This window comes from Myxocyprinus asiaticus, chromosome 19, assembly GCF_019703515.2.
Source record: "Myxocyprinus asiaticus isolate MX2 ecotype Aquarium Trade chromosome 19, UBuf_Myxa_2, whole genome shotgun sequence".
NCBI lineage: Eukaryota > Metazoa > Chordata > Actinopteri > Cypriniformes > Catostomidae > Myxocyprinus > Myxocyprinus asiaticus.
The window spans coordinates 34769021-34897104 of NC_059362.1; the positions used below are offsets into that span (position 1 = coordinate 34769021).

The 128084-nt window shown below is 37.7% G+C and overlaps 2 protein-coding genes across 2 annotated transcripts; both read left to right on the forward strand.

Moving 5' to 3' along the window:
* The first annotated feature begins 63598 nt into the window (after nucleotides 1-63598).
* On the forward strand, nucleotides 63599-107359 carry LOC127409773 (visinin-like protein 1). Its single transcript, XM_051644591.1, has 4 exons — nucleotides 63599-63896; nucleotides 76472-76638; nucleotides 104219-104434; nucleotides 105242-107359. The coding sequence occupies exons 2-4, from the start codon at nucleotides 76477-76479 to the stop codon at nucleotides 105437-105439; spliced, it is 576 nt and encodes a 191-aa protein (XP_051500551.1). The 5' UTR covers nucleotides 63599-63896; nucleotides 76472-76476; the 3' UTR covers nucleotides 105440-107359.
* Nucleotides 107360-108637: 1278 nt separating this feature from the next.
* Nucleotides 108638-110704, forward strand: LOC127409774 (splicing factor 3B subunit 6). Its single transcript, XM_051644592.1, has 4 exons — nucleotides 108638-108845; nucleotides 109557-109675; nucleotides 109897-110035; nucleotides 110380-110704. The coding sequence occupies exons 1-4, from the start codon at nucleotides 108816-108818 to the stop codon at nucleotides 110467-110469; spliced, it is 378 nt and encodes a 125-aa protein (XP_051500552.1). The 5' UTR covers nucleotides 108638-108815; the 3' UTR covers nucleotides 110470-110704.
* The last annotated feature ends 17380 nt before the right edge of the window (nucleotides 110705-128084 follow it).

Genomic DNA, 128084 nt, shown 5'->3' on the forward strand with positions numbered 1-128084 from the left:
GCCAAATCCTGCTGGAAAATGAAATCAGCATCTTTAAAAAGCTGGTCAGCAGAAGGAAGCCTGAAGTGCTCCAAAATTTCTTGGTAAACGGGTGCAGTGACTTTGGTTTTCAAAAAACACAATGGACCAACACCAGCAGATGACATTGCACCCCAAATCATCACAGACTGTGGAAACTTAACACTGGACTTCAAGCAACTTCTCCACCCTTCCTCCAGACTCTAGGACCTTGGTTTCCAAATGAAATACAAAACTTGCTCTCATCTGAAAAGAGGACTGGGCAACAGTCCAGTTCTTCTTCTCCTTAGCCCAGGTAAGATGCCTCTGACGTTGCCTGTGCTTCAGGAGTGGCTTAACAAGAGGAATACGACAACTGTAGCCAAATTCCTTGACATGTCTGTGTGTGGTGGCTCTTGATGCCTTGACCCCAGCCTCAGTCCATTCCTTGTGAAGTTCACCCAAATTCTTGAATCGATTTTGCTTGATAATCATAAGGCTGCGGTTCTCTCGGTTGGTTGTGCATCTTTTTCTTCCACACTTTTTCCTTCCACTCAACTTTCTGTTAACATGCTTGGATACAGCACTCTGTGAACAGCCAGCTTCTTTGGCAATGAATGTTTGTGGCTTACCCTCCTTGTGAAGGGTGTCAATGATTGTCTTCTGGACAACTGTCAGATCAGCAGTCTTCCCCATGATTGTGTAGCCTAGTGAACCAAACTGAGAGACCATTTTGAAGGCTTTGCAGGTGTTTTGAGTTGATTAGCTGATTGGCATGTCACCATATTCTAATTTTTTGAGATAGTGAATTGGTGGGTTTTTGTTAAATGTGAGCCAAAATCATCACAATTAAAAGAACCAAAGACTTAAACTACTTCAGTCTCTGTGCATTGAATTTATTTAATACACGAGTTTCACAGTTTGAGTTGAATTACTGAAATAAATGAACTTTTCCATGACATTCTAATTTATTGAGATGCACCTGTACTAATTCTACATTTGTGCTCAATTCAAACGTGTAAAATTGAATGCTCTAGTCTATAAGTAAATATTTTTTATGATTGTTTGTTATCTTTACAATGCGTATTCATGTACCAATCCTAAAGTAGAAAACCTTATCATATTTATTTGCCAATTTGAGTAAATTTTACAGGTAAATGAAATAAGTAAATTTTTACTTAACTTTTCGAAGCTGGTGTTCCCAGCATGCACCGGGCTTGAATAATTAATAATTTCGCTGTTTGCAAGTTTATTTACACCGTTTTAATTCTCGATTTAGTTGTTACATTTAGGAACTTCTTGTTTTGTGAAGTTGGAAGTTCATTTTCTACTAAAAATTACTTGTTTTTGATCAAATAATTATCTGTTGATTACTGTTAGTGTTGAGGTCTGTGTGCGCAGCTCTGGATCTTGTTTCTGTCACCATTAAAGCAAGCTGATATTGTCTAATAGACTACAAAGTATTGAATTAAGCTTCCACGTGTCATGTGGTAAGTGATTAAATACATTAAAAAGCATTGAAATTCTAGTACACATTTAAAAGCATGACTGAATTCAGTGCTACATTGCTTAAGAAAAATGTACAAACAAAGAGTGAGTTATATTATTAGAAACAGCGTAGGCTATTACAAAGTAAACTTTACTTGAGCATTTCTAATAACAGCCACCAAGAATTGTGAGTAGCCTTTACTTGAAAATATGGTCTGCTAAATTTACTAGCAATTTCTGCATGGGAATTGTTTCCTATGTTTTTTTAGTAATCCCCACTCCAATTTTTTTCAGTGTTGGCTACAGAAAAGAATTAAAACATTTCCACTATAATTGCCCAGGAAAAAAGATAAGGTTTATTGAACACACATTGACCTTTTGTGACTACATGCCCCATTTGTGGGTGATATTGACACATTAAATGGGCTAAGTTTACAATGAAACTTGCCATTAAAAACAGCCTCTTATAGGCCTTTTTATGAAATACAAAATGTATGAAACAGCAAAAATACATACAAAGATAACATCCTTTTGGCCAACAAATATTGTAATTAATAAATTGTATAAATGCAACACTTCAATAATATTTACAGCATAAGTGAAAACTTTCCTTAATTAAAATGTGTTAACTTGCCTTGACTTGACATTAATAAAAAATATACTCTTGTCCTAAGAACACAGTTGAACTTTTTGGTTAAAATCTATCTTTATTATATAGTTGACCTTAAATTTTATTTTGGATGACAAAATCTCACAAAATTCTATTATATTCTAATTTATGACAGTTTTGAACTAGGTGTAAAAAAACCAACATGTAAAACCACTTCTAGAGAAAACAAGCATTTGTGCAATTGGACATTTGACTCTTACTGAGATGAGGCCTTGTGACGATTTTCCAGTGTGGCAGCTGAAAAAGGGTCTACCCTTTTTGTGTGGTCCAGTTTTGGTTGGGTAGAACAAATGTAATTTTTAATAGAACTATTCCATCCTTAATCTTAAGAGACGGTGTGCTTCTACTCCATTTGATTTACTACTCTAGCAGCAGACCAGTACAACAATCCAGAGGTCCTCATTGCAAATTCCATTGCATTCTCACACTAGGATTGACTGCATGAACCTTGGCTGCCTATTTCGGTTTGATTTGGTATGCTCGGAAAGAGCGCTTGCATAAAGAGTCACATAAATATCATCTGAGCAGTCCATGCATTTCCTTTGGCACAAAATTCTGCATTAATTGTGGCTGAAGTATTAGGCCATCTCATTAATGGTCAACCATGAAGCAGGCCCAGCTGAGCTTGCCAGTGGAGTATTTGAAAGTGCTTATTTCTGGCTAATGTATCATAGTCATGGACAACTTTAATTCCACAGCTCTATCCTAGGTGCCACCGGTCATATTTTGTCTGTTTATTTGCTCGTTTTGTCAGCTGAACTCTTCATTTAAATTGGGCTGGGTTGGATGTACTCACAGATAGGAATATAAACAAAGGTCTGTAGAATCAACATCAAAACAGAACGATTTGTAAAGTTACACTGAAATAACTTTGCTTAATTATTACACCCTTGTATTAGCTTGTATAAGCAAATTATAACATAAGAGGAACCTCAAAAAGATCTATTTGAAAAAATGTACAGCGAAAGTTCTTCATGAGGGTAGTTGACAAATGGATATGTACACGAACATCAAGATTTTAGGTTAAAATTTAGTGCATAGGTTTGCATTCACCTTTGGTATCATAAGTTTGCACACCCTTCATACAAATATAAGAGATAAAAGATCATATTTTTTTTTATTTAGGGCTGCCCTTTAAAAGCTGCATAACAGATATTTAAATAAATTCCAACCAGACAAAAACAATTTACACAAGTCAGTCTGTTTAAATGTTTACATCCCCTTGGTTCATAATATAGTGTGTTGCCTTCTTGAGTATCAAGGAATGTTTGCACCTTTTGTAATAGTTGTGTATGAGTCCCTCAGTTGTCCTAAGTGTGAAAAGTTGGATCTCAACATCATGTAGGCCACTGCTTGGAAGAGCTCAAATGTGCTGAAGATGCTGGAAAACCAAAGAACATGCAGGGACTCATGCAAAACTATCACAAAACATTAAAACAGTAACTGACCATCGATGAAGCAACACTGTATTAAGAACCAAGGGGATGTAAAGTTTTGAATAGGATCACTTGTGTAAATTCAATTACTATTTTGTCTTGAGGAATGTGTATAAATATCTATTAGGTCAAATAGCTTCATCAGGGCAGTACACTGAAAAAAATATTTTTGTGATGAAGTAAATATAGCTGAAAATATTAAGTAATTTCTACATTGAATAAGCTAGTTTATGTGTGAACTTGAAAATGTTAAGTAAATTCTACATTTGTACTCAGTTCAAACATGTAAAAATGAAAAAATTATTTTAAGTAAAAATTATTCATAATTGTTTGTCATCTTTATAATGGTGTTATCATGTATCAATCATAAAGTAGAAAATCTTGTCATGTTTACTTTAAATTTTAAAGGTGAATATAATATTACTTAACTTTTTGAAGCTGGTGTTCCCAGCATGCAACAGGTTTGAATAATTAATATGCTAGCACTGTTTGCAAGTTTATTTACATAATTTTTGTTGTTATGTTTGGTAATTTCTTGTTTGTGAAATCTGAAGATAATTTTCTACTCAAAATTACCGATACATGATCCCCAAATAATTATCTGTTGTTTGTTACCATCGTCGTATTTTGTGCACCAAGTGTAGAGCTCTGCATGCGTAGCCTTGTGTCTTATTGCAATTTGCTGTAATGCAAGGTGATGTTGTTTAATAGACTACATGGCATGCATTGAGCTTCCCTGTGGAAGGTGTTGTAATATCATGTGGTACATGATTTAAAAAGTGTCCAATGTTCTAATAAAATTTTCATTTAAACTTTACTAAATACATTTAAGTACCATATACATCAGATTTGTAAGTAAAAGTTACTGTATTAACTGTTTAAGTTACATTTACTCACTTTAATCAATATTATGTCGTGAAGTTATGTAGATTTTACTTAGAACTGTGTGCAATATGAAATTAAAGAATAAGAAGATAGAAAAGTGAGTAGTCAAATGGAATTCCTTTACAAAGTCCTTTATTTAATAAAACTATTTATTTCTTTTTTCTTTCCCTTTTTTTAAAGCTTTTTTGCAAATATGCATTATTGATATATTTATGTGTATATATGTGCATACAAAGTTTACATTTGTTTGGCACACAGATGTGGTTGTTGGGCTTTATTCTTCCGGGTCACAGTCATCTGCTAATTTAAAGAATGCATTTTACTGTGTCAAAATGAATTTTCAGTTTTGGTAGAAAAAAAGATGAATGTGCAGAGAACAACTAGTCAACAGTGATTCAGGCATTGGTCTTAATCAATGCACAATGATACTGTATTAAAGGAATAGTGCATACAAAAATTTACATTTTGTCATCATTTACTCACCCTCATGTCGTTCCAAATTCTTAAGGGAAGATTGTAAGTGAATAATGACCTATTGTATGGCTTCAGAAGACTTTGAAAATAGTGAATTAGTCAAATGGACTACTTTTATGGTTCATTTAAGGTGTTTCTTTTTCTTTTGGAAGCTTGACAGATGTAGTCGCTTTATGAACTGTCATATGGGAAAAAGCTTCTTGAAGATTCTTCAAAAATGTTGTGTTCACAGAAAAAAATGGTAAGAGTATACGGGTTTGGAACAACATGAGGATGAATAAATAATGACATGATTATCTTTTTTTGGTGAACTATCCCTTTAATAGACCATTTGGTCCCAATTACAGCCATCTACATTAGAGATTAACCCATTTTTTGTTTAGAAATGACATAAATTATAGGCTTAGAACTTTTATGTAATGTAGTCCTCTCACACAGCCTATACTCATAAAGAAAATAATAGTGCAGTGGTATGTACTGTATAGAAGTGGGTAATTCTAAAGGACATTTGAGGACACATCAGAAACAAAGAACCTGAGCAGACAAAAATGTCTTTTGTTGCATTATAGATGTACTTTTTGTCCCCACCATTAGGAAGTTGATTAGATAGTTCAGCTTCTTAGCAAAGTAAAAATATAAAAAAATGGAAAAAAGCCATGAGATAAAGATGTCTTGAAGTGTCTTCCCCTGTTAGTGATTATTGACATTGAATTTGATTCAAAAATTGCATCACAGAGTGCTTTATTCAAATAAAAATGATAAAATAGGTATCAAAGCAATTATCAACAGCAATAACAAAGTTTAGATTTATCATTTAGATCCCGCAGTACATTATATTAAATATATATTGTCAAAAGGCTATTAAAGGAATCAATAGGGATACTGGATTCTTATTGTTCAATTCCAAATACAGTTGTGCTCAAAAGTTTGCATACCCTGGCAGAAATTGTGAAATTTTGGCACTGATTTTGAAAATATGATTGATCATATTTTTTTTTTAATGGTCTTTTATTTAAGGATAGTGATCATATGAAGCCATTTATTATCACATAGTTGTTTGGCTCCTTTTTAAATCATAATGATAACAGAAATCACTCAAATGGCCCTGATCAAAAGTTTACATACCCTTGAATGTTTGGCCTTGTTACAGACACACAAGGTGACACACACCGGTTTAAATGGCAATTAAAGGTTAATTTCCCACACCTGTGGCTTTTTAAATTGCAGTTAGTGTCTGTGTATAAATAGTCAATGAGTTTAACTCTCATGTGGATGCACTGAGCAGGCTAGATACTGAGCCATGGGGAGCAGAATAGAATTGTCAAAAGACCTGCGTAACAAGGTAATGGAACTTCATAAAGATGGAAAAGGATATAAAAAAATATCCAAAGCCTTGAAAATGCCAGTCAGTACTGTCCAATCACTTATTAAGAAGTGGAAAATTCAGGGATCTCTTGATACCAAGCCAAGGTCAGGTAGACCAAGAAAGATTTCAGCCACAACTGCCAGAAGAATTGTTCGGGATACAAAGAAAATCCCACAGGTAACCTCAGGAGAAATATAGGCTGCTCTGGAAAAAGACGGTGTGGTTGTTTCAAGGAGCACAATACAATGATACTTGAACAAAAATGAGCTGCATGGTCGAGTTGCCAGAAAGAAGCCTTTACTGCGCCAGTGCCACAAAAAAAGCCCAGTTACAATATGCCCGATAACAACTTGACATGCCTCACAGCTTCTGGCACACTGTAATTTGGAGTGACGAGACCAAAATAGAGCTTTATGGTCACAACCATAAGCGCTATGTTTGGAGAGGGGTCAACAAGTCCTATAGTGAAAAGAATACCATCCCCACTGTGAAGCATGGTGGTGGCTCACTGATGTTTTGGAGGTGTGTGAGCTATAAAGGCACGGGGAATCTTGTGAAAATTTATGGCAAGATGAATGCAGCATGTTATCAGAAAATACTGTCAGACAATTTGCACTCTTCTGCACGAAAGCTGCGCATGGGACGCTCTTGGACTTTCCAGTACAACAACAACCCTAAGCTCAAGGGCAAGTTGACCCTCCAGTGGTTACAGCAGGAAAAGGTGAAGGTTCTGGAGTGGCCATCACAGTCTCCTGACCTTAATATCATCGAGCCACTCTGGGGAGATCTCAAACATGCGGTTCATGCAAGATGACCAAAGACTCTGCATGACCTGGAGGCATTTTGCCAAGACGAATGGGCAGCTATACCACCTGCAAGAATTTGGGGCCTCATAGACAACTATTACAAAAGACTGCAAGCTGTCATTGATGCTAAAGGGGGTAATACACAGTATTAAGAACTAAGGGTATGCAGACTTTTTAACAGGGGTCATTTAATTTTTTTCTTTGTTGCCATATTTTGTTTTATGATTGTGCCATACTGTTATAACCTACAGTTGAATATGAATGCCATAAGAAATAAAAGAAATTTGTTTTGCCTGCTTACTGATGTTTTTTTAAAAATGGTACACATATTACCAATTCTCCAAAGGTATGCAAACTTTTGAGCACAACTGTAAAATAACCACTATATTGTATATTTGACTGTTGTCTCTGACAACCAATTTACTATACTGTGCCAGCTCCATGTCTCTTGTTACACTCTGCCATCTCTTTCTTATCACATAATAAAATAAGTTCAAATCAATACAGTGAAACTTAGTGAAAAGAAAAAACTGCTTTGCCATTATTTTTGAGCTTTTCTTTTGGAACACTCTGTTGTCTTTCATTTTAAGATCTAAAGGTGCATCTAGGAAGGTGATTACTGTGACACGCTGACATGTCCTAAGGCACTAAACCACTGAAAGCTTTAGAAATTACAAAAGGATTTTTTTAAATCAGTCCTGGTATTGATGCCAGAACAGTTATGTGCTCTAACTATCTGGATATTCTTAGGACTATCTTTAGCATTTTGTACAGGTTGGAAACTTGTCTTTGGATGTTCAAATGAAAAGTGCATTTTCATGCTATAATCAGGAAAAGGGGACGATCTTACATTTAAATTGCTGGTGACACTCTGAATGTAGAATGTACAGTACATCTACATTATTTATAGCTGAAGGATCCAGGTTTATTTAAAGAGCACCTCTTATGGTTTTTAAACGTGCCTAATTTTGTTTTAAAGGTCTCATACAATAGATTTACATGCATCCAAGGTCAAAAAACACTTTAATTTGCTCATAATTTAAATTGCAGCATTACCTTTTTTTTTTTCCCAGTGTCAAAAATGACTCAATAATCTGTTCTAAAGGATTCATTCTAAACTCCTCCTTTCAGAGAGCCTACTCTGCTCTGATTGGTGAGATGTCCCAGTCTATTGTGATTGGTCTACCGCTTAGTGTAGTGTTTGAGGGCTGGTCAAAGCTGTTCGCGAGCAGCCAATGAAGACCAGGGGTGGGTTTTTTGTTACCAAATTACATAGGTTAGTACAGGAAGTACATCTGGAATTACTAACGACTCGTTTCAGGTGTTGAGAATCGGTTCTTTCTTTTGGGAGTCAATAACTCCATTTGTCGTGCACTTTGATTTTTGAAACTTTGCAGACTTTTTTACATTCACAAACAGCTATATAACACACTACATGAAAGGTAATATTTGAAAAACCATAATAGGTGCTCTTTAATAAATTTTCACCTTTTAAAAGAGGCCCAGATATAAGAACTTTTCTTTTAATTTAACTTTAGTAAATTCATAGAGTTTGCAATGCTAATAGACTGTCAATGAACAAATTCAGTTCAATAACCTTGTCTGGTACTATCGACCTGTTTTTCTTTATAAAATATGAGTGACTTGAAATAGACACAATATATTCCAATTTTTAACGAAGAATGTCTATAATACTTGTTATTTATTGTTATGTCATTAATTTTTGTGATTACTGGGGCAAAATGTAGTAGTCTAGAACTAGATAAATCCAGTGCTAAAACAGATTATTATTGATTATATCTTCAGCATTTAGTCTAAAAAAGTTTATATAAGAGAAACATCATTTCTCTGAAAAAAGATTCTCGTTCTTAGTCACATGCATGTGTTTTTAGTACTAAACAACGCAAGTTCTCATGTAAACGCGCAAGCTATTGTGAATGGGCTTCTCTCATAGTGCTTATGAATGTGCAACGGATGTCTAGATTTACATTGAAAAAAGACTTATTAGGTTGTTTTGCACCAAAACCTATTGTCTACCTTCAGACATTGAAATATGACGCAGGAGTCTCATGGACTACTTTTATGATCCTTTGGGACCTTTTTTAGGCTTTAAAGTGAGACATTATCCACTGCCATTGAACTGAATTATTCATTGTTTATTAGTCATTAAATTATTTCCTTTTGTATTCCACATAAGAAAGAAAGCCACACAGATTTGGAATGACATGAGGGTGAGTAAATTATGAAAGAAGTTTCATTTTGGGGTGAACTATTCATTTAAAAAAAAATTTTTTTTTAAAAATTAAAAAAAAAACATCTTGTTGATAGGCCTAAACATGGAATCTGGAATCATATCTATATAATAGATATTGTTTATAGAAAACAGGAAAAAATAAAGGATGGGAAAAAGAGGCAATGGAAAGAGAGCAAGTTCTATAAATAGTAACCTATCCTGAGATGATCGTCAAATAATTGTTTGTGGGGCAGGTTTGTTTTTGTGCAGACTAAGGCTGCATCTTGTTTTGCCATGAGCTCAGTGTTCTGCCTATAAAATTTAAAGAATGTCAGAGAGCCATAAGGAAAGAGGGGGAGAAGCTGACCCTGATTGCTGTCATGGGCACAGTCTGTTTCTTTAACCCTGAAAAATGCTAGATGATTGGCCCCTGACCTCCACAGAATGAGGGCTTGGGCTTTACTGTCTGGGCTTTTTACTTAATATTCAGGCTTTGTAATTGTTTGCATGGAGCCTCCAACTCTAGATATTCACAGAGAATTCCTTCATCCTTAGCGAATACTCATGCTCCCTGTAAGACCTTAGGGTTGAACATGGATATAAGGGGATGAACTGAATCAGCCTGAAGTGATGTACCTTCCATTGTAGTGATGAACAGAATTTTAGTGACTGGCCTGCGATTGCAAACTAAGGGGGGAATTGGCTAACAATGAATTGCACACGCTAATAGCATTGCAACTCAGATAACTCAAATCTGCTCAATAAATCTGCGCTGAATGCAATTTGCATGCTGCAATTGCCCTTATTGCAGGTCGGTTCTGAGTGCTAAAGTTGTGGAATGTGGAGGATGCAACAGACTACCAGAGTCTGGCATAGGCTGTTTTGCTGGCTGTTTAGCATCAATTTTTTACTATGTATCATTTTACCGCCTGATTTCAGTGGGTTGTAATAGTGCAGCGTTATTTGTGCCATGCAAATCGTGCTGACTTTTGGGAATAAAGCTAGATAGGTAGATAGGTAAAGTTTGTTGAGACAAACTTTGATGTTGGCTTGACAATAATTAAAGTTTAAAGTCTGAAAGTTTAAACATGTTTAAAACGCTTGACGGTTATACAGACATGACAGTAAGACAAACAGCCAGCTTGCTAGTCAGATAGATAGATAGATAGATAGATAGATAGATAAATAGATAGATAGATAGATAGGCAGGCAATAGAGAGAGTTTATGTTTGAATTTTTTGACATTTGGAGTTTGTATAGTCTTGGCCCATCTGAAAATTCCGCCAATGTAAGTCTATGGGATTTTTTTGGATTTGTTTTTTAAATCAACTGCTATGGAAAAATCATACATCCAATCAGTTAAAAAAGACATAGCACACTCCAGTCAGAACAGTCTGAAGGTCTGTACCAAATTTGCTTGATGTACTGTAGCTTGAAAGCTGTAGGAAGAGTTTTAATTGATCATTTTGATCATGTCTGTAGACTAACAGTATGCCTTTGTCAAGCCAACATAATAAGCCTAATTTATATAGAACGTCAACGTCTTTGCACTGAAAAGAATGACAGTGACTATACCAGCGCAAACTGTGCATCATTAAACTGCACTGAAAAAAAAAATCTCTTCAATTTACGGTAAAATTCCGGCAGCTGTGGTTGCCAAAAATTCATTGTAAAAAATACAGTGACCATGTTTCAGACATTACGGGATGTAATTTAGATGCCTGTATATTTTACGGTTCACTAGAGTTTATACCATTAAATGACTGTATATAAACTTCATATACTAGCCTAATGGAAATACAGAAATCTGCTTTTCACTTTTAAAATGTATTTTTAAACAACGTAGGAAATACAGACGGCCACATGATGACTTAAAGTTAATCAAGAGTGGCCCTTTCAGGAGCAATAATTAATACACATGTATAGACAGTGCACAGTGTCACACAAACACAAAACACGATCAGATTAACACATGTGACACTAAAATAATGCAATAAACATTAACTAAACTACATAAAATAGAAAATGCTTAAAAAAAAAAAAAAGAAAACTATTTTCATAAAATATAATGACATGTGAATGTGATGGGTCATGCAGGGGCATCTAGGAATGCCCGATTATTGTTTTTCACCATAATTTTAACAATAGTTTACCATAAAAGTACATATATTCTCTTGTTAAATATATTATACTGTAAGAGGTTCGTTGGAAAAGAGGAGACGGGAAACTGGGAACTCAACTCAAAGGTAGGCTTTAATTAAACAAACTAAAAATAGCTTTTCAGCATCACAATCATTAGGTCACAGTTCAAGACAGTCTCTTTCTGACTGGTAGCTCTCTCTCACTCCCTCATCGCTGGCGTGGTCCCTTTATACCGCTCTCTCCAAAGATTACTGCAATTGGAAGCAGGTGTTAGTCATAATCAGGCTCAGTTGTATGCACCCTTACCGCTTTCTCTCTTTCCGGATGAACGCTCGACCACGCCCCCGCCACCACATATACATTTAAACCATTAATTGTATGGTGAAATTATACTTTTTACATATACATTTTATTAATTTATTTTTTTACAGTATTTTACTGTAAAATTACATGTATCGACTTGTTGAATATATAATAATTTTTTACTGTAGGCCTATGTGTAAATCAATTAACTTTTTTTTTTTTTTAAGGTAGCATTTAATGGACATTTGATTGTCAGTATTAATGAATAAGGTGCAATGTTTTGCACTGAATAAAAAATAGCACAACTGTTTAAAAAGTTCTCTGTGTCAGGCACAGGAAGGATGAGGAAGACTGACATTTTTAGAGAACCCAATTGCGGGAGTATTTCAATAAAAAAATAAAAGAACAGTACAAATTGAAACTATTCCACCTGCGGCTCCGCCCGCTCCCCCAGAGACTATGCCACCTGCGGCTCCGCCCGCTCCCCCAGAGACTATTCCTCCTGCGGCTCTGCCCGCTCCCCCAGAGACTATTCCTCCTGCAGCTCCGCCCGCTCCCCCAGAGACTATTCCTCCTGCAGCTCCGCCCGCTCCCCCAGAGACTATTCTTCCTGCTGCTCCGCCCGCTCCCCCAGAGACTCCTGTCCCTGTCCTGTGGCCGCCTCCCAGGCCTCCTGACCCTGTCTCAGCCCTGCGGCCGCCTCCCAGGCCTCCTGACCCAGTCTCGGCCCTGCTGACGCCTCCCACGACTTCTGACCCAGTCCCCACCTTGAGATTGTCTCCTTGGTCTCCTGGCTGTCTGCCTGATCTGCTCTGGTCTCCCTGGTCTCCTGGCTGTCCGCCTGATCTGCTCTGGTCTCCCTGGTCTCCTGGCCATCCGCCAGATCTGCTCTGGTCTCCTTGGTCTCCTGGCCATCCGTCTGATCTGCTCTGGTCTCCCTGGTCTCCTGGCCATCTGCCAGATCTGCTCTGGTCTCCTTGGTCTCCTGGCCATCCGCCTGATCTGCTCTGGTCTCCCTGGTCTCCTGGCTGTCCGCCTGATCTGCTCTGGTCTCCCTGTTCTCCTGGCCACCCACCTGATCTGCTCTGGTCTACTTGGTCCTCCGAGCCTGCAGTGTCACCCTGGCTCTCCATCCTTTTGGCTCCGCCTTGTTTTCAAGCCTCCATGACTTTGCCTTGTTCCTCTGCTCCTTGTGCCCCCTTGAACTACCTGTTTTCCCCCACACTCCATGGACAATTTGTTTTTGTTTTGTTTTTTGGAGCGTCTGGAATCCGCTCCTTAAAAGGGGGGCTCTACCACATATTCCCTGTTTTTTGTCTTGACTTTTATGTTGAAATTCTGGTTTAGTTCCCCGTTCCTGTTTCCTGTTAGTTTTGTAGGCCACTGTTCAGCGCTAGCCCAACAGAAGACTGAGATGGCCAACCATTCTCAAGCATTGGCAGAGATACTGGCATCCCTCCATGAGCTCTTCCATCGACTGCCTCCAGTTCCAGCCACTCCAGCAGCTCCAGAAGACCCACCTCAAGTATCATTACCCCTCACAGAACTTCGCCTCCCACCTCCACAATGCTTCTCTGGAGACCCCAGTGCCTGCAAAGGATTCTTAACGCAAAGCTCCCTCACTTTCAAACTGCATCCACCTTTGTTTCCCTCAGACCGTTCCAAGATTGCTTACATTATCTCTCTTCTCTCAGGTAGAGCCCTAGCCTGGGCTACTGTGGTGTAGGAGGTACAGAGTCATGTGTGCACCAGTTATTCTTTGTTCACTGAGGAGTTCAAGTGAGTCTTTGATCACCCAGTCAGCAGCCGCAAAGCCTCCAAGCGACATCATCTTCAGCAAGGTGATCGCAGCATCACCGAACTTGCCATCCAGTTTTGCATGTTCTCTGTGGGAAGCAGTTGGAAGAAAGAAGCACTAATTGGCTTTTCAGAATGGATTGTCAGAGGCGATTCAAGATGAGCTAGCGACACTCGAACCCACCAACAATCTCAAAGCTCTCGTTGAGATGGCTGTGCACTTGGATAACCATCTGAGGGAGAGACAACTGTCCCATAGGTTCCCAAGGTACCCCTTGAGCGACGTCCAGTATTTCTGAATGTTCTTGCACCATCTAAAGGTCTTTATCCTCCCAAGAGACCCCTGAACCTATGCAGCTGGGAAACACCAGAATATCCCCAACCGAACGTGAGTGTCGCATGAGAGAATGATGCTGCTTATACTGCGGTCAGCCCAGGCACTACTGTTTCATCTGCCCTGAACTCTCGGGAAAAGGCCAGTCCCGTTCAGTGGTGGGAGGACTTTGATGGGTGTTACCTTTACCTCCCCAGCCACTAATTTGGGTCTCTACCGCTCTGTCATGCTTTCCTGGGGAGGTCGGCAACATTCCCTCCAGGCCTTGGTGGACTCGGGCACGGAAGGAAATTTCATGGACCTCTCGTTATCTAAGAGACTCAACATCCCCAAAAAACTCCTCTCTTCTCCTCTAGTGGTTACTGTGTTGGATGGTCGACCATCTTACTACCAACCTGCATATCACTATCCTTCAACACCAGGAATTGAACTTCCACCTCATCCAGTCTCCTGAGTTCCCCATCATTCTTGGACACCCTTGGATTATCCGTCACAATCCCCACATTGAGAGGTCCATTGGTACCATCCTTGAGTGGGGTCCCACCTGCGATTCTACCTGTATTTTCTTGAACCCCCGAGACACTGTTCCTAAGTCTCCAGACTCTCTAGACCTTTCTCGAGTTTCGCCCCAGTACCATGACCTCAAGAAGGTATTTAGCAAACAGAGAGCCACTATCCAGCCCTCACATCGTCCTTATGACTATGCCATTGACCTGTTGCCAGGCACTTGTCCCCCTAGAGGCCGCATCTTCTCTCTTTCATCTCCTGAATGCACAGCTATGGACGAATACATCAAGGATGCCTTAGCATCAGGCTTCATCCACTCTACCACTTCCCTGGCTGGGGATGGCTTCTTTTTTGTGGGAAAAAAGGATGGTGGATTACACCCATGCATTGACTATCGAGGTCTTAATAAGTTCACTGTTCGGAACCGTTATCTCATTCCCCTCATGGCTACAGCTTTTGAACTGATACAAGTTGCTACCATCTTCACTAAACTAGACTTGTGCAATGCTTACCATCTCTTGTACAAGTGGAAAACTGCCTTCAACACACCCACAGGCATTTTGAGTACTTGGTGATGCCCTTTGGTCTCTTAATCTCCTCAAGTTCGGTCCATTAACACACTCAGCACATCAGAACCATTCTCCATTGCCTCCTTAGCAACCACCTCTATGTCAAGCCGAAAAGTGTGAATTCCATGTCTCTCAAGTTTAGTTCCTGGGATTATCATAAATCCAGGGAACATTCAGAAGGACCCCAGGAATATCCAAGTGGTTATCGACTGGCCCATACCCACTTCTGTTAAGGATGTACAACGGTTCTTAGGGTTTGCCAACTTTTACCGCAAGTTCATCCACTGCTTCAGTTCTGTGGCAGCTCCACTCTCAGCTCTTACTAAAGGCAAGAACTCCAGTATTATGTGGACCTCTGAGGCCATGTCTCAGTTCTAGAGAACTGAAACCTCGATTTACCTCTGTTCCTGTCCTGGTTCTCCCTGACTCTGATCGACCATTAATTGTGGAGATGGATGCCTCCAATGTGGGGGTTGGTGCTGTCCTGTCCCAAAGAGGAGAGGATGACAAGATTCACCCGTGTGCATTCCTTTCCCACTGTTGGAGAGGAATTATGATGTGGGGGACCGGGAGTTACTGGACGTCAAGCTTGCCCTCTAGGAGTGGAGGCAATGGCTGGAGGGAGCTCAGCACCCATTCCTAGTACTTACAGACCACAAGAAGCTGGAATGAATCCAGCAGGCCAAACGTCTTAACTCTCGCCAAGCCTGCTGTTCCCTCTTCTTTAACCAGTTTCGGTTTACCCTGTCATGTCACCCAGGCTCCAACAACAAGAAACCGGATGCTATACCCCTAGTGCCGCCAAAACAGTGCCAACCTGAATCTCAGAATAGCATTCTGAAATTATATTCTTCTCACCATGATTGTACAGAGTGGTTATCTGAGTTACCATAGACTTTGTCAGTTCAAACCAGTCTGGCCATTCTCTGTTGACCTCTCTCATCAACAAGGCATTTCCATCCACAGAACTGCCTCTCACTGGATGTTTTTTGTTTTTGGCACCATTCTGAGTAAATTCTAGAGACTGTTGTGCATGAAAATCCCAGGAGATCATCAGTTACAGAATTACTCAAACCAGCCTGCTAAGCAAAGGCAAACAGGCGGCTGAACTCACTCAGCGTCAAGGAGCGGAAGTGCTGGCGGTACTCTTCTGGGCTGTGGCTGACCCATTGCAGGATGGTCTTCTTCAATAACTCATAGTCCAGGAGGTTGGTGTTGGGCCTCATGTATTCAGATAGAAGACAAAGGCATGCCTAACCCAGTCGTAAAACCTAACTGAGGCCCACATACAAAGTCATAAATCTTACTGATAAAAACCGTGCCAAAATCAAACAAAGGGAGTCCAAAACAGACTACAAATCCCATGAAGCCTTGCTTACTAAAGGATCTAACTCTCAACTCCTATTGGATGAGGCACACAACAGAACATGATGTCATCAGGAGTAGAAATAACTCTGAGATGCTTCCGGGATTTGCTTCCAGCAACTTTGCTCGCTGTGTGTAGACGCAGCTCATCGCTGCTCTCAGGTGTAACCTCGAGGCACAAGGAAGTAACGTCCAACTTGAAACTGTTGCCATACAATCTCCATCTCAATGGACGAGTTGAGATTACTCTGTGTTCCACCGAACACTCTAACGGATCCAAAGGAAACCGCTGAGCAATCAGCATCTTCATCCGTTTGCCTGCAGAAGTGAGAGAGAAAATATTTCTCTTCCATCTTCAATCAAGGCGACGTCGCTGATTTCTCTGCCAGCCTGCCGAGAATCAGCAGCTGTACTGCCCGCCGACAGAGCGATGAAATGGCCTCCTGTCATCACCCGAGCCTCGAGGAACAGAGTTGGAGTTAAAGGACGGATGAACACACATTCTAGCTGCATCCTCATGTGATTCAAGAGGTTTACGTCTGGGCAGAGATAGAATATTATAGTGTGTTATTCTAGTGTATAAAAGTTATTGCTTGTACAGTTTACGGACCGCCGAGTCTGCTTATTGCGGCTAATACTCAAGGTATTTAATTATCATGAATGAAATCTGCTGTGTTGTAGTCCAACCACATTGGACTGTTGTGCATTTCTGCCATCGTGGGTGAGATTGGCACACTGAGTTTATCCATTAAAGAATCAAAGACCATGGGACGGTTTATGAGCCGTCCACCGCGTCTCTGAGTGATAAACTAACAGCTGCTTTCTCTCCCATGATCGCAAAATCGGCTTTGGGGCCGTCACTTTATTCTCTCTTTCTCTCATACTAACCACACACACACACACACACACACACACACACACATGTGTGCGCGCGCGACCCCTCACAAACATTCTCACACACATTTTTGGCTAGTAGATAGCTTCATGATAAAGCTCAGCTATGTCCCTAAGCTTTTGGTTTCCATATCTAATCATATCACTGTTTAGTTTGTAGTTGTAAATCAGAAGTTTATTGACTGCATTGTATTAATTATTAATTGATATTACAGCATAAATAAACTTTGCTATATTTCAAAGAGAAGTGTTTTGGTTTGTTTTGCATACACCTGTGTCAAATGCTGATGGGATGTCAGTGCTCGGATTCAAGCCTTCATTGTTTCTTTTCGAATATCGATATTCGGATATCGATTTTCCTAAGAGAACGATCTAATATTGTGACTGTTATACTATCTGGTTATTAGTCCCTGATTCCAGGGTGGTGCCCTGGCAATATTAATCCTTATTAATATTCTATTGATTTTTGATAATTGATAATTATCTTTGATGATTGTTAAATTTGAAGGATCAATAAGCTAGTGTTAATTTTAATCAATGTTTCATTGATGTTAACAATTAATGATTATCTTTGATAGTTGTTGATTTAAAGGATTTAAAGGATTCAAATCAATGTTCTATTGATTTTAATAATTAATAATTATCTTTGATAATTATTAATTATTGCTAATAACCAAACCCGCTCCTAAACATAGCGGACTACATTTACTGGAGCCCCTTATGAGGTTCTAATGAGTTAGATTCTATTATTTAATTTAAATATTAATTAATAACTAAAGAAATAATTACCAATTATTTCTGATAGTAACACTGATCTAAACAACCAGTAAAGCCCTACATCGGTGACCGGAAGTTGTTGTGCCACAATATGGGCTTCCCCGGTCAGCAGCGGCAGAAGATATTTCTGCTTCTGAAGCCATCTTAGGGCTTTGGCAGTGTGCTCAAAGAGCTCGAGGTAGGTCTCCGGATCATCTTGAGGGCCCATCTTTGTGAGCAACACGTGAGGGCTTGCTGCTGCTGGGGAAAGGGCAGCGGCCAGTCCCTCCTGGGGTACGAGGCTCCGCAGCACCTGCCGGTCATCCTCCTGGGCCTGCAGGAGCACCTCAAAATGCTGCTGCTGCTCTGTGCGTAGGTCCATGAGGGCCTGATGTTGGGCCTGGTGGACGCTGGCCAGGGACCTGAAGACATTCTCCAGCAGAGACGACTCCATGGCAGCATATCCTCTTCCTCGTTTTCCCGGCTTTCGGCACCAGTGTAACAAGTTCAGAGGAATGAGGAAGCGGGAGACGATGATTCCAATTCAGGAATGTTACTTTTATATACAAAATATTGTGTTCTCTTCAATGCATAACGCTATAGCTTCATAAACTTACATTTTCAAAATGGCTTCGGCCAACACACACAAACAGCTTGTCAACTGGGCTCTCTCTTCCCCACACTCTGAGGACTGGCCCTTTCATTTTCCCCATCTCTCACTGTGAACACAGAAACAAGCAATTACCAGCAGTTCATCTCAGGTGAGAACCCTTACCGCTTAATCTCTTTCCAGACGAACGCTCGACCATGCCCTCGCCTCCACAGTGCATTATAAATTAACTTAAACCATAATAGAGAGATGAATAAATGATGTAGAAAAGATGTTGTTTATTGTTAATAATCCCTGATGCATTAACTGATGTTAACATTTACAACCTTACCATTAAGTGTTACCAAAAGAAGAAATGATAGTGATATTTTTTATTTTTTTACTAGGCTAGTATAATTATTCTATTATTATTATTAATTTTTCTGATCTAGGGCACAAATAAAAACAGGTTGATGGGGTCTGAGCCTTAGAGACTTGGGGGCATAATTGGTAAAAATAAGCTCTGAGCAGGATAGTTAAGGATTAGTCAAGTATTAGACAAAATATCACATGCATACACAATTTTTTAAATCAGATTATCTAGTGTGGGCTGACGGAAGACATATCTCTATTGTAACAGACCATGCATCACATTTCCGAAACCATTTGCTTATTTCTCTGCATTGTCACACCGGTGCTGTCAGGGAATGAGGGCTGGAACATGAATATGCATGAGACGCCACCTGTCCACACCACCAACTAAGCACCATGGATGCAATATCCTGTGGATGCATCACACATAATTAGCATTATCACTCCTCTCTCAATAAACATGAGTGACAGCAAGACCAGGACTCTGTCACAGCGAGACCAGAGAACAGGATATTTGCTAACTTTTACCATGGTAATTAAGAGGCCATGCAATGTGTTTACTTAATGTAAATATCTGGATTAAATCAGTGTTTCTCAAATTGGTTTGTTTCAAGACCCAGATTTTAACATCAAGTGGTGACCCAACATAGTCCTAAAATTGTTCATCGTACAAAAGTAAACAAAAATGTCCTCAAACTTAAACTGAAATGTTATTAATATTACCCTATACTGCACAGGCCCAACAATATGCAAAAATTACATGATCTAGCTCTACTCTAGTTACTGTTTAAGGAACAATGGTCATCACTGGGGTGACTAGAGGTTTTTTACCTCTTGTTAAATATATAACTAGTTTTGGGTACACAATTGTACCCCAAGGACCTATTGTGTACTTTTAGAGGTACATTTGTATGTTTTGATCATCTGAAAACAAAAAATAACTCAATTTTTGTCTTGTTAAGGATACAGAAATGTATCCAAAACAAGTGTACCACCCCAGTGATGGCCTTATACCTTAAACAGTACAAGAACTGTTTACAGTAATTAAGAGTTGTAATCTTTTACCAAGTGACAGATGAATTTGCAGCAAAATACAGAGTTTGACTGGATGAACAGCCTTTGACGTCAACAAAATTGGAAGCATTTTCTCCTCCCTTTTAAAAGTCGATAAGTTTGTTTATTTTGTTATTGTTACTATTTATGCATGTTTAAATGGTTCATTTGATTTTATTATTTACATTTAGCATTCTTTTTCCCTTCTGTCCACAACCCTATCAGAACAGACCTAGGACCCGTTTTTGGGTCGCAACCAACCAGTTCAGGACCACTGGATTAATTTTACATTTACAGACGCTTTTATCCAAAGCGACTTACAAATGAGGAACCTAACAAGCAATTCTTCATACAAAAGTCAACAATATCTTCCATATCGCACTGCCAAGTGGCTGGAGTAGTACATACATTATACATTTATTCATTTGGCAGACGCTTTTATCCAAAGCGACTTACAAAAGAGGAAAACAAAAGCGAATCATCTTAAGGAGACAGTGGTATGAAAAGTGCCATATTACAAAGTTTCACTAGCATCAGAAAAGTATTCAAAACAGTAGTAAAGATACTAGTGCAGAAGACAAGGATTTTTGTATATGTGTGTGTGTGTGTGTGTGTGTGTGTTAAACTGTAAGTGGATTCAATAGACTAGATTAAACTCAAGACAGAAGTATTAGAGAATATTGAATATTTCAGCATACATTGGATATCTAGGATTCAAAATGTAATTTAAACCTGGCATGGAGCAAATGCTTCAGCAGGATGTGTAGTTTACAACTGTTCTTACACTTTCTGGTGTTGAGTGACAGACATAACACACTCACACAAAGGAAAACACCCCCAGTTAATCTTCATCTTGCAGAGCACACTTTCATTAAAATTTTAGTTCCTTCCTATCTCAGATGCATGTTGGGAGAGATGGGGTGAGATGAGTGTCCAGTAAGAGTGGTTCTCCTTTGGCCACGTGCTCCTCTGATTACTCAATAACATCAGCTCTGCTGACTGCCCCAGCAGTGCTACAGCCTCTCCAACACTCAAGTGCTGTATATCTTTTAGAAGCAATGTTTAATGTATTGGATGTGGACAGGGGTTTGCGCTTACTATTAATTTAACTGTGCTGTCTTTGCTTTGTAAAAATTGCTATTTCTGACTCATAAAAATGTTGAAATCATTATATTTAATAAATAATTATTTAAATACTGCCGGAATTTGTTTGTATTACATGCATATTTGATACAGTGCATATACAAAAAGTCAAAATGCAATAACTAAGCCAGCATTGAAATGAGAAAAATGGCTTAAACGTTTTTGGATTGTCCAGCCAAACGTGTTGTACAGTACATACACACAGGGTAATGCACTAATTATATATACAGTGTGCACCAGTGTTGGGGAAACTACTTTCAAATTGTAGCTACTCATAACTTAGTTAAACTACAGTCAAGCTACTCTTTAAAAAATTAGTTAGCTACATGACACTACACTAATGCTATTTAAAGAAGAAAATATTTTTAGATATATAACAATCAGATTATTTATTATTTTATTTATTTGAGATGATAATTATTTAATTGCAGAATTCAATAATATCACCAGATAGTTATATATTTAATAAGGGGGACATTCCTTTATGAAAATGAACCATGGTTTTTCAACAGTAACCATTGTTTAACCATTGTATTTGTACTAAAACCGTAGTAACCACAACATTAACCATAGTTACTACAGTCATGGTTACTACAATACTAAAACCATAGTTAAAAACGATCAATATTTAAGTTTAAATATTTTTTATTTAAATATGAGCTATGAGCCTTAATAGCACAATACATAGATCTTCAAATGATAAAATCACATTAAAGTAGAATAAAAATAATCTCTGTCACTGCCTGCAACATAGTAGGCCTAGTCTTAATCAAAGGAAAATGCATAATTCTGCCCAGGCAGGTTCACTTTTTATAGTCTCACACACAACAGTCTCTAAAATTTACTCAGAATGGTGACAAAATCCAAAAACATCCAATGAGCGGCAGTTCTGTGGACGGAAATGCCTTGTTGATGAGAGAGGTCAACAGAGAATGGCCAGACTGGTTCGAACAGTAACTCAGATAACCGCTCTGTACAATTGTGATGAGAAGAATAGCATCTCATAATGCTATTCTGAGATGCGGGTTGGCGCTGTTTTGGTGGCACGATGGGGACCTACACAATATTAGGCAGGTGGTTTTAATGTTGTGGCTGATCGGTGTATAGTATATAAACAGCAGCAATACACTAAATATTCTGCTTAAAAAAAAAGAAGGCAAAGTCCCTGTAAGGCAGTAAATCATCTATGTGAACTAGTACATGAACTACCAGAAGAAGGAAAAAAGGTTTAGATGAGTGTGTTTGATTCCTCCCTCAGCTACATTACTGTGTTCACAATACAATGGGACAAATGTGCGTTTTGTGACGCTACTGCGCTACTCGCTGGAAAATGTGGCTTATTACTGGAAAAGCTTTACTTTTATGAAAATAACTACTGTCATGCTACTTAAAAATTTTGTAATAAAAAGTTAGTAACATCACTACTTTTAGTCAATACTCCCCAACACTGATATGAACATCTGAGCACAGTTAAGCCAAACCCATCTGTCACAGAGCAGATCATATTCTAAGAGACCTGATTTTGAACATAACACATTTTTGAAGTTACAACTTGACTTTGCACGGAAGTACAGTAGGGAATTATCTGCTGTGGGTTGTGATGGGCATAATGTCCCCACTGTTTAGTCCCAGTCCATCCTTGCCTAAATTCACAATAAATTCATACAACAAATAAGAGATGACAAATACAATAAAAATAGTTCTCCATAAATAGATTAATTAGTCTAACTTATGCCTATATTCTTAACTCTAGGGGTGCATGCATGATTCAGCCGATATTAGCAGCAGCAAGACGAACCGCTCCATCTCCTTTGGTCTGTCAAGATCCTTGTTTCATTATTAAACATACAGAAATTTCCCTACAGCCAGAATCTCTCTTTAAAGAGCTACAAAGTATACCAGCACACTTCTCTGTTTGGTGCAGTTTTTTACATTTCTATTTAATGTTTAAGATATAAACTAAAACATATGCCATGTATTTAAGTTTTCTATTCTTTACTAAAAAACTAATTGATTAGTTCATATTTTGCATTTCTTTCTCCCATAAAAGCAAACATCTCAGCTGGCAGATGTTAGAATGATATTAAAATCTGTTACACTGTGGCATTTAACAAGCAATTGCAATTGCAGCCAACCCACAAACAACAGCATTGCACTAAACATGACGGATGTGGAGTCTTCTTAAAGGACAAACCAGAGGCAATCCCTTATATGCTCCTCTGTAACCATGGCAACAAAACATTTACAATTATATATGGTAATTTTAAATGCTAGAAGAGGCTGTCAAATGGCATCTACACCAATGACTATGCTAGATGATTAGAAATACCTTTGGATGGCTCACCACAACATTGACATTGAGGATATTTTGTCAGGAAGATGCCAATTTTGATGTTTGTGTATTCATTAAAAGGCAGAAATAATTGTGAAGTTCACAGATCACCCATTATCCATAAAAAAGAGGCCTAAATAAATTCTTAAATAGACCCATTACTTTCTTTTCAACCTCACAGCACCTAATATAGTTTCCTTTGATCAAAGAGTGTGTAGTCATTGCCATAGCTAAGTGAAGTGGTTTGATTTATGTTAGCTCTAAAATATACTACGAAATCATTGCATTGCAGCATACTGAATTGTAGATGAGTTATTTACACTATGTTTCAAAAATTACATTAATGATTCCATAGGTTAGGGGAATATTCAGTGTTTTGCCAAAGATGTGAGCTTCGGAGGACCATTTCACACTTTAATAAAGCAATCCACTTTTTTACAATAGAGCATGGCACCACATGACCAACAAAGCGCAAATGAATTAGTTGGAACTACAGAAATGTGACCTTCTAATTTGAATATAGTGTTTCTGGCTTGAATGGGGAAAAAAGAGAAATTACATTTAACATCATTATAACAGCAAATGGAAATAAAAATGCATTGCAGGTAGAAATGTTCCTTTCCACCTTCAAGGCTTGAATACGAAAAAAAAAAAAAAAAAAAATTAACAGTTGCCATAATTTTCATTGATGGAATATATCAACCCAGTTTAAAAGCACAGCTATTGTGTGAAAGGCTGGGTTCAATTCACTGGGCAATATCTGGCACATTCTATTTCTGAGTCATGGCCAAATGGTATTTTGAAAGAGCTCTATTAATATCTATGTAAAGCACATTCTATTAAATTCCACAGCTGTGTGTTTGATGTCCTGGTCATTATTATGGGTTAACAATGTCCTCTGAGCACAATTGCTGGTCCTACAATAATCCGCATTTTACATTTGGCTACCTATGATTTGTCTATTTCTTCCTCTCTGTCCTCCTGTTCTCTCTTCGCCTCACAGTTAACGTTACTTAGCATGTGCAAATGAAAGAGAAAATGTTCTATTTGAATCTCGAGCAGTCACATATCTACTTGCAGGCAGTCTTTGGTATAGGATAGCTCACTAAAACAAGGCAGTAATGCATGAGATTGAATGTTAATTCATTTGCAGCTTTCTGTGCACTGTTTTCCTACAAAATGAAGAGTGTACTGATTAAGAAATGTCCCATCTCAAACTCACATCTCAGGTGTTTTGCCGCTTAAATACAGGACAATAGGTGTCCCATATTGGCTAGCGATGTCCTGATACAGATACTGTTACCGGAATCGGGTCCGATACTGCACTTGTGTATTTATGTAAAAATGCTCCGATAACAAATACCGATACCATCTGAAGTACGAATGTCATTCCGTAAATATTAGCACACAAATTAAAATCACGTAATGCCAGTATGATTATTAAACCGTAAGTGCTTTGATTTAATAAAATATATAGTTTGCATGTGCTGTGCACTTCAAATGTAAGCGCTTGTGAATGTGTGGAGCTGGTGTTGTGCAGACATTAAAACACAAAGTACTCATACTTTTTAGAGATCCTTGAATCATACACGGAAAACACCATCATAAGCATCTGTTTGTAGCAGATGACAGTGAGCAGAGCACTAATTAACTTTGTAGCGTGAGGCACATACAGACTACATATTTATTATTAAATAGCAGCCTTTTGTGGTTTAATAATTACTTTGAGTCACTTACTGAAGCAACCATTTTTTCCGGATTCAGAAGCTACGGTCAAAACAACACAGAAACACTTCAAAATAAAAGCTCAATTTAAATGGAAAAAAGTACGACAGAAATAGATCACTACTGTATAGTTATGTAATATTCCCTATACTACTACTACTACTACTATTGATAAGAATAAATCAATAGTAGTTGTATTCTATTTAAGCAATATCTCACATCTGTGATGGTCTTATGCAGCATTTTTTTTTTTTTTTTTTAACAAACTATAACTCTAAAGTATTTTGGATTGTGCTGTGAGGTTCTGTATAAAAGCACTTCATTTGATAAAAATAATACAATATTATGTTGAAAATTAATTGTTATATTTTCATTTGAATACATTTTTTATGAATGTATTTAAACACCAATTTGATGATAAAATGGAAATAAAATGTTAATATGGAATTTAGAAAACCAAAAAAAAAAAAAAAAAAAAAAAGTTTTCGGACTCGGTATTGACAAGTACCAAAAAGGAAGTATGGTTACTCGTTCTCAAAAAAATGGTATCGGGACAACCCTAATTTTGGCCAAAATACAGGACGTCCTGGCTAATATGGGACAAACTGTTAAAAACATTAATGAGACATCTTTATGATATAATTAGTATTTGAAGTTTTCTCAATGTTAGGAGAAAACTTTTTAAGAATCTTTTAAATTAGATTTCTGTCTATTTTTTTCTAAGAGTGAAAACTCTTTCTACTCACATTGAGAAAACTTGACATTGTCAGATTCCCACAACCACAATGTAGCATTTGGATAATGTTTTAAAAACATAGATTTGTTAGCTGGGATGAACCGCACTGCTCTCTCTCTCTCTCCTCATGTGTACTCACGTGATGAGAGTAGCAGTAGCTGTGTTGTGACACTGTGACACATTGTGATGCTGTGTAAAATCTTTTTTTATTATTATTATTGGCTTGCATGTCATCTTCAGTCCTACAGTAATTGCCTTCCAGTATTTTGAGTATCAAAAAAATAACCTGAAGTCTCTTTGAACTTCAGATTTACAGGTTAACAGGGTTTTTAGATGAGAAGAGTAACATGCTGCAGAATTTTTTCCCCCTTTTTGAGAGATGGTAGGTCATAACAAGCAAAAAGCTAATGAAAGGAAAGTCAAGCTTGATCTTAGATCTTTTTTTTTAATAAGGCTAGATTTTGAAGAATATAACAAGATTACAAATAATGAGCATCACAAGATAGAATCTTCTCTTTGCAGTGAACTTTGTTTTAATTTTCTACATATGCACACAAATGTACAGGCCTTTTGCATCTTGACTTCTTAAATAGTCCCCTGATGTATTTTATGATTACATATGATAAAACACATCAGTTATGATTATGTAAAATACAAGAGTGCTGATGTGATATTGCTTATAGGGGTAGTTCACCAAAAACTGAAAGTTCTGGCATCATTTACTCATCCTATGTTTTTCAAACCATATGAATCTCTTTTTTTTGTTTTAGCAGAACACAAAAGGAGAAGTAAAGCAGAATGTTAGCCTCAGTCACCATACACATAGTATGGACAAAAATATGCAATGACAGAGAATGATTACATACTGCCTAAGATCTGATTTTGTTTTCCACAGAGTAAAGAAAGTCAAACGTGTTTGGAACAATAAGAGGGTAAGTAAATGTTGACGGAATTTTCATTTTTGCGTAAACGACCCCTTTCATCAGGCGCCTATGTCAAGTAATTTGATTCCTATGTGCAATCACATCCAGGTCTGTGCAGTAGTCTTTTACCAAAACAAAACAAAAATTTCATTGGATGAGTCTAGAGCCACTGAATATATATCCATGCTCATAAATCTTTCAACTCTTTCAACCCCATAAATCAGTCCTTATGCACATAAAAAGTAGCTAAAAATCATAAATCACCTTGTGTTAATCTATATGTGGGTGTTATTTGTGAACTGTTAACTGATCTCACTCTTAGAGTATTGAGGCAGTAATGATTATTGTGTCTGCATTAGGGTTGCGGTATACCGGTACTAACGAAATATTGTGAGACCAAAAAATTTAAAACTGTACAATATCATCTTGTGGTTAATTTTGGTTAACTTTTGATTTAAAAATAATAATAATAAAAAAAAGTCTCAATATGGCCAAAGGTAATCATTAAACAGCAGAAGGATGTAATTTAATAAAACAATATACAGTTACATGCGCACCACAGAACGAATGAGAGGCTCTGCTCTGTCATCTCCTTCACACAAACACACACATTAGTGTATATAGTGTTTAGTGTATAGATGGCTGTGAACTCTCAAATGACATTTTTCACCACTGCAGCTTGGAGATTTCAGCTCGTGAGTTGCGGGAAGCTTGATATAAGGAACCCTTCAAAAACAGGAAGAACTTCAAAGGTCTTTTAAAATAAAAGTCCCGCTGAAACGAGAGCTCTATTCAACTGGGGCCGGTTGCACCAGCTATACGTATGTTAGAACTTAGCCTAGTTGTGGCGTAAATGGGCACTAAGTCACAATTTACCCACTACTAAATATTTGAGCGTTGCACCATTAAACTTAGGTAGAACATAACCCTACGTATAAACTAAATATTTACGGCAGACTCCAACTAGGAGTAAAAAAGCAGAATGATATTTAATGACATCAGTGAGCTCATGTTTTGCGTGACAGGCTTCAGTCCTTTCGACATATATGGTGGTGTTGGCATTTACACTCGTTTACATTTACGAGAGAGAAAATGTTTTTACTTTTAAGCGGCTCTTCAGTATGAAACCGATCTAACGGTGCAGTTTTCAGGGTGTGTCACCCGGTGTCAAGTTTCAACACATTCAAAATATCTATAGGACATTAAAATGAATAAATGTCTATTTTTCCAGCCTGTTGTATTAGTATTTATTTATCACCCCTTATTTATTTTAGATAAGGTTCCTATATATTGTTATTTACACAGGGCAAATATACTATTTATTAAATCTACTTTTATTACGTAGCGTATTTTAATGGGGATATAATTTATTACAGCTGACAGTTACGTGTGCAAACAAGGTTTGAACATCAACCGTAATGAGATAAACTGAAATGTGTGGCTTTTTAACACTTCTGTGTACAAATTTGAAGGCTGCTTATTGGATCAGTTAAGGTAAACATCATATTATGCGACTACGCATTACTGTATGGAGAGCTTACGACCTACTAGTTAAGTCTTGCCTTAAGAATAGGTGGTGCAACTGAATTAAGCACTGACTTAGTTACAAATGAACTAGTAATAACTAAGCCCTTAGTATGAACTTTACGTCCTAACTTAAGTGAGAACTTACACACAGCTGGTGCAACCCTACCCTGGATTCGTGAAATTGAAGACATTATGACAGAAAAATATACTACTGTATAAAACTGTAATATTCAAAGTAGTCGCAATAATACTCATAATATGAGTATACGATAATATAATATTAAATGGTTATATTATTAGTATTATTATCTGTAAAAAATATCACAAAAGCAAGTGTACTGAATCTCAGCAAGCTCTGTTGTGCATCTTTTTTGTTTGTTTTTTACCAAAAATTAAAAAAAAATTTGTTGTTGAAAATTATTATATTTTCATTTGCTTAAAGCTGTACAGTATTTATTTGATTAAACAATCTGACCATAACAGTAAAACATTTAACATAGAATCCTGAAACATTTAAGGGAAAAGGCATAATTTGTATCTATAAGACTTTATGCAGTTCTTTAATTAAAGTAATTTTCTTTGTAATTTCATTAAAAATCTGAGTTTTTTTTATTTTTATTTGTTGCCTAAGTACCAAGTTAGTATCGATACCAAGGTACCAGGGGTGGTATTGTACCGAAGCCAAAATGTAGGTATAAGAGCAACCCTAGTCTGCATGTTACAAAATATTCTGAAGTATGGTTATCCATCAAATTTTATAGCAAGAGCAGTTTTTTGCCATTTATCTGCAATTAATTTTTATGAGTGCCCTACCTATACTGTAATTACGGAGGGTTCACATACTTTTTCTTGCGACTGTAAGTAGGGGGGTAGGGCCTGTCTCTTGAGTTTTAAAATAGCTGAAGATTTTAGATGCTTTGAGACAGATTCACATTTTTTCACTGTTAGTTTATAATGTAAATTACTTTTGATTTTAATAATGTATTAGTATATGTTTAAATTAACATTAATCATGATTGATAGTACATGCTTTAAAAGTATTGTTCATTGTTAGTTAATGTTATGTAATGTAGTTAACCAGTGTTAACAAATACAACCTTATTGTAAAGTATTAAACATTTTCCTATAATGTATAACGTGCATAAAGTGATACATTTTAACGAACTACATTTACAAGCGTATTTAAATGCAATCAAATTGCACTGATAGAGTGATGCACTTGCAATGCAAAGGACAGGGGTATGAGTCCTAAAGAGAACACGAGACAACATGTGAGCTGAAAGTGTAAAGCACAACAAAATTACTTAGTTGGTTTGGTAATTACATTTCTCATATCACAATTTGCTTTTTATGACACTAACGGTTAGGTTTAGGATTAAGGTTTACATATAGTGAGGTAGTTTTTGTTGATTGAAAACTCAACAGTGCATTAGCCTTTAAAACCTCATTTGTTTGGGAGAAAATTTAACCCACTTGTAGCACCACACAGGTGACATTTCACCTCGGCGCTGCTGCAATATGTATAAGGAACCACGTAATATCATTAAGCAAAAATTATATAAACGCAAAACATAATTTGATACATTTTATACTTAATTTTACATTTATGTTACTGGGGTCCCTGCTCTGTCTCTCTATCCACCAAAGAGTTATTGGCCTGAAAAGGTTTGACACTAGTCATGGCAAATATTTGTTCTCCAATGGTTATTTCCATGCTTGACTCTTGTAAGCAATTTCTTTTTTTTTTTTTTTTTTTTTTGGCGCAGGAAAAATCTAAATCCAATTTAGTCCTCTACTAGTTGTTCACGTTATGCTCTCAGCTTTAGTAAAGGTGTTTTAATAATGTTCAGAATCCTTGAAAGGGTTTGTTGAGCTCCATCAGTGAGATATGTTAATTTGAAATTCAGAACAACGTAAACCAAATTATATTTTCAAAGCATTCTCAAAGCAAAGTGTTCCGTCCTGTAACACTAGAGCAAAAGTGGAGTAACACCAGTTACTTTCCTGGGCAATATCCTTTTGTTACAATTAAACATTGAGGAGTGAATTCATTAAACAGTTGCCGCACTTTTGCGCACTGTAAAAACCTGCATCTTTTTCAATGATGTGCAATCCAGTCTAGAGCTACACTTTAATTATAAGTCATTGTCATTCTTTTAAATGCAAAAATGCATCCTTTCAATGTAAATTATGCTTATTATACAGCAGATGTACAGTAGGTCTACCTCGTTCATAAAATTCAAAGCTGTGTGCCTGGTACAATTAACATTGCAACATTAATGCTTGTGGAAAACAGTTGAGTGATGGTCAGATCGTATTGGGGTGGCGCTGCTCTGTGGTGACACGAGGTGTGTCTTTGGCAGTTCTGTGCGAGTGTGCGTGTGAATGCTTTTGAAGCCTTGAAGCCTCGTTTCTGTATATTTTATTGTTTTATGTTTTAATATAACCGGTCGGAATGGTATCATATTGGTGGCGGACTGGACTGCTGCTACTCATTGCACTTAACATTATAGTGTTTGGTAACGAACTGACTGCTGGCTGTGGCCTTCAGTACTCAAGAGACTTTTTGCTAAGTCTAAGGCATCGTGAATGGACTGAAAATAATGAAATCAGCGCAATACTGAACTTTCTCACCAACAAAGGAAAATTAGAACCCTTTAAATGGAAACATGGAAATAAAGGAGTGAGACAAAGATTAAAGCATCAAAAAAATAAGCTACCACTGCCACCTACACTGGCAGCCAAACGTTTGGAATAATGTACAGATTTTGCTCTTATGTATAGAAATGGGCACTTCTCACGCACCTTACAGTCTAGTTGATCCCACAAAAGCTCAATGGGTTTAAGATCCATAACACTCTTTTCCAATTATCTCAAATCAAATCAAATCAAATCAAATCACTTTATTGTCACACAGCCATATACACAAGTGCAGTGGTGTGTGAAATTCTTGGGTGCAGTTCCGATCAACATAGCAGTCGTGACAGTGATGAGACATATACCAATTTACAATAACATCAAATTAACACAACACAATTTAAACATCTGTTATACACATAATTACACTCAACAGTATACAAATAATAACATACACTGTACAGTATACAATACGCACTATATAGATACACATTATTCAATAAAAATAAAAAATAAAAATATATAAAAAAGTATATATATATATATATAGAATGTACAGTATTGTACTGTATTGACATTCAGGCTGTCGGCTGATAGTCAGTTGTTAAGAGAGAACATAATATAATAATAATAATATCATTTATGACAGTCCGGTGTGAGATATAAGAGTAAGGGTAATAAAGTGCAGTGCTGATGTATTTTGATTGTGGGAGATCAAGAGTTCAAAAGTCTGATTGCTTGGGGGAAGAAGCTATCATGGAGTCGGCTGGTGTGGGTCCTGATGCTGCGATACCGCCTACCTGATGGTAGCAGTGAGAACAGCCCATGGCTCGGGTGGCTGGAGTCTCTGATGATCCTCCGAGCTTTTTTCACACACCGCCTTGTATATATTTCCTGGAGGGAGGGAAGCTCACCTCCAATGATGTGTCTGGCAGTTCGCACCACCCTTTGCAGTGCTTTGCGGTTGTGGGTGGTGCTATTGCCATACCAGGCGGAGATGCAGCCAGTCAGGATGCTCTCTACAGTGCAGGTGTAGAACCGTGTGAGGATGTGGCGTTTCATTCCAAACTTCCTCAGCCGTCTCAGGAAGAAGAGGCGCTGATGAGCCTTCTTCACAACGACTTCAGTGTGGATGGACCATGTGAGTTCCTCAGTGATGTGGACACCCAGGAACTTGAAGCTGCTGACTCTCTCCACTGGTGCTCCATTGATGGTGATGGGACTGTGTTCTCTGTCTTTTCTTCTGAAGTCCACCACAAGCTCCTTTGTCTTACTGACGCTGAGGGAGAGGTTGTGCTCCTGACACCAGTGTGTCAGAGTGTGTACCTCCTCTCTGTAGGCTGTTTCATCATTGTCAGTGATCAGACCTACCACCGACGTGTCATCAGCAAACTTAATGATGGCATTGGAGCTATGTGTTGCCACACAGTCATGTGTGTACAAGGAATACAGTAGTGGGCTGAGAACACAGCCCTGCGGGGCTCCAGTGTTGAGGGTCAGTGATGAGGAGATGTTGCTGCCTATTCTAACCACCTGGCTTCTGCTTGACAGGAAGTCCAGGATCCAGCTGCACAGCGAGCTGTTTAAGCCCAGAGTCCGGAGTTTCTCATCTAGCTTAGAGGGCACTATGGTGTTGAATGCTGAGCTGTAGTCTACAAACAGCATTCTCACATAAGTGTTCCTTTTTTCCAGGTGGGAGAGAGCAGTGTGTATTGTAGATGCAATGGCATCATCAGTGGAGCGGTTGTTGCAGTAAGCAAACTGCAACGGGTCAAGAGAGAGTGGCAATACAGAGCAGATGTAATCTCTGATTAGTCTCTCAAAACATTTGCTGATGATGGGGGTCAGAGCAACAGGACGCCAGTCATTTAAACAAGTTATTTTTGATTGGTTTGGAACAGGCACAATGGTGGATGTTTTAAAGCATGTGGGGACTACAGACAAAGAGAGAGAAAGGTTGAAAATGTCCGTAAAAACACCAGCCAGCTGGTTCGCGCACGCTCTGATGACGCGGCCCGGAATGCCGTCTGGACCCGCGGCTTTGCGGATGTTCACCCGTCGGAAGGATCGGGTTACATCCGCTACAGAGACGGAGAGTGAACTAACCTCGGTAGCTTCAGCCGCGAGAGCTGTCTCCGCGAGGGCGGTGTTATTTCCCTCGAAACGAGCATAAAAAGTATTTAGCTCATCCCGTAGAGAGGCAGCGGTGTTCATGGCGGAGTTTTTATTCCCTTTAAAGTCCGTGATGATGTTAATTCCCTGCCACATGCTTCTATTCGTACAGTTCTGGTCGGAATGACGTCCTCTATGCACGTTCTGATGAAACACATTACGCTATCAGTGTAAAGCTCGATGTCGTCATCAGAGGCGGACCGGAACATCTCCCAGTCCGTGTGATCAAAACAGTCTTGTAGCGTAGAATCTGATTGGTCCGACCAGCACTGGATCGTTCTGAGGGTGGGTGCTTCCTAATTCAATTTTTGCCTGTAAGCGGGCAGAAGCAGAATGGAAGAGTGGTCCGATTTGCCAAATGGTGGGCGGGGGAGGGATTTGTAGCCATCCCGGAACGGAGAGTAGCAATGGTCCAAAACCCGGTCCCCTCGTGTGTTGAAACTAATGTGCTGGTGATATTTTGGTGCGACTGATTTTAAATTGGCTTTATTAAAGTCCCCGGTCACAATTAATGCGGCCTCAGGGTGCGCGGTTTCCTGCTCACTTATAATCCCATACAGTTCCTTGAGTGCCCGGTCTGTGTCGGCTTGTGGCGGGATGTACACAGCAGTGATAATGACTGCTGTGAATTCCCTCGGTAGCCAGAATGGTCGACACAGAAGCATAAGAAATTCCAGATCAGGAGAGCAGAAAGACTTGATAGAATGTACATTCCTCTGATCACACCAGGATTTGTTGATCATAAAACATACACCACCACCTCTGCTTTTACCTGAGATGTCTTTCGCTCTGTCCGCTCGGTGCACGGAGAACCCCACGGGTTCAATGGCTGAGTCTGGAATCTCCGCAGACATCCAAGTTTCTGTTAGGCAGATAATGCAGCAGTCCCTTGTATCTCGTTGGAAAAAGATCCACGCTTTCAGCTCGCAGAGCTTGTTATCCAGAGACTGAACATTTGCCAGTAGAATAGTGGGTAGCGGGGGTCGATTTGCGCGGCGTCTTATTCTGATGAGAACGCCGGCTCTGTTTCCCCTTTTCCTCCTGCGTTTCCGTGGCCGTGCTGCCCAGACAAAGGGCTCCGCTTGCGTGTTTGTAAACAGCGGGTCGGCATTGAGGAATGTGAAGTCCGGTTTACGGTGTGAGATTGCTGAACCAATGTCCAAAAGTGTTTGTCTGTCATAGACAATAAGGCAGACAACATCCAAGACAAAAAACAAGAATTGTGAACAAAACAAACCAAACATTACTATGTTGTGTCGGAGCTCGCAATGCAGCAGCCATACTCGGCGCCATCTTGAGTCCATAACACTCCATTAAGATCCATAACACTCTTTTCCAATTATCTGTTGTCCAATGTTTGTGTTTCTTTGCCCACTCTAACCATTTTTTTTTTTTTTTTTGTTTCAAAAGTGGCTTTTTCTTTGCAATTCTTCCCATAAGGCCTGCACCCTGTGTCTTCTCTTTACTGTTGAACATGAAACTGGTGTTGAGAGGGTAGAATTCAATGAGTCTGTCAGCTGAGGACATGTGAGGCATCTATTTCTCAAACTAAAGACTCTGATGTGCTTATCCTCTTGTTTAGTTGTACATCTAGCCTTCCACATCTCTTTCTGTCCTTGTTAGAGTCAGTTGTCCTTTGTCTTTGAAGACTGTAGTGTACACCTTTGTATGAAATCTTCAGTTTTTTGGCAATTTCAAGCATTGTATAGCCTTCATTCCTCAAAACAATGGTTGACTGATGAGTTTCTAGAGAAAGCTGTTTCTTTTTTGCCATTTTTGACCTAATATTGACCTTAAGACATGCCAGTCTATTGCATACTGTGGCAACTCAAAAACAAACACAAGACAATGTTAAGCTTCATTTAATGAACCAAATAGCTTTCAACTGTGTTTGACATAATGGCAAGTGATTTTCTAGTACCAAATTAGCAATTTAGCATGATTACTCAAGGATAAGTGTTGGAGTGATGGCTTCTGGAAATGGGGCCTGTCTAGATTTGATCAAAAATGACTTTTTCAAATAATGATGGTGCTGCATTTTTTAATTCAGAAATGTCCTGACTATACTTTGCGATCAGTTGAATGGCACTTTGGTGAATTAAAGTACCAATTTCCTTCAGAAACAGCAAAATCTGTACATTATTCCACTGTCAAAAATGCTTTTTCTGCCATCCAAAAGCCACCTCTGGGCACATCTGATCATAGAGTTATTTATTTACGACCAGCATATCGCAGGATACAAGAGAGAGAGAAACTGAAAGTCAAGACAGTACGAGTTTGGAACAATGACAGCATTGTTTACAAGGGTGTTTTGACTATGATTGGGAGTTTTTTCAGGAGGTGGATATAAATAAGCATACTTCTGTTATTTCAGATTATATCAAAATCTATACTGACTCAGTGGTATCATCTGTTTGAAGAACTGAACTCTTACTTTGCCCATTATGAATGTGACAATAGGGAAGATATCCGAGAAACAAGGTAATCTTTGATGAAGGTGGGTGGTGAATCAGATAGGTTTATATCTATTAATGAGAGAGATGTCTATAAGGTTTTCAAGACATGCAAGGTACGTAAAAGTCCAGGACCTGACAGTATCAGTGGCAGTGTGCTCAAATATCATACAGATCAGTTAGCTGTTGCTGTTTTATGCTGTTGTTTTTTATTCTTTGTATTATTGTAACCTTGTCATGTGTGGTGTAAGTATTGAGAACTGTCAAGGGTATACTGCAAAACCAGTTTCCCCAAGGGGATAAAATAAAGTTCTCTCTCTCTACAATCCCTAGCACTCAGACCAACTCGTAAGATTGGGAATTGTGCAGTGTAAATTGCTTTCTGCACCAAATGTTTGCTAGCATTTGCACCGTGACCTTATGTGCATAACTCCTTTATTGAATCTGGTGCTAAAACATTGCGTGCAAGTATGAACGCCGCTATCAGTGGACAAAATTCAATTTATTGAATTCCCCTCTGAGAGTCCACTTTCAAACATCCTGGAGAATGTTAACAAATAGTATAATATGGTGCATTGCAAAACATCACACTAGAGAATTCTTGTTTCTCTGCAGCATTGGATTTTAACATCAAGAAGTCAATATGCAATATCCTGCTGATGCATTACACAGGACAGCTCTGCACTGAGCCAAAACCACCCCCATAAATAATAATTTGATAGGCTTCTGTGTACACTTTACTTTACATAGAGGTTCCGGGAAATCCATAGTGACTGCATTATATTCCAAGCTGTTCACTGGAACTCACTAAAGAGCACTGACTACAGGGCTCATTAAATAAGATTCTATGGAGCCCTTCCACTGACTATTTTCCGGCACTGAATGACTGAAATAGACATGGGCGCAGCGGCAGGGCAGTTTTTCCAGGTCCTACACTTGGAAATATTTTGGGACCATGATGAGATATTGATTGCTGACAGGGTGAAAGCTGATTGGTTGATGGTAGACTCATTGATCTATGGGTCTTGTTTGGGTGCTTGAGTTATGGGCTTTGGATGGTCTAGAGGCTCTGGGCTTTCTCTGTTTTTTGTGGATGGTGCACATCATCAGATATTTGCTCCTGACAGCAGGGACTCATCACATAGATGGAGAACCAGATGTTGCTACCATCTCTGGTTGAGCAAATGAGAAACTGTCTTCTGTAGTAGCACTTTTGAAGTCAAATACAAGAAAAAATGTGAGTGTCACGCCCTCTCCAGTCTCTCCCGTTCTCAAGAGAACCACCTCTCCAGTGTTTTAGTTTGCCCCGCTCTTCATTCCACACACCTGTTCCCCATTCCCTTAATCATTGTCTTTTGTATTTAAGCCCTTCAGTTAGTTCAATCTTTGTTCAGTCTTGATTTTGTGTACACCCTTCCATGTATCCTGTATCATCTGATCCCATCCTCTTCAGGGTTTGTCAAGTTAAGTGTTACTTGTTTTTGTGCTCATTTTTTTATTGTTATTGTTTTACTTTGTACTGTGCTTTTATTTTTTATTAAAATACTCCCGCAATTGGGTTGTCCAAAAACGTCAGCCTTCCTCATCCTTCCTGTGCCTGACAGAAGACTTGACCTTAGGAAATGGACCCAGCGGAGTTGACAGCGATGCGAGACTTACTGACGACACTCACACAAACCGTGCAACAGCAAGGCGAGATGCTGCGCCAACTCACCGCCTCCCTTGGTCGTCTGTCTACCCCATCTTCTTCCTCCCCGACTCCATCTTCATCCTAGGGAGCTTCACCACCTTCTCCTCTCAACTCTACTCTTTCCCCTCAGGCCAACACCTCCAATTCCTGTCCTGTGGCAAGACCACCACACTATTCTGTTGCCCCTGACCAATGCAGTGGATTCCTCCTCCAATGTAAACTAGCATTCGATATGCAGCCATTCCAGTTTCCCAATAAACGAGCCAAAGTCACTTATATCATCTCCCACCTCACCGGTAGAGCTCTTCAGTAGGGCATGTCGCTGTGGAACCAGGATGGACAGGTGCTTAACTCCTCCCAAACATTCATAGACTACTTCCAGGAAGTCTTTGGCACTACAGTTGAAGGGGAACAGGCACACAAACATCACTCCCATCTGCATCAAGGTAACTTCTCTGTGGCGGATTTTGCCATCCACTTTCGCATCCCCACAGCTGCCAGTGAGTGGAATGAACCAGCCCTTCTTACTACTTTTTGCCTTGGGCTCCACCCGGAGATCCAATTCCATCTGGTAGGAAAAGATAACACCCTTGGACTTTTGGAGACCATTCAGCTCGCCATCCGCGTGGACGAACGGCTGTGGGTCTGCCAAATTAGGCACCGATCTCGATCTCCCAAAAGAGAGCTACCCCTTCCTCCTACCCTCACATGGCCCATCATCCTCGACCCTCTCCGGAGGAGCCTATACAGGTGGGATCCTCCCGGTTGTCTCCCACTGAGCACCAGAGGCAGATTGCTGGATGGCTTTATCTGTACTGTGGCTTTTCCCATCACAAGCTCCCGGCCTGCCCTGTTCATCCTCCCCGACTGACGGTGAGTTCCGTCCTCTGCTCTACGGTCCACAAGCAACCATCCTATCTATGTCACCTGCAGCCTCAAGTTTTTCTTCGTGGCCAAGAAAGATGGTGGCCTCCATCCCTGCATCAATTATCAGGCTATTAATGACAGTACTGTGAAGTACAGGTATCCTCTTCCTCAGTACCTGCTGCTCTAGAGCTCCTCCACAGGGCCACCGTCTACACCAAGCTCAACCTTCGCAGCGCTTACAACCTGATCATGATCCGAGAAGGGGACGAATGGAAGACAGCCTTCATCACAACCACAGGACACTATGAATACTTAGTCATGTTGTACGGTCTGGTCAACGCCCCCTCCATATTCCAGGCCTATATAAATGAGGTGCTTCAGGACTTTCTCCATCGTTTCAGCATGGTCAACATAGACGATATCCTCATCTTCTCCACCTCCCTTGATGAACTTGTAGACAATGTCAAACAGGTCTTGCAGTGCCTCCGACAACATCATCTCTATCTCAAAGGGGAAAAGTTTCTATTCCACCAGAACTCCATCCACTTCCTTGGGTACCTGATTGTCCACAGGGGGTCGGGATGGACATGGCGAAGGTTGAGGCGATCCATAATTGGCCACAACCCAACATGATCTAGGAACCCCAGCGTGTCCTCAGGTTCACCAATTTCTTTCAGCGATTCATTCGGGACTTCAGTATGGTGGCAGCCCTTCTCACTTCACTCCTCAGAAATAAGCCCAAATCAATCTCCTGGGCACCCGCTGCAATTAACATTCTCCACTACCTAAAGTCCGCCTTCACTACTGCCCCTATCCTGAAGCACCCAGATCTGCCTAACCCATTTGTCATAGAGGTGGATGCTTCTGCCACTGGGATTGGGGTGTCACACCCCATGGCAAACCTCCAAAGCTACATTCTCCAAGAAGCTTTCTCCCAAGCAACAAAATTATGACATCAGCAACCGTGACCTCCTGGCCATCAAGATGGCCTAGGAGTGGAGGCCCTGGATGGATGGGTCCCAGGTCCACTTTCAAGTCATCATTGACCATCGGAATCTAGAGTTCCTCCACTTTGCCAAACAGCTTAACCATTGCCAGGTATGGTGGGCACCTGATTCCACTTCAGACCCGGTTCCAAAAATACCAAAACCGATGCCATCTCATGGCTTCATACTCCTGACCCCCCATGAAAGACCCTGAGACTATACTCCTGTCCTCTGTCTACGTCAATCCCATCCAGTGGGATATTGACTGGGAGATAGCATTGGCTACCCCTCACCATACCACTCCCCCTGCTTGCCCTTCGGGCCGCACCTATGTCCCCGAACCCCTGCGATTCACTTTGTCACCGATCTCCCTCCATCTGACCACAACACCTGCATTCTTGTGTCAGTAGATAGGTTCTCTAAGGCCAGCTGTTTGATTCCCCTAAAGAGGCTTCCCACAGCTCTGGAGATGGCAGAATCCCTTTTCCATCATCTGTTCTGCAACTTTGGCCTACCAGAAGACATCGTGTCAGACCGAGGGACTCCAGGGTCTGGTGCTCCTTCCACCTCTTAGGGGTTTCAGTCAGCCTTTCCTCTGGCAACCATCCCCAGAAAAATGGCCAAACATAACGCACCATACAGGAAATCTCCCACTTTCTGAGAACCTACTGTGACAGGAACCAGATGGAGTGGAGTTGGTTCATTCAATGGGCTGACTATGCCCAAAATTCCCTACGGCATACTTCCACTGCCTTTCAGTGCATCCTTGGCTTCCAGCCTCCATGCTACCCATGGTCGGGTGAACCCTCAGAAGTCCCTGCCATCGATCATTGGTTCAGGGAGAGTAAGAGAACATGGGAAGCTGCCCATATTCGGCTCCAGAGGGCAGTGAGATGCACACAGTGCCATTCAGATGCCCAGCATTCAGAGGCCCCTCAGTTCCATACAGTCTGGCTTTTGACCTGGGACATCCATCTTCACTTCCCATCATGAAAGTTAAGTCCATGCGACATTGGCCCATTCCCAATCCTTCACCAAGCAAATACTGTCACATACCAGTTACAGCTTCCCCCACAATATAAGATCAACCTCATCTTTCATGTCTCCATACTCAAACAATTCTCTCCCTCTCTTTCTGACTCCCCAGGGACTGGTGAGGTGAATGGTCCTCCTCTGCTGTTCCTAGAGGATAGTCTGATGTATACTGTCTGTACCCTCCTGGGCTCCTGGCATCGCCTAGGGCGTCTCCAGTATCTCATGGACTGGGAGGGGTACGGTCCCAAGGAGTAGTCCTGGATCTCACAAGACAACATTCTGGATCCTGCCCTTCTCACTGATTTCCACCATTCTCATCCAGCCTGTCCAGCGCCACGTCCACGGGGTGTCCACGATTTTGAGGAGTTCGGGCCACTGCCGGAACAACTCTCCATTGTTTTAGTTTGCCCCATTCCTCAGTCCACACACCTGTTCCCCATTCTCTTAATCAGTGTCTTGTGTATTCATGCCCTTCAGTTAGTTCAGTCTTTGTCAAGTCTTGATTGTGCATACACGCTTCAATCTATACTGCTATCATATGACTCCATCCTCTTCAGTGTTTGCTAAGTTAAGTGTTACTTGTTCTTTGTGCTCATTGGAGCCATAGAAGGAATAGTCTTTGGGGGAGGGGGCGGAGCCGCTGGAGGAATAGTCTCTGGAGAAGCGGGTGGAGCCACAGGAGGAATAGTCTCTGGAGAAGCGGGCAGAGCTGCAGGAGGAATAGTCTCTGGGGGAGCGGGCGGAGCCACAGGAGGAATAGTCTCTAGGGGTTGAGCCGCTGGGGAAATTGTCTCTGGGGGCGGAGTTGTGGAAGACTCTGGGGGAGGAGCCGTGGAAGATGGAGCCGTGGGAGGCTCGAGACAAAGAGTCCTGGATGAATGAGAAATGACCTCTGTGGTCGTGGGCATGGGAGGAGACTCGGAAATGACCTCCGTAGTCGTAGTCATGGACAGAGACTTGGAACTGATCTCCATGGTTGTATACATGGGAAGAGACTCGGGAATGACCTCTGTAGTCATGGGCATGGGAGGAGACTCGGAAAGGACCTCCGTGGTCGTGTACATGGGATGAGACTTGGGAATGACCTCTGTGGTTGTGGGAATGGGAGGAGACTCGGAAACGACCTCCATGTTCGTGTACATGGGAAGAGACTTGGGAACGACCTCTGTGGTCGTGTACATTGGATGAGACTTGGGAATGACCTCTGTGGTCGTAGGCATGGGAGGAGACTTGGAAACAACCAGATGACACATCTAGGGTTTGTGGGGAAAGCTGATGCCATTTATTGTCTTAAATGCTGCAAACAAATCAAACTCAAGGAGATAAAATAAAACGAAAAACTCCCAATTTAACATATAAACTGTGAGAATTTTCTGTGTAAGTTGCCTCCATTTAGACTTAGAGACAGTTCATGTTTGTTGAAGGAATGGCCTAATATCTTGCAGCCATAATTGACAGCTTTTTACAAGAAATGACATGGACACATCTGGTTTATAGAAATTCACATTAACTATCCATTTCCTCTCCAAGACAAAAGCCTGTACATATTCCAACAGAGAGGCTTGGCTGTTCAGCAAAGGCATTCATCACTCATCATTCATCATATATTATATGTACATTTCAATATTCCATCAGACAGCAAAACAAGAACAAACAGGTTAAAAAGTACTTATCATTGAAGTATTGATGCATTCAGCATCAGTACTTGAATTTTTACCTTAATTCAGAATTTGGAAGCCTTCGTAAAAATCCTTGGAACATTTTGCCTTTATGGTAATTGCAGAGGTCTAAAGTTGCAAATCTCCAATTATGTGACTCCCACATAGTGTGCATTAGTAGAGCCTGTAGGTTGCACTTAAGGCTTGTTTCATTATTACAAATGATGTCATGTTATGATCTTTTTCTGTGTTTTTGAGTTATTATGTACAAAAACTGAAATGAACCACTCTAACTTCCTGAGACCACTTTGCTCTGATCAAATTAATCATGTGAGATTCATAATTAGTTGAAAGAGCCCAGAGAGGTTTGAGTTATATTTACCTTCATACAGCAGATCATCTAATGGGTGCAACAAGCTGTGATCCAACAGACTGCAGCCAACACTTTTCCCCTCATTAAAGACTCTGTGAGATCTGCTTATCACAAGATTATGGATTTTTGATGATTTTTTCATAGTGTTTATTAGGAAAGGGTCTGTTGTTAGCCAAATGGAAACCAAATTTGGGTCACACTTTATATTAAGTCTATCTATCTATCTATCTATCTATCTATCTATCTATCTATCTATCTATCTATCTAAATGTGAATCTTGTGATAGTTTTGGAGAATATACAGTATATATATATATATATATATATATATATATATATATATATACACACACACACACACACACACACACACTGGTGGCCAAAGGTTTGGAATAATGTGCAGATTTTGCTCTTATGGAAAGAAATTGGTAGTTTTATTCACCAAAGTGGCATTCAACTGACACAATGTATAGTCAGGACATGAATAACTTGAAAGATTATTATTACAATTTTAATTTTTTTTTCAGAACTTCTTAAACCACTTCAAAGTGTTCTCATCAAAAAATCCTCCACGTGCAGCAATGACATCTTTGCATATCCTTGGCATTCTAGCTGTCAGTTTGTCCATATACTCAGGTGACATTTCACCCCACGCTTCCTGTAACACTTGCCATAGATGTGGCTGTCTTTTCAGGCACTTCTCATGCACCTTACTGTCTAGCTGATCCCACAAAAGCTCAATGGGGTTAAGATCCATAACACTCTTTTCCAATTATCTGTTGCCAATGTCTGTTTCTTTGCCCACTCTAACCTTTTCTTTTTGTTTTTCTGTTTCAAAAGTGCATCCCTGAGTTTTCTCTTTACTGTTGAACATGAAACTGGTGTTGAGCGGGTAGAATTCAGTGAAGTTGTCAGCTGAGGACATGTGAGGTGTCTATTTCTCAAACTAGAGACTCCGATGTACTTATCCTCTTGTTTAGTTGTAAATCTGGCCTTCCACATCTCTTTCTGTCCTTGTTAGAGTCAGTTGTCCTTTGTCTTTGAAGACTGTAGTGTACACCTTTGTATGAAATCTTCAGTTTTTTGGCAATTTCAAGCATTGTATAGCCTTCATTCCTCAAAACAATGATTGACTGATGAGTTTCTAGAGAAAGCTGTTTCTTTTTTTGCCATTTTTGACCTAATATTGACCTTAAGACATGCCAGTCTATTGCAAACTGTGGCAACTCAAAAACAAACACAATGTTAAGCTTCATTTAATGAACCAAATAGCTTTCAGCAGTGTTTTATATAATGGCAAGTGATTTTCTAGTACCAAATTAGCAATTTAGCATGATTTCTCAAGGATAAGGTGTTGAAGTGATGGCTGCGGGAAATGGGGCCTGTCTAGATTTGATCAAAAATGACTTTTTTCAAATAGTGATGGTGCTGTTTTTTACATCAGTAATGTCCTGACTATACTTTGTGATCAACTGAATGGCACTTTGGTGAATTAAAGTACCAATTTCCTTCCAAAACAACAAAATCTGTACATTATTCCAAATGTTTGGCTGCCAGTGTATATACTTTGATCAAAAATGACTTTTTTCAAATAGTATAATTTTCAAAGTATATACACTGGTGGCCAAAAGTTTGGAATAATGTACAGATTTTGCTGTTTCGGAAGGAAACTATACACATATATATATGTGTGTGTGTGTGTGTGTGTGTGTGTGGCTGTGTGTGTGTGTGTGTGTGTGTATATATATATATATATATATATATATATATATATATATATATATATATATATATACTGTATATACAGTACTGTGCAAAAGATTTAGGCACTTGTGAAAAACTTTCAAAGTGAGGATTTCTTAAAAAAATTATGACATAAATAGTTTTCATTAATCAATTAACATCATACAAAGTAAAGTCCAGTAAACAGAAAAAGAGCTAAATCAATATTTGGTGTGAACACTTTTGCCTTCAAAACAGCACCAATTCTCCTGCTTACACCTGGACACAGTTTTTCTCGGTTGTTGGTCTCTTGATGTTCCAAGATTCTTGGAGAATTCGCCACAATTCTTTTATTTATTTAGGCTGTCTCAATTACTTCTGTCTTTTTGTGTAATCCCAGACTGACCCGATGTTCAGTGGGGGGCTCTGTGAGGGCCATGCCATCTGTTGCAGGGCTCCCTGTTCTTCTATTCTATTCTATTTGCAAAAGGAATGTTTGGGAGTATAAAATGTATATTTCCTATTGACACACTAAAGTAGCAGATATAAACAACCATCTTAAGACAAATGTTTTTGTGAAACATCTTATGTGCAATACTGTATGTATATATATATATATATATATATATATATATATATATATATATATATATATATATATATATATATATATATATATAATTCTCCAAAACTATTACAGGATTCACATTTGCTGCTACAAAGGTATGAGTTAGGGTTTGGGTTAGACGTAACCCTAACCCTTGCGTAAATAGTAACATAATTATTTTTAATAATAGTAGTAGTAATTAATTAATTAAAAGAAAATAATAATAATATATAATCACTTACAGTATATATACTACTCACTTAGCATTCTTTTAGGAACACTATGGTCCTAATAAAGTTCCCAGCATGGTCTTCTGCTTCTGTAGCCCATCCGCTTCAATGTTCGACATGTTGTGCATTCTGAGATGCTATTCTGCTCACTACAATTGTACAGAGTGGTTATCTGAGTTATTGTAGCCTTTCTATCTGTTCAAACCAGTCTGGCCATTCTCCGTTGACCTCTCTCATCAACAAGGTGTTTCTGTCTGCAGAACTGCTGCTCACTGGATGTTTTTTGTTTTTGGCACCATTCTGAGTAAACTTTAGAGACTGTTGTGCGTGAAAATCCCAGGAGATCAGCAGTTACAGAAATACTCAAATCAGCCCATTTGGCACCAACAATGATGCAACTGTTGAAATCACTGAGATCACATTTTTTCCCCATTCTGATGGTTGATGTGAACATTAACTGAAGCTCCTGACCCATATCTGCATGATTTTATGCATTGCACTGCTGTCACATAATAGGCTGAGTATATAATTGCATGAATATGTAGGTGGGCGTGTTCCTAATAAAGTGCTCAGTGAGTGTATATATGCTAATGTATTACATGCTTTTATATTAGTATACATTATGCTACTATTTATGCTGCAAATTAAGAGCTCATTTACAAGAGCATATTTCCAGTAGTAAGTACAACTGTGTAATTTTATTTACATGTTACTTTAAATGTAAGTACAGTATATTAACGTGTTTATGTCAGTTAACACAATATGTACATTATAATTTATGTGAATGTAAGTAGGCCTAAATATATACAGTAGTAGTTAGACACCTAATATTAAGTGAAGCCCAAATTTGGGATAATTTGATTGATTTTTTTTTTTTTTTTTTTTTTTTGTAGAATTCTAAACCACATTAAATAATTATTTGGTCTCATTATATCCACAAAGGAATCACACAAAGGAGCATCTGCTTTGAGAACAGCTCATCATTTCTTAAGAACTTCAGAAGGATGGGAATACCTTCTGGCTCAGCAGGAAACTTTGATGTCTCCATGTCCCATCAGTGTTGTGTCCCTTTCACAAAGGCAGTTTATTAAGTTTAGATAAACTAAATGAGACCATTAATGAAATCAGGGCTGCATACTCCATGAAAACTAGCAGGGGTCGCATCATTGAATATCACCAGCATCCTGGCACTGTTTCTCCTGTAATAACATATGGGCTCTCTAAGTGAATTTGACACTAGACTGCATATTTTTGGGGTACATTATGCATAAAACCTTGATCACAAATCAAACAATGTAGCATGCAGAGATGCTTGTCATCTGCCATATTTGTTAGAATGTGAAGCAGCTATTAGCATTAATGAGAGGGTTTGGATTGTATTTCCATAAGAACCGGCCAGAGGAGGAAACAGAGCACTCTAAACCAGATGCAAATGATCACCATTTGCTTGTGACGAGGAGGAGGGCATGGTGGGGCCGTGTGTGTGTCTTGAATTTTGTCCCTAAATGAATAGGTCCTTTCTTAAATAGAGGTTTCAGAATCAGAATCAGAATGAGCTTTATTGCCAAGTATGCTTACACATACAAGGAATTTGTCTTGGTGACAGAAGCTTCCAGTGCACAAACAATACAGCAACAAGACAGAGATAATAATAGTAATAAAAATAATAAAAATAGAATAAAAATAAAAAGTGAATAGAAAATAAAGCATTTATAGAACTACACAATAAGACAATATATATTTATATAAGTATGTAAAATATACAAATACAAATCCAAATCTGTTGTATATAGAAGCAAGGGAATGTAATGGCAGAAGAGGTATGGTATGTTGGATAAATATAAATAGATTAAGCTGTGTATTGTACATAATTATTGCTCAGTGGGGCAGTTTTAACTGTTCATGAGATGGATAGCCTGAGGGAAAAAACTGTTCCTGTGCCTGATGGTTCTGGTGCTCAGTGCTCTGTAGCGCCTGCCAGAAGACAACAGTTCAAAAAGGTGGGCTGGGTGAGTGGGGTCCAGAGTGATTTTTCCAGCCCTTTTCCTCACTCTGGAAGTGGACAGTTCTTGAAGGGAGGGCAGGGGGCAATCAATAATCCTCTCAGCAGTCCGAGCTGTCCTTTGTAGTCTTCTGATATTTCGTAGCTGCACCAAACCAGACATTATTGAAGTGCAGAGGACAGACTCAATGACTGCTGAGTAGAACTGTATCAGCAGCACCTATGGTAGGTTGAACTTCCTCAACTGGCAAAGGAAGTACAACCTCTGCTGGGCCTTTTTCACAATGGAGTCAATGTGGGTCTCCCACTTCAGGTCCTGTGAGATGGTAGTGCCCAGGAACCTGAATGACTCCACTGCTGCCACTGTGCTGTTTAGAATGGTGAGGGGGATCAATGTTGGGGTGTTCCTCCTAAAGTCCACAATTATCTCCACCATTTTGAGCGTGTTCAGCTCCAGGCTGTTTTGACTACACCAGTGAGCCAGCCGTTCAACCTCCCTTCTGTATACAGACTCATCGTCATCTTGGATGAGGCCGATGACAGTAGTGTCTTCTGCAAACTTCAGGAGCTTGACAGAGGGGTCCTTGGTGGTGCAGTCATTTGTATAAAGGAAGAAGAGTCGTGGGGAAAGCACACATCCCTGCAGGGCACCAGTGCTGACTGTACATGTGCTGGAAGTGTCTCACTAGCTGCTGCCTGTCCGTCAGATCCACTGACAGATAAACGTGGGAACAGAGAGTTGGTGTAAATTAGTCTGGAGAATAGCTGGGATGGTGTGTTGAAAGCTGAACTGAAGTCCACAAAAAGGATCCTTACATATGTCCCTGATCTGTCTAGATGTTGCAGGATATGATGCAATCCATGTTGACTGCATCATCCACAGACCTGTTTGCTCGATAAGCAAATTGAAGGGAATCTAGAAAGGGTCCAGTGATGTCCTTCAGGTGGGCCAACACCAGTCTCCTAAATGATTTCATGACTACAGACGTCAGAGCAACAGATCTGTAGTCATTAAGTACTGTGATTTTGGGTTTCTTTGGGACAGCAATGATGATTGAGCATTTGAAGCAGCATTGGACTTCATACTGCTCCAGTGATCTATTGAAGATCAGTGTGAAGATAGGAGCCAGCTGGTTAGCACATGATTTTAGACAAGTGGGTGAAACACCATCTGGGCCCTGTGCTTTCCTTGTCTTTTGTTTTCAGAAGACATGGCACACCTCCTCTTCACAGATCTTAAGTGCAGTTTGAGCAGCAGAAGGGGGGAGGAGGGGGGTTGCAGGAGGTGTTTATGTTTGTGTGAAGTGAAGGTCAGAGCAGGTGTGGGGTGTGAAATTGGGCCTTTCAAATCTACAGTAGAACACATTCAGGTCATCAGCCAGTTGTTGGTCCACTACAGTTTTGGGGATAGGAGTCCTGTAGTTAGTAAATTGTTTCAGGCCACTCCACAATGATGCAGGGTCGTTAGCTGAAAACGTGTTTTTCAGCTTATCAGAATAGCTTTTTTGGCTATAGATTTTATCCCTACTTCTGTAAGCATCCTTTTTGCCTGATGAAGCTGCCTGAGTTCTGCTGTTAACCATGGTTTGTCATTGTTGTATGTTAAATAAGTCCTAGTAGGAATGCACATCTCCTCACAGAAACTGATATATGATGTCATAATATCTGTGAGTTCATCTAGATTGGTGTCTGCAGCCTCAAAAACACTCCAATCAGTGCTGTCAATGCAGGCTTGTACTTCCAGCTCTGCTTCATTGGTCCATCTCTTTACAGTCTTTACTACAGGTTTAGCTGATTTTAGTTTCTGCCTGTAGGTTGGAAGAAGATGAACAAGACATTGATCAGAGAGTCCCAAAGCTGCTCTAAGGACAGAGTGATATGCATCCATTATTGTTGTGTAGCAATGATCCAGTATATTTCTGTCTCTGGTTGGGCACGTAATGTGCTGTTTGTATTTGGGCAGTTCACATGTGAGGTTTGCTTTGTTAAAATCCCCAAGAATAATAATAACTGAGTCTAGGTATTGTTGTTCCGTGTCTGTGATTTAATCAGCCAGCTGTTGCAGCACTTCGTTCATGCATGTGTGTGGCGGGATATAAACACTCACCAGAATAAATGAGGAAAACTCCCGCGGTGAGTAGAAAAGCTTCCAGTTAATAAAGAGCGCTTATAAATTAGGACAGCACATCTTCTTTAACGCTGTTACATCTGTACACCAACTTTCACTGATGTAAAAGCATGTTCCACTGCCTCTCATTTTCCCAGTTAACTCAGCGATGCGATCTGCTCTGAACAGCTGAAAGCCCAGCAGATGTAAAACGCTGTCCAGAATGGCTTCACTCAGCCAGGTTTCTGTGAAGCACAAGGCAGCAGAGGTTGAAAAGTCCTTGTTTGTATGGGTTTGTATTTTGCTTCACTGGGCCGCTGTAATCTATAAACCCCCCAATAATCAAAACAAGCAAGTACAACCCCCAATATTTATACCATGATCAATGGAAACATGTAAATTCTTCACACTGTCACCCCCCAATGTTCAAGCCAAATCTACGCCCTTGGTCCCGCCTTAAACTCACGCCAGTGGTTGAGCCAATTATCGGCTGGTCAGGATGCTCAAACAAACAAGCAATGTTTTGATAGTGCCACAGAGCCACAGTGTTTACAATTTTTGGGGGAACCATCAAATTGATTTAGTAGCTAGTGTCTGCATATTAAGCTGTGATGAGAAAATATTTAACCCTTGTGCGACCTTCAAGACATTGTTTTCTTTTTCATTTCTGTTTTTTAGATCATTCTGTGTTAATGCCAATGGCATACATTTTGCCAAAGGTTTGTATTTTTGGGGGAATTTTGATATTTCAACCTCAGTTCCTATAATACATCTATAATACACTGTGTACACAAAATAGTTTCACTCAGAACCTTAAGGACAAAAATGTCCCAATTGAAACCCATTAAAATGGCAATATTTGATCCCAGTGCCATTAAAGCATAAAATCATGAATTCTATGATATTATGCTTTCATTCCAGAGCCCTGGCTTCAAAATTTAAAAAATAAATATTTTCCACCAGATGGCACCATTTTTCTCATGTTTAGCCTATGGAACAAATAAATGCTTTTTTCCTATTTTCTATTTGCTGTGTTATATAGCACTGCAGGCCAGCTGAATAAATGATGCAGCTAAAACTGTGTGTGTGTGTGTGTGTGTGTGTGTGTGTGTGTAAAAAACTACAGTGGCATTATGTAAACAAACTGGCATTTAAAGGGTTAAAATTCTGAAAATGAATGAATATTTGGTAGTTATGATCAGGACTGATGTTGGTAAAAAAAATCTAAGTCTAAGAAAGTGGAAGATAATATTAATATATAAAATTATTATGGCAGTTTTTTGATATGGACATTTTTGTCCTTTAAGGACCTCTGAGTAACTTTTTTTAAATTGACGCACAAGGGTTTAACACCTAAAAAAAAAAAAAAAAAAAAACCACGTACATAATTACATCTTAATTAATTACTTTCCTCAATCAAAATTAAAAACTATTTTTCAAATTAATACTAACACTGTACACATGGATATGTGAGTGCAAAGCTTTGAAATGCACCAGTCAAGAGGCTATAAATGGATGTTGTTTTCTGGTTCAGCTCCATTGATTGTCACAGCACAATCATTTTACGAGTCTACCCCTCTGAATCATAACATTGTGTAGCAATGTTCCCTGGTGGGCTCCAAGCTGTGGATTGCAGCTTCTGATGTTGATTGCTGGGGGCCTGTAACCTCCTCACTGTTGATACAGAAATACAAACAACCCTTCAAATGCTTAATGAAAATGTTTCTCATTTTCAGTATTGCCAATGGCAGCTGCTGAATGAATTGCACAGTGTTCTAAGTAACACCATGGGGAAAATCAGTTACTGTAATTCATATTCCTGCATAAGAGTGGTCCTCTTCTATGTATGGTGAAATACATTATTTCACCACTTTTGATGTTACAAATCTTAAAGGAGTCTTGAATAACATACCTCAGCCTTATATATTGTAATAATTGACAAGTGGTAACCTTAAGGAGCTATTTCAGTCATGTTAAATATTTTTATTTTTTATTGTTTTTGTCTTGACTAAAATAATTTAATTTAGATGAAACCACATTTTTAACACATTTTGCCACACTTTTTAGGTTACCTAAAAGGGTTAGATCAGGTAGAATTAGATCCTTAAGGTAACAATTGCAGACTACATTTTTATAGTGTTTGTACAGTGATGCAGTAGTGTAGTCTAGGGCATATGGCGTATGCCCACCTATCTTTCTTAGGATTTTGTGTATGCCCACCTAAAATAATTGATGATACCTATGGTCACCAGAACAACAAGTAGTCTGTTGACCCGGAACTTTTTCAATCTACTAACGTGATGAATGAATGAATGAAGCGGGTTACGCCCAAGGTACCATACAATTCCCCCAACCACCCGCAACCCCCCCCCCCCCCCCCGAAGTCATTCTGTAGCATTTGCTAATGTAGGCAGCGGTCATTTAGACCCTGAGAAAGAGCTTATATATACATGTACGAGATCTTTACGGATCTTCTTCAGCGTGTCTTCGTGTGCTCTTACAGTAGATGAAATTTCAACTGTTCCTGGTGCGCCGTTTTTCCATGTGTCTTTGTCTTTTGCGACATTTTTCTGGTTTATTAATTTATGATGTAGTGATGATATAAGCCACCATGAAACTCTTCCCTCAAAAACCGATCAAAAGTGCTCACAGGAGATGTATTTGTGCGACAAACAGCGATGTGTCTCCTCTGACCACTGTGTTACAGCAAATGTTACAAAAGATTTGAGAAATAGACTACAAGACCAACATGTGCGATCAGTCAATAAACAGAGACATGTTGAGATTTGAATCAAAAAATTAATCATTTTATTTTGAATCATTGAACAAAACAAATACCAGCTATAAACAAGGTCTTAGTGAGCATTGTATTATGTTTTGCTCAAATCTTTTCAGCTAGAACATGTTACTTTGTCCTTACAGACATAAGGGTCTTTAGTGACCCAGGACCTCATTCCATACCTTGTACCTCATCCATTGTTTGGAGTTGTATTCCTCAATCTTTCTCTTATAAATAGTGTAACACAAGGGGGAAAAAACAACAAACAAACAAAGCAAAAATTGCACACACACACACACACACACACACACACACACACACACCAAAGTTTTATACCAAAAGTGTATACGGTCATTAGCAGGGTTGGGAGGGTTACTTTTGAAATGTATTCCACTACAGATTACAGAATACATGCTGTAAAATGTCATTTGTAATGTATTTCGTTAGATTACTCAAGGTCAGTAACGTATTCTAAATACTTTGGATTACTTCTTCAGCACTGGTAGAATTTTTCACTTGTTTTAACTATAAAAACTCTGCTAGTACAGTAAGACAAAGTACACATGTTAAAAATGCATTCTCTGAAATCCTAAATATCTTATACAGTGTTGTTTCTAAAACAAGATGAATCTAATTGATCTTGTTTTAAGGATTTTTAGATATTTTTACAGGAAAACAATAAAAAAAATATTATCAAGAATATGATTTTTGCACTAATATCAAAGGTCTTACTAGAAAAAAAGAAATTATGATCCGACGTGAATTTTCTTGATAAAAAAATATGATCATGCTTGGTAACGTGCATGTAAAATGGCTAGAAATAGCATTTTAGCTTAGCGTAGAGCTGACAATTTACACAAGGTTTATTTCTATTTCTGCTGCACCAAACTTACTTCATACTTACTTCTCTGCTCATATGAATGTAACACATCATAAGATAGATACACATAAGCTTAGTATGTGTAGCTTATGTGTATCTTATGTGGTATATGTAGCTCAATATGTGTTTGACAGCCAGTTGCGGTCATGAAATTTAAATGTGAAAGTAATTAGTTCTGTTCAAGATGTGTCCTGATTTGTTGCATTTTCTCTTTGATATATGAAAAATAAAACATTAAAATACATATAAAAAAAGATATTGTTTTTTTATTCTATTGTTTTATAATCTGAGAATTTAGTTCAAATGCACTTTGGATCGCATCATTTATATGTATAAATATTTTCCATCTGAAAGCACTAAATATTAAATGAAACAAATGACAATAAATGCAAAGTAATCTCTTCAGTAATCAAAATACTTTTTGAATGTAACTGTATTCTAATTACCAATGATTTAAATTGTAACTGTAGTGGAATACAGTTACTTATATTTTGTATTTTAAATACGTAATCCTGTTACATGTATTTCGTTACTCCCCAACCCTGGTCATTAGAGACCCTGTGTGTAATGTGATTTTTTTTTTTTTTGTGCACTTCCATAAATTCTTTCATTCATATATATATATATATATATACAGTATATAAGTTTACTATCACATGATATGTATTTCTTTGTTTATAAAGAACTATTCATACACATAAATACTATACTATATCATGTTGATTTTCTGTGCATATTTTGTGTATTATCTGTATTTTTTTTTGCATGTACACATACATATTATACATGCTACTTGTTACTCAAAGTGGCATTGTTGTTTCAGTGACTGACTTGATTTATATTTGACATTGCTATTTGATGAAGAAACAATAGGGAAGTAAACTGTAGCAAGTACAACACATGAACAGTATGTTATGACTATTGACATTTGGGTATTCTACTAAAATAATGTAAGTTGTACATCAATTTAGACTCAATAAGTGCCTGAGAAAATACTTATGCATTGCTTATTATGTGTAGCTTATGTGTATCTTATGTGGTATATGTAGCTCAATATGTGTTTGACAGCCAGTTGCGGTCATGAAATTTAAATGTGAAAGTAATTAGTCCTGTTCAAGATGTGTCCTGATTTGTTGCATTTTCTCTTTGATATATGAAAAATAAAACATTAAAATACATATAAAAAAATATATTGTATTTTTATTCTATTGTTTTATAATCTGAGAATTTTGTAGATCCATTATTTTAAAAATTCAGGACCCCCAGACTGAGAAACTCTGCACTACAGAATCATTCAGATCATGACAAGAGACCCTGTAATTGTGGCTATAGTCTAATAGGCGTTTAGCTCAGTGGTTTCTTTGCATACAAAACAGCCCTCGAAACATTGTTTTGAAACAAACCAGTTTTAGAGCATTTTGTGACTTACCTACTGGGAGTAAAATTGTCAAATGCAACAGAGGAGAACAGAAAAATGAAAAATTAGCTGAATGCTGCAATATGATTTGATGGAAAGCCTCACTGAAATATAATACACTGAGTTGTTCAATGATCCCCTTTCTCATAAATTTTTTTTGTGTCCACCTTTATGTACTAACACTGGTTTAAAATTAAATACTTTAGAGCTATTGTGTGTAATTTTTTAACATGTTAAAATACTTTTTTTATCCCAGCTTTATGTGCAGAGACATCTAAAAGTAAGCAATTTCTAGGTTGATTTCTCAGACATGTTTTCACACTGTGGATATATGGTACTATCAAAACATTTTTCTTTTTGTTTGAGCATCCCAAACAGCCAGACACAGCAACATTGGGTCAATCAATGGCATACGTTTGGAGTGGGGCAAACTATTTCTCCGACCAATGGCAGATTTGGGAGTGTTTGGGAAACCTGTTTGAAAACAGCAATTTTTGCATTTCCATCTGGTGACGCTAGTGGCGCAAAATTGACACAATTCATGTTTCATGAAAGTTTATGTATAGTATACAGTCTTAGAAGAAAAGGTTCCATATAGAACCCAAAAGGGTTCTATCGCTCACTTCATATTTGGAACCCCTTAAATGTTCTATAAAGAACCCTTTTTAAGGGTTCTATCAAAAGAACCATTCTTTGAGCCAGGTGGAAAGGTTCTATATAGAACCTTTTAGGGGTTCCCAACATGAAACCATAACATTTGTTTTTTGTTTAGTTAAATTTAGTTTTTGCTTTATTAACTGAAGAACGTTTAATGGATATGCAGATTGAATAGTTCATTTATTATATCACTAAAAAAGTGAAATAACCATATAAAAGACATTTAAGTATTATTAAGTAAAGCATTTTTAATTGTTTGTATTTACAACAACACAATCAATAATTAACACATTTCACAATGCAATAGTTATGAGAACTTAATAAAACCACAGGTTTGTAATAATAAGCTAAAAGTTATTTAGTAGTAATATTATTTATATAAAAATAATAAACATTAAATCATTTAACATTAATTGCATGTTTACATTATAGCCATAAGTAAGATTAATAAATAAGTAAAACACTAAGTAAAAAATAAATAAAATAAAATGACCTACAGTATGAAAAGCTGTTAAACAATTTTAGCACTGGGAAAGAATAATTTTGTTGCTACTTGTCAAACAAACTGAGTGAGTTCTTTTGGATACACCAAATTATACAAAAGTTTACTTCACTTCAGCCATCTCCATGTCATCAGTTTGATGCCAACTCTCTGCACTCTCTGAGGGCTCTTGACACCATATGAAAGATCAGGTTGAGGATGGATGTGCTGGTCCCTGTAAGTAAGAGAAACATTAACAGACTTGCTGCCATTATGCAGAGTAATTAAAAACAAAGAAATTACATCTTGAAACTTACAAGAGGAGGAGTGTTGTGTTTTATCAGTATAAAGATGGTCAAACTAGTAAGGCTGCACTCCAGAGCCACTGCAAACAGAAATGAACCATTATTTAATATCATAAAAACCTTGATACAATACAAAATAATGAGAAATAATAGAAAAATATGTACCTTTTATGACATTGTGTATGTCCGGGGTTGGGGAGTAACGAAATACATGTAATGGGAATATGTATTTAAAATACAAAATATTAGTAACTGTATTCAACTACAGTTACAGTTTAAATCATTGATATTTAGAATAAAGTTACATTCAAAAAGTATTTTGATTGCTGAAGAGATTACTTTGCATTTTATTGTCATTTGTTTCATTTAATATTTAGTCCTTTCAGATGGAAAACATTTATACATATAAATGATGTGATCCAAAGTGCATCTGAACAGCGGTGAAACACTTTCTTATGATGTGTTACATTCATATGAGCAGACAGAGAAGTAAGTTTGAAGTAAGTTTGGAGCAGAAGAAATAGAAATAAACCTTGTGTAAATTGTCAGCTCTACGCTAAGCTAAAATGCTCTTTCTAGCCATTTTACATGCACATGTTACCAGGCACGATCATATTTTTTATCAAGAATATTCACATTGGATCATAATTTCTTTTTTTTTCTAGTAAGACCTTTGATATTAGTGCAAAAATCGTATTTTTGATAAAAAATTTTGTATTGTTTTCCTGTAAAAATATCTAAAAATCCTTAAAACAAGATCGATTTGATTGATCTTGTTTTAGAAACAACACTGCATTAGATATTTAGGTTTTTCAGAGAATGTATTTTTTACATGTGTATTTATTTCTTACTGTACTGGCAGAGTTTTTATAGTCAAAACAAGTGAAAAAATCTACCAGTGCTGAAGAAGTAATCCAAAGTATTTAGAATACATTACTGACCTTGAGTAATTTAACGAAATACATTACAAATTATATTTTACAGCATGTATTCTGTAATCTGTAGTGGAATACATTTCAAAACTAACCCTCCCAACCCTGTGTATGTCATTGTTTTGAAGTAAAATGTCCCCTTTTCTCATGGCTCTGATGATGCTGGTGGCCAGAACTTCAGAAGTGCTCTCTGAGTAAGGTGAAGGTCTTTGCTAAAAACCCATGTTAAATTAATGTGGCATCTTCAATTTAAAAAATATATCATTATGACATTTTTGAACATGACAATATAACCACACACACCAAACACTCACAAGTTGAGAAATTGAAGCATTTCCATCACTTTCTCTCTTTGACTTTGGACATTTTACATATTCACACCAAGGACGTAGATTCCAGGGGGGATGAGGGGGAGGTAACCCCCCCAATAATCAAAATAAGCAAGTACAACCCCCCAATATTTATACCATGATCAATGGAGGCATGTAAATTCTTCACGCTGATGTGATGTGCTCCTGGAATCTTCTTTCGTTTTCCCCATGTTTTCTAGGTGCAAAGAAAATTCAATTATAGCATAACCTGGTATCAGGACATCCACAACAGAGATTTTAGTGATTCAAGTGTGAAATTACTAACCTCCTGGCGGAGAATATCGCAGGCATGGACAAAACATTTTTGTCAACAACTTGCTGAAATAAATGTGTAGCCTCAAAGTCACAAATTATAAGGAGTAAGGTCAAAATAAATAAAAAAAGATCATAAAATGAATCAACAAATTAATTTATTTCCCTCACTTACCAGGGTAATATGGCCCTCTCAGACTTTCAGCTCAGCTGACTTTCCGTGACCGTTAAAATTTGAAATAGGTTGCTCGCACGTTTCAATCGCTCGTGCGAGTTGCGCGTCTGTGAGCTCGCGGCTTAAATGCACCATACTTTGCGCTATGTAGATAGAAGTGGGAAAATAATGATACACTCAAGTTGTTTGCTGTTTAGCCTATGATAAACACAATTTTTGCATATTTTGTTGAATTATGAGTCAAGAATAGGCTACTATACCATATAGACTCACTCTATATTAAAACTAAGATAAACCTGTCATCTAAAAGAGAAAGGACATTGGATCTGATCATCTGTAATTTATCCTATTCCAATCAAACCCAAAGCTGTAGAAGTACACTGTGAATGTTTTATTTTTCTGCAGTATGAAATGCAAATGCAGAAGTAATGGAGTGTAGTGTTCAAAACTACTTATAAACAAAACTTTCAATAATGTAATTTATGCAAAGGCTACACATACATACACACATACATACACGCATTAAGCACTTGTCAGCCTAAAGAACCCTTTTGTGCAAAAGGGGTTATTTCTTTAAATCTTTGTAAATAGAACCTTTTTGTCATAAAGGTTTCTTTGGAGCTGAGTAAAGAACCCTACTACCTTTGGGGTCTATACAGAACTCCAAAGAACCTTTTTTGTGTGGTTCTATAGAGAATACACCTCTATTTCACCTCCTGCCGGTTTGCATTGCATTGAAGAGAAAAATGGGAAAATCACATTCTTTGATGGATTGCATCTTATTTTTACAATGTGCTGTTATTTGTAATTTTCATCTGCCTACATGTCTTTTAAATTCATGAAATGCTAGACGATGTTACTTGGTGTTAAAGCAGAGTGCTAGACTTTATACTAACACCATGTTAATAAATTCAGTATCTTTTGGCAGAAAATGAAGAGCAGCTCCTAAAGAATCAAACTGCAAATTGCTGCCATTGTGATAGTTGCCTGACAAATAGGCCTTGCACACCATTTGAACATCGGCACATGAAGACAGCTGAAGTATCCTTGAGCAATCATTTCAAACTCCACTGGGTCAGTGCAAATCACAAAGCTTTAACAACTGATCCCACTTGTGAAAAATTCTTGCTGAGAGCTTAGTGGAAGTGAGAAGTCAGGCAAGTGCAAGGGTTTGTTATGGCGGGAATAAAGGGGGAATGGATTTAGTCTATTATAATCAGAATCAGAGCTGTGAAGAATAATCAAGGGGTTATCCAGACCTCGCTGATCACCCAGCCTCACAATCACGTCTTTTTTTTATGGCACAATGAATCGCATAACAGAAGAGAGTCACCCAGGCAGAGAAAGTGCAAGCACTGCTAAATTTGACAGTTGCTTTGAAAAGAAATGCAAATGCCTTGGATTGAGAAGTTAAAGGAATAGGTCTTTCAGAAATGAAAGTTCATAATTTTCACAACCTCATGTTTTTTGAAACCCCTTGACTTTCTTCTGTGAAACAAAAATAATTATTTACAGCAGAATTTCCAAGATGCTATTGTCCATACAAATTATACAGTCAATAATTACTTTAATTTCAGTCTGTTCCTCACACAAAGCTATCATATGGCTTCAGAAGACTTGGAATATAGTGCATGAGTCATAAGGAGTACTTTTACAATGCTTGTGTGGTGCTTTTTTTTTCTTTTTTTCTTTTTTTTTTTTTTTGGAGCTCAACAGCCCCTGCTCCCAATTCACATACACTGCACGAAGACAGCAGCTCGGACATTCTGCTAAACATGTCATTTCACATTTCACATTCCACTGAAGAAAGAAAGTCATGTTGGTTTTGAACACCATGAGGCTGAGTAAATGAAACAGAATTTTAATTTATGGGTGAACTTTTCCTTTAAAAAGGATAAAGAAGCATTGTTGACACTGCAGATGTATTTGGCAACAGGATCAATTGCTATGATGTTGCTATGCTATGTCGTTTGTGATGCAGAGAGTGTAACATGAATGTTGATATCACACCAAAAGAATCCTTTGTGGATAACGTCGTTACAGCAAACTGACACTAACTAAACAAGAGATAAAGAGAGAACATTTTGAATCCTATTGAGGAAATTAGAGAGAAATCAGATCAAGATGATGATATGTCAAGTTTGATAACAATCTGATGCCTGCCATGCAACCACTCAAGTGAGTAGAGTGTCCATAGTCTCCTTAGACTGATTAGTAAATCTGAAGTTGTCAAAGAGAATACTGATACAACAAAGTGCCCGTGGAATAGAAAGGTCAGAGGAAAATAGAAGACAAGACCTCTGTGGCAGTTCAAGATTTTGTTTTTCTGGATTCAAAGGTGGAAACTGACTTGCATTCAACTTAAACTTGCAAACATCTCAAAAATGGAGACTTGTGAACACCAATACAAATGAAATTGATTGCTCTTTGTCAAGGATTATAAAGCTAGCATGTGGTGTTGGCTATAGAAAACTATTGCCGAAACAGATTTGAGACATTATTTATACTTAAAAGACTTGAGACTTTACTTGGACACTAAGCTCACTCTAGTGAACATATCTGACAGGGTTCACCTGTGTAAAACAGAACACAAGAATAACATAGCTTGAGCCTACAGGGTTCCTTAGTTAATCTCAACATGTAGATGATTATGGGGGTCAGTTATCAGTGAAAAAAACATGGTAGCACAAAGGTGGCTGCTGTCTCATGCAGAGCTAAGGTGATACATCATATGGAATGCTCCTAAGGCCTGCAGAGAATTTTGATATTAATGGAGTGGCAGAGACTAATCCAGACCCAGCAGGTGTGGAGGAGGAGGATGACAGGGACCGTGCACACAAGGTCTGCATAAAGCGAAGACTAATATACTTGAGTCTACACAAGGCATTTGAGTTAATATAAAGAAAATGAGAGGTAGTCATTTTATAACTTGCTACTAATACAGTGATCAAAGTACTACAACAAAATATCCTTACAAAAATATGCAATAACAGCATTGCTTTGTATCAATAAACATTGGCAATGGACAAAGCTTGGTTCTGAATGCAATGCACCAAGCCATTGTTAGTATTATTAGCCTATTAATTAAGGCCAAAGGTCACAGGTTTGACCCAGGGGCAACCCATACACTTCATAGTTACTGAGACTCAATTTCTTCTCTATAATCATGGTGCTTTTTGAGTAAGACACTTAACCCTACATAGCTCCGGAGGGACTGTCATTTTAATTAGTGTACAATAATTTGACTGTGGAAAAATGGAAATGTTTCTTCTACATGATAAATAACAAAATTGTTCAGTCTGAGTTGTGCACGTGCATTAGCCTCCAGAATTTGGAGAACCATGTAAATACCATGGCACATAAATATATAATATTTACACTCAAAGAGCATTGATTCATGCGATTATCTAATCAGTCAATCGTGTGGCAGCAATGCAATGCATAAAATCATGCAGATACAGGTCAGGAGCTTCAGTTAATGTTCACATCAACCATCAGAATGGTGCCAAAAACAAAAACATCCATTGAGCAGCAGTTCTGCAGATGGAAATGCCTTGTTGATGAGAGAGAATGGCCAGACTGGTTCGAACTGACAGAAAGGCTACGGTAACTCCGATAACCTCTCTGTACAATTGTAGTGAGCAGAATAGCATCTCAGAATGCACAACACATCGAAATTTGAGGCAGATGGGCTACAACAGCAGAAGACCACATTGGGCACATTATTAGGACCATAGTGTTCCTGATAAAGTGCTCAGTGAGTGTATATTTCAAAGTAACATAGTATGTGATACCATCACTGCAGTGGTGTAGTAGTGCCTGAAGAGGTGGGCATACTGTGAATTTATGAAAAACAGCATCAAAAACTAGCAGGGGTGCAATAACATGCAGTATTTTCACAAAGTTTAATTGCATAAGTTACATTTAAATGTACTGTATATACAGTGCATCCGGAAAGTATTCACAGCGCTTCACTTTTTCCACATTTTGTTATGTTACAGCCTGATTCCAAAATGGATTAAATTCATTATTTTCCTCAAAATTCTACAAACAATACCCCATAATGACAACGTGAAAGAAGTTTGTTTGAAATCTTTGCAAATTTATACAAAATAAAACAAATCACATGTACATAAGTATTCACAGCCTTTGCTCAATACTTTGTTGAAGCACCTTTGGCACCAATTACAGCCTCAAGTCTTTTTGAGTATGATGCTACAAGCTTGGTACACCTATTTTTGGGCAGTTTCTCCCATTCTTCTTTGCAGGACCTCTCAAGCTCCATCAGGTTGGATGGGGAGTGTCGGTGCACAGCCATTTTCAGATCTCTCCAGAGATGTTCAATCGGGTTCAAGTCTGGGCTCTGGCTGGGCCACTCAAGGACATTCACAGAGTTGTCCCATAGCCACTCCTTTGTTATCTTGGCTATGTGCTTAGGGTCGTTGTCCTGTTGGAAGATGAACCTTCGCCCCAGTCTGAGGTCCAGAGCGCTCTGGAGCAGGTTTTCATCAAGGATGTCTCTGTACATTGCTGCATTCGTCTTTCCCTTGATCCTGACTAGTCTCCCGGTTCCTGCCACTGAAAAACATCCCCACAGCATGATGCTGCCACCACCATGCTTCACTGTGGGGATGGTATTGGCCAGGTGATGAGCGGTGCCTGGTTTCCTCCAGACATGACGCTTGCCATTCAGGCCAAAGAGTTCAGTCTTTGTTTCTCATGGTCTGAGAGTCCTTCAGGTGCCTTTTGGCAAACTACAGGCAGGCTGTCATGTGCCTTTTACTGAGGAGTGGCTTCTGTCTGGCCACTCTACCATACAGGCCTGATTGGTGGAGTGCTGCAGAGATGGTTGTTCTTCTGGAAGGTTCTCCTCTCTCCACAGAGAAACACTGGAGCTCTGTCAGAGTGACCATCGGGTTCTTGGTCACCTCCCTGACTAAGACCCTTCTCCCCCAGCTCGGTTTGGCCGGGCGGCCAGCTCTAGGAAGAGTCCTGGTGGTTCCAAACTTCTTCCATTTACGGATGATGGAGGCCACTGTGCTCATTGGGACCTTCAATGCTGCAGAAATTTTTCTGTGCCCTTCCCCAGATCTGTGCCTCGATACAATCCTGTCTCAGAGGTCTACAGACAATTCCTTGGACTTCATGGCTTGGTTTGTGCTCTGACATGCACTGTTAACTGTGGGACCTTATATAGACAGGTGTGTGCCTTTCCAAATCATGTCCAGTCAACTGAATTTACCACAGGTGGACTCTAATCAAGTTGTAGAAACACCTCAAGGATGATCAGTGGAAAAAGGATGCACCTGAGCTCAATTTTGAGTGTCATGGCAAAGGCTGTGAATACTTAGGTACATGTGATTTTTTTCGTTTTTTATTTTTAATAAATTTGCAAAGATTTCAAACAAACTTCTTTCACATTGTCATTATGGGGTATTGTTTGTAGAATTTTGAGGAAAATAATGAATTAATCCATTTTGGAAAAAGTCTGTAACATAACTACGGTTACACCAGAGACGCTTGTGCATCAGACGCTGGAAATGTCCTGCACCTTACTGAAATGGAAAATATTATTGGTTATTGGTATGTTTTGCCAGTGCCATCAGTTGCGCTCCCGCAGCTCCGTGCTTATTCCTACACCCTGTGATGCTTTGCGTGAAATGTGGGAGGTACTTCTGCTAAGAAGTAAACACAGTTGTAGTTGCATTGTACGTTCATCAATTTTTTCATTGCGGTGTTGATCATTCATTCATACTTCTAGATGTGTGAGCACAGTCTGCCGAAGCTTAATAAGGACAATACGGATAGCCGTTCCATCTTTAATAGAGGTTTGGGAGTACGATTTAAAGAAGTGGCCTCAGGATGTATGTAGAGCCATGAACCGCACTTGTTATCCCTGATGTGTTTAAGGGTTAATGGAATAATCTGGTTTCAATACAAGTTATGCTAAATTGACAGCATTTGTGGCATAATGTTGATTCAAAAATTACTTCTACAGTGAGGCACTTAAAATAGAAGTGAGTATTTTAAAGCTCACGGATTGGCCCCATTCACTTCCATTGTAAATGCCTCACCGTAACCAAGATTTTGATTGAGCTTAACTTGTATTGAACCCAGAATATTCTTTAAACATTTAAAACAGGGGTCCCTAAAGAAAAAGGTTGGGAAACATGCTCTAGTGCACCTTACTGAGCTAATCTTGATATGCAATTGCTTTATTGGATCATTGATAGACATTTATAAAATGAAAACAATCAAAAAATATATGGGAATATATGGATCTCAAAGGCTTTCACATCTAGCTCACAAGTTGCTGATGTCATTTTCTATCAATTGCTGGGACAGAGTGCGGACAGAGCGAGAGGGTAGGCTACAATTTACGCACACTCTAAAACGCACACGCCACAACAAAGCCAAGCGGAGCGCGTTGAGAAGACGAGATAGGTTGGTGTGGTGGTGATGAACACAAACCGAAGCTGAGCTCTATTGTATATCTATAGCGTCACATCACCTCGAGCGCTGCGTGTGGACTGTAATTGCTGCGTTTTTCCTGCGCGTCCGTCCTTTCACCTCACTGAAACCCCACCGCAGCTGTCAGCCGATTAGTGAGCACTTTTATCGCGTTTCCCTTTTACTGTTGCCCGAAGCAGGAATCGTCAGACCTCCTTTTTGGCTCTCTCCTTTACGGTAAGCCTCCTTTTATGAGTGCTTAATGAATATGTGGTACACGGTGGAATCAGAAACCCATGCGCTGCGCCAACGAATAGAACAGAACGCAGGTGTCTCGAGACGCGTTTTTAAAAGTTGCCGTTCTTTTGAACTTAATGCGGCTGCGCGAGACGCTGTATAAAAACAGCGAAATGCGGCGCAACGTTCAAAGACGTCCATCTAGCGCATGTTTAAATAGAAAACAATTGAAAAACAGCGCAGACGGATGAAAAACGCGTTCGGGGTGAACTGCCCTTTAGAAAGTCGTTCTGGATGGACGTGAAGAGACGAAGCGGACGACTGAGCTGCTTCATCAACCTGCAGCATTGCAATGCATTATTTCATGACAGAGGATGTAATGTGCATGATAATGATATTTGGAGAGAATTCCAGACGTATTTTGCATAACCACGAACCCTAAACTTCTTTTTCTTATGAATCCATGCTTACTCAAATAGGCAGCATCATGCATCACATTGCCATGATTACTAATTTTACAAATGCCACCTTGAGTTTAAAACAAAGAAGAAAAAACTGAATTGTTTAGACACTAGGTAAAGTTGAGGTAAAAAATGTGGCTTACTATGACAAATGAATGGACATTAGTTGGCAAAAGCTCCATGTCTCAGCTGTATTTCATATGTGCCTATAATGCATCATAATGTGTCATACGTCGGGATGCGCACAGGGTGATTCATATAATTTGTATTCCATGTATTTTGACAGAATATTGGCTGTCCTCCCTATTGACAAATGTAAACCAACTTTCCATACTGTTCAGAATCAGTGCATTTACACTTACAATTTAAAGGGCAATAGATAAATTATATATTAGTTGTATTGTATGTATTTCTTGTTCACTACAGCCCACATTTTCACACTCTCAAGGTCATCCCATAAAATAATGAAATAAATTAAAATAAAAAATGCCTGTCTAAATAAGATGGATGTGCTAAATCACTTGGCTGGCAAAATTGACATGTGACGTAATCTGTGAGGCTTGTGTGGGCATGGGCACCATTGTGATAAGTCGACTCACAGGGTTAAAAACGCCTCTTGATCTCTGGACAGGGCTCAGTTTGCATAGTCATCATAATCTCTTAGTTCTTGTTCAAATGCTTGTACAACACAACACAGCACTGTTTTGCTGATCATAACACAGCATTTTCTGCATGAATATTGCTATCAAGAGCTTGACACATAGTCTACACTCTACTGAGTGTAATCAAATCAGAATATTGTGTGTGTATGCTACCAGTATTGTTTTGAATATAGCGCTGCTATTTCATGTGCGCTCTAAAGATCTATCTGCATTACAGCAGTGTCCAGTGAAAATTAAAAACGGTTTTATGGGATCGATTCAAGCTGCGCATTATAGTCACAGGGGGCGAAGCATTCACTCTGGTCTCCTTTTGCAGCAGAAATAGCACTAATGCATAAATGGAAAATAGAGAGGACTATTGCTTTTTAGGTAGACAAGCTCTTTGGTTCCATTTATAGCCTGCAGTGGCCAGTTCTTTTCAATAGAATATATCAGTGCTCCATGTATTGGAGGAACTTATTGTTCAGTCTGAAACTTCTTAAAGGTACCAACATATATATTAATATATATACAGGGACTAAAAACGGTTCATGGAACAAAAATGAAAACTGAAAAATGAATAACTTTTTTTGCAGAACATAACCAAAACGGGAACAAAGTCCCTTTCAATTGTTTCGGAGTGAAAATGTTATTTTTAAATGCTGGTAACAGGTTAATTTCGATAATTTGTTTAATGAAACCAAAGACCAAATGTTTTATCACAGTAAGTTTTTGGAATTACACAACTTCCTGTTGCCCAAAAAATCAGGCTTCACTCTTTTTAGTTGAACATGATGTGTTTTGATTCAGAAAGAAACCACTGCATCACACATTTCTTTACCTTAATGCACGTTGTGAATGAAGCCTTCTGTGACATGCTGAAGACCTTTTAGACAACTGTATATACATTATATTGCCAAAAGTATTCGCTCATCTGCCTTCAGACGCATATGAACTTAAGTGACATCCCATTCTTAATCCATAGGGTTTAATATGATGTCGGCCCACCCTTTGCAGCTATAACAGCTTCAACTCTTCTGGGAAGGCTTTCCACAAGGTTTAGGAGTGTGTTTATGGGAATTTTTGACCATTCTTTCAGAAGCGCATTTGTGAGGTCAGACACTGATGTTGGACGAGAAGGCCTGGCTCGCAGTCTTCGCTCTAATTCATCCCAAAGGTGCTCTGTCGGGTTGGGGTCAGGACTCTGTGCAGGCCAGTCAAGTTCTTCCACACCAAACTCGCTCATCCATGTCTTTATGGACCTTGCTTTTTGCACTGGTGCGCAGTCATGTTGGAACAGGAAGGGGCCATCCCCAAACTGTTCCCACAAAGTTGGGAGCATGGAATTGTCCAAAATCTCTTGGTATGCTGAAGCATTCAGAGTTCCTTACACTGGAACTAAGGGGCCAAGCCCAGCTCCTGAAAAACAACCCCACACCATAATCCCCCCTCCACCAAACTTCACAGTTGGCACAATGCAGTCAGACAAGTACCGTTCTCCTGGCAACCACCAAACCCAGACTCGTCCATCAGATTGCCAGATGGAGAAGCGTGATTTGTCACTCCAGAGAACGCGTCTCCACTGCTCTAGAGTCCAGTGGCGGCGTGCTTTACACCACTGCATCCAACGCTTTGCATTGCACTTGGTGATGTATGGCTTGGATGCAGCTGCTCGGCCATGGAAACCCATTCCATGAAGCTCTCTACACATTGTTCTTGAACTAATCTGAAGGCCACATGAACTTTGGAGGTCTGTAGCGATTGACTCTGCAGAAAGTTGGCGACCTCTGCGCACTATGCGCCTCAGCATCCGCTGACCCCGCTCTGTCATTTTACGTGGCCTACCACTTCGTGGCTGAGTTGCTGTCATTCCCAATCGCTTCCACTTTGTTATAATACCACTGACAGTTGACTGTGGAATATTTAGTAGCGAGGAAATTTCACGACTGGACTTGTTGCACAGGTGGCATCCTATCACAGTACCACGCTGGAATTCACTGAGCTCCTGAGAGCGGCCCATTCTTTCACAAATGTTTGTAGAAGCAGTCTGCATGCCTAGGTGCTTCATTTTATACACCTGTGGCCATGGAAGTGATTGGAACACCTGAATTCAATTATTTGGATGGGTGAGCGAATACTTTTGGCAATATAATGTAATTACTATGTATACAAACAGTTAATCCAGATACAAGGAAAAATACTTAATGATATTTGGCTAAATACTGATACAGGCAAAATGTCAGTGCTGGGATCAGGGACTAAAAACGAAATGTTTTTCATTTTGGTTAATTCTGAGCAAAAACGGTATTTTTTCGTTCCAGTTCAGATGTTCCACAGCCTCCTTTCCAAACGGTTATCGGTTAGAACAAAATAAAAGAATGGTTAATAATGTTCTTTTTAAAATGACAGTACTCTGCGATAATGGGTGGATGAAATATCAATTGCAGTGTTTCCAGATCTCGCAAAATAAGCCACTTGCCTCACTAAAATAAGCGAGAATTAGCAATTCATTTTTTTCCTGTGTAGTGGATTTATTAGCATAGAAATCATAACAGCATACAGTTCATTCACAGTTAAGTGTAATTTTTTATCAAATCTGTATTAATGCATCATATCTAACAATAGTTCAGTGAAGACTTGGAAACAACAGAGAAAAGTACTTTTTTACCTCTAATAATGTTTTCCTTGTATCTGGATTAGCCGTGCATGTATATGGTTTTAAAAAAGGTTTTCATTCACAGAATGCGACATCAGACAGTTAGGCAAAGAAATGTGTGATGCAACAGTTTCCTTCAGGATCAAAGCACGTTTAATTTTTTCAGGCAACATGAAGTGGTTGTAGTTCCAAAAACTTACTGTGATAAACCCTTTGGCCTTTGGTTTCATGAAAAAATTATCAGAATGAAATTAACCGGTTATAACCGGTTTCCAGCATTTAAAAATAACGTTTTCACTCCGGAAAAATTGAAAATCACTTTGTTCTGGTTTTCGGTTATGTTCTGCGAAAAATTTCGTTAGTTTTCGGATTTTGTTCCATGAACAGTTTTTAGTCCCCCTCTGGTATTACTAGATCTAAGTGCTGCCTTTGACAGTGTTGACCACAATATACTCCTAGACAGATTAGAAAACTAGGTAGGGTTCTCTGGGACGGTCCTCAGCTGGTTCAGGTCATATCTAGAAGGGAGGGGTTACCATGTTAACATAGGCAACTATCAATCTAAGTTGACATCCATGACGTGTGTAGTCCCACAAGGCTCAATTCTTGCACCGCTGCTGTTCAGAATCAGAATCAGAATCAGCTTTATTGCCAAGTATGCTTACACATACAAGGAATTTGTCTTGGTGACAGTGTACAACAATACAAAAACATTACAAAAACAGCAGCAAGACATAGATAATAATAAAAAATAAAACTAATTATACACTTACGTACAGACACACACATACATACATACACACATACACATGGGTAGTGCAAATCTAATACAATCTGTTAAATTCAGTGCAAATACAAATCTGTTATGTACAGTGCAATTATTATTATTATTATTTTTTTTATTTTTTTTCAGAGGAATGAAATGGCAGAAGAGGTTGGGTGTGTTGGATAAATATAAGAAAGACTAAACTGTGTATTGCACATAGTTATTGCTCAGTGGGGCAATTTAACTGTTCATGAGATGGATAGCCTGAGGGAAAAAACTGTTCCTGTGCCTGGTGGTTCTGGTGCTCAGCGCTCTGAAGCGTCGGCCAGAAGGCAACAGTTCAAAAAGGTAGTGGGCAGGATGAGTGGGGTCCAGAGTGATTTTTCCAGCCTTGTTCCTCACTCTGGAAGTGTATAGTTCTTGAAGGGGGGGGCAGGGGGCAACCAATAATCCTCTCAGCAGTCCGAACTGTCCTTTGTAGTCTTCTGATATCTGATTTCGTAGCTGAACCAAACCAGACAGTTATTGAAGTGCAGAGGACCGACTCAATGACTGCTGAGTAAAACTGTATCAGCAGTGCCTGTGGCAAGTTGAATTTCCTCAGCTGGCGAAGGAAGTACAACCTCTGCTGGGCCTTTTTCACAATGGAGTCAATGTGTGTCTCCCACTTTAGGCCCTGTGAGATGGTAGTGCCCAGGAACCTGAATGACTCCACTGCTGCCACTGTGCTGTTTAGAATGGTGAGGGGGGTCAGTGTTGGGATGTTTCTCCTGAAGTCCACAATGATCTCCACCGTTTTGAGCATGTTCAGCTCAAGGTTGTTTTGACTGCACCAGACAGCCAGCTGTTCAACCTCCCTTCTGTATGCAGACTCATCGTCATCTTTGATGAGGCGGATGACAGTGGTGTCGTCTGCAAACTTCAGGAGTTTGACAGAGGGGTCCTTGGCGATGCAGTTATTGGTGTAGAGGGAGAAGAGTAGTGGGGAGAGCACACATCCCTGGGGGGCACCAGTGCTGATTGTACAGGTGCTAGTAGTGAGTTTCCCCTGTCTCACAAGCTGCTGCCTGTCTGTCAGAAAGCTGGTAATCCACTGCCAGATAGACATGGGAACAGAGACTTGGTGTAATTTATTCTGGATTATAGCTGGGATGATGGTGTTGAAAGCTGAACTGAAGTCTACAAAAAAAGAACCTTGCATATGTCCCTGGTCTGTCCAGATGTTGCAGGATATGATGCAATCCCATGTTGACTGCATCATCCACAGACCTGTTTGCTTGATAAGCAAATTGAAGGGGACCTAGAAAGGGTCCAGTGATGTTTTTCAGGTGGGCCAACAGCAGTCTCTCAAATGATTTCATGACCACAGACGTCAGGGCGACAGGTCTGTAGTCATTAAGTCCTGTGATTTTTGGTTTCTATGGGACAGGAATAATGATTGAGCGTTTGAAGCAGCATGGGACTTCACACTGCTCCAGTGATCTATTGAAGATCTGTGTGAAGATGGGGGCCAGCTGGTTAGCACAGGATCGAAGACATGCTGGTGAGACGCCATCTGGGCCTGAAGCCTTCCTCATCTTTTGTTTCCGAAAGACGCGGCTCACATCATCTTCACAGATCTTAAGTGCAGGTTGAGTAGCAGGAGGGGGGAGGAGGGGGGTTGCAGGAGGTGTTGGTGTTTGTGTGAAGTGAAGGTCAGAGTGGGTGTGGGGTGTGAGATTGGGCCTTTCAAATCTGCAGTAGAACACATTCAGGTCGTCAGCCATTGTTGGTTCCCTACAAGGTTGGGGGTAGGAGTCCTGTAATTTGTGAGTTGTTTCATGCCACTCCACACTGATGCAGGGTCGTTCTCATTTTACTTCTCAGAGTGTCTTCTTTTAGCCACTCTGATTTCCCTGTTCAGTGTGTTCCTGGCCTGATATATGATGTAACAGTATCTGTGAGCTCATCCAGGTCTGTTGCTGCAGCCACAAAAACACTCCAATCTGTGCAATCGAAGCAGGCTTGTAGTTCCCGCTCTGCTTCATTGGTCCATCTCTTTACAGTCCTTATTACTGGCTTGGTTGATTTTAATTTCTGCCTGTAGGTCGGAAGATGATGAACCAGACAGTGATCAGAGAGTCCCAAAGCTGCTCTAGGGACAGAGCGATATGCATCCTTTATTGTTGTGTAACAATGATCCATTATGTTCCTGTCTCTGGTGGGGCATGTGATGTGCTGTTTGTATTTGGGCAGTTCATGTGTGAGATTTGCTTTGTTAAAATCCCCAAGAATAATAATATCTGAGTCTGGGTATTGATGTTCCATGTCTGTGATTTGATCAGCCAGCTGTTGCAGCGCTGTGTTCAAACACACGTTTGGTGCGATATACACACTCACCAGAATAAACGAGGAAAACTCCCGCGGCGAGTAGAAAGGCTTACAGTTAATAAAGAGCACTTCCAAATTAGGACAGCACATCCTCTTTAACATTGTTACATCTGTACACCAACTTTCACTGATATAAAAGCATGTTCGACCGCCTCTCGTTTTCCCCGTTAACTCCGCGATGCGATCCGCTCTGAACAGCTGGAAGCCCGGCAGATGTAATGCGCTGTCCGGAATGGCTTCACTCAGCCAGGTTTCTGTGAAGCACAATGCAGCAGAGGTTGAAAAGTCCTTGTTTGTGAGTGTGATGAGATGTAGTTCGTCCGTTTTGTTAGGAAGAGAGCGGAGATTCGCTAAGTGAATACTCAGCAACGCTGTTCGAAATCCGTGCCGACGGAGTTGGACCAGTGCACCGGCTCGTCTCCCTCACCTGCATCTCTTGAACAGCAGAGCTGCGCCTCCAACTAAAATGTCTAGCAAAACGTCTGAATATTCAAAAACCGGGAAAGATTGTCTGGTACATGCTGTCGAATGTTCAGCAGTTCGTCTCTATTAAAACTGACTGGAAAAAGATTACTAAACAAAGGACAAACAAACAAAAACAACAAAAGAACTGAGGAGCTCCACACCGAGGCAGCCATCCGCGGCGCCATCATGATGATGAGGTTCAACCTGTATATGCTCCCACTAGGCCAAATTTGGAAAAGAACCAAACTGTGTATCATAGCTATGCAGACGACACTTAGATCTACCTTGCTCTATCGCCAAATGACTACAGCCCCATAAACTCTCTGTGCCAGTGCATTGAATAAATAAACAGTTGGATGTGCCAAAACTTCCTTCAGTTAAACAAAGCCAAGACAGAAGTTATTGTATTTGGCAACAAAGATGAAATTCTCAAGGTGAACACATACCTTGACTCCAGGGGTCTAAAGACAAAAAAATCAAGTAAGGAATCTTGGTGTTATTTTGGAGTCAGACCTTAGTTTTAGTAGTTACGACAAAGAAATAACTAAGTCAGCTTCAAAAATATTGCAAGAATTTGATGTTTCGTATCTAGTCAAGGCAGAAACTTGTTCATGCTTTCATCACCAGTAGGGTAGACTACTGCAATGGACTCCTTACCGGCCTTCCCAAAAAGACCATTAGACACCTGTAGCTCATTCAGAATGCTGCCTCCAGGATTCTGACCCAAACCAAAAAATTTTAGCATTTTACTCCAGTCCTCAGGTCTTTACACTGGCTTCTAGTTACATTTAGAATTTATTTTAAAGAACTATTGCTAAATCACTCAATTGCCTATGACCTTAATATATTGCAGATATATTTATTTTTTATTTTTATTTAAATTGTTTTATTTTTTATCACATTTTCTCCCAATTTGGAATGCCCAATTCCCACTACTTAGTAGGTCCTTGTGGTGGCACGGTTACTCACCTCAATCCAGGTGGCAGAGGACAAGTCTCAGTTGCCTCTGCTTCTGAGACTGTCAATCCACGCATCTTATCACGTGGCTCATCGTGCACGACTCCGTGGAGACTCCGCATGTGGAGGCTCATGCTACTCTCTGTAGCACAACTTCACTAATCGCGACCACGAGGAGGTTACCCCATGTGACTCTACCCTCCCTAGCAACTGGGCCAATTTGGTTGCTTAGGAGACCTGGCTGGAGTCACTCAGCACACCCTGGATTCGAACTCGTGATTCCAGGGGTGGTAGTCAGCATCTATACTCGCTGAGCTAAACAGGCCCCTGCAGATATGTTTGTTGAAGATAAACCTAATAGACCTCTCAGATAATTAGGATCAAGTCAGTTAGAAATGCAGTGGGTTCACTTAAAACAAGGTGAGACTGCGTTTAGCTATTATGCCACCCGCAGCTGAAACCAGCTCCCAGAAGAGGTCAGGTGTGCTCCAAAAATAAACACATTCAAATCCAGACTGAAAGCACATCTGTTTAGCTGTGTATTTGCTGACTGAGCATTGTGCTGCACTTACAGATTGCATTGTAATATTTTACTTGTGTATTCTATTTATTTTCATTTTTAATCATTTAAATATCTGGTGGAAACATCTAAACAATAAAGGTGGAGGGTTATTAAAGTCTACGAGAACGGTCACTTCAAGATCACTTGGTGATAGACTTTAGGACCGCATGAAGGTGGTTATTATAAGTCAGGGGGTGGCTGCTTCAATATCATGGGGGAATGACCTTTGGACTTATTTATTTTTTGGTATAAATAATTGAAAAAGGAACTGTAGGCTAGTCTTTGGAAAAATCTTTGAAAATTAGGGAAATGTTAAACAATAGTATTTGACCAGTTATCAGATCATGGTACTTTCGATTTTGTGGATTGACAGAAATCATGTAAATCTTTGAAAATGGAGGCCTCAGCTTGAAAGAGATTTAACTAAGGATGATGATGATCATCTAATTAGTTCGGTATCATAAATCATACTTGCAAAGAGGGATCCAGCTCTGTGGGTTTAAGTTGCGTTATCACTGATTAATAGTCAGTTTTGATTTAGCTGTTATCAGTTATGTTTTTAGCACTCTAAATTGGCTGTGCTTTGCTGTTTCTCATTGGTTGATCTCGCATAGAGGTATTCCCAAATGACACATGCAGGGCCCAACATAATCACACAGGAAGTCAGAATGTGGGCAGTACTTTGAATTTCATTAAGCACAGACCGAGTTTAGCTCAGGAAATGTCAACCTACTGTTTCAGAATTCACTGTGAGATCAGTCTTCAAATGTGGTCTGCAGATCGGGAAGGGTCAAACTTGTTCCATTAAAAGATCACTGGCCCACAATCTGAGCATTGCTGATGTTGTTGTATAGCAGGGCCGTAGCTAATGGGGTGAAACTTGGTAACGATTCTAGGGGCCCACAGGTCCAAGGGGGCCCAAAGCCAATTTTAAACTGTAATATTTAATATGAAAGGGGCCCAGACCAATATACATCACAGGCCCCAGAATTTCTTGCTACGGCCTTGTTGTGTAGCATTGTCTCACTGATTTGTTGATCTCTTGTGCATTGTAAATAGTCTAGAAATGTTTGTTTTATGTTGTTATCTGTATCCATGTCCATGATCTCACGATTTTTAGGGATTATTCAAAGCACTTGCTCACAAATTATTACTGTGTGGGAGGTTGGTTGAAAACAGAATCTCTACCAATCACTACCACTGTCTTTGGAGAAGACATAATATAATTTTTAACGAAGATATTTTTAATAAATGAGAAGAATGCAAAATAAAAGCGCTTTAACTATAGTGATATCAGACTTTTGGACTTATAGTATGTCTTTTCAAGATACAAGATGCATGTCTTTTACTCGGCCATTTCCTTAAAAATAAAATGCTGTTATCATCCACACAACTGCTACTATTGTCTCTCTCTATGCTTTCATTGTAGTTTTTATTCATATAACAGAGAAGGATAGGCTTTTTTCAATTTTGAAATAAATGTAAATATCACACTGAGGCTTAGGATGTGATGACCTTTTAGTAATTATGCTAATGATGATTTGTTTAATTAAACCATTTCCCTGACAGTGTGTGTGAGAATGCCATCCAGAGAATGGGGGATAAGAGCTGCAGGCTGCTCTTATAAGCAGATGTGGGCAGGATGAAACACTGCTCATTCTCAAAAGGGACAGACCAAATTGTATCAATAATGATAAGCTGAAATAGTAGATTTCGTATTGGGATTCTCTCATGTCTAGTGAGATATTATTTAATGTGTTTCACATACTATACAAGAACATTCAATAGCCTGTGCCTCATTTTCTCAGTGCTAAGACTATGAGTGGCTTCACATCATTTTTCTGGTATTATATTAAAGCAATAAGCAGGGTTGGGAGGGTTACTTCTGAAATGTATTCCACTACAGATTACAGAATACATGCTGTAAAATGTCATTTGTAACATATTCCATTAGATTACTCAAGGTCAGTAACGTATTCTAAATACTTTGGATTGCTTCTTTAGCACTGGTAGATTTTTTCACTTGTTTTGACTATAAAAACTCTGCCAGTACAGTAAGACAAAATACACATGTTAAAAATACATTCTCTGAAAAACCTAAATATCTTATACACTGTTGTTATCAATCAAATCGATCTTGTTTTAAGGATTTTTAGATATTTTTACAGGAACACAATAAAAACATTATTATCAAGAACATGATTTTTGCCCTAATATCAAAGGTCTTACTAGAAAAAAAGAAATTATGATCCAACGTGAATTTTCTTGATAAAAAAATATGATCGTGCCTGGTAACATGTGCATGTAAAATGGTTAGAAATAGCATTTTAGCTTAGCGTAAAGCTGACAATTTACACAAGGTTTATTTCTATTTCTTCTGCTCAAAACTTACTTCAAACTTACTTCATTCGTATGAATGTAACACATCTTAAGAAAGTGTTTTACTGCTGTTCAAATGCACTTTGGATCGCATCATTTATATGTATAAATGTTTTCCATCTGAAAGGACTAAATATTAAATGAAACAAATGACAACAAAATGCAAAGTAATCTCTTCAGTAATCAAAATACTTTTTGAATGTAACTGTATTCTAATTACCAATGATTTAAGTTGTAACTGTAGTGGAATACAGTTACTTATATTTTGTATTTTAAATATGTAATCCCGTTACATGTATTTCGTTACTCCCCAACCCTGGCAATAAGCCACGAGAGACCATGTGTTACAGTGATTTTACATGTGTTACACTGGTAAAGCCAATGTAATGTACAGAGTCAAGTGGCTTATTATTTTTATAAAATGGCGGCAACAGCAACATGACAAAATACACCACAGATTAATTTATTATTAAGTCTAATGATTATTAGAATAAATAATTCTTCTGCCAATTAATATTAATTACCAAATTACCACTGCATTTCATCCATTTAAAACTGAGTCTGAACTATCCATTTAATAATAACTGTTTTAATTTTAATACACCTGGCTTTAAGTGCTTTACTCATTTTTGATGGGTGATATGATATTTGTCCCAGTGATTACACCAAGTATATTTGATGTAATCAAACAGCATGGAATGATATAATCCACAACTCACTAAAACCATCACATTTATTCAACTGCGTGATTAAATCTTATTTAAGCCATGATATTCATTATGAAATTAGTTTGTGCAGCCTGCAATTTACCTTTACAGTGCATTGAAAGAATACTTCAAAATGAAAATTCTGTCATCATTTACAACCCCCCAAGTTTTTTCAAAGCCATATGACTTACTTTCTTCTGTGGAGACCAACAGAAGACTTCTAAAGAAGTGGACGGAAACTTTCAAGCTAATTTTGAAGCTTAAAGTTTGGTCTGTTTTTCACACAATGCTAACATATGCTTTCAGATAACTTGGAATAAAACACACCAAGTCACATGGACCACTTTAATGATTCTTTAATGGTGCTTTTGCATCCTTTTTGAAGCTTGAAAGCTTTAGTCCCCTTTCACTGTAATTGCATGAAAAAAAAGCCATATGGATTTAAAGCAACATGAGGATGAGTAAATGATGATATAATTTTCATTTTGGGGTGATCTGTCCTTTTAACGTGTGTGCGCTTGGCCAAAATAACAAAATATCCTTTTTTCTCAAATGAGTTAGAGCTCCAGATGAAGTGAGATCACAGCAGTTTTGTTTTCTGGGCCTTGCAGACACCATGGGGAAACAGAACAGTAAGCTGACCCCTGAGGTAATGGAGGACCTGGTGAAGAACACAGAATTTAACGAGCACGAACTCAAACAGTGGTACAAAGGCTTTCTGAAGGATTGCCCCAGTGGCCGACTCAACCTGGATGAGTTCCAGCAGCTTTATGTTAAGGTAGGGACTCTCTTGTCACTTTGTGATACATTTCCCTACATGTGCTGGCATTTTGGCCATATCACTAAGGATTGCATCAGATGTGCCATGTAATTTATAAGCGACTGGAAAAGCCCTCTAAGTCATGCAGTTAGTCTGGCACTAAACTCACTTTAGATCTCAGGGGCTATGCTAGCTGCCTGCACATACGACTGGGATTTTTATGGCTAATCAGACACCATAAAGGCAAAAGTTATTTATATAAAATGACATTTTACTTCCCTCGGATAACGTAATTTATATTTTTATTTTTTATTTTTGAACAATTTCATCTCTGTGCTTTTTGCCTTTATTTTATTATAGAATAAACAGGAAAGTAGGGATGAGAGAGAGGGAATGGAATCCAGACAGGACACAGGCCACACTCGATACTGGGTTCCCATGAGCCAACAGCTCTTGTATGTCATAAATATGTGCACAACCCACTGCACCACAGGTCAGACATTAGTCATCCCTATTATAAAATAACTGTTCGCATCCCATTTAACTTCTGTATTAAGGCCAGGACTTGATTTTATCCACTGGGAAATGATTGGATTGTGAAAAGTATGCATTCCATACCCTAACCATCAGTGTTGGGTAAGTTACTTTCAAAAGTAATCCAATACTGATTACTAATTACTTTTGTAAAATTTTAATTAGATTATTTTACTAATGACTTCATCTGGAAAGTAATTAGATTACTAATTACTTTACTTTGAAGTTACTTTCTAAAACCAATCAAACCTGCAGAAAAAAAGAATGTGACACTAATAGCTCTTTTAGTACTTTAATATTGACTGAATTATTACAGCAGTATGACAAAGACAGCAACTTGGCTAAAGAGATCCAACGCATATCTAAAAATGCAACTTGACTTTCTTATCTCAAATATGCTGTAGTAGTATGTGTGTGTGTGTGTGTGTGTGTGTGTGTGTGGGTGTGTGTCCGCTATCTACAACCAAAGCTGTGCATTTGCAGACAGCTTTGATAGTAAATCCATTGTGTATTTGAATGCTTGTTGTTTCTTTTCCATAAGCATATACAGGTTTGCTTGTGTGTTGCATCATGCATGTCTGTGTGCATGTATGTTTGTTTGTGTGTGTACATGTGCAGAATGTGTGTGTTTACACAAATTTACAGAGAGTGGATTATTTCTACCTCCCTGCTTGTGCTCGGACGAATTAAGTATCCTTTATCACTTGGGCATCTGTAATGCTATTGCATTATGTTTGTATTTATTGTGTAGCCTACAGTACATAAAGAACATAAAAGAGTCGTTTGCTTAGTGACGTCTTTTTCAAGACACCATTCTGCAAATGTTTCCTCCTTGTGAGCGATATATCTCTCTGTCAGATGGGAACGAGTGCTGTTTTCCATATACACTCGAAACAGATCCCCTCTCCTCCCGCAGCAGCTGCAGAGGGACACCTGAAGGAGACGTGCAAGGATGGGGCGGAGAACGGATATTTAATGAGGATTTGTTGGCAGCCCAGCCTTGCATGCCTCAGCCAGGTCTGGGAGCATGCTGACACAGAGCTCGCTGAGATTGATTGTGAGCGCATGAAATCTTGAAACGCTATAAAACAACTACACTCCGCTGCGTCCATAGTAACACCGCTCACTTATCTGCCGTCGCCTTGATACATGTCCTCTGTGACATGGTGGTTAGCTGACACAGCAACACACATAAAAGTACCAACAGAGGAACGTAATACATTTTAAAATGCATTCTACTTAATTAATATTATTGTTTTAGCAATAAATGTGTAATCCAAATAATTTATTGTATTCATATCTGTAACTGTAATCAGATTACTTAATTTTGTTAACACGTTACGTTACTGCGTTACCGCAAAATGTAATCAGATTACAGTAACAAACAAAGATTTTTAGGAAAATAAGCTCTGTTGGTCCTTTCAATGCAAGTGAATGGTGGCCAGAAATCTGAAGGTCCAAAAAGCAGATAAAAGCAGCACAAAAGGAATCCATAAGACTACAGTGGTTAAATCCATTTCTTCAAAAGCGATATGATACGTGTGGATGAGAAACATAGCAATATTAAAGACCTTGTTTACTATTAATCTTTCACTTTCACATCTGAAAGTCACATGTGGCACTTGTTTAGTTTCACTTTCACATCTGAAAGTGAAACTGAAAGTGGAGATTTAGAGTAAAGAAAGGACTTAAATTTCTCACTCTATTTCTCACTCACACCTATCATATCTCTTCTGAAGATATGGATTTAACCACTGGAGTTATATGGATTACTTTTATTTTTCCTTTATGTGATTTTTGGAGCTACAAAGGTCTGATCACAATTCACTTGCATTGTAAGGACCTACAGAAATCTTTGGTTGTGTTTTACTATGGCATGAGGGTGAGTAAATAATGAGAGAATTTTCATTTTTGGGTAACTTTTAGGTTTATACACTGATGAGCCAAAACATTATGACCACTTTCAGGTGAAGCGAATAATGTTGATCATCTCCTAACAAGGCCACATGTCAAGGTCTAGGTAGATTAGATGGTAAGCAAACAATCAGTTCTCGTAGTCAAAGTGTTGAATGCAGGAGAAATAGGCAGGAATAAAGACCTGAATGACTTTGACAATGGACAAATTGTTATGGCCAGACGACTGGGTCAGAGCATCTCTAAAACGGCAAGGCTTGTTGGGTGCTCCTGGTCAGCAGTGGTGGAAACCTACCAACAGTGGTCCGAGGAGGAACTAACCACAAACCGGCGACAGGGTGTTGGGCGCAAAAGGCTCATCGATGCGCAAGGGCAACGAAGGCTATCCCGTCTGGTCCGAACCGACAGAAGGTCTACTGTGGCACAAGTCACAGAAAATAGTAATGATGGTTATGGGAGGAATGTGTCACAACACAGTGCATCGCACCCTGCTGCGTATGGGGCTGCGTAGCCGCAGACCATTCAGAGTGTCCATGATGACACCTGTCCATGTGAACTGGTCTTTTGAACAGTTTGTGTAAATGAACCGGTTAAAATAAACGATTCCCTTATCTTTAGTGTTGGGAACTCTGGAGAAGCATCGCAGGGTAAATGCCATATTTAATTTTATGTGAATAAAACCGAGGCTTGGATCGATCTGTTCAATGTGTTCAATGTGTATAGTTGTTTACCTTTGTGTCGATTGTTCAGCTGGTGCAACTTTAAAAATACATCTTTTATTGTATTTTCACAGCCTCATATTAATTTACGTATTTCAAGGTTTGAAGTGAATTTGAAGTTAAAAAGTCAAATATAAAGTCAGGTTTATTGTTATTTTTTCCTTTGAAAGGCAGAGAGAGACAAATTAAATACAGTTCTCCAGACTGTGAAGTGACCCAATAAGTGATGTTACTAAGTCCAAATGTTATCATTTTGCTTTTATGCATGACACTTTATCTGGGGAACAAGGTTATTATCGTAAACTAATAGACGGCCTGACCTCACTGGATCAGCAACAGAGCAAGAGTCAATACCAGAGAGGCAAAGCAGGTAGATAGATAACAGTCTTTTCACTCATTCTGTTTAACACTGTTGTGGCAGCGGGGGCATGGTCAAGCGTCCGTCCGGAGAAAGAGAAAGCAGTAAGGGCACTTACACCTGAGCTTGATTATGTTTAACACCTGTTTCTAATTCCAGTGAGCATAGGGAGAGCGGCATATAAGCAGCCATGCCACCAGCAGAGAGAGAGGGAGAGCCTGGCACAAGGAAGGCCACGGTGCTCCTGTAGCTGTTACGTTTAATCTGTTATGTTTGTGAAGCTGATGTGTTTAAGTTACTACGTGCCTGTGAAGCTGATGAGTTTATTAAGTTGTAAAGCATTGAAGTGGCCTATTAAATGTCCTACCTGAGCCTGGAAAATTCTGCTTCCTTGTGTCCTTCTTCCCTTCTGCTGTGAAGCTATGTTACAACTGTCAGTCTGTATTTTGTTTTACATTTAATTTGGAACTGGTAAATAGTTTGGTTTGAAGTTCAGCAGGGCTCCGCATTAACGCTTGTCTGGGACAAGTGGATTTTTGAAGGGGCACATGAAAGAGAAAAGTAGCCTGAATGTCGATAATGAAAAAATAACCGGCAATAGTTGTGATATAGCCAAGGCCTAATTACAAAGTTAATATTCTTATTCTGCTGTTGAAAATAATCCAGATCTTGTAATTTTATAATTTGCTAACAATCTAATAATAGCTGCAAGCTTTCACTGATAGGAGACTATGTGCACTTTCATACAGGTGTGCTGCAAGAACACTTGTGATACATGCCTGCACATTACATTTTATGCATTTGGCAGACACTTTTATCCAAAGCAACTTACAGTGCCCTTAATACAGGGACAATCCCCCTGGAGCAACCTGGAGTTAAGTGCCTTGCTCAAGGACACAGTGGTGGTGGTGGCTGTGGGGGTTGAACCAACAACCTTCTGCTTATCAGTTCTGTGCTTTAGTCCACTATGCCACTACCACTCCACAATCAAATACATTTCAAAATTCAGCCAAAATGCCCATCTTGTTGAGGTATTCATTTAAACAGTGGGGGGGGAGCTGATTTGTATCAAAATATAGTACTTAAAATATAGAATTGCTGTTGCCTGTGTTGTTAATATCAAACAACCATAACAAGAAAACGAGAAAATCACTCACTGCTATTGGCTGGATAACTTTATTAGCTTGAAAAAGCATGAATGTATTATAGAGTACATTATACAGTCAAGACCAGAATTAGCTTTACATAGCATTTCATTCTGAATGTTTACTTGATTACTTGACACTGAAAGCTGTTAAAAGCACTGTTTTCTTTTGTAATTTTGTATTTTTTGTTCTATTGCTTTTAATTTATTTCTATTCATTGCTGTATTGTTATTTTAATACTGACTGTTTAGTAGACTTGAATAAATTATTTGAGTACAATGCTTACATTACAAATTATTTAGTCATTATTTGTTGTGAAAAGCTGGTATTGAGAATTGACAAATTTCACTTACAGCTACAGAGATATTAGTTGTTGTTTTTTTTTGACAATGTACATATTGTGCATGGTGGATCTTGCTGCAAATTGCAATAACATGAAAAAGTAGATCTCATTCCAAAGAAGTGTTAGCTGTAGATGATGGAGATGGAGGCTTTTCTTTATTTGACTACCATACCTAACATAATTAAACTACCATATGACAACAGCCTCATATCCTACCCAGCACAGTTTACATTTCTGTCGCAGAGAATTGAGTTGTTTGCATAAGTGTACTTTCAACGGGGCCGATTCTATGGATATGGGGGCCCTAAGCGAAATCTACTTGGAGGGCACTATATTATCTACAAATTGGACACTGGGGAGTCCAGCTATACAACCCACGTTACAAAAAATGCCTCTTTTCCCCATTCTCCAATGATCCCTTAATATAAATACTAAAACTAAAATAAAAACTAAATGTACTGAAAAACTAAAACTAAACTAAAACTAGCAAATAACTAACAAACTAAACTAAACTAACAAAGAGCTAACAAACAAAATGAAAACTAAACTAAATTGGAGTGAAAATTTGAAAATGAAATAAAAACTACATTAAAAATGAAAAACTATTAAAACCTTGGGGAACACTCCTTGCAAAACAATGTATTACACAAAAGCTGTGATGAGAATTGTCTGCTAAATATGTAATAAAATGCTGGCCAATTGTTTTTCATAATCCCTTGGCAAGTATTGTCTATAACAATTGTAAATAATGGAGGGGACCTGGCATTTTGAAAATGGCTTGCTATTTATGTGGCGAAGTTCCCAGTTCTATTTATAGCTGTAATGTAGACTCCGGAGAACAGAGGTTAAGATCCATATGCGGTTTAATAGTAAATGTGCAACTCATAAACAGACAGGCAGTGTAAATCACCAGTAAAGGAACAGCGTAGGCAAATGAGAGACATAGTAATAAACAGGCAATGGTCAGGGCAGGCAGCAAACAATCACAGTATGAGTCCAGGTAAACAATGGGTAAACAAGGCAGGCAGCAGAGTATCAAACGGTGGGTAACAGGCAGAAATCAAACACTCAAAAATTTTAGCAGGAGCAAAACAAGACTTTGCAATGACTGTTGTTAGAACAGTGCTTAAATAGTCTATGAAATAGGGAACAGGTGTAAGTGTAATCAGTCCAGGTAGGCATGCTGGGAAGTGTAGTTCGAGGTGCCTTCAGAACTCAGGTGAGGGGGACCTCTGGTGGTGAGTAGGAGGAGTCCTTGAGTTCGTGACAATAGCATTTTACTCCACTGCAAAATAGAATCGCTTTTTTTTTCGTACTCTTACAGTGCCCTACTACATGGGAAATTATTAACTTTACGGTTGAATGCTTTGTAGCATGTTGATTAATCTGTCAGTAGTATCCAGAGTTGATGGTTGTACTTCATGTCAGTAAAATGATCCCTTTGTCTCTCTGTGTTGTTTGCTGTGGTTTCAGATGTTATGACTATGACAACAGCAACAAGGTGATGTGTAATGGACTTTGGGTTTGTGCTGAATGAAGCACTTGAGTGGTGCATGTTCAAATCTAATTGGTAGTTAAACAGACGACATACGTACACAGTGATGGAACATGTGGGGTGTTGGCTGGACACAAAAATGTGACACTCAGTTCATTTACATGCACTTTAATGTTCAATTTCAATCAAACTGAATCAATTAATTATCTTCTTAAAATGTCATGTTAATGCTTTAATCTGACTGAAATCGTAACAGTCTGAGTTTTGCAAAGTGTCACTAACAGACCTAGATTTTGCGATTATTTAAAGGAATTGTTCACCCAAAAATATCTGACTTTGCGTTGTGTCATGAAAACTTGGACAGACAGATGAAGACTGTAGCTCCACTATCCCCCACCCCCCATGTGTTCCCGTTTGACACCAGTTTGTTACATCACCCTCACTAGACAACTTAGGACCCTGATCTTGTGGCCAAATGGAGAACTGTGTAGTCAGTCCAGATCTGAGCTAACAGTGTGTGAATGTGGAATGACAGGATGGCCTCTGGTTTGCAGCACTGGTGTGGCATAGACAATGATGTGGCTAGACATCTTAAAGTCAAATCCTGGGCAAAATGCAAGCTTTCTTTTATTTAATGGTTGAAAAATGTGAAGGCTTAGAAGACTAATTAATAATTCACAAAAATATGTGGATCTGTAATCATTATAACCTAAAGTCTATCTATCCATCCATCCAAATAATGGTTCACAGCTGCGATATAATTTAAAGGTTATTGGCTATTTGAAAAAAAAGGAGGAGCTCTTGTATATGTCAGCACTCCAACTTCCTTTTTCAATAGGAAATATGTCAACACAGGACAGAAAACTGCACTTGTCAAGATGTTTCATGGGGTCTTCAGTCACTGTCCTCTTTTGTCAATCACACAGATTTTCCAAAATTAGCAACTGATCTCATTCACTTTTATTTTTTCATGGAGAGGATCGGTATGTTTCTCTTCGCATTTCATTCACTTTAGTTACTTGATTCTTGGAATGTACAAAAAGATTGAAAAATCAGAAGATGCTTCTGGAATTTCATTTACATTTAGTTTTTAATTTATAGCTTTACACAGGTTGTTACATTGTACAATTATAGGAATTTTCATCCATACATGTATTTAATTCAATTTTCAAATATAGACTTAAATTCTGACTTACAGAAAATTAATCAATGTGGTCAAGGCCACACATGATAGTGATAGAAAATTGTGATACCCTCTCCTTTTTGTCTTCTTCATAGCATCAGTGCAAATGCAAGAAGTTTAGATATCCATTGCTCCTCTGTCATAGATGTCGGTGTGATGTTTGAAGAATTAACTTACCAACCAATTAATGTTTTTTTTTTTCTTCCTTCTTTCTGTAGTAGACATCAGATAAAAAGTGAGACCATCCAAAACATGTCAGGCTGAATGACAGTCCATGTGTTTAAGGACAGTAATAGACAGGATGAGGTGTACCTTGTGACTGGATGCAGTAATATATGACTTGCGTACTTTGGACTTATTGAAGTATACATTTTGCTTAATGATACCTTTGTGGAGAAGATGGAGGACCTCAGTGTCACACAAGGTTGTCTTTATGAAGGAGATATACTGCCTCCCTGCCGATCAATAGGACACCATCTTATTCCCCATCCACAGCTCTTGTAAGATGACCTATCAGAGATAATGAGCCTTATAATTAAGCTCCATTTATTTAGCTTCATTGTTATCAAAATCTGCTATTATTTATTTTATTTATTTCTATTGGCTGTTTACACTTTTTAATGGATATGACAATGGAGAATGGGATCAGGAAATAAGATAGGTCAAACTCAGTCATGCGCCATTGGGAAAGTGTGTGCAAATGCTGCACAACTCTAACTTGTGCTTTGTTTTTGTTTTTTTTTTTTGTTTTTTTTAAGGAAATGTTAATCCAAAAATGAAGATTCTATCACCCTTCGCTCACTCTCATGGTGTTTCAAAATATGACTTTCTTTTGCATAACACAAAAGGAGATCTTAAGCAAAATATTAGGCTTAGTCACCATTCACGTTCACTGTCACATTTAAATGTGTTTTTGTTAATGTTTTGATTCATGTTCTTCATTTAGTCATGACTTTTATTTTTACATTTTGTCATGCTTCCTGTTCCTGTTTCATGTTATGTGGTTTCCTTATCTTGTGACCCTCTTGTATCACCATGTTCATTAGTCCTGTCTTCTCATTGGTTTATGTTTATGAGCCTTGTTATCAGTTCTGTTTTATCATTGGTTCTTGTTTCATTGCCTAGTTATCTTGTTATTAGTTTTCACATTGGTTGTCACGTTACACTTGTCTGTGTATTTATAGCTCTCATGTTCTCTTGTCCAGGGGAGTATTGTTTGTGTAATATAGTGTCAGTCTTCATGCTGTAAGTCAAGTCATTGTTTAGTTTATGTTCTGGTTTACTGTATATTCTGTTTTTCACTTTGGACTCATGTCTTTGGATTTGTAAATAAACTGCACTTGGGTTCTCACATCATAATCCGTTCCCGTCTTCAGCGTGTTCTGTAACGTTACAGAGCAGGCAGGACAGGCTGAAGATGGGAATGGATGAGGATGATGGGAGAATGAAGTGCAGTTTATTTACGAATCCAAAGTCCAAAAGTGAAAAACAGAATATACAGTAAACCAGAACATAAATGTCACTATAAACAATGACTTGACTTACAGCCAGTGTTGGGGAGTAACAGGATTACATATTTAAAATACAAAATATAAGTAACTGTGTTCCACTACAGTTACAATTTAAATAATTGATAATTAGAATAGTTATGCTCAAAAAGTATTTTGATTACTGAAGAGATTAATTTGCATTTTGTCATTAGTTTCATTTAATATTTAGTCCTTTCAGATGGAAAACATCTATACATATAAATGTTATCCAAAGTGCATTTGAACAGTGGTGAAACACTTCATGATATGTTATGTTCATACGAACAGACAGAGAAGTTTGGAGCAGAAGAAATAGAAATAAACCTTGTGTAAATTGTCAGCGTTACCAGGCATGATCATATATATATACAGGTGCATCTCAATAAATTAGAATGTCGTGGAAAAGTTCATTTATTTCAGTAATTCAACTCAAATTGTGAAACTCGTGTATTAAATAAATTCAATGCACACAGACTGAAGTAGTTTAAGTATTTGTTTCTTTTAATTGTGATGATTTTGGCTCACATTTAACAAAAACCCACCAATTCACGATCTCAAAAAATTAGAATACATCATAAGACCAATAAAAAAAACATTTTTAGTGAATTGTTGGCCTTCTGGAAAGTATGTTCATTTACTGTATATGTACTCAGTACTTGGTAGGGGCTCCTTTTGCTTTAATTACTGCCTCAATTCGGCGTGGCATGGAGGTGATCAGTTTGTGGCACTGCTGAGGTGGTATGGAAGCCCAGGTTTCTTTGACAGTGGCCTTCAGCTCATCTGCATTTTTTGGTCTCTTGTTTCTCATTTTCCTCTTGACAATACCCCATAGATTCTCTATGGGGTTCAGGTCTGGTGAGTTTGCTGGCCAGTCAAGCACACCAACACCATGGTCATTTAACCAACTTTTGGTGCTTTTGGCAGTGTGGGCAGGTGCCAAATCCTGCTGGAAAATGAAATCAGCATCTTTAAAAAGCTGGTCAGCAGAAGGAAGCATGAAGTGCTCCAAAATTTCTTGGTAAACGGGTGCAGTGACTTTGGTTTTCAAAAAACACAATGGACCAACACCAGCAGATGACATTGCACCTCAGATCATCACACACTGTGGAAACTTAACACTGGACTTCAAGCAACTTGGGCTATGAGCTTCTCCACCCTTCCTCCAGACTCTAGGACCTTGGTTTCCAAATGAAATACAAAACTTGCTCTCATCTGAAAAGAGGACTTTGGAACACTGGGCAACATTCCAGTTCTTCTTCTCCTTAGCCCAGGTAAGACGCCTCTGACGTTGTCTGTGGTTCAGGAGTGGCTTAACAAGAGGAATACGACAACTGTAGTGTCTATGTGTGGTGGCTCTTGATGCCTTGACCACAGCCTCAGTCCATTCCTTGTGAAGTTCACCCAAATTCTTGAATCGATTTTGCTTGACAATCATAAGGCTGCGGTTCTCTTGGTTGGTTGTGCATCTTTTTCTTCCACACTTTTTCCTTCCACTCAACTTTCTGTTAACATGTTTGGATACAGCACTCTGTGAACAGCCAGTTTCTTTGGCAATGAATGTTTGTGGCTTACCCTCCTTGTGAAGGGTGTCAATGATTGTCTTCTGGACAACTGTCAGATCAGCAGTCTTCCCCATGATTGTGTAGCCTAGTGAACCAAACTGAGAGACCATTTTGAAGGCTCAGGAAACCTTTGCAGGTGTTTTGAGTTGATTAGCTGATTGGCATGTCACCATATTCTAATTTTTTGAGATAGTGAATTGGTGGGTTTTTGTTAAATGTGAGCCAAAATCATCACAATTAAAAGAACCAAAGACTTAAACTACTTCAGTCTGTGTGCATTGAATTTATTTAATACACGAGTTTCACAATTGGAGTTGAATTACTGAAATAAATGAACTTTTCCACGACATTCTAATTTATTGAGATGCACCTGTATATACAGGTGCATCTCAAATTAGAATGTTGTGGAAAAGTTCATTTATTTCAGTAATTCAACTCAAATTGTGAAACTCGTGTATTAAATAAATTCAATGCACACAGACTGAAGTAGTTTAAGTCTTTGGTTCTTTTAATTGTGATGATTTTGGCTCACATTTAACAAAAACCCACCAATTCACTATCTCAAAAAATTAGAATATGGTGACATGCCAATCAGCTAATCAACTCAAAACACCTGCAAAGGTTTCCTGAGCCTTCAAAATGGTCTCTCAGTTTGGTTCACTAGGCTACACAATCTGCTGATCTGACAGTTGTCCAGAAGACAATCATTGACACCCTTCACAAGGAGGGTAAGCCACAAACATTCATTGCCAAAGAAGCTGGCTGTTCACAGAGTGCTGTATCCAAGCATGTTAACAGAAAGTTGAGTGGAAGGAAAAAGTGTGAAAGAAAAGATGCACAACCAACTGAGAGAACCGCAGCCTTATGAGGATTGTCAAGCAAAATCGATTCAAGAATTTGGGTGAACTTCACAAGGAATGGACTGAGGCTGGGGTCAAGGCATCAAGAGCCACCACACACAGACATGTCAAGGAATTTGGCTACAGTTGTCGTATTCCTCTTGTTAAGCCACTCCTGAATCACAGACAACGTCAGAGGCGTCTTACCTGGGCTAAGGAGAAGACGAATTGGACTGTTGCCCAGTGGTCCAAAGTCCTCTTTTCAGATGAGAGCAAGTTTTGTATTTCATTTGGAAACCAAGGTCCTAGAGTCTGGAGGAAGGGTGGAGAAGCTCATAACCCAAGTTGCTTGAAGTCCAGTGTTAAGTTTCCACAGTCTGTGATGATTTGGGGTGCAGTGTCATCTGCTGGTGTTGGTCCATTGTGTTTTTGAAAAGCAAAGTCACTGCACCCGTTTACCAAGAAATTTTGGAGCACTTCATGCTTCCTTCTGCTGACCAGCTTTTTAAAGATGCTGATTTCATTTTCCAGCAGGATTTGGCACCTGCCCACACTGCCAAAAGCACCAAAAGTTGGTTAAATGACCATGGTGTTGGTGTGCTTGACTGGCCAGCAAACTCACCAGACCTGAACCCCATAGAGAATCTATGGGGTATTGTCAAGAGGAAAATGAGAAACAAGAGACCAAAAAATGCAGATGAGCTGAAGGCCACTGTCAAAGAAACCTGGGCTTCCATACCACCTCAGCAGTGCCACAAACTGATCACCTCCATGCCACGCCGAATTGAGGCAGTAATTAAAGCAAAAGGAGCCCCTACCAAGTATTGAGTACATATACAGTAAATGAACATACTTTCCAGAAGGCCAATAATTCACTAAAAATGTTTTTTTTATTGGTCTTATGATGTATTCTAATTTTTTGAGATAGTGAATTGGTGGGTTTTTGTTAAATGTGAGCCAAAATCATCACAATTAAAAGAACCAAAGACTTAAACTACTTCAGTCTGTGTGCATTGAATTTATTTAATACACGAGTTTCACAATTGGAGTTGAATTACTGAAATAAATGAACTTTTCCACGACATTCTAATTTGAGATGCACCTGTATATTTTTTTTAAAAAGAAAATTCATGTTCAATAAACTTTTTTTCCCCCCCTAGTAAGACCTTTGATATTAAGGCAAAAATCATATTCTTGATAATTTTGTTTTCCTGTAAAAATAGCTAAAAATCCTTTAAAACAAGATCAATTAGATTTATCTCGTTTTAGAAAGAACACTGCATAAGATATTTAGGTTTTTCAGAGAATGTATTTTTAACATGTGCATTTTGTCTTACTGTACTAGAGTTTTTATAGTCAAAACAAGTGAAAGAAAAAAAAAAAAGAAATTCTACCAGTGCTGAAGTAGTAATCCAAAGTATTTAGAATAAGTTACTGACATTGAGTAATCTAACATAACACATTACAGTATGTATTCTGTAATGGAATACATTTAAAAAGTAACCCTCCCAACCTTGCTTACAGCATGAAGACTGACATGATGTTACACCAACAATATTTGACCCTAGACAAGAGAACATGAGGGCAATAAATACACAGACAAGGGTAACATGACAACCAATGGGAAAACTGAACTAATAACAAGGTAACTAGGCAATGAAATAAGAACCAATGATAAAACAGAACAGATAACAAGACTCATAAATATAAACCAATGAAAAGACAGGACTAATAAACATGGTGACACAAGAGGGTCACATGACAAGGAAACCACATGACATGAAACAGGAACAGGAAGCATGACAAAAGTTAAAAATAAAAGACATTACTAAATGAAGAACATTAATTAGTACAGTAGGTGGCGATAATGCTCCTAAAGAGTTGATCACCATTAAACAAGAAAAAGAAGTAGAAGAACATGAATTAAAACACATTTAAAAGTGATACATTGCATCTTTATTTTTTCATACAATGAAAGTGAATAGTGACAAAGGCTAACATATAAAATCTTTTTGTTCCACAGAAGAAAGAAAGTCATGCAAGGTTTAAACAACAACGGGTTAGTAGATGATGACTGAATTTTCATTTTTGGGCAAACTATCCCTTTAATGCAAGCAAATTAGATTTAATTGGGGTATTTCAAATTGACATTTGACACTCAACTATGAATCCATTAATTATTTTTATATATATATATTATTTTATTCAGGCTATTATATTTATTCACATTGATGTATTTAATAATAATCCTCGTGATAATTACCTTGTTGTTTTTAACAATAAATGTATTTTGGAATCACACTTTCAAAAGAACAGTCTATCGGCTCACACAGCAGTGTATGACAACAATTCACAAAAATTTGGCTTTATTTCATATAATGACAGTGCACTTGCAAAACCATTGAATCAACATTTTTCATAAATAATATCGTGTGTGTGTGTGTGTGTGTGTGTGTGTGTGTGTGTGAGTGTGAGTGTGGTGTGTCTAGGCACACATACACACACATTGCTTCCATTGATTGGAAGTACTCTTCTATGCCATTACAGAAAGGCTAACATTTGTGTTCGGGTGATGACCCCAACCTGCCCTATGTGACTTCTCGTGACGTACAGGGGTTGGGTGGAAAAATCTCTGATGGCTCTCTTGATTAGCCGGCGGCTACTACAGCAGCCTGGTGCGTCTCTGCTCAATGTCACCTCAAGGTCTTCCGCACTGTGCTGCCTGTGATCTATGTTCAGCCGGGACTGGACTGCATCATACAGATGAGGGCTTTCGATTTGCCAGACTTTGTGAAAGAGAACTTGTATCACTCAGGATTACACACTTTTAATATCTTTACTGACATTAGATATCATTGGTTAGTTATCACTGGTTACTTATTATATATACAGTGGCATTCAAAAGTTTGAGATTATTAGTGAAAATGCTTCTGTTATTCTGTTCTAGTTTAACACAATTATTTTCGTTACACATTATATTATCAGCATAATTTAAGTGAAAAGTTGGATCAGACATTTTTTATTTAATGACAGCATGCACTTAAGCTGGTATGACAAGTTTATGCAAAACCTGATAATCTATGTTATCTCAGCATGATTTGAGAATGTTCCAAAGAGCATCTTCTGTACATCAATGTAAGCAAGGAAATGTAACCTTGCACAAAGGATTTAAAGGAATTGTTCAACCAAAAATGCAAATTCTCTAATCATTTGCTCACCGTTATACCATCCCAGATGTGTATGACTTTCTTTCTTCAGCAGAAAACAAATTAAGATTTTTAGAAGAATATCTCAGCTCTGTAGGTCCATACAGTGCAAGTGAATGGGTGCCAATATTTTTAAACTCCAAAAATCACATATATTCACATTAAAGTAATCCATATGACTCCAGTGGTTAAATCAATGTCTTCAGAAGCATTGTGATAGGTGTAGGTGAGAAACACAACAATATTTTTGTACATTTTTACTATAAATTCTCCTCCCTGCTCAGTCGATATCCATTTTGCAACTTTGTGTTTTTGGTTGCATGTTCTTTATGCATACACCCCCTACTGGATAGGAAGAAGACCACAAATGGACATAAATATTTATCTGTTTCTCACCCACACCTATCATATAACTTCTGAAGATATGAATTTAACCATTGGAGTCATATGGATTCCTTTTATTTATGTGCTTTTTGGAGCATTTTTGCACACATTTACTTGCATTGTGAGGACCTACATAGCTGAAATATTCTTCTAAACATCTGCAGAATAAAGTAAGTTATACACATCTGGGATGGCATAAGGGTGAGTAAATGATGAGAGAAATTTCATTTTTGGGTGAACTATTCCTTTAACATGATAAATGTCACAAATTTCCTTATTTGATTTATGATGATCATTATGATGTTTTTATTACCATGATGCTAAAAAAACTATATATTAATTAAATTGTAAAGTATTAATACATGATAGTAGTGCTCCCTTGGTACTGAGTTTCATTTTTGATGATTTTATATATATATAAATGACTGTACTACAGTAATGAAATTCATCTTTGAAAACAATGGGAATAATACAAGTAAAATGTCCAGACATGTTAGGGTAATGAGAACTAGGGTAAAATGTGCTCAATTGTCCTAAATCAGTCATATTAGTCCTAAATGTAGGCTTCATTTTCTAATACAAAAATGTAATATATATATATATATATATATATATATATATATATATATATATATATATATATATATATATATATATATATATATATATTTTTTTTTATTTTTTTTATTTTCTTTTATTTTTTTTATTGGGGAGAGGACAGTTCATTTGGGGTAAATATGACCAGGAAATTTTTTGACAGGTTTTGTTAGAACCACCCATACATACAGTATACTACATAGACCCTCTGGAGCATTCTAGGGTATAAGTGCCTTGCTCAAGCACACTGGCTGTCTCAGTTCAAAGGTTAACCCCACTGGGCCAGAACCTACATTCTTTGAGCTACTGACCTGGTCGTAAGCACTCCCCTACAACCACTCTGTAAATATTAATGAAAGACCAAATGGAACTATAAAACAACACAACAGCAATATATTAAAAATAATATCTGAAACAGATAATATGGAAGGAAATAACAGCTCAGATAGGAATAGTATAACTGTGCTTGATTATGTTCTTGATTTTAGATGTGAATGTTTACAAAAGCAGATCCACTGTGGTAATGTGGGGCTGTGTGGTTCAGCTCTCAAATTAAAATATTTATTGTGTTGAAAAAAAAAAAAAAAAAAAAAAAATCAGTTCTCAGAAACACCAGTCTCATCTTTCATTTTGAGAGAATTTCATTTAGCGGTACTGCTACCTGTATTGGCCTTTAAATCAGCCTAGTCCGGGTATGAAAATAAATGAGCAATTTGTTTTTATTCCCATTCCGAGATGGATCAAAATTAAGTAGCTGGGAATAAAAAGTGTTTACATAATGGAACTGGGGGCCTTTGTAGTAATGGAAGGGCAGTGCCAGCCATGATCAATTATCCCTTGGGCATTTTGCCCATCTAATTCAATCAGTATTCTGGTGGGGAGGGTGATTAACTATGACCCCTGCGTTGCACAGAGGAAGGGGGAAGTCAGCTTTGTTTGTGCCATTACCCGCCTACTTAGAACATGATGCTAACTTAGTCCTTTTCCTTTTGAGACCTTATTATCTGCCTGTTAAAACGCCTAAGGGTTTTCTGTTGCTGCTTTTATATACTGTATTATACAAATGGGAAGACTGTATTAGGCTCATAGGCAAGTTGTTTTTGTTGGGGCTGGCTACAGCATGCAGCCATAATATCAGAAATTAAGACTTATATCACAGCTTGCAAAATGATGAAATTTGTAGTGCTTTTTGTATATTAAAGAACCCATATTTTGCTAATTTACAGGTTCATAATTTTATTTTGTGGGTCTACTAGAATAGATTTACATGCTTTAATGTTCAAAAAACATTTTTTCTCATACTATGCATTTATTTCCCCCACTCTTCATACTCTGGCCGAAACGTTCGATTTACCTCCTGTCTCTTTAAAGCCCCCCTTTCCGAAAAGCCCAGTCTTCTCTGATTGGTCAGCTGGCCTAGTCTGTTGTGATTGGTCAACCGTGTAGTGCGTGTGTCGGAAATGTAACGCCCCTTACCATAACCCAGTTTCAACACTAACCCAGCTCATACTGGCCCATGCTATAACTACGTTTGTTTGAGGGCGGGCCATAGTAACCCTTAGGCAGGCATTATGCAAATGTGTTACATAGTGATGTAGATATTTTACGGAAGAAATGGCTGGACTACAATCTAGCCGTTCCTTGTAGTTCTTGAGCAGTGTTGTCTGTGGGAGAGAATAACTCCCTTTTGCCTGGACTTTGTGCTTTGAAACTTTGCAGACCTTTTACATGCACAAAGACCTGTTTCACAATAAATGAAAGGTAAAATCCCAAAAAGCATAATGGGGCCTCTTTAAGAGTGAATGGCAAGTATATAAATTAATCAGAAGTGTTGCAATAGATTTAGAGTTTAGGCAAATTTGGTATTATCAGACAGATAGACCTTGTGGATGTTGGAATCCTAGTGATTGCAGAGCAGGGTTGCTGTCTGTAAGTTTGGAGGGTCAGGCCCAAAAGTACTGTGGAGCAAGTCATCAAATTCAAAGCTATTCAAAAAGGTGTTGTTCTGTCAATTTAGTTCTTTCTTAAAGGTGAAGTCAAAGACAGGTTGGGCCAATGTTGTTGTGTTGGGCTGGTCAGCATGCTCAAACAAACAGAGCAATGTTTTGATATTGTTTTCACACTTTTCAGGGAAATCAGCTTACGAAAGGCTTAGTTGTCTCTGCATATTAAGCTGGGATAGGTGAAAGTATTTTAACATTGAAAAACGTACACAATTTTTAAAAAAAAAAAGAAAGATAAAAAGCATGAGAGGAAAGCAGGGTCATTATGAATTCCAGCATTGTGTCCTGGCATGAAATGACTGTATTTGATTTAGTCTGTGAAAAAGATGAACCATGGTGAACTAAACCCTCAGCATCCCCTACTGGTAGAAAACGAGTCAGGAGAAAGATACTCTGCCTGTTCACTAAGGACTGTACCCAACACTTTTATATTTTGATCAAGTTACAGCCTTACACATTATAATGTTTTCATTAATTCCTGTTCCATTATACTTGTATTATAACACTTTACAGTGCTCTCAAAATGTATTTAGATGCTTAAAACCCACTTGAAAAAAACTTAAAACACTCCAAATATCAAACCAAGTGGCATTTACTAAGAAAGATAGCACAAGTGCACTTTTCAGGCAAAACGTTTCACAAAAAGATGTTTGTTTAAGTTTCAAATGTAAAAAATTATTAGATATACAGTATTGTTCAAAACATGAAAAGTATTTGGACACTTTTTGGTTGTCAAATACAGTGGAATATGCCCATCTGTGGTTACTCTGCTTGGACGCTTGTGTGAACCTGAGGGAACTAACTTCATACAACCAGTTAGTTAAAAGTAAATGCAAAACCATAGCATAGAAAGTGACATTAGTTCTTTGAAAAGGTCTAGCATCATTTGTTTGCAAATGCTACCTGGTTTGATAATTTGTTAATTTATGCAATACAATTTTTAGGTGTGACTTAAATGTCCAAATGTGTCCAAATACTTTTTGGGTCACTTTATTGAAGATGTTTTGCTATCTAAGCTGAGTATTTGCTAACTTTTGTGTTGCCTCAGAGCAGTAAGCATGCTAATTACATCAAGCAATACAGTACAACTACAACAAATTCAAATCTACATCAAACCGCTCTGTATCACGACTCACATGACACTGCAAGAGCCATTCCAATACTATGCTCCATATGACAGCTCCATATGACAGCTCAAATGTGAAAACCAGCCATATGAAAAATAAATCACAAATTAGATATAATTTATGTATCAGTTTTTCTTTTAGACAGCAATGAGATGGAGAGTAAATTGAGACCAAATACTGCTCAGAAGTTTTTGTGAAACAGACCCCAGTAATCTTACATGAGCCTCCTCTTCAGTTTCAGAAAACAATGTCTCAAACTGTGCTCAGATTTGCCAAGCTACCAAAGTCTGCAATCAAAAGTCAGAGATTTCATTATGGAGTTATACATTTCACATCAAATCCTTCCAAGACCAAATTATCTGAGCTATGCCTTCCGAATGAACTTCACAACTCTGTACTCTTACTGTATGCCATCAGTTGTCTCATTTGTATCTATTTGTATTTCTCTTTAGATATTGTAGGGGAAACATCTGAGTCAAAGTTGATATTTAAATTCAGTGAAGTCTCCTGAGCGAAAGAGCAAGCTTTGAGCAATACAATTTTCCTTTGACTGAAAAGAGGAAAAAATAACGTCAGCATCTTTGTATAAGCTTATTTGATGAGTTGTGTGATATGTGTCTATATAAATATGTAAGGATGTGTATTATGTCCCAGAAATAGCTAATTAGACATTACTTGCCATAACATGTCATTACTTCTCAATCATTCCAAGACTAATTAGACAGTGATTAGTACTTTACTAGGTTCTTCTAAGGGCACCTAAATTTGCATTGCAGCTCCTACCTGAGTGTAAAAGCAGTTCAAACCCAGTGCAGCATTGTTTAATAATCCAAGTCTCAGGCCTTGCTAAGCTCGTTATTATGCTAATTTAAAAGTAGGACAGATGGTGCTGCCTTTTGCTGAATGGGCAGAGTCATTCGTTAACTTTTCAAAATTTCTCTGCAGGAGAATGACATCATGCCATTGTTGCATTCACCTTTTACACTCCCTTGGCCTGTCATAAAATAGCTTGTGTGTGTTGTGAGGAGGGGAAAGGTTTCATAAATGATAAGACATTATTTATTCATGATTCAAGGAAAGGGAAGGCAAGAGAAGCAATTTGCTGTGAATGAAGAAGCTTTTAAATGTTCTCATGTATCGGAAAGGATGAGGAGGGTGAGTTGTAATTCATATTCTTGGTACATTTCTTGTGTGTTGAGGGGCCTGATCTCATGAAATTTATGTGACTGTGGTGACATATTTACATGAAGATATGACGTAGCTCCTTACCCGTATCATGACAGTTCCGAGGTGAAATGTCCACTGAGTGGCGTTAAAAGCGAGTAAAGTTTTCTCCCAAACAGATGAGGTTTTAAGGTTAATGTTCTTGTGAGTTTTAAATCAACAAAACCTACCTCCATTCCCTAAACCTTACCTATACTTAATCGAAAGTGTCATTAAAAGCAAATGTGGCATGAAAAACAGAATTGCTTAAGCAACCACTTCATTTTGTGACATTTTTATGACACTTTTGGCTTGTGCATGTCCTCTAGTGTGTTCTCCTTTTGTGTTCTTTTTTACCAGGAAAGTGGTGCAATACATACAAGCCACATAAAAAAAAATGTTGCCATGTAAGAATAAAAAATGTTGGTATAGTAGTGTGATTCTGTGAGACCAGGTTGCCGTTGTTGAGGTATAAAATTCTTTGCTATTAAGTGCTGCATATTTCAACTTATCTTTAAAGGGGAAGTGTGTATTTTCTTATATGTTAAAATACTTTCTCCTATCCCAGTTTAATGTGCAGAGACAACTATAAATAAGGCATTCTTAGGTTGACTTCTGGAAGAGTGTAAACGCTGCAGCGCTTTCAATAGATTGGTTTTTGAGCAGCCCGACAAGTCAACTTCTGGCGCACCAAAGGCATAAAAGGCATAGAATTCATAGGCTCAAATTGATAAAATAGAAAAAACAAATTGATTACAAACCCTTTGTCTGCATTCTCCCATGCATTCTGCATTCTCAGTGCTCCCACAATCTCGGTGCTGTCTCTAAAAGTAGGCATCTGAATGTGCAGTATGTTTAGGTGTGTGCATCTGTGTTTTACTGAGAGACATGGCAGTCTTCCAGCACAGGCATTGCTGTCCACACTGTGTGCATTTTCACTGCCGTGGTCAAGAGTGCTCTAGAAGCCAGTCCATTTGAACAATACACTGAGCTTCAGCAGCTGGCTCTCATGTGCTTACAGTGGAGGTACTGTATATCTATGTGATGACAGCTTGCATAATGACTTGCATACAGATGTTATAGGAATGTGCTTTTGGTTAATATCGGTGATGGCAAGCAGGGGAATCTGCATCTGTTTCTCTTCCTAAGTACACCACCCAATAGTTTTGTCTCTTATGATTAATATACAGCACTTTCCAAATAGGTACAAAATAAGGCCTGAAACTCTTGAAATGGTTGGGCAAATATTTTTTTCCTCTTTTTAAGCATGTGGTCAGTGAAAAAAGGTGATTAACCTTCAAACTAATACAGTATATATATAAATATACATACCAATCAGCCAAAACATTAAAACCACCTGCCTAATATTGTGTAGGTCCCCCTCGTGCCACAGCGCCAACACTCATCTCACAATAACATTCTGAGATGCTATTCTTCACACCACAGTAGTACAGAGCAATTATCTGAGTTACCGTAGACTTTGTCAATTCGAACCAGTCTGGCCATTCTCTGTTGGCCTCTCTCATCAACAAGGCATTTCTGTCCATAGAACTGCCGCTTACTGGATGTTTTTTGTTTTTGGCACCATTCGGAGTAAACTCTAGAGACTGTTGTGCATGAAAATCCCAGGAGATCAGCAATTACAGAAATACTCAAACCAGCCCGTCTGTCACCAACAATCATGCCACGGTCCAAATCACTGAGATCAAATTTTTTCCCCATTCTGGTTGATGTGAACTTTAACTGAAGCTCCTGACCCATATCTGCATTATTTTATGCACTGCACTGCTGCCACACGATTGGCTGATTAGATAATCGCATGGATGATTGTTGGTGACAGACGGGCTGGTTTGAGTATTTCTGTAACTGCTGATCTCCTGGGATTTTCATGCACAACAATCACTAGAATTTACTCAGAATGGTGCCAAAAACAAAAACATCCAGTGAGTGGCAGTTCTGCGGATGGAAACGCCTTGTTGATGAGAGAGGTCAACAGAGAATGGCCAGAGTGGTTTGAACTGACAAAGTCTATGGTAACACAGATAACCGCTCTGTACAATTGTGGGGAGAAGAATAGCATCTCAGAATGCTATTCAGAGATGTGGGTTGGCAGCGTTTTGGCGGCACGAGAGGGACCTACACAATATTAGGCGGGTGGTTTTAATGTAGTGGCTAATTGGTGTATATACACACACAGTATATATATATATATATATATATATATATATATATATATATATACAGTATATATTATATGAGCTGTTTTCTTTTCATCTTATATGAGGTTTGCAATTTTTTCAACCCTCCTATCCACACGTTTAAAAAAAGAAAAGTCTAAATGAAAAAAAAAGTGGAAAATATTCATGAAATGTGCTATATCACATTTATTAGACAAAGAAAATAAGATGATTAATTGTAATGATAATTCACTTTCATTTCACTTTGCAGACTCCATGTCCTAAATGTTGAGGCTTTAGATTCCACTGTGCTCTGAGATATTTTTAATGGGTTCAGGTCGTTAAACATCCCAAGCTGCACATGGCTGAAAAATCCATGATTTTTAAATGACCTGCATTAAGAGCAGTGTGACAGGTTGGAGCAGTCTGACGCAGAGGGGGCAGGCGCTGGCACAGGAGGTGGCATCAGCTTGTGCCATGATTGCAATGGCTTTTAGAACCCACTAAGCGGCTGGAGTCTGTCTGCAGGGCTTTTGGCTGATCCTGAAGTTTGCCTCAGTTTAATACACCAGCTGTGCAAGGGCAGACGGTCTCTCTCACCTTCTATTTTTCTCTCCATGCCCATTTACATTTGTTTATTTGGCAAATGCTTTATCCAAAGCGATTTAAAGTACATGTCTTTACTACAGGGACATTATGAGACAATAATGGTAGCTCATGAAACGCCCCTTCTGTAAGTTACCAGTTGCACTATATTATATGTCTTCTGAAGCCAAACGATAGCATTGTCAACATAGTCATATTGTAAAATCGTAAGATGTCACAAGACTTGGCTCATACAAAAAGGTATGACTTTTATTCCAGTCAACCTATCAACAAACAGAATTTCAAATTGATACAATACAGGCATCACATTTTAGCTAGCCTCTTATCCAAAGCTCTATTTTAAGAAAGAAAACATCAGTAAACAAATGTTGTTACTCATTCCATATTTATTTATGTAATACAAATGACTGATGGTTGTCAATAGCCTTTAATACACTTTCTTCCATGGTACACAAAAGTTATTTTCCTATCAAAATCATGGTTAAGTTTATGGTTTGAGTAAGGGTTTAGAATTTATGGTTAGGTTTAGGTTAGGGGTTAAACATGATACTGTTGTTTATTTTTTTCTATGGGAGTAAATATGGTGCATTTTTGATCATTATTGCTACTTGTCACGAGAAAATCATTGAAAATCTTCCCATTTGTCATAGCTCTCAAATCCCATTTGCAGTATAGTATATTCAGAATGGTCACGAATGTCATGTGACGTGCAAGAACCAATGACGTTCAGTTTCAATGACATCAAACCTGTCTCAGCTGCATTTTCAACTGTACACAACAACAAATTAGATTTGAGAGCTCTGGCGAAGAAGAAGATTATCAATAATGGCTTAAATGAGTAATTAATAAATGAATAATGGCTTAAATTTTGGTCTGTTCACATAAAGTGTTTAACACAAATTGTTTATGCAACTTTTATGATACCTACGATACCTATGGTGCTTTTTTGTCCTTTTTAGAGCTTGGCAGTATAAATGACCATTGACTTTCCTTGTATGGAAAGGAGCAGCTTAGACATTCTGCTCAACATCTCCTTCTGTGTTTTACAGAAGAAGGAAAATAAATGTTTTAGGTGAACTTTTCCTTTAATATAACTATATTTAATATAAACTATAGTCTACTGTCAGGAGAGATGAAAAACACTGATACATAAGCTGACATGACATTTAGCATGGTCTTGAATTATGTCAAATTACTGTTCATCTCAGTTATGTACGCATCAATGAACAACAGATACTGGAATCTTGATCAGATGGCATTTTCATGTTATAGCAAATCCCCTGACAGATCTTAGTAGATGAGAAAAGATCTGTTTCTTCCTTTGGATGTGCTTGGATCAAAAAGAAAAGAGAAAATATAAATGTAATGTGAAAATGGTGAATTTCACACAGACTTGCCCTAGATAGTTATTTTTAAAAAATTTAAATAAATCAATTTTAAATAATAAAACATTTCATAACCTGCCAGATCTGCACAGAAAAACTGATGGCAGAGGCCGCGCAACAGCAGATCTCCAGTTCTTCATGACTTGCACTTCGTTTGTTTTCTTTTTCGACTCCTCTACTTTTGTGAAGGGCAAGGCCATATGAAGCAGAAGTACCAGCCCCTTGAGAGAATCATTTTGCATGTGTGCAGGGAACATCACAGTGTGCATTTCTTCCTGTCTCAGCTCTTTCCTCCACCAGTGCCAGTCTGACAGGTGTTTATAATGGGACCCAGAATCATTAGGCCTCCTGATCATGATGTACCTCTTCCAATTTTTAAGTGAATTTTGAACGCAACTTCAAAAAATATATATCTTTACTAATTTATTCGCACAGTTGTTGCTAAAAAGGAGCATTTGTCTTAAACATTGCAGCAGAAATCACATTGTCTAAATAAGGGATCTTCAACAGAGGTTCCATGACTGCTAGGGGTCTGTGGCGATACTGCAGGGGGTCTGTCAGTCTTAAAGTAATGTTTGTGAAAATATGAAAATATTTTCATTTTCCACATTAAATTGTATTGTAAATAAAATTTTATTTTTAAGTAAAATTAAAATGTAACGTACAAGCATATGAGTCTGTACATCAATAATGATTATTTTAATGGCTTTGCAATATAAGCATTATAACAATGTAAATAGATTAATATGGTACTATACACGTTATAGGCCAGGCTTAAAATGCAACACTCATTTTTAAACAATGTCTAACAGTGGTCCATGCTCCATTTCTCTATTCACCAAGGGTTCCGTCACCTAAAAGAGGTTGAAGTTCCTTGGTCTAAATTTACATGTTTCAGTTTAGTCAATTCAATCTGGTTGCACCTTTCACAGATCATCTGCATTAAACTTAAAATTCCTTTCTATGGTTTAATCTTCATGCTTTGTGTTTTGGGTCTAAGGATGTTATGGATTTTAATCTTCTTGTTTGGTTGGTCAAAAAATAAATAAATAAAAAAAATAAAAAAGACACTAATAAGTAGAGAGAGAAAGAAAGACCTAGAATGAGGTTTTTGTCAGTTAAATGATCAATTAGCTGGTGATAAGTAGGCTATTTGTGGCTTTGTTTGGTTTTGAGGTACAAAATGTGTTGCTTCTTAAAATGATTATCTTTTATTATTAATGTATTTTACTGTGAGATACTGTATGTCATGTATAACCAAATAAACTCTGCAACTTAAAACATGCCTTGCATGAAATTTGGTTAGCACACTGGTGATGTCACTATGTGGTTTACAGGGCATGTGGCACATATACAAGATGAAGGAGAGTGGAAAGTCAGATGTAATGAATAACATCTTTTTTAGGAGTGCATTCAGGGAAATCTACCAGCTCCTGCAAAACATTTTAGCTGTAATCTAACCTTATGGCTAAAGTCAATGGAGTACTATCCCCTCTATCATATCCATCTCGAACTGTCCTGTCACACACACGCGCGCGCGCGCACACACACACACACACATATGTTGGTGCAGCTATCATTGAGGACTCTCCATAGACATAATGATTTGTATACTGTACAAACTATAGATTCTATCCCCAAACCCTAAACCTAACCCTCACAAAAAAACTTTCTGCATTTTTACATTTTCAATAAAACATCGTTTAATATGTTTTTTAAGCAATTCAAATTATGGGGACACTAGAAATGTCCTCATAAACTACATTTATAGCATAATACCCTTGTAATTACCAGTTTGTAACCTAAAAAAAAATAAACCACTTAAACCTGCCCACACACACACACACATATGTTTTGTTCATTTTGAAATATATATAAAACAAAGCATGGCATGGCATCTGTTCCTAAGTGCTCATATATATAATTGGCTTAGTTCAGCTCTGCCATTACACATCAGTGAATCTATCTTTTAATATTTAGCAGCCAAATAACTCTACATTCATAAATGAGGTAAGGTAATACATGTTACAAGATACATTAGGGTTAAAAAGTGAGTCCATCTTGAAAATATGAGATTTAAAATCTAATTTACACCTGGATTTTTATTTTTTTATTTTTTTTTTAGGATTTTAAAAATGTTAAATTAAGAAATGTTATGACGTACAAAGAATAAAAAATATTTAAGATCGTGCGCTATTTCAAGATCACTAATTAAATGAGAGAATTTGTGACTTGTTAACTCCTTGGTATTAAAAAAAAAAAAAAAAAAGGTCAGATTTTCTTGCTTCCATTGAAGCACACAAGATGCTCTTTGGAACATTTTGGAACATTTAATTGCATAAAATAACTTAGACTTTTGAACCCCACTGTATTCAGTATTTAGCAACTTTTTTTTATTATTTATTTATTTCTATTTTTTTTGGCTTCTCAAATATCTAGTGTAAGATTGCAGTTCTTGATTTACATAACTGTCAAACATAAGATTTGGATGCACACTGTTCCCCAATTGGCTTATAAAACAGTATTCATTTTATCTTCATTCAGTGGTGCCTGTAAATCCATACTTTCATTGAGTGTCTGCAGCTTGATGTCAGCATAAAAACATGTTATCTCCCTCTGATGCTCATTAGATTGGAAATCAGTGGTGTTTTGGGAACAATAGGAAACAAATAGTTCTTTAACTGTGAAAGTAAGGACTGAATTGGGAATGGGTGAATATACATTTTGCCCTTTATCACTGAGAGGTTAACAGTATTGTAAAGGGAATTATGCCCGCTTCAAAGAGGAACTGCTCTGTGAGGCTGTTGTACTGGCTGATGCACGCAAACTGACTACGAATCTCACGTCCGCATTGCAGCCCTCTTCTGCATCGAGGGAGGCACTACATTGGGCTTTGATGGCTTTAGTTAACACATGCACACATGCACGATTCCCCACTAATGTCTCCTTCACAAAGAACCTACAGATAAAATAGATATTAGTTTGAATTTAAAAGCAAAAATTTTAGACAGTGGCGTTTGACATACAAAAAATAATTATTATATCTCAATATATAAGTTCTCACAAATTGAAATGATCGCATTCCTGAGCATGTGCTGAGTAAGTATCATCATTCTAACTAGAGTGTGATTTTAAGAAAGTGAAAGCGTTACAATTCCCCTTGGTCTGCCCTGCTTGAAAAGCCTTTTAAAATAAAGCACATTTTAATCTGACAAAATGTAAACACAAGCATCCCTGACTGACAGAAATAACAGTATTGATTAAGTGTATAATTTCGCCTCTTTTTCAGTTTTTCCCCTATGGTGATGCCTCAAAGTTTGCTCAGCATGCTTTCAGAACCTTTGACAAGAATGGAGACGGCACCATTGACTTCAGGGAGTTCATCTGTGCACTGTCCATTACATCACGAGGCAGCTTTGAACAGAAACTCAACTGGGCATTCAACATGTATGACCTGGATGGAGACGGCAAAATCACACGAGTTGAGATGCTTGAGATCATCGAGGTACATGATTCAGTCTGTTCTCCTTTTTACTTATATACAGCAATGAGAGATAATTAAAAAGCTTTTTTTTCCAATGAACTGTGTCAACTTAGTAGTTATTACTTAATAATCAGGTTTAATATCTATCAGTTGACAATCAACAGATAATGCTGTAAAACGGACTGCATCACGCTGTTCCTTTAGTTGCTTAATTTACATTAAAACTGAATGAATTATCGATATTTGCTAAGAAAAGCCCCATAATGAAAATAATTTAAGACATTATTGTAGAAGGTAAGTAAAGCATTGAATATAAATTACAAAAAGTGAATATAGAAGTTTCATCTTGCTGTTTTTACAGCGTTTTGTGCCGGGAATAGTTTGAACACGTACTGTCAAGTTAATAATATTTGCACTTTGTTTCTTTCTGTTGTGCTTCATCCAGCTGTTTTGAATGCAAGAATGCATCCTGTGTTAATAGCAAAATATGCTTTGCATTTAGGTGGTATTTCAAGCTTGAATTGCTCAATTATAAGAGAGACTGATGTGAACTGCAGGCCAATGATGCTTGTGTTCATTGATGTGGAAATAAAACAAAGAATTAACTTATAAAACCACTTTTTGTAATGTAAATTCACTTATTATTGTCTGCCACAACAATGTGTCTTTGAATTATCTTCATCTGGGTTTTTTTTCCTAGTAAATAATGATATATGCGATTAATTTGATTAATTATTCAACATATCATGTAAACAATTCAATTAAAATTTTAATCAATTGGCAGCCCTAATTGTAGTCCAAAATTTTCTATTTTGTTCCTGTCTAAAGGCAATTTATAAGATGGTGGGGACAGTTATCATGATGAAGATGAATGAGGATGGTCTGACGCCCGAGCAACGAGTAGACAAAATCTTCAGTAAGATGGATAAGAACAACGACGACCAGATCACATTGGAAGAGTTCAAAGAAGCAGCAAAGAGCGACCCGTCCATTGTATTACTTCTGCAGTGTGACCTGCAAAAATGAGCGTCTCAGAAAAGAGCCAGGGACTGCACAAATGATTAATGTTCCATTCAGTTTGCAGCTATTTCCACTGAAAAAAAAATTGCTTGGACTACCTTTCAATGACTTCGCTTCCTGTGTTTGAAACACTTGTATGCATGAGAATGTTCTTTGCTGACAAATTTCACATATGCACAAACACCTTCACACACACAAACACACACATGAATACATGGTAAAAACATACACATACAGGCCATGCCATGCACAAATAGAATTATATGAATATTAATTATATATATATATATATATATATATATATATATATATATATATATATATCGAGTTGTCAGAATTAACTGCCAAAATGTGAAAAGTGTGCAAAGTACCTTCTATATAGTCTGAATCCACTGGAGCTTGCGCATCATTGATGTGCTGTATTGAATTAAGCTACTATTTATTGTTCAAGTTTACTGAAGCTCACTATGTGTACCATATACTGAGTAATGTCAACCAGACAATTCTTATGGTAATTGTAACTGTTTCAGATTTACCCACTTGTCTGGATGGACAAAAAGATAAACTCTTGTCCATCGACCTTTTCCCTCCTAATGTGCATGTACTGTTGGAGAATATGATTGTAGTTAATTTGCATGCCATTAGGTTTGCCTTAAGAGTACTTCCCTCATTTGCATCCTGCATAAATAATGATTACAAGCCTTATTTCAAAATAAGCTATTGAAATTGACATGTACAACAGAACTGAATGGAAAATTGGTTGTGCAAAGATCTTCAACTATGCTCCAGACAGGTCTCCTAAGCAACCAAATTGGCCCAGTTGCTAGGGAGGGTAGAGTCACATGGGGTAACCTCCTTGTGGTCGCTATAATGTGGTTCGTTCTCGGTGGGGCACGTGAAGCCTCCACACGCACTATGTCTCTGTGGCAAGGCGCTCAACAAGCCGTAAGATGCGCGGGTTGGCGGTCTCAGACGCGGAGGCAGCTGAGATTTGTCCTCGGCCACCCGGATTGAGGCGAATCACTACACGACCACGAGGACTTAAAAGTGCATAGGGACTTGGGCATTCCAAATTGGGAGAAAAAGAAAAAAAAAAAGATCTTCAACTATGGTTATGTCACACTGGACATGCATTTGTAATCCATCCATTGATGGGGAAAGGCTGTGGTTAGGGTGTTCCCCCTTCTATGTCTAGCACGTACTTCACATAAGGGGGACTGAATGTGGCCGACTGAAATCTGTGAGAACAAACCTATTACTAAGACACTGTTTGATCCTGAGTGATTTTTAAATAGACCATAGTATACATTCATATTCATTGTCACAATATTATGCTAGTCATAAAAATGTATTCCCATATTAAACCTACAAGCTGTGCAGTTCAGTTAGGCATTTGAGAATGTCATCAAATAAGTTGCATATCAGTTTGCTGATTTATGTGGGGCCCAAGCAAGGAATTAATTGATGAACATAATTTTTTGTTGTGTTAATAGGTTTAAAATAATTAAAATAATGATCTTACCTCAAAATTTTATATTTTTGAACTCCAAACTTAATACTTTTTACACGCTGCTCTTAAAGGAGGACTTCAGCTGAGGGTTTGCGTTTAGGGCTCAGACTGGGCTAAGAATATCACTCTTTGAATCCAGACATTTGCACCAACTGCATTTGGGCATCGACTCTCATTTCTAAATAATCACACTTCTGTGTTCCATTTAAGATTGCATTCTGCCAGTGTTAAGAGCTTTACACAAACATAAACTTTGCCATTGTAATGTTTACCTATTTAGCCACCACACCAAATTCATGCAATTTCCAGTTGAAGAGTTATTTTGTACATGTCGCATGTATTGTGCCCCTGATGCAATGGCTGCACTATTCCTTGTGTTGTGGTTTAAACTAATAAAAGAGTATATGGGATGCTTTCTCAATGTCAGAGTTTGATTTCAAATTCTACATATGAAAACCTGTCTTCCCCGAGAGACATTTTATTATACTGTAAGTTTTATTTATTTATTTTATAGCTTAGGTGGAGACTTCATGGGGTTCTCAGTCATGTTTCATCCACTTTGTCTCCCAAAAATATTTATGAGAAATAAAAATGGAAACAAATGAGACATACATGAAGAATATAGAACTATAAAATTACTTAGGATAGCATAATCCAGATAATTTGGTTAAGGAATAAGTTGATGAGAAATTTTAGAGTTAAAATTGAATTCTCCAACTTTTGATTGTAGGCTGAGGCATAGTATCATACTGTTTCAGAAGGCTTTGTACCTATATATATATATATATATATATATATATATATATATATATATATATATATATATATATATATATATATACACACACACACACACACTGGCATCCAAAAGTTTGCAATAATGTACAGATTTATGCTCTTATGGAAATAAATTGGTATTTATTCACCAAAGTGGCATTCAACTGATCACAATGTGTGTGTGTGTGTGTGTGTGTGTGTGTGTGTATATATATATATATATATATATATATATATATATATATATATATATATATATATATATATATATATATATATAAAATCATAAACATAAAACGCCCGCAAGATGGCAGTAGAGTTCTTAGAACAAGAGCCCTTCAACATTCCCGCATAATTTTGCAGCGTTGTGAAGTTGTATTTTTCCGTAATGTAAATAAAAATTAGGAACGGTGAAGTGTACTGAATCGCATTTCAATTCCATTACGCATCCTTACCAGATAACCTCCGCGATTTTATTATAGTAGAGAGCGTAACCATAGACATATATCTATGAGCGTAACTGTCAACTAGTGTGTTACGACAGTAAGTCGCCGTTTGCGGATACCATACAAACTAATGGGGAGAGCCGTAAACCAAGACCTTTCTGTCGCAATTGTCCGCGTCTTCACTCTACACGTAGTTCATTCACAAATGATTTATTTTATTTATTTTTTTGGGTGTAAAATACGTTGAAGATTAGCAGACAGGTGGTTAATTCATTAAGTAATGAGCTGTTTTCTCACAAAAGCAGTTTATTCAGCACACTGATGGATCTCTTCCATAGACATCCATTCAAAAAACGGCCTCTTGTCTGATCGTCAATAGACCGACGCTTTATGTATTGCTATGCTAAACTTGTAGGTACAGTTGATAGAAGAGCTCTGGCCTTACCAGCTCTGACTGCATCTTCCCGGAAATACGCCATCACACTGCGCTATCAAACATTAGTGCGCAGCTACCAGACAACTACTTCGTTTGTGGTAGCTGCTCTATATTATAGCGGGGAATTATAATAGTTTCTTCATCATTCAGTTGAATTTCCCGCAAAATTTGATTATTGTCCGATAAAAAATAAAATAAAAAAAAGATACAGCCATGGCGATGCAAGCAGCTAAACGTGCGAATGTAAGTACAGTTCTGGTGCTAACGTTCATAGCATTGATAGCAGTTCATAATGGCGTTGGTCTCAAAATAGCTAGCTCGTGCTTAGAAGATTGATGCTTGTTGTTATTCCGGGACAAACAAAATCATTTTAGCTCCTAAGGCAAATAGGGAAGCGTTAGTACTAGTAATATGTACAAATGGAGTCCCTGATTTTTGTTGTTGTTTATAAGTATGTTTAGGTCTGCCAGACTCGTATCTCTTAATGCAAAAATGTGACCAAAACATGTGCCATTATATAAATATGTCAAGTAATGAAATACTTGTTTAGTATAATAAATACTGGTCATGTATTTATGCCTTACTTGACGGAGTTCAAACTGTTCTAATCCCTCATTGCTAAAGAAAAGTGGTAACACTTTACAATAAGGTTATATTTGTTTACATTAGCATAAACTATCAATGAACAATATTTTTTCGTTTAGTTAATGCACTATGTACTAACAATGAACAATTGCATATGTATTAACTAACATTAGCAAAGATTATTAAATGCTGTAAAACATATATTGTTCATTGTTAGTTCATGATACCTAACGCATTAACTAATGTTAATGAAAGGAACCTTATGTTACCAGAAAAGTAATACATTCAATGGATATTGTTTCTGTGATTTTGCATTTGATTAATCGTACTGTAATATCCTAAAGTTTTGACCGTGTTGACAATTTTCAGATTCGTTTACCTCCAGAGGTGAACAGGATATTGTACATACGTAACCTTCCATACAAAATCACAGCAGAGGAAATGTATGATATCTTTGGGAAGTATGGGCCAATTCGTCAAATCAGAGTGTAAGTATTTTTTTTATTTTTTTATTTCTTTTCTTAGTAGACACTTTTGCACAAAAGCAACACTGCACATAGCGGTTTCAATAGAGTCTTTAATGATGTTCTTCCTGATGAATGTTTTCAATAGCCGCTGACAACTTTCAAATTTTGATGTATTATTTGTTAATTATTTAAGTTGATAATTGATTCAGTTTATTTTTGTTCTTTTTATGTTGTTCTCTTAGTGGAAACACACCAGAGACAAGAGGAACTGCTTATGTCGTATATGAGGATATCTTTGATGCCAAAAATGCCTGCGACCATCTTTCTGGATTCAATGTCTGCAACAGATACTTGGTTGTATTGTACTATAATGCAAACAGGGTGAGTTCAAAATCTGTTGTCTTTGCGCACAGATATATATTCACTTTATCAGGATTGGTATGTGTATTATAATGATACAATGTATGTTGAAGAATAGTTCACCAAAACTGTATATTTTTAACTGTTTATTTAGATTTGTACATTTACTCACCCTCAGGTGGTTCCAAGCCTGTGTGGTTTTTCTGTGAAACAAAAGGAGATATTGTGCAAAATGTCCAAGCCACTCTTTTCCATAAAATGACATTAGACATTGACCAGTGGCTGTCAAACTTTTCATTTTTGTGTGAACAAAAAAATGTAAGGCAAAAGTTAAATATTACCTCTTTTTTTTTTCCTATTTCAAGGCTTTCCAAAAAATGGACACAAAGAAAAAGGAGGAGCAGCTGAAACTTCTCAAAGAAAAATATGGAATAAACACAGACCCACCAAAATAGTTAAAGATATTTTTTGTTTTCCTGCCTTCCACCATGACATTTTCACATTACCTTTTTAAGTAGCGATCTCTTTAAAATACCTGTTGAAAAGTGCTCATTATTTGACTTGAAGTCTTGTCATAGATGTTGACCTAGTTTCTTTTTTTGGTTTTTTGTTAATATTGAGTACAAGAGAGATGCCATTTGTTCGTCAAAATTTGTTGTATTAAATGAATGATTTTCTTTTTTAATACAAGTGCTTGGTGTCTTATCTGCAACTCTTTATTTTACAGGTGCAGCTATTGCAGTTTCACAATTCTAGAGTTGAAAAATCAATTAAACTTTATTTTTTTTTTTATTTTTTTTTTTTTTTGACAAATTACTTTAGAATGAACATCATGAATTAACTGGTGAATATTCTACAGTCTTTATCTAAAACATAACTACAGTGAAAACCTTCAAAAAAATAAATAAGGCATGACTTTTTTTGAAGATAGCACACCCTCTCAGAGCAACTGCCATTCAATACCTGCATATGCTTTTTTTAAATTATTACAATTTAATCTAGAGATTAAGAGAAATTAAAATGTCCCAAATATAAGTCTTCAGATATGTGAAGAACAAAATTAAATAGTCTCAGCCATGTGCTTGCATTTGCTAAATACCAAGGGAAATAAATCTCTTAAGCACAATGGTGAAATGTTTTAGCAGTTATTACCCTTTTGGGGGAAATTTATATATATATATATATATATATATATATATTAGTAAAATATTTGTAGTGATTAAACAAATCTATATATCCTACATTAATTGGATACATGAAACATATGCTATATCTTGCGTTGGATTAGGAACGGCATTGAAAGTTGTTGCCTTTATTGTTTTTCTAATGAACTTCCATCTGACCTTGATTGAGCCAATCAGCCATGAGCGCGAGGATGAGGCGCCAAAGCCACTTTCCTGAAATCTAGATACTTAACTTTTATTTTCTCCGCAGCAGCTTAGTTTACGAATATAGAAGTCGTTTGTTTTCCATAAAGTTGTTTAATCGTTGTTCGTTAAAACTATTACGCGACGAAAATCTGCAACTTCTCGGTTGGAGTTGCTTTAATCCGCCTTGAGGTCGACGAGAAGCAAAGATGTCGCTTTGCCAACAGCAAGATGAAAGCGGCTAGTTTGATCTAAAGCGGTGAGTGTTTATGTGTATTGATTAGCTGTACAAGTTAAACATGATTTAAATTCGATGAGATATTCCATTTAGCTGATTGATGCTATCCCATTTGCTGACACAAAATCTCTATAGGACACGTCGATATTTGAGCGATTTATTCTCGTTTTAATTCGGTTATTCGCACACTGCCAAGGAGGAATGTTCTGCTTGACTTGTTTGTTGAATTGTTGAGGGGTTGATATTAAGCCGAATTACATCAAAGTTTAATTAAAACCTAATGAGTGTGGATCTCGTTTAGAGCAGGCTCAATTGGTCTGCCTGTAATTTATGTGTGTGTGACTACACATTTCAGGGCATTTTCACACCTAGTTAATTTGAGCACTCTCAGAGCGTGATAAGGTGTATATGTGAACAACCCAAGTGGTCTCAGACCCACCTAACAGGACCCAAAAGCGAACCGTACTCAGACCAACTACGGTTCGTTTGTGGGTGCTTTTGTGCTATGTGAAAGCAAAGAGGTACCAGTCCGTTTTGCATTTTATGACTTATGTACCTTATCGCTTGCCATACATAGCTGCATTACATACTTCATATTCCAGTCACAATTTACTGTCCACCAGGCCCGGTTCCAGATCAAAATCACTGAGGGTGCTTCTGAAACTTGTGGGGGTGCTCTGTATAATAGACTGTATACGAGATGTATCGTAATGACACATTTTTTTTAAATATATGCAATCATGTTTAAATGCTACTAAAACAACGTAAATAACAGTTTTTCATGTACAAAACGTTTTATTGATTCGTTTTTTTTTTTTTTTTCAAAAGATCTGTTGCTGAAAATGACAGCAAAATACTGCACCTGCAGATTACAACACTGATTTGCACAATTTTACACGATTATAAATTTTGATGCAGCAGTTGTGTGTTCACAAACTGCAGGGATTTTTGTGTGTTTGCTGGTATTCAAGAAAATCTGCTTTCCAATTTACAGTATTAGACTTAAATATTCAATTGAGCAGGGGTGTGCAATTATTTTGGTACTGGCCACATCAGCTGTTAAGAAGAACATGGAACAGAGAAGATAAAAGTTCTGCATAATTTTATTTTTTAAGCCCAAACATGCACTCAATGAATGTTGCACAGTTTTGTGAAGTGTATTCTGATGGGACCATTCTGCGATTGCTCGAAGTTTTGCTGCTACATTTCTATCATGTGTTAGTAAAACTGAATTAAGACTGAGTATAATTATTGTTTATTTTACCATACTTCAATGCAATGGTAATTTAGTATTCAATTTAACACGCTACATAAGGAGACTGGTTTAATAGTAAAATAAAGTATTCTAAAGGCTTATTTTAATGTTGGCCGCAAAGTGGACACATTTGTTTTATTCTCAGAACATTATCCACCTGTTTACACGGTCATGGGTCATAATGTGGGTCTCGTCAATGGTTTATTTGGCATCCCATTCAGCACACAACTGAATAAAACGGGCTGCATGAAACTGATAAATGATTACTGCCAGAGTAACATTCACATACAGGTGTGAGGGACAAATAACACAAAGAACAAACATTTTCCCCTCTCACTTGGTTTTGCTCACGTGTCCCCTCTGCGTGCAAATGATGCTAAGATCTGTTGGGATTTTTCTAAAGATCATCACTGAAAAGGTTTGCTCGCAGACTTGGCACTAAACAGTAGAGCCCAACCGATACCGATATAGCTAATTTTTGAGCTGGAATGAAAAAAGACCTTTTCTATGTGGATTGTGCACTGATTTTGCACCAATATGACTATGCAAAGGTACTCTGAAGGCTGCTTTCTTAAATATTTTTATCAAAGAATATTTGACATTATTATTATACATTGTCAACAAATTCTAGAAATGGACACTGAGAAAATAAAAGAATAAATAAAAATACAATAAATAGCTAAATAAACATCAGTACTGTTTAGTATATCAAATGCTGACCATTAAAATAATGAATAAATAAAAATAAAATAAATAGCTAAATAAACATCAGGGGCCGATTGCGCCAGCTATACGTACATTACAACTTAACCTACTTGTGGCGTAAATAGGCACTAAGTCATAATTTAAGCTCTACTAAATATTTGTGCATTGCACCATTAAATTTAGGTACAGGGCATCCGGAAAGTATTCACAGCGCTTCACTTTTTCCACATTTTGTTATGTTAAAGCCTTATTCCAAAATGGATTAAATTATTTTCCTCAAAATTCTACAAACAATACCCCATAATGACAATGTGAAAGAAGTTTGTTTGAAGTCTTTGCAAATTTCTTAAAAATAAAAAACGAAAAAAATCACATGTACATAAGTATTCACAGCCTTTGCCATGACACTCAGAATTGAGCTCAGGTGCATCCTGTTTCCACTGATCATCCTTGAGATGTTTCTACAACTTGATTGGAGTCCACCTGTGGTAAATTCAGTTGATTGGACATGATTTGGAAAGGTACACACCTGTCTATATAAGGTCTCACAGTTAACAGTGCATGTCAGAGCACAAACCAAGCCATGAAGTCCAAGGATTGTGTCAAGGCACAGATCTGGGGAAGGGTACAGAAAAATTTCTGCAGCATTGAAGGTCCCAGTGAGCACAGTGGCCTCCATCATCCATAAATGGGAGAAGTTTGGAACCACCAGGACTCTTCCTAGAGCTGGCTGCCCGGCCAAACTGAGCGATCGGGGGAGAAGGGTCTTAGTCAGGGAGGTGACCAAGAACCCGATGTTCACTCTGACAGACCTCCAGCATTTCTCTGTGGAGAGAGGAGAACCTTCCAGAAGAACAACCATCTCTGCAGCACTCCACCAATCAGGCCTGTGTGGTAGAGTGGCCAGACGGAAGCCACTCCTCAGTAAAAGGCACATGACAGCCTCTCAGATCTTGAGCAACAAAATTCTCTGGTCTGATGAAACAAAGATTGAACTCTTTGGCCTGAATGGCAAGTGTCATGTCTGGAGGAAACCAGGCACCGCACATCACCTGGCCAATACCATCCCTACAGTGAAGCATGGTGGTGGCAGCATCATGCTGTGGGGATGTTTTTCAGCAGCAGGAACTGAGAGGCTAGTCAGGATCGAGGGAAAGATGAATGCAGTAATGTACAGAGACATCCTTGATGAAAACCTGGTCCAGAGCGCTCTGGACCTCAGACTGGGTCGAAGGTTCATCTTCCAACAGGACAATGACCCTAAGCACACAGCCAAGATAACAAAGGAGTGGCTCCGGGACAACTCTGTGAATGTCCTTGAGTGGCCCAGCCAGAGACCAGACTTGAACCCGATTGAACATCTCTGGAGAGATCTGAAAATGGCTGTGCACCGACGCTCCCCATCCAACCTGATGGAGCTTGAGAGGTCCTTCAAAGAAGAATGGGAGAAACTGCCCAAAAATAGGTGTGCCAAGCTTGTAGCATCATACTCAAAAAGACTTGAGGCTGTAATTGGTGCCAAAGGTGCTTCAACAAAGTATTGAGCAAAGGCTGTGAATACTTATGTACATGTGGTTTATTTTTATTTTTAATAAATTTGCAAAGATTTCAAACAAACTTCTTTCACATTGTCATTATGGGGTATTGTTTGTAGAATTTTGAGGAAAATAATGAATTTAATCCATTTTGGAATCAGGCTGTAACATAACAAAATGTGGAAAAAGTGAAGCGCTGTGAATACTTTCCGGATGAACTGTTGGACGTAACCCTACGTATAAACTAAATATATACGGAAGCCTCCGACCAGGAGTAACTGATGGAATAAAAAAGCAGACTCATTTAATGACATCAGTGAGCTCATGTTTTGGTTGACAGGCATCAGTCCTTTATGACACCCTAATGGTGCCGTTTTTAGGGTGCGTCGCCCGGTGTCAAGTTTCAATACATTCAAAATATATATAGGATATTAAAATGAATAAATGTTGATTTTTCCAGCCTCTTGTTAGTATGTATCACCCCTCATTTATTTTAGATACAGTTCCTATATATTATTATTTACACAAGGCAAATATACTATTTATTAAATCTACTTTTATTACATATCCTGTTTTAATGTCTGGAAAACCAGACTTTATATATGACATTTTTATAAATGCAACGACTGGAATTGTTCGGTTGAAGGGGGCACCAAACTGTGAATCCTGAATAAAACAGTTTGGTGAATACACATTAGCTTCCACTCAACTGACAACAATGAAAGTAGCTGCGAGATAGGCTAGTTAGCTATAAGCTCATTGTCATGGAGAGTAAAAGATGGACTTTATTTACTTTCCAGCATTGTGTCTCACCAACTAGGCAACAGTGAAGCATGAAATCAACACTCACCACACACAATCCACCACTGCACCGCTGTCAGCTGAGCTGCAAAAAGATGCTCTGATGTTTACCTTTCAATCTGCTGTGTTACTAATTGCACTGACAAATTATAGCTGGCTAACAGCAAACAGATTTGATAAACATGAGTGACATGGTTGTCAGGGACAGGGTTAACGTTATATTAGTTATATAAAATGATGGGGTAATTTTGTATTAACTTTCCAGTATGTATTTCACAAACTAGTTAGCAATTTAATGAGAAGAGATCGCTCAAATCTGCACCGTTTAACTCCGCCTTGTCTGCATAGCCATCGCTCAGAGTCAGCTCTTTAAACAGTGGAGTTGGAGCACACTCTGCTGGACAAACTACGCTATGACACCAATTCTAAAGCATTGTTTTCTGCATTATGTTCTGAAAAAGTTTTCATATCGGTAAAATATACGCCGATACCGATATATCGGTGAAAGGCTAATATCGGCCGACTGATATATCGGTCGGGCACTACTAAAAAGCACACTCAGCATCACAAATAAACACGGAGTGGCTGCATCACACATTTCTTTGAGCATAATATTGCACTATTGAGCACTTTAAGGTTTTTTCCAAAGAGGAGAGAGAGAGAGCGCGCGCGCACTCGCATGCATGGTTGCCAGATTGCATAAATTATGACATAAGGTGAAATTTCCTATTTGTGCAAGTATAAATCTCTGATTGGGGTGTTGCATCTATTATTTGGCAACCCTGAGCATATTAAAAGCTTATGGATGCGCGATAGGTCCCAAAGCCAGATAAATGAAAGATCTAATAAAAAAACGTTCATGATAAATCGACCCGTGGGCAGCAGTTTGCCCTGGTCTGCAATTGAGGGTGCTTGGCCGCATTTAGAGCAGCGCGTTATGGTGAACCGTTTTGAAGTGCTCTGATGGGTGTACCATGTACGGAGGTCCGCGGCGAACTCCCACAAAAATACAAGCACAGATTTTTTTAGTTTCCCTTTAATTTTATTTGCGCAATGGTAAATGTGTATGAGCCGTAAACACAATGTAAATGACATGCTGGAGGAGACGCTTGCTCGCTCCATTACTCTCAAGATGATAAAGAAACATTCTCAAATGCACATAGAATTTAAAATGTTTTCCTTCATGTGAAATAAGGGCTTGTACGTTTTACCTGAGAGCCATAAAATAACGTGAGAGAGAGAAGAATTTAGGACAGAAATACAGTATACATTATTACTATTGCATAATGTAATCTAACTGGCGGTGTTGTCTGGGTTTCATAAATGATATAACATAAAATATTTATGTAATTCTATCCCTGTGCAATAATTTTAAATGGCAAAAATGTAATATTTTTTTACAGACTTAAGTAATCATAGCCCCATTTTATTATATGATTTCAAGTTAAATATCAATAAATAACTACTCAAGGTGTAGGCCTATCTGTCATAAGCATAGGTACACCATAAAAGTATGACAATTTGTATGACAATTGCTTATACTAATCGCAAAATTATTGTCTGCCAATTTTCATTATTGTGACAGCTCTAGCTGCAATGGGGTCTGAGTTCTTAAGAAGCTGTGGTGTGAACAACAAGTGGTCTGAGACCACAATAATGTGAAGAGGACCAAAAAAAGAAACTGGGTCATCTAAGTCCACTTACATTGTGAACACCAAAAGCACTGAGGTCATTTGCGGCTGTTTCCCTTTCTGGTTCACTTTAACCGAACTGGGTTTGGTTCACTTAAAACGATCAGTATGTGAAACCACCCTTAATTTCAGAGCCACTACCAGCTTGCTCATTATCCATACAATTTAAAGTTGTCATTTTTAGTAACATGAGTGATAATCTTTTGAAAACTAAATGGAAAATGGATGGTTTTCATATTAAAAGGCAGGACTGGAAAGTGGATTTTTCTCAAATTAAAAGCAGGCATGTTTAACAAGTCTAAATCCAGCTCCCGATTCGCTGAACTGTCCATTCCACCTTAAAAAAACGGCGGATTGTTGATAGAGCCTCCCTCTCAATTTCATTGAGCGTATTTTTTTTAAAGGAACAGCTGTACCAGAAATATAAGGTTGTGGTCTGGCAGCAGTTTGCTTGGACTATAGATGTACTACTGTAAAATGATCTTCACCGCTTCCTTTTTTTAATTGTATGTTTCCATAAATGGGGCATATGACAGTATTCAACCTAACGAGTGCCTCTTCTGTATAAGCTCTATCTTGTCCATGTCTATGTAAATGTCTGGGGAAGGATGACATTAGATTTTTTTATCACTCTTTATTGTTTTTTTTACTTTATTAGTATACACTAAGGAAGTTATGCATTACATCATATTCCGATGTAACATGATCCTCAGAACAAAGAGATAATTATTTGCCGAATGTGCCGACAGAGCATAATGGACATTCCAACTTAAGTATTTCAAATTCTCAAGAAACTGAGCAGGTACAGGGCTAGATAAATTCATTCACTAATGAAATCCTGCATTACGTCATATTCTGATGTAACATTATTCAAAAATGATCACCAGAACAAGGCCATCCACAGGTAGTTTATACACCGATTCCACCTATCTGCATAGCCCATAACTATGTTAACTCAATTTGTATAATAGATCCATTGTCCTGCCAGAAGACATAACTTCTCAAAATATCAGATAACTTCTGAAGATTTGGAAGGAATTGTCAGGAGACATTTATGTTTTTGTAAATAAATTGTGACTTAAGTATTGTCTGATTTTCTATATTGGTGAGAAGTGGTTAGGTTTAGGGATAGTGCTGGGGTTATGTGCTTAAATACCCATTATAAAAAATTCACCTCTCCTACTGTTCCTCCAGATACAGCTAAATAAATTCGTAGAATTAAACGTATTATTAATGTATAATAAATATTTCTTTAGAAGGAAACAAAACCAGAAACATTTTAGACAAAGATATTTTTGAAAAACTAACATTATGATCATGAAATATAGATGTCCTTAGCTGCAGTAATTTGATGCTAAAGCTTTCTCATTGAAAGCAGTGGGCTTACCAGTGAATAATCCACCTGTTTATCACTGTGTTCTGAGGATCATATTGAAATAATGGCACATTAGAATAAGATGAAATTGATAATTTCATTAGTGTGTGAGTCCCTCTATGCCACTATGCTCTCGGATTTTTGAGAATATTTGAAATAATACAGTTATGGGCTATGCAGATAGGCGCAATGGGGAGTATACGCTACCTGTGGAAGGCCTTGTTCTGGTGATCATTTTTGAATAATGTTATATCAGAATATGAAATAATGCATGATTAATTTATTTAGCCCACTGGGGTCTCTGATTTTTTTATATTTCAACCTGTGGTTGACGGTGTTCCAAGGATAATTTTTCAAACATAACACATCAGAACAGGATGTCATTGCGAAGTTTCGATTTGTCGGTTGGTCGCAGAAAAATAAAACTCAACAGGAAATGGCGAAGTCACGCAGTCACTGACGGACAGACATGATTGTTTACACTGCTGGTCCATGCAGTAATTATTCATGTTCAAAGTGACAAACACCATTATTACCAATAAAAGTGATTTGATTTGGTTGGATGCTAGGTGGTACTATGAGGTAATTTTCATTAAGCAGGGTTAGAGTTAAGCTTACACAAAGCAAGACACTTTCAAACTTTGAACATTATTTTGTATTTATTTTAACTAAAAATTCAAATGAAACTGGAAAAAAAAATTAAGTGCAATTAAAATGTGTGTTCAACTTTTTGAAAGATTGCTTTACAACAGTTGTGAAGGGCAACATCTCTCTGGAAACTAACCTACTTCATCCGCGCATTCTCTACTGGTCAGGCATTTCGTTGTCCAGGAAAATACATCATGTGTGAAATAAATTTGTTTTATTTCTCTCTCTCTATCTATCTATCTATCTATAAAATCTTCTTTTTATGATTTTGGATTGAAAATTAATTTATTTAAAAAAACAAAAAACTTAAATCAAATACATTTCTAAATTCAAATTGCTCTCCAAACGAAAAAGCAATTAAAATAAAAGTGAAATTTTTTTACATGTATACGTGTATATATATGTATGTATAAGTAACCACCCTTCCATTTATCGTCAGGCAATTATCTGTCCAAACATGCAGGCGGAAAGTTACTTGCACAAATGAAGACATAACAATTCTAAATGTAAAAAAATATAATGATGATAATTATCACTGAAATATAAATCATGGTTCGAGGTGAACGTGTTTTTAATCACAGATTTATAGGCTGCAGAGTTGTGATCACAATAAACTGCTCTGTGGAAATAGAGGGAACTGAACTCAGCACCTCCTGAGCTGAAATGTCTTGGACCTTTTACAAGCACGTGCTCCACAAGACTGCACACCTCCGTACAAACAGCGTGTAATACATTAAAACAGCTCATTATTACGATTTAGTATTTTTCTAATGTAGAACAGTGTTAGCAATGTTACTTATAACATTCTCAGCCCTGGAACTCAAACCATTTTCTGATGCCCCCCAAAAATATATATTTAAGTAATTAAATGTATATAATAAACATGCAACAACTAGTTGACTAATGGCTTAAACTAAGGACTTCTAGTCCACTAGGAAAATCTTTGGTTGGGTGCAGCCCTAAGAATTTCGTTAGTCTTATTTTCTCTATCCCACACTCTTTATTTTTGAGAATATATTTTACTGTTATGGGCTTTGGATAGGTGCGATACTTTACCTTTGTTATATTATGTTCTTGATTCATATTTATAATGATGCAGCAAAAGATGATGTAATGTTTAATTTCGTTAGTCTATTATTTTTCTATCCCACCACACTTTCAGATTGTCAAGAATATTATTCTTAATGTTAGAATGTATGCAATTTGGCACTAGGCATATACTGTAATTATTATATTGTATTGCTCTGCAGCTGATATCTTACGATTCAAGAGAGTTATACAATACAAGATACATTAACTATATTCGTTTCACATTTAGGTGCTTTAGACATATACTGCACCAATATGTATGATGTTCTTGGGTTCATAACTAATGAAAACTACAAGCAAGTGTAATGTTACTATTATCTACTTTTATCTACCACCCTATGTCATAGCAGGGCATCATATTTACTACAAGCTTTAATTTTAAAAGAATAAAATGTTCTTTAATAGCATGGAAGGTTGGAATTACATACTTTTATCACACATGCCACGTTAGAAGGTTCGTGTGTCAACAGTCTATTTAAATACCTGCTGACCGCAGCCTCAGATTTTCAGTGCAACTGTACCTTTATTAAAAAATACAGCCAATGAAAATAAGTCTGAGGCCCTGTATGCCACCCACCATTTAAGGTGTAACGGTTATTTCGGCGAATAAGGAGCTGGATTCAGCCTTGTGCGTTTACACTGCTGTTCATCATATATACAAATGATTATTTTCACAGCACTAAAATCAAGTTTTTATTTTTTGTTTTTTTTAAAAGAAGTTATGTGTGAGGAACTGTTCGGTTAAAGGAATATTCCGGGCTCAACACAAGTTAAGCTCAATCAACAGCATTTGTGGCATAATGTAACCATAAAAATGTATGTTGACTAGTCTCTCCTTTTCTTTGAAAAAAGAAAGCAAAAATCGAGGTTACAGTGAGGCACTTACAATGGGAGTGAATGGGGCCTATTTTTGGAGGGTTTCAAGACATTAGTTTTAAGCTTATAATATTATAAAAGCACTTACATTAAAGGGATAGTTCACCCAAAAATGAAAATTCTCTCATCATTTACTCACCCTTGTGCCATCCTGGATGTGTTTGACTTTCTTCAACAGACCACAAATGAAGATTTAAAAATAAAAAAAAAAGTCTCAGCTCTTTTGGTCCATACAATGCAAGTGAATGGGTGCCAACATTTTGAAGCTCCAAAAATCACATAGGTCAGAATAAAAGTGATCTATATGACTCCAGTGGTTTTATCCTTGTCTTCAGAAGCGTTTTGATAGGTGTGGGTGAGAAACAGATCAATATTTTTAATATAAATTCTCCTCCCTGCTCAGTCAGTCTCCACTTTCTTCCACTTTCACATTCTTGTGTTTTTGGTGATTCACATTCTTCATGCACAGGGTTGGGGAGTAACGAATTACAAATAACGGGAATACGTATTTAAAATACAAAATATAAGTAACTGTATTCCACTACAGTTACAATTTAAATCATTGGTAATTAGAATACAGTTACATTCAAAAAGTATTTTGATTACTGAAGAGATTGCATTTTATTGTCATTTGTTTCATTTAATATTTAGTCCTTTCAGATGGAAAACATTTATACATATATATGATGCGATCCAAAGTGCATTTGAACAGCAGTGAAACACTTTCTTATGATGTGTTACATTCATACGAGCACACAGAGAACCACTTTTTCTCTTCCGATCTGATATCGGAAATCTCAGTATCGGCCGATCCCAATCCGATACCAGTATTGTTGTTTTTGCATAATCAGTTTAGAATATCTTTACATTATTGTGTGGAACTAATTGGGTGTGCTCTTTAATATGTAAAGAAACACAAACGTCTAACTACACTTTTCAATATAAATGTTTAGCTTAAGAAAAACTTTAACTAGTATACTGGATGACGTAGCAGCAAAATTAACAGTAATTCCAGTATAAGTCATCAGTAGAAAAGAAGCCTTTTTTTACTTGTATCTGGGATTCAGATCTCTTTTTTTGTTAAATTTAGCTGTAAGATATCAGCTCACTTTTAATTCACACAGTTATTTTTTGGAACCCATTCAACTTTAAATATTATTATAATTTGTAAACAAATGATAATAATAATAATAATATATTATAATAGTAATATATAGTAATATATCTCAGTCCTGCACCTTTTGTCACAGATCCACCAGTCTCTCTCTCTCTTCCTCACTGCCATCACAGCGCTTACTCTCCCCTGAGTTCTGATTACACACCTGCATATCATTAGTGGCTAATCAAGGACTGCATATATACCCAGTTTTCTCACACACACTTTGTCTGTTCTCATTGATAGTATCTCTGAGACTCCAGACCTTTCTACTATGTCAAACAAACCTATGTCTTCATTATTGCCTGCAAGTATCATAAGACTGTTGTGAGTTATCTGTTCATTGTGTCTATACCCTGTCTGGATATTATTCACCTGCTGTTTGCCACTCTGCTCAACTGGATTTACTCAGTGTTTACATCACTGTTTCAATCATCTGTTCAATAAACCCTGCTACTGAGTTCATATCTTTACCTCTGTGAGTCTCTCCGTGACACCTTTAACTTTTAAACCCTCACGCACATTCTGAATTCTCCAGGATGTCCTGTATGTGTCTGTTTGTAGACAAGTTCACAGTAGTTTAATTTGCTTCTTATTAAAATTCTGGTAAAAAAAGCACCTCCAGTGCCATTCTAACTTCATATAAGTGAACCGAACTATTGAGTATCTACATCTGAGATGATGTTCGTGAGTAGCGCTCAAATATTGTGCACCGCTCTGAAGGCTAAAAATAGGCGTGTGTGTGTAAACGGAGCAGCGCATGCATTTTTTATGCATTTTTATTTACTTATTAAACACAGCCTTTTGTGATTCACAGAGCTATCGCACGTCTTCAAGTGGCTTTGAATAAAATGCACGAGTCATATGAACAACTTTAATTGTGTTTTAATGGTTCTTTTATATCATTTTTTGAGCTTGACAGTAACGAACATGACTAACACACAGTATTGGATTTGGATCGGGCTCGTCGGACCGATACCCGATCTGTTTAAAAACGTCAGTATCGGAGCCGATACCGATCCCTAGTTTGGAGCAGTAGAAATAGAAATAAACCTTGTGTAAATTGTCAGCTTTACACTAAGCTAAAATGCTATTTCTAGCCATTTTACATGCACGTTACCAGGCACGATCATATTTTTTTTTTTATCAAGAAAATCCACATTGGATCATAATTTCGTTTTTTCTAGTAAGACCTAGAAACAACACTGCATAAGATATTTAGGTTTTTCAGAGAATGTATTTTTAACATGTGTATTTTGTCTTGCTGTACTGGCAGAATTTTTAGTCAAAACAAGTGAAAAAATCTACCAGTGCTGAAGTAATCCAAGGTATTTAGAATACGTCACTGATCTTGAGTAATCTAACGGAATACGTTACAAATGACATTTTACACCATGTATTCTGTAATCTGTAGTGGAATACATTTCAGAAGTAACCCTCCCAACCCTGTTCATGCATATGCCCCCTACTTGGCAGGGAGAAGAATTTCTTGCAAAAATGGACTTAAATATTGATCTGTTTCTCACCCACACCTATCATATCACTTCTGAAGATATGGATTTAACCACTGGAGTCTTATGGATTACTTTTATGCTGACCTTTGTTCTTTTTAGAGCATCAAAATGTTAGCACCCATTCACTTGCATTTTAAGGACTTACTGACATATTCTTAAAAAAAATCTTAATTTGTGTTTTACTGAAGAAATAAAGTCACATCTGTGATGGCATGAGGGTGAGTAAATGATGAGAGAATTTTCGTTTTTGGGTAAACTATTCCTTTAAGTTTTCTGTTAAAACGTATGTATTATTTGAGCTGTGAAGTTGTTTAAATTGTCATTTTATATGTCATCATGGCAAAGAAGTTGTAAAATTGGAAAGAAATTTGCACAGAAAAGATAGCGATTTTGACACTCTAAAATCATGACACGCATATTGTTTACGTCTTGTGGCTATACTTTTGAAAGTGCCTATTTTAACATTAACAGTTTGGCCCCATTCACTTCCAATGAACGTGCCTCACTGCTACCCAGATTTTTGCTTTTTCTTTAAAGAAAGCGGGGAGTCGAACATTATGCCACAAATGCTGTCGATTAAGCTTAACTTGTATTGAACCCGGAATATTCCTTCAAAGTCGCATATAACATACATGCGCAAAAGAAGGCTTTAAGAATTTCTACAGAATTCAGAAACAAAAGATGCTTGATACATGACAAAGGACACCTGAAACCTTTTCCAATTTTTTTTTTTTTTTTTTAAACATGCATTCAGTATTTTTTTTTTTCCTCATTAAACTTTAACTCCTTAAGACATGAATTGTAATTTTGCAATATTTGTAGGAAATCATGACCACTCACATTAAAATGAAGACTCCAGTCATATCAGTAACCTTATAAAAGCTGTTTTATTCTACATGGAGACCCTACATGGAGAGGGTCTGAACATGGACCATGTTAGAATCACATGACCAGCTAAATACTGCTCACTTAATCTCAGTAACCATCCTGTTATTTGACACTTTCACTCATTGATTTAAAGTAATCATGGCTGACTGTGAATACTAAATTTCCACAATGGCATCTGAAACTGAAAACTATTGACCTTTTAAGCTAACCTTACAGGCAGCACCAAACAACATCAGTCCTGACTCACCTTTATGAGCATCTAACAAACTAAAATATATTGATGACACTTCATACTTCCATTTGCCATTAACAAACACTATATTGGTAAATCTTAACAGATTAGTTGTTCAGCAACATTGAAATATATTAAATCAAACTTAAGACAAAAACATTCATTACTATTTGCATGCATTTTCAGTTTTAACTAAGTGTTGTATAAAGCAATAATTCTTAATGTTGTTCATTAAAGTTATACCATTTTAACAATATATTTTCTGACACGCACAAACTGCCTCACAATTTTACTGAAGATGCATTTCTGCATTCATATTTATTTTTTTATTATTTTTCTATGAAAACCTGCACTGGATGGACGTATTTTGAGCATTGCGCCGCATCTTGCTGTTTTTCTCAGAATCTTGCGCATGAGACATCCGTCAAACCATCATTATTCAAAACGCTGTCTGTCATTTTGGCATAAAAAAAAAAAAAAACATGCAAGAAACTCAGCTTATACCATCTTCACGTGGTACAGTATATCTGCCTATGCTCCTCTCTCTCTGGGCCTCATTCATGAAACATGAGCAGAATTGTGTGTAAATCGTTCATAAAGCCGTTATGACGTACATTTTCGTATTTATGAATATTTTCATAAATGTTAGTTGGTATGAGGGTCAATGTTGTGATGCTCTTTTTTTTGTCCGCATCTAATAAATTATAAAAAAAAAAATTACAAATGCAATACACAAAACAATTACTTGAATACGCCTCTTCTCTGATTAACATGTTTTCAATTATTGAGTTTAAAGTCATTTGGATCTTTTTTTTCTGGGGCTTAAAGTAAAAAATGTCATGTGGTGCAACGGTCCGGAGAGAGTAAAAAAAAAAAAGTCTCATTAAAAGCCGAGATAAAAAAGATGTTGGCATGAGTTGTGCCGAATAATCTCTTATTATTATTTCTTCAAAACAATAAAATAAAATGCAGCGAAACTATTTTAATATGATTAATATTTGAAAAACTTTTGTCCACCAAATTGAAGTCATGTGGTGCAACCAACATGTAGACATTTTGTCATTATTTGACAAAAATCATAAAACAAAGAAGATCTCTTTAGACCTACAAGACTGTGTGTGAATATTTAAAAATAAATCTTTAATTTGTTTTCATTAAATATTAATATTTTGACATTTTAATGAAAAGGCACATTTGGTTTAGGTTATTTGATACAACCATGAGAACTTGATATTCTTGACTTAAAAATTCATGATATTTATAAGATTTTTTTTTTCACCTTAACATGTTTGAAAACTTTTTTGAAATTAATGGAGTACACTCGTATATTCAAGATGCAAGGAAACCATTTTAATACATTTTTTTTATTTATTTTTTTTTTTTTTGCTTTAAATGTTTTTCAAACAATTTGTAAAAACATGAACTCAAAGATATGTCTATGAACCTTATATATAAAAATATAATTTTTTTTTTTATTTTTTTCTATTTTTTTTCCACCTCAAACAACCTTACCTGCTCCGGACCACATGTAAATCGTTTGTAAGACATCTTGTAAGACTTCTTGTAAGGCTTTGTTTTCTTTCAGACAAACTGCCATGACTAAATTTTGACAGAAGTGATTATATTGATAATAAGATTATATTGATGAGTAAAATTAATCTTATAACAAATAAAAAATGGTTGTTTTCTTTTTAAACTGTATACCTAAAAACGTTCTTTGATACTTGCATTTATTTCTGGGAACAGGGTTGAAAACCACTGTTCTAGATAACTGGATAACATGATACCTCAGCTTAAGCTTCCCTCTTGCTTGTGAAATAGGCGGAATGTGTGACATTGGCACCAGGGTTGCGTATTAAGGGCGGGTTTTAGAGCATCACTGCGGGGTTATCGGCCCGATGGTGGGAGTGTGGATTGATTTTGGTCTCGTGGCTTGAGGTCCAAGGCTATTGGCCCCGGCTGGCCAGTTGATAGCCTTGGCTCACACTGACTCCATAGTTGAAATCAGCTAATATATGCTCATTAGTTCTGGTGGTAGATCAGCTGTCAGTCACACCAGAGCACCCAAATACTTTTCCCCCATTCGGACGCAGTTATTTTCACTCACAAATGCAAGTAAACGCTTGCATTGTAGAGCCCCAAAAGACCCAGCTTAATTACTAGCTTTTCTGTTCAATAGATAGTAGGGAAGTGCCAGGGTGGTCGACTAGTCGTGTAACTGACTAGTCAATTAGTGGGGTCGACTACTAACATTAATATTTTTAGTAGTGATGGTTTTATTGGCAGACTCAATTCTCAAATTAGTTTAAACTTAAACTTCTTAGAGAACGTTTTTGCATGATGATACCTAGCTGTGTTTAACCTTCTGAAAGAAGTTTCATCTCTTTAATAAGGGGGTGAAATTTGCTATAATAAAACATATTTCAAATGTCCTGTTAAATATCTTTAAACTATACATTATCTATTATTTTGCCATAAACATCATAAGCTTATTTAGCTGCAAGGTCCCTTCTTTCAGGATTCAATCTATTAATTTTCCATACATTTTGTCATCTTCAGTCTGGTAAGAACTGTTAAATTGTTTTTGATTAAAGATTAAGAGGGCAAACCATTTTTTTTTTTCCTTTTCTTTATAACATGCGTGGATCAATCATTTTATAATAAAAACAGCAACATCCTATGAGAAAGTAAGAATTGTCA

Coding starts and splice junctions, on each gene's coding strand:
- LOC127409774 (XM_051644592.1), top strand. CDS start 108,816: ATGGCGATGCAAGCAGCTAAACGTGCGAAT. Junction 108,846..109,556: donor AAGCAGCTAAACGTGCGAAT/GTAAGTACAGTT, acceptor GACAATTTTCAG/ATTCGTTTACCTCCAGAGGT. Junction 110,036..110,379: donor TGTACTATAATGCAAACAGG/GTGAGTTCAAAA, acceptor TCCTATTTCAAG/GCTTTCCAAAAAATGGACAC.
- LOC127409773 (XM_051644591.1), top strand. CDS start 76,477: ATGGGGAAACAGAACAGTAAGCTGACCCCTGAGGTAATGGAGGACCTG. Junction 76,639..104,218: donor TCCAGCAGCTTTATGTTAAG/GTAGGGACTCTC, acceptor CCTCTTTTTCAG/TTTTTCCCCTATGGTGATGC. Junction 104,435..105,241: donor AGATGCTTGAGATCATCGAG/GTACATGATTCA, acceptor TCCTGTCTAAAG/GCAATTTATAAGATGGTGGG.